Here is a 144,179-nt window from a genome sequence, read left to right as displayed (position 1 = left end):
TTTGACTCAGTCCACCGGCTCTCGCAATGTCCCGTGTACTCATGTGTGGGTTCATGGCAACAGCAGCTAACACACCAACTGCACCCGCTTCTCCTGTGACGGGCCTGTTACGGACCCGTTTGCGTGCTACGACCATACCTGTTGCATGCAGTTGCCGGTAGATGTTTTGCAATGTGCGGCACGTTGGATGCTCTCTGTCCGGGTAACGTTCTGCATACACCCTGCAGGCTTCAGCTCAATTTCGTCGACACTCGCCATAGATGAGTATCATCTCCGCCTTTTCAGAGTTCGAATACACCATGGTCACAGTTCCTACAACACTACACTATCACAGACGTCTGGTAACACGGTGTACTACAGTTGGTCTGCGTGCGGAGACGAATGCAGAATAACAATAGCAGCAAGGGCTACATGCGGACCCTGCGACAGCTAGACCAAACCACAACAGTGCACTACAGCCACACTCGTAAACACGGTCGTCATCGTAAACATGTGCATGCAGATGCTGCTCGCCGGCCGTGGCCCGTGTTTGTTACAACACGCAACTGAACGTAGGTTTCAAGCGTCAACTTTAGGTTACAATATCTCCGGATGTAATTAACATTTTACAATGCAACAAACGGCACTGATTACGTATTTGTTTATATGTTTAGATGTGCTAACAAAACTAACGAGGTTCCATTTAAGAAAACGTATGTTTGTGTTAAAAAACATACTTCCGTGCATTTTTGTATGGTTTGTATTAAACAATTCCACTAGCCCCTCTCCTCACGTTCGGTCTGTGGAATCGTTTCGTCAGTATTTTGATGTGGTTTACGAAATATATCCAGCGGTAACGTTAGGTGACTCACCCTGTATATGTGGCGTCAGTACCTTCCGATGTTTCCGAAAGAATAGATACAATTTTCGATTCAGTGGCTGTATATATACATGATTTAAGAGAAATTTAGAACTCAGCCACATTCGGGCATTCAAATAATCCAATGGCGACAAGTGAAAATTTGCGCCAGACTGGGACTCGAACCGGGATTTCTCGCTTTATGCAAGTGTTCGTCTTACCCACTTCAGCTAGCCGAGAATGATTCATGCCTAGCTAAAATTCCTAACCTCTCGTGCACTATGCATGTAGTGTCCACTATCTGTTGTTCTCATTGGTTACAGTTTTGCGTGATTCCCACAAGAGTTTGGACGTAGTGAGTATCCGCAATGAAGTGCGCATGCGCGTGTCACTGCCCGTTTGATAAACTCACATGTATAATTAAAAAATATTTTGAAATTTGCTTGCCAATGAATTGTATTAACTGTAACGTCTTACTTGTGTTATTGCTCAAACATAGTACCAAATTCCACATTTCTTTGAATCACTTCTGATTTAATTTACTGTTCGTTAAGTAATTGTAATTTCCTACTTGCTTAAGAAGGAAGTTGTCATTTTTCGATATTGTCTTAATGATGGCCACATGTTGGTTGTATGTCAGCGGTTTTTATAAATGTGGTATTGAATAAATTATTCATCTACTAGTTGTGTTTAGGGAGTGACATTATAGGGGTCAAACTTCCACGTTAATCTCGACTTCCTAAGTAACAGTTCAGCTAATACTCTTCTTTTGTATTGACTGCTTCAAAAGAAATTTTTAACACTATCTTCTATTTCAATCAGTTCTCGATTACAGTCTATAATTACAAGTTGTTTAATCAACCAAGCTATACCTAAACTCTCATAGCTTAATTCCGGTACTATGGCAGACACAAAGCTGAATTATTTTCCTTGTATTTTGAAATATGGAAACTGAATAATACAAACTTAAAGAGATTTACAGTTCATTAAACCAAGTGGAAATATCGCCTAAGTCTTTCTACAGTTTCAAGAGATACCCAACAATGATACATTCTGGTGGTACACTCATATAATTTGATAGTGCTGCTTAACTTGTCTGATAACTCGTTTATGTACCTAGGGATAATTATTAGATTGGTGAATTATTTTGCAGCCTTTTTGTTTTGCACATTGATATTTCGTTTGCTATGGGTTTAGTTATCGATTGTAATTTTTTACTTACGGTTCACGTTTGCTATTTGAGTTTACATATTGTCATTTTGTCATCAGCAGACAGTGAGTGGGGCTGTGGGCGCTAGAAAATTGAGTGCTAGGTGGAGAAATCGGGACATTTCCGATACATTCCTCCGAGTTCAGTGGAGGGGCGACAGTACCGGAGGCATCCGGGAACATTTTCCCCTAGCATGGGGATAATGCCATTGGACAGAAAATGACAAAAATGGCTTTCTAATTTTAAGGAGGACCTTTTTGACATTAGTGAATCTCCACATTCAGGAAGACCTTGCGGGATTGCTAAAGATCGTTTAAACGCATTAATCCAGAATGATCCGCGTCACTGTACTGGAGAACTGACAAATGAGATGCACTGTGATCATTCCACCAACGTGCCAAATTTGTATGCAATGGGAATGGTTCAAAAATCGAGTTTATGGGTACTGCATGCTCTAAGCCAAAATCACAAATATTTGTGGTTGGTCGTGTGTGCATATCTGCCTGCTCGTCATCAACTGGCTCCTAAACACAACCGACCATTCCTATGCTGTATCTTTACTAGTGATGGGAAATTGTCCCCTTATGCTAACATAAAGGAAGGAAGGAAGGCATGTTCAAAATGTTCAGATGGCTCTGAGCACTATGGGACTTAACATCTTAGGTCATCAGTCCCCTAGAACTTAGAACTATTTAAACCTAACTAACGTAAGGACATCACGCACATCCATGCCCGAGGCAGGATTCGAACCTGCGACCGTAGCGGTCACGCGGTTCCAGACTGTAGCGCCTAGAACCGTACGGCCACAACGGCCGCCAAGGAAGGCATGACTGAGCCTAAACAAAGCAGCAGCTCCCCATACAAAGACCTGCGCTCATCCGCGGCAGATAATGTTACGGATCTGGTGTAACAGCGACGGTGTCGTGTACTAAGAATTGCTTCCCCGAGGTGTAACCATCAATGCTGACATTTATTGTCAGTATCTGCTACGTTTTTCAGACGAAAATCAAGAGCAACGACCAGCAAAATTGCATGAAGTGCTGCTACTCCACTATAACGCCTGCCAGCGTTCTACTAGACTAACAAAAAAACCCTATACAGGAGCTGGGTTGGGAAGTCATTTCGCACTCACCTTATGCTCCTGATCTTGTCCCTTCAGATTTTCACCTTTTCCGTTGGCTATCGCCATACCTTCAAGGATCTTCCTTTCCGGATGAAAATGAAATCCGAACATGGCTCGACGAGTTTTTCGCCTCAACAACACATGATTTCTATAGTCGCGGAATCGAAAAGTTACCCCAGCATTGGGAGACTGTTGCAAGTATTGAAGGAGAATGTATTATTAATGACTAAAGTGTGTGCCGGCGAGAGTGGCCGAGCGGTTCTAGGCGCTACAGTCTGGAACCGAGCGACCGCTGCAGTCACAGGTTCGAATCCTGCCTCGGGCATGGATGTGTGTAATGTCCTTAGGTTAGTTAGGTTTAAGTAGTTCTAAGTTCTATGGGACTGATGACCTCAGAAGTTAAATCCCATAGTGCTCAGAGCCATTTGAAGTTTTTTTTTTTTTTACTAAAGTGTGTGTTATGTGTATCTGTTGGGTTTTTTAAACTTATTGACAAACACTACGAAACTAAGCACCAACGCAACAGTAGTCGAGTGAACTTCCATGGAACACTCGCAACGTTCTTTTCGTTTCTGCTGAACCTTCACCGTATTTAATAACGTTTTGCAAACTGTTTCTTAAAAATTAGTTTATTCACCCGCAATTTCCGTAAACGTACTCGATACAAACGTATCCTGGTTATTAAATGAAAACTTAGTACCGTGTCTGTCGTATCACCACAAATACCAACGTAAACTTGATTCTGCTGTAGGATCACTGCAGTTAAATTGCTAAGACAGGAAGCAGTAAATTTACGGAGAGACGGTTTCACTCTGTAGGATGTGAGGAAATTCGATTAGCCAAATGTGAACATAATGCTGTCAACGCCGAGAAAATGATGTAAGTAGGCTGTTTAGATTTTTATATTGGTAATGCCACGTAGCGCTCTGTATGATAATCACTGGCTGTGCTGTGTGCAGTCTGTGGCTAGTTTGCATTGTTGTCTGCCATTGTAGAGGGGCAGCTGGATGTGAACAGCGCGTAGCGTTGCGCAGTTGGAGGTGAGCCGCCAGCAGTGGTGGATGTGGGGAGAGAAATGGCGGAGGTTTGATATTTGTAAAAATGGATATTATGAAATTATGACTATTAAGGTAAATACATTGTTTGTTCTCTATTAAAATCTTTCATTTGCTAACTATCCCTTTCAGTAGTTAGTGACTTCCGTAGTTTGAATCTTTTATTTAGCTGGCAAAAGTGGCGCTCGCTGTATTGCAGTAGTTCGAGTAACGAAGATTTTTGTGAGGTAAGTGATTTGTGAAAGGTATAGTTTAATGTTAGTCAGGGCCATTCCTTTGTAGGGATTTCTGAAAGTCAGATTGCGTTGCGCTAAAATTATTGTGTGTCAGTTTAAGCACAGTCATGTATAAATTGTTGTAAGGGGACGTTTTATATGTCGACTCTTAGCCTAGGATACCTCACTGTGTAATGGTCGCCTGGTCGTAGATATTGCTAGTTGCTATAATCGCACTATTTCACTCCCATTTACAGAGCTTGTTAGCACTTGATGTTAGGTTGGCGCCATTAAACTGCATTGTGTTTTGGTAATCGCTGCTACTTGCTGGATCGCTGCCGTGTTTCGATGCTGATGCTGGCTCTAAATCTGGTTGTCTAGGGTTAAAAACATGAGGTCCCGTGTTTTTTATGTGCTTTTGATGATAAAGAACGAGCGAAACCAACAAGTATGTAAACTTCAAATATTTATTACTCTGGTGGTCATCTTAATTCCAATGTCCACCAAAGACCATGACACAACACAAAGTAGTACTTCCGTTACATGTTCTTTGCATTGTTTATCCACCTCAAACAGTAACACACAAACACACTTTACCAAAGTGACATTCCGACTGCCTCCCGACCCTTCTGGCAGCTTGTATTTATAACATTGTCAAAGAACTACTAAAAAGAGATACTATTTATAAGTCACATGTACATCTGTTATCATAATTTGTGCAGAAAAGTTATTAATTTGCATCGAGGGACATAATTTAACATGTTATTAAAATGACAGACAGATTTGTTGACTTGACAGAATAATTTTCTGTTACAAAAAGGCCGTTTTTTAGAAGTTTGTCAATTGACTTCTCTAATTTGCATAAATAAGTAAATAACATGAATTATTAAGAATTACATTGGTTTTCGTCTAAAATAGGATTACTTACGTGAATACTGAGTGAAAACGCTCCTAGTGAACAAATAGGTTTCACTGGGTGATTTTTATTTAAGGAGATCCAAAACACCTAAGTTGTCCACTATTTTTCGTACTTCATATTAATTATTTACGATGAACTCAGCGTTTTTACATGATGACATTTGCTGTCTCAGTGATCAAGTGATTTTACCTTTTGTGTGGGTCAGTTACTCAGTATAATTTAATGGGTTGACTGTTTATGGAGACATGTTATGCAATCATTGTTAACATACACAATCCTTTGCTATAATCATTAATACTCGTTAAACTGGTTGAATTTGGAGGGTATTGCATACTTCGGTACAGTAAAGCCTTTAATATGTTCCGTTACAATACCCCCCTCGGGTAATATCATTTACAGAATGTTAATGATATTAGCCGACTAGGACAAATGTGTCAAATGGTTAAAATTTGGAAAAGTACTACTTTAATAATTTGTTTTGTTTAACTATGCATAATGTGTATGTGTACAATGACCGTTACACCATTTCAAAATGACTTTTTCCTGCAAATATTTTAGTTGTGTTGTTTCAAATGCACTTTGTGTTATGTCATTCAGTATGACAGCATAATAAAAATATTTAGTAATATATGAAAGTAAAAAAAAAATGTTAATCTTTTCTCCCAGTGAGCCACATGGAAAATGATCAAAAACAGACACAAATATATCACATGCGATTTTAAGATATATAAAAAATATATGTAAATTATTTCAAAGTCAGTTCTCATTGAGTCACAGATTAATCAAGATAATAGAAGGAACATAAATATATTACATAGATGGACAGGTCGTATGCCCATAGGAAAATATTGCAAATGTCTGCTCTTTTTGAGCCACATAAAAGAAATGAAAACAAAGAACATAATTATAAGTATGGACATGATATATAAACACAAACACTTGAGAAGTCACATGTATGAATATAATATGCATTTAAAAAAAAAGGAATTATTTAAATCTTGTCTCCCATTGAGACGCATAGTCAAGACAGTACAAGAACATATTAATACTAAAATTGGACACTTAAATTGGTCACAACATAACACAAACATCGAACTTGGTGAACATCTGATTAGCTGTAGAAAATTGTACACAAATCGTAAGCATAAGAACACAATAGTAACAAAATGATGGGTCTTGCACAACAATTTTTTCATTGTCTTTTATTTGGTGCAAGTATGTCCCATATTCAACAATACAAAAGGAAAGTAATAAATGTTTGTCACCTTCTTGCCCATTGCAAGTAAAGAAGATGAATCAAAATTTAATATTCAATAGTGACAATAAAAATATAAAAACATTCTCTCGGAGATCTGGAACTTTTCCAGGGTCTGTAGGGTGAGTGGTAGTTGCTATTTGACACACCCAGTAAAAATCTTTGCTGATTACTTGCTTTACGGAAAATGGGTAAGTAACTGTATTCAAACAGGGAAATGTGCTTAATCATGTTTACATGGTTTCAATTCAGTGATGTTTCTTAATCCAAATAACCTTCTTGATCTGGGAAAGATAAGTCTATACGCATTAGGATGTGGGCTTTCTTTTATTTCAAATGGACAAATGTCAATGTTTACTTTAACATATGGACAACCTAGCTCAACATCTTTGTCTATTTCAGTATTTTCAATTAACAGATCATTTTCAATTTCTTTAGTTCCTAAGTTTAATGTCTCTTTCCTACACTTAGACACATCCCTCTCTGTTTGCAAAGCATTGACATTTAAACATAAACCTTTGTTTTCATCTGTTCCTTTTAACACTGTGTTGTCACTTAACAACCTACTGTTTTCACCACCTTTTTTATAAAGTCCACTACGGATTCTTGTCCACCATGTAGGATACAGGGTTGCACTTACCTTTGCTAATTCTTTCCAAAAGGCATCTTTGTTTATACAGTTTCCATAGTTGTTCCACAAAACTTCTAAAGACCTTTCCCCTTTTTCTTGAAAACACACATTTACATTCAATCCGTTTATATTTTCTTTAATATTATTATTATTACCATTCTCATAGATTAGTGTTTCATAGTTCCCAATAGGCAATAGCTTGTCTTCAGATACACATTCCCTAGTCTGCATTTCACTTAAATTAGCCTCATTATTACCCACGTTTGTCACATCACTTACCTTTACCACATAATCACTTTTCAATACTACGAATACTTTTATTTCTTCCTCCACACTCTCATCAATAACATCACTTGATTTAGGATCATTATTTAAATGTCCCTCTATTACTTCTTCCTCCTCCTCCACAACAACCCCATCTTCAGTTTCCCCCCTATGTATCTGAATCTCAGCAATTGAGTCTTTGGCTCCATTAAACACTTCGTCATCCCCCTTCTTATCAAATAAACCCCCCAAAATAGATTCTATTTGTGGTGTGTCTGACTTGTTATTAACACCAGTATCTTTTTCAGCCCAACTATGGAACTCTGCAATACCTTTAACTTCTGCACTTTCACTAACTACCTGTGCTTGAACACTGTTTTTATTAACTGTATCACTTTTACTCATAGTATCCCAAAACCTTTTATTAAATTCTAATTTATTCATTCTAACAACATCAGTATTTTCATGGTACTTACTCTTTACATTGTATCTTCTCCTTCTCCAGTTTCGGTTATGTGTTGTCCTGTCATAATATTGTCTAGCCCCAAAACTATGGACATCTAGTGGGACTGTCCACCGTTTCCCGGCTGGTTCCCTCGGTCTGTCCGTTTGTAGTTGTCATTTTGTTCACTAGTTTCAGCAAACCTCCTTCTATCTTGTTCTCTTCCCCAATACCTATTTCTATCATTCCTGTTATCTCTCCTCCATCCTCCCTCCTGTGTATTGTTTCTGAAATCATTTTCATATCTCCTATCTCCCCTATTTGGAGCATTATTTCCAGAATTTTCAAAGTCTCTCCTCCCATAATAATCTCTATTTACATTCCTGTTCCACTCCCCATACTGGTTGTTGCCAGAGCCAAAACTTTGGTTATTTTCTCTTTCCAAGGCCCTATCTAATCTATCTACAAATTTCAGGAACTCTTCTATTGAATCGTCTGGTCCATGGACCAATTCCCACTGCAGTCTCTCTGGTAACCTTCTTTTTACAACATCAATTTGTGTCATAATATCAAAAGAGTTATTCAAGTGAGCAAGTTTTTTCAATTGATCTCTGCAAAATTTTTGCATTCCCCCTACTTTCCCTCTATACACTGGTCCATTTAGAAATTCTGACTTTAATCTGGCTTGTATGGATTGTGACCAAGATTTACAAATAAACTTAGCTTCAAACTCTTCAAAAGTATTCCAAGAATCATTATTCTCATTTGCCCAGGATAGGGCCTCCCCTTCTAGAAACCGTTTTACTAAATTAATTTTTATGTTATCTTACATTCCTACAACAAACATATCCTTACATTGGTGAATAAAGTCAATAGGGTGCAGATTTTCACCAGGAAAGCATTTCACTTGGATGTGCCCATACATTGTATTTTGGTTGTAAATCGTTTGTTTGGACATCAATGTGTCCTCCAATTGTGTATATTTAGTGTGTATATTTTCTACTTTTGTATCTACATTAGTGGTATACAGGTTGTATTCTTGTTTAAGGTTTTCTGATGTTTTGTCTATATTCTGATCTAATCTTTTAACTTCAGTATCTACTCTGTTGTAGATGAAAGCAATGCTGTATGTGTTAGCTTGTATGTTTTCATTTAAACTTTCAACTTCAACTTGAAATTCTTTTCTGAAGTGTATCAACTGTTCAATAGTGTCCTTACTGAGGGTAGTTTTAATTTCCTCACACTTCTCATTGAGATGAGTACTTAATAGATCAAAATCCAAACTTAACTTATCCAGTCTATCTGTGTTTTCTTTAAGTTTCAAACTTACTTGTTCACTTGATTGTTTAAAATCCAAACGTACTTGTTCGCTTGATTGTTTAAAATCCAAACTTACTTGTTCACTGGATTGTTAAAGTTGCGAGCTTATTTGAGTTGCAAACCCTGCTAGCCACTCTGTTAAGTTTAATTGTTCACCATCCCCTGGTTCAATTTTTACATTTCCTACGATCTCATCACTCTCAGGTAGAGACATGTTAACTATTAATTATTTTAAATGACAACAACAACAAAATACCTTGCTTTATGTAGCTATACTATGATGTCGTGATCGGTGTTCCTGTTGGCTTTCTTCACTTCTATTCGGTTTTATCGAAGCTGAAGTCTTGGTTGATGAATTCCATTGACATAATCCAGACATTAATCTTCCGAGCGGTGTGATGATGGTTTTTGGTAGTCGCACAAACACAATTTATTTAATTTTGACATATTTTCACTGTTGCCACACTGCACAAATAAACTTTTTTGGAATGATAAGCACTTACGAAATTTATCGCTGCACTATTATCATCGATGCACTTAAAGATCCCGGCTGAGGCCCCACTTTTGTAATGGTCGCCTGGTCGTAGATATTGCTAGTTGCTATAATCGCACTATTTCACTCCCATTTACGGAGCTTGTTAGCACTTGATGTTAGGTTGGCGCCATTAAACTGCATTGTGTTTTGGTAATCGCTGCTACTTGCTGGATCGCTGCCGTGTCTCGATGCTGATGCTGGCTCTAAATCTGGTTGTCTAGTGTTAAAAACATGAGGTCCCGTGTTTTTTATGTGCTTTTGATGATAAAGAACGAGCGAAACCAACAAGTATGTAAACTTCAAATATTTATTACTCTGGTGGCCATCTTAATTCCACTGTCCACCAAAGACCATGACACAACACAAAGTAGTACTTCCTTTACATGTTCTTTGCATTGTTTATCCACCTCAAACAATAACACAGAAACACAGTTTACCAAAGTGACATTTCGACTGCCCCCCGACCCTTCTTGCTGCTTGTATTTATAACATTGTCAAAGAACTACTAAAAAGAGATACTATTTATAAGTCACATGTACATCTGTTATCATAATTTGTGCAGAAAAGTTATTAATTTGCATCGAGTGACATAATTTAACATGTTATTAAAATGACAGACAGATTTGTTGACTTGACAGAATAATTTTCTGTTACAATAAGGCCATTTTTTAGAAGTTTGTCAATTGACTTCTCTAATTTGCATAAATAAGTAAATAACATGAATTATTAAGAATTACATTGGTTTTCGTCAAAAATAGGATTGCTTACGTGAATACTGAGTGAAAACGCTCCTAGTGAACAAATAGGTTTCACTGGGTGATTTTTATTTAAGGAGATCCAAAACACCTAAGTTGTCCACTATTTTTCGTACTTCATATTAATTATTTACGATGAACTCAGTGTTTATACATGATGACATTTGCTGTATCAGTGATCAAGTGATATTAACTTTTGTGTGGGTCAGTTACTCAGTATAATTTAATGGGTTGACTGTTTATGGAGACATGTTATGCAATCATTGTTAACATACACAATCCTTTGCTATAATCATTAATACTCGTTAAACTGGTTGAATTTGGAGGGTATCACATACTTCGGTACAGTAAAGCCTTTAATATGTTCCGTTACAACTGGAATCTTCTGATTTTTTCTTGTAGTTTGTGTATTTAGTGTAGCTTTTGTTTATTGGTAGCGCGTAATTATAGAGAGAATTTCCTTGGTAGTTGTTGTTTTTCATTGATGCACAGTAAAACAGTTGTGGCATGCATGTAGATTTTCACCAAGTATTTCGCAGCTGCGCTTGCAATTAACTAGATATTACTTTCAGTTCTATGTTAATGTGTTCTCTTATTTTTGCTCTTCAAATTGTGTCTTTTTGTGTTATCGTGTGAGATATTGTGACAATAATGGCGTGTGAAAAATGTAATACTAGGCTCCAAAGTAAACTGAGAAATGACAGTGAAGACGAAAGCAGTGTGTTAGCGCCACTGTGTAATGAAGTAACTAATGTTCAAAGTAGTAATTTGGTAATTGTTCATAGGGAAATGGAGAAGGCGGCAAATAATGGCGTAGACAGTGAAACAATTAGTGAACAGGGAAGCATTATCGATCGATCGGTCGGCAACAGCTTGCCTCAGGAATCCGAAATGACAGGACACAATCTTGCAAATACTGCAGATTCAGGTTTTGCGTCCTCACCCTTTTCTCAAATAAGCCAAGACACATTTTCTGCTTGTCAAAATGTGAATGTTGCCGGTGCAAATTCACTGCCGAAAAGCACTGAGGAACATGTTTCAGGCACCAGTGCATTGTTATTACAATTAATGCAAGAAATGGGACAAAAGCTTCAACAGTTAGACACCACACTTGAACAAACACGTGAACATTTAACTACTGAGTTACATAACATTGAATCAAAATGTCAAAAAGTCTGTAATGACGTAAAAACACAAATTTGTGAGCATTTTCAACCTATTTTTTCGCGGCATGAAAATGCATTACAGAATCACGAAGCAGCCATAAAAGAACTGCAAACCATTGTTCATGAAAATCATGAGACCCTGCAAGCTAAAATTGACACAGTTGCATCTACCGATTCGGTTACGCAACTTGCAAAAACTCAAGAAAACATAAAGGTAATCTGAATGACACAAAACTGGTAGTCTTTAATGACACAGAAGAGTGTGAACAAATTAGGAAACTGAAACAAAATCTGAATCAAATTAATATGCAACACCAAAGAGAAATCCGGGAAGTACAAGATCAGCTGACACAGGTAATACAAGAATTACGTATTTCAGAGGACACTCGCGCTCCAATACGGGAAGAGGGACATAGAAATACGGAACAGCCACAAAATAATAACACAGGGCACTTCAGAAATTATGAAAGAAATTGGCAAGGTCCACCGAATTTTGAGAGGGAACCGCCGAAACGACGTAACAATAACCGACATGCGACTCGCCGACATGATAATTTTGATTATAAGCTGTTCATTACTACACGTAAATTCAAAACGTTTATGAACTCTGCCAACGACATTCATCCACAAGCGTGGTTCCATCAATTCTCTCATTGTTTTCCTCCCAACTGGTCATTGGAGCACAGATTAGAATTTATGTGTGGTTACTTGGAGAATGAACCAGCTGTAAGAATGCGATCGGTCATTCACGATTGTCACAGTGAAGGAGAATTTTATCATGCCTTCCTCTAGCATATTGGTCTCAAACAACACAAGACCGAGTAAAACATAGCATCATAATGATGAAACATTTCGAACAATCTGAATTTTCCAGTCCTTATGAAACTGACGACGCAGCTGCCGTAGCTAGTAATTACGTAAGAATGGAAGACATTAGAGACATCTTACTCCAGGAACACGACGTAAAACATAACAACATTGCATATCCTGTGATTCACATTACAGTAAATGACGTAAAATTTACGGCAGTACTTGACTCTGGCAGTCCCATTTCAGTAATTAGTGAAACAGCTTTTAGCAAGTGCAACAAATCGAACGACTGCCCCACACTTCCGTTACGTAAGATTAAATTACAAGATGCAATCTTTGGAAAAAGTGTAGATGTATGCCAACAAACCAACTTAGAATTCTTTTGTCAAAGCCACAGCTTCTCTATGAACTTTCTTATTGTTCCATTATTGTCGACGGAAATTATACTGGGAGTAGACTTTTTGAATGAATACAAAGCAATCTTAAGCTTTCACGATGCTGAAATAAGTTTAGAGAAAGAAGGTAAGTCAATAGCTTTGAAATTTGAAGACTGGCTCTCAAACCATGATGAGGAAATTAATCGGCTTTACCTCCTGTTAAACAACAGTTCGGAATTTTCTACGGAACTAGACACTAACAATCACTCTGCAAGTACTGACAGGGATGATATCGACGGCATATTTGAAACTAATGAGTTAATTCAGAATAAAATTCAAACAATTGAGAATTGTAATGACACTGATAGGCAGGACCTTTTTGAGATTTTACAAGCACATTCCACAGTTTTTACTCACAAAACAGGAACAATCAAGGGATTTCAATACCAATTTCGTGTTCGTGAGCATACTAAATTTTGTGTTAGACCATACGTAATTCCAGCACATTATAGGGACCGTGTTAGAACAGAAATACAATCTATGCTTGACGAGGGCAATATTGAGCCTGCAGTAAGCTCATACAACAATCCGTTACATGTTGTTGAGAAGAAAAATGTATCGATCAGGTTTGTCTTAGATTCGAGACAAATCAATACTATCATTATTCCTGAAACAGACAGGCCGCAGACCATGGAAGAACTTCTTCAAAATTTTAATGGTGTAAAAGTGTTGTCTTCCATTGATCTCAGATCCAGCTTTTATCAGATCGAACTTCCAGAATGTAGCAAATACACAGCTTTTCTTTGTTTCGGCGTTTGATATCAGTTTCGAAAACTTCCTTTTGGTTTGAACATTTCTTCGGCAGCATTCATTCGCGGGCTAAATTCCATACTACCTGAGTTCTTAAAACGTCACATCACCTTATATGTGGACGATATTCTGATAGCAGAAGCCTCATGGGAACAACACAATCGCATCCTCAACAGCGTGTTACATATTTTTGCAGAATTTGGAATTACAGTTAACTTGGAAAAGTCTGAATTCGGTAGGTCAAAGGTGAAGTTTTTGGGACATATTATTTCTTCTGAAGGTATTCAGCCGGATCCTGAAAAGTTAGAAGCAATCAGAGCCATTCCAGTTCCATCCACAAAAAAAACAAGTCCGCAGTTTTCTAGGTCTCGTAAATTTTTACCGTCGTTTTCTGAATATGCAAATTCTTGTTACACCAAAACTTTGTTCTCTCACTGGAAAAAATACTATTTGGAACTGGGACGAACAAGCACAGTTGGAATTCAATTCTTTGAAAGAAGCGTTACTTCACGCGCCAATACTAGCTCATCCAGATCTGTCACAAGATTTCTGCCTTAGCACGAATTCTTCTAAAGTCGGTCTTGGTGCCCATTTATTTCAAGAAGCCACAGAAAATGACATTACTGTTCAGAAAACCATTGCTTTTGCTAGCCGAGTGCTAACAAAATCTGAAAAAAATTATTCCGTTACTGAATTAGATGCTTTGGCTATCGTTTGGGCATTTAACAAATTCCGTTTCTTTCTTTCTGGTAAGCACGTAAAAGTATACAGTTATCATCGTGCATTACAATTTCTTATGTCTTCAAAATTAAATCATGACAGGTTAAAACGTTGGGCATTGTTTCTGCAAGAATTCCGCTTCACAATAGTCTACTTTCCCGGCAAGGAGGACATTGTTGCGGACGCGCTGTCACGCGCACCGGCTGGGCTTGAGAAAAGTAACACAGAAGGAAACCTCGAGAAAAATTTCAGTATTCTTTACACTCAGAAAGTCGCCTTTGAAAACTTCATCACCACATCTTTAAAGGACATTGCTCATGAACAAGATAAAGATCCGATTTGGAAAGACATCAAAAGTAAATGGCATGAAAAGCCGCACACTCAGATTCGGCATTATTATCTGGTTAGAAACAACATACTGTTCAAACGCTGCACTGTTGATGACAAGCTATGGGTACTTTGTATTCCTGACGATTTTGTTAATAAGCTCATTTGGTACATTCATTTCAGCTACGCACATTTTGGCCCACGAAAATGTTATCATATTCTTCGAACGACTTGTTATTTTAACACGCCGGCCGCGGTGGTCTCGTGGTTCTAGGCGCGCAGTCCTGAGCCGTGGGACTGCTACGGTCGCAGGTTCGAATCCTGCCTCGGGCATGGATGTGTGTGATGTCCTTAGGTTAGTTAGGTTTAAGTAGTTCTAAGTTCTAGGGGACTGATAACCACGGCAGTTGAGTCCCATAGTGCTCAGAGCCATTTGAACCATTTTGTTATTTTAACAATATGGAAAAGCGAATTCGAAGAGTCTTGTCTATTTGTAAACTTTGTCAAAAGGCGAAACCATCTACTATCTTCCATCGTGCTCCGCTGTTTCCTATCATTCCTTCTAAATTAAAAGAATTTGATGCTGTTGATCTCTTGGGACCGTTGTCAGAACATCTAATGGATTTGCGTACGTTCTAGTCGCTGTTGAACTTACTTCAAAATTTGTTTCTTTCACTCCGTTATGTAAAGCCACTGGACGGTCTGTATCCAACGCGTTTGTTAAAAATTTCTTACGTGAAGTTGGCCACGTTGCTAAAGTCATTTCAGGTAACGGACCGCAATTCAGATCTGCTGTTTGGTCACGCATGCTTCGGAATCATAAAATCAAACCTGTTTTTATTTCATTGTACTCACCACATTGTAACCCATCTGAACGGATTATGAAAGAAATCAATAAGCTTTGCAGACTCTATTGTCACAGAAATCATCAGCATTGGGACAGATATTTACACTTATTTCAAAATGTGCTGAATGAAATGCCTCATGATTCCACTGCTTTACCACCTACTCTTGTACTAAAGAATGAAGAACCACCGAACAGAAACAGAGAGCTTGTACCTTTCCCGAATACACGTAAACTTCGACACAAAGACATAATTGATTTGGCTCTTAAAAATATAAAATCTGCAGCAGACAAAAGGAGAAAACTACACGGTAAAGCAAATGCAAAGAAATTATATATTGGTCAGAAAGTTCTCATTAAAGCTCATTCATTGTCACATAAGAAGAAACACTTGAGTCACAAATTCTTTCTAGTTTACAATGGACCTTACAGAATCCGACGTATACCACATGATAATTGCGTTGAAGTTGAAACTTTGCGTGCTAGGAAGAGTAAAGGTTTACACCACATTTCACATGTAAAACCGTTTATTGAAAGATAATCTGCTTTTTAACTTTGTCTTTGCCATAAAACGTTACACTTCACATTTCTAGTATGCATTGTCACACTTAGAAACTGTTATCATGCTACAATGTTTGAAGTTAAATATCCAGTCAAGAACCAAGAGAACTAATTTAAATAGAAATTACGAATGCATTGTTATTGTGAACAGACGTCACAGTGTTATTGTGTGTGTGCATTCTTGCTTGTTAGTTGCATGATTACGTAACGACTATAAGGCTCACAAACTTAGAACATTTACCAGTACTGCTAATGAGATTCTAATGCAACATTTTGGTTTACTTGAAAATACATTCTGGATTTAAGGTACTTTCTGTGAGATACCAGATGAGACAATGGTTAGTTTATGTGACAGCTACACGATTTTATCACGACGCTACTAATGAGTGACAATTTACAATGTTGCTTTTGCGGTGTTTCTGTTTTATATCTGCACAGTTTTTCTGTATTATTCTGGAAAGTAAAACATGTTTTAGTAGTACCTTTTGTGGTATAGCCACAATGAGACAGCCATTTCCGTATCACAACAATACATTACAGCACAGTAATTTCTTCATCACAACAATAAGCGTAATAACTAACATATCTATACGCAAAGCATTTCACTTTTGATTATCATGAGGTAAGTACATTGACTTCTGCAGAACTTAGCTTTCGGAGGACAATAACTACGACACTCCCACAGAGATTATCTTACAGCAAGAAGCACATTTAGCGCTACAGGACACGTATTTGAGTGATTAATTTTGTACTTAAATCATTTATTTTTAAAGATATTTGAAGTACAATGATACAAAGGTTTTCCTAATACATTTAATTCCATTCTTGTAATCTGTAACACCTGAGGGTATAATTACATTGATCCTCAGGGGGGTACACGCTTACTTTGTGTACCATGTGTTTGGCAAGCACAAGGAGCCCTAGCTAATATGGTATTTGCTTATACTACTTTACACATCGGTACCATATTTCTTTAACACATAATTACACAGCTATCTGATCATTTAACTGAGAGAGACAAACTTTTTTACTACGGCATTGACAGATGTTTACGTAATTACAGAGTTGGATAACTTCATACTTAAGAAATTGTATTTTGTCTGTACTTTGTGAACTGTTCATATTATTTTCGACCCATTGTGATACTATGAGAGCTTTGAATGATGTATTTGGTATGAGATCATGATTTTTAAAGTACGTTTGAGGTAGATGACACTACTGAAATGAGCAGAGAATTTTCTTTAGGTTTTGAAATTATTGCAGAAAGCTACGACGCTTTTGAGATTTGACTGAGGTGTTATGATGTTATTATTACGATGACTATGTGTATTATGCTGTTGCGGTATGTTTATGATTAATAAGCTGATGGTATATGAGAAATTTGATTATGTTACATATTTATAATGATGAAATATTGAAGAATGTCGACGAATATGTATATGTGTAACAAGGTAAGGAATAAGGAGTAGTGGTTAGGCACTCTGATTTGTGAAAAAGGTTGTTGGAAACCAAGAATCGTACTTATAAGAGTTATGAAATGTGTGTAAATGCGTAAATGTATCACAATGCCGGCAAAAGTTTTTTGGACACTGTTATATTCATAAGATTTTGTTTCTACACATTTGCAACGCAAATTCTCGACCTGTGAAATTTTGTATATGAGACTGTCACTGTAGCGGAAACTGCTGTCGTAAATATTTCCATAAGAAAGTTAAGTGACCACCTGCACGTAATGCGTCGTGGGCACCCAGCAGTGTCAGACGCCGGGAGAACAAGTCATTAGTGAGTGCCTCGTAAGAGGCACAGGTAGAAAAAAAGAAAGGGGAGGCCATTGTTCTCGCTATTGACATTTCCTTGTTGAAAGCATACTGTGGAGCTCGTAATTTATGATATTTACTAAAATGCCTAATGAAATGATTAGAAACATTTTACATCTATTGTCTTTGTAGTTGATAGATTGCTCATTTTGTTTAATATCTGGTTTCCAGCTGTGTTGCAGCATTAGTTTTATAAAATAAACTTAGATGGATTTGCTAATGTGAACACTTTCTGTCAACAGATCTATTAAATAATTATTTTATGATCCACATTCTTCGAAAAAGGAGCTCTTGGAATGGAAAGAACAATAAGAAGGGACTAATAACAGTAACTGCATCTATAATTTTCTTTTCAAGTACTTGGTAATTTTTTGTAGAATAATTTGTGGTGCACCACTTTAATTACATAGACATTAAGATGTGAATATACATTTTCCTTATCTGCATTGTTGTTTTTACTGTAATATTTTTTCTGCTTGAGCTATGTCATGTTTAGGTATAAGTTGCTGCTGCTTTTTGCCAGGCATAGTGTTACTGAATTTGACTTTGTATTACGCTGTTAAGCAAGTTTTACTACTGATTTATTTTTCTTGTTGCTGCACATTGGCTCATATTAGTTGTAATTTTGCATTTTATCTGTTAATTTAGATTTACTGCTGCTTGCATTGTTGTTTGTGTTAATTGTTTTGTGTTGCTGCATTGCTTCGTCCTTTAGTTTAGCATCTGAGCTCAGTAGATTTAAGTTAGCTCAAGAGGGGGTAGCCTATAAGAGAATGAGCTGCGATGAATTTGAAGAAATGCACTGAGAGGTTATAAGAGAAAAATACAGAAAGCATGCTTGGATAGGATTTTTTTGGTGGAAGCAAAGGTTGAAATAAGACGAAAGATCTATGGAATGACGTTTTGGGTTGGACTGCAGTACCAAATGTTACACTGAAAACAAACCCTGTCCTTTCCTTTTGTGTCATCCCTCTATATGTTTGTGTACCCTTGTGTATTTGTGTTTTTCCTGTCTTTATGTGTTTAGCTGATGAGAGCTATGTTGTAGAATTTTTCTGATAATATATTATTTTCTTTGTAAAGATGTTTAGACATTATTTATTCTGTTTTGTTTTAATGCTCATGTGTGAAGTTGATGTTTCAATAATTATTCTGATCTTTTATACATTTACTTATGTCATAATTCCTGTAACACTGATGTATATGTTTATTTCCATTATTTTGTAAAGCCTGTATTACTACAAATGTTATCTGTATTGTTATGTTCTTTAATGATGTATTTTGTACCTTCGTAATTGTATTCTCATGTTATAATATTGTAATTGACACCAGTTCATCAAATTAAGTAACTTGTAAGTTACATTTCACTGCACACATTTCTGTTGGTCATAGTATATGGACAATATGTGAGAAGTAGGGACTGTTAGTGTTTGCACGTGTGTTAATAATTCAGCATTGCTGGTTCTAAGGACAATCCCAAAAACTTTGTGAGTGCACAAGTGGTGGTTATGGACTTCCTATATTCTCCGCAAGACTCTTCGATGGTGATTGTGCACCTGCACAGTCGCAACAGATGGCTGCTGGCCGTCTCTACAAGAACTACAGTGGGTCCGCACCTTTGATGACCCACCAATACCATTATCTCTACAAGGACTACAGTGGGTCTACACCTTTGATGATCCATCAATACCATTATTTCTACCAGGACTATAGTGGGTCTGCACCTCTGGTGGCCCACCAATACCATACTCTCTACCAGGACTACAGTGGCTCTGCTCTGTGATGACCTACCTATCAATCCTCTTCAAAACGTCGAATGACTCTGCTGTGGGTTTGCTCTATTGTGGCCCATTACCTGTCAGCATGTCAAGTGTCAGCACTGTCTTTCAGTTGGAAGGACAACACTACTTCTTCAAGACTGCATGGAAATCCACTACTTCCGTGTGCATTGTCTTTTACTGCTCAGACTTCGAAAAAAAACCACTGAAATTTTACTGTGATGAACAATCTGGACTGTCTTTATGGACTGTGAGAAAATTTTAGCTTTTGACCAACATTGTATCAATAAGTGTGTGCATTTGATTTCTTTGTTATTGTAATTATGAAAAATTTTATCAAATCATTATTGGCCACTGCCCAAAACAATTTGTAAAATTTTTTTGTGGGGAGCATGGGGGCTATGTAAGTAGGCTGTTTAGATTTTTATATTGGTAATGCCACGTAGCGCTCTGTATGAAAATCACTGGCTGTGCTGTGTGCAGTCTGTGGCTAGTTTGCATTGTTGTCTGCCATTGTAGAGGGGCAGCTGGATGTGAACAGCGCGTAGCGTTGCGCAGTTGGAGGTGAGCCGCCAGCAGTGGTGGATGTGGGGAGAGAAATGGCGGAGGTTTGATATTTGTAAAAATGGATATTATGAATACATTGTTTGTTCTCTATTAAAATCTTTCATTTGCTAACTATCCCTATCAATAGTTAGTGACTTCTGTAGTTTGAATCTTTTATTTAGCTGGCAATAGTGGCGCTCGCTGTATTGCAGTAGTTCGAGTAACGAAGATTTTTGTGAGGTAAGTGATTTGTGAAAGGTATAGTTTAATGTTAGTCAGGGCCATTCCTTTGTAGGGATTTCTGAAAGTCAGATTGCGTTGCGCTAAAATTATTGTGTGTCAGTTTAAGCACAGTCATGTATAAATTGTTCTAAGGGGACGTTATAATGACGTTTCGATTACAAACCGAGACAACTGTAAAATAATAGCCAGTTCGGAATACTGGTACCTATATGGCGCTTTACTACAGGCATCATACTCCCAGTTGTATTCTGCAGGTTTCTTTTATTTGTGTTTTTTCCGTTTCGTAATTGTTAGGCATAGGAGAGAGAATGAGGTAACTAAAGCAATAGGCGATTGCGTGTGGCGTCAGTTCTTCCCGAAATATCCGAGAGGACGTACACTGTTTTTGATTCAGAGACAGTACAGTACGTACACATGACGTAAGAGAAATTCAGGTCCCAGCCACAATCGGGCATTGAAATAAATCCAGTAGCGATAAGTGAAGGTAGAAATTACTCAGATTTTTCGCTTTAGGCGAGCGGTCGCCTTAATTACTTACGCTGTCCAAGCACCCTTCACATCTATCCCAAATTGTCAACTTTTCACACAGTACGCATGTAGTGTCCACTGTCCATTATCCACATTGCTCGCAGCTTCACCTCATTCCTGCAGGTGTTCGGAAATGACGCAGGTCGGAAGCCTACACTCATTTACTCGTGTCGCGGTAGGGTAGGTTTTTCTCCTACTATATTCTGCTACAAATCAATTGAGATTGCGAGACTAGTAAATAAAAAAAATACTGCCTGTTAGACACTTGACTCGAATCCTAAATCCCACACGCTAGAGTCGCGTACGCAGGTGCGGGGCCACAGCAACGTGAATGCTTCAGTTGTGGTGATCAGAGGCGACAGATAGGTAGACTCAACCACAGCACGTGCGACGAAGTACGTCATATGGTGATGTCACATGTTCATTTGTCATCCACTTTTGGGGTATTTCCAGACAGTTCCATCTCCAGGTGCCAAACATTAAATTACTTGTCTCAGCGTCATCTATGTAGTTTCGGAAGTCTTTAAACGTTAAAAAGAATCACGCTGTGTATATGTATGTGTGTGTGTGTGTGTGTGTTACCTGTTCTTTCTGCAAGGTCGGAAAGAAGAGATGGCATTTTTGACTCAGCGCCCGTACATATACATTATGTAAGAAAAATTCAGACATCAGCCGCAAATGGGCACTGAAATAAATTCAGCGAGTAAAAGTTTGATATTTCATTGTTTTCCTCACTTTTACAGTAGCTTCTACTACTTTTACTCCAGTCACAGACATGACTTCCACATTTGGTTGTACATCGATCATCTCAAACAAAGATTTGGGAATAGAACTGATCTGCGCTCCTGCATCTAAAAAGATATACAAATCTATACATATTACAGAAATGTATGTGTGTATGTAAGTACTGGAGCAAGGGTCATCCTGCACCACTCTGCATTGTTGCCAGATGTACCCACGATGGTGGGGTTGACGTCTTCCAAGATGGCAGCCATGACGTCATTCAAGATGGCGTACTTTGGTGGTAAGATTGATTTTGGAGGGAAAGTGCCACACCCCCCACCCAAAGAAAAAGGCGGGAAGTTCAAATTTCCAAGAGGATGATGCACTACACCACAGTTCTCTCTGTGAAGCAAAGAAAATCCCAGGAAGGTAGGTCACTTTGATACCTCCATTAACCTAAGTCACCTGACCACAACTTCCTCCTATGAACTGGAGCCAAGTTTGAATTTTGGCAGTAAACAAAGCTCACTTGGGGTTTCGCTACCAACCTAAGAAAATTGCAGGAAGATAGGTCACTTGTACTAACCTAAGTCACCCGACTGCTACCTCCTCCTAAGGATTCGTGGGAAAAGGACTTGGACATAAGTCTTTAATTAGTCATTTTCATGCAGTATGGCCATCCAGTGTCTTCACCACGAGTTCTGGACTCCAACTGAGGTAGTACATATCGCCACCACCAGAGAGCACTCATCTGTGACTTAACCCAAGACAGCAGAAACAGTGTGTTCGCCACGAGGCCTAGTAAATATTGACAACACCAGAGAGTGCTATCATGGACTTGGACTGAATTTTTGCGAGTGCCATGCCCACCTGGACTTGGAAGGAAATAAAGTATCCACCATGAGCCTCAACGGACCGCCACGTCCACTTAACAACCCATGTTAGTAGGTTTTGTGCACGTCAGTCTCACGCAATGAATAAACACTGCCTGTTAGACACTTGACTCGAATCCTAAATCCCACACGCTAGAGTCGCGCATGCAGGCGCTGGGCTACAGTGCACTAACGTGCACAGTACATGATGTCAACCAAGATGGCGCTACGAAACGTCGGGAAAACGACGCTGACTACGCTAAACATAATTCTTTATTATTTTGCAAGCTATGTGTCCGCCACGAGATCTAGACACCAACTGAGCTACTACACATTACTGACACCAGAAGGTACTGTCATCCATCCTATGACCTAATCCCAGATGGTGGTCTGTACAGGAAAAATGGATCGAAAATGACTCAGGCTGCGCTGGGCTGCTGGGGGAGGGTAAGGAAGGAGTGCACTCTATTTAGTTTGGAACATTTTATTTAGGGACTGAGTATATTAATCACACTGACTCAAAACACTCGTCCTCATACACTTGGGGTCACTACACACAGTCTGCAGACACGCAAACAACGCCTAATTTTCTGAAATAATTTCAGTACTACAAATTGCTCCTAAATAATGCAGCGCAGTGATGTGTAGACAAGATCAGAACTCGTAAACGGCCCAAATAGCGCATGGCACAGCCTACAGGCCCGCTTGCAAAATAATGCAATCAACGCGCGAAGCACCGCCCCTCAGTTTACCCAATGGACCGCGAAGTGCTGCGGTCATCAGCTGTCAGACCATGCGCAGATGTCTGCACGTATGAGGAGGGGACATCCCTTTCATACTTTATTTCTGAGAAATTCCTATCCAAATACGTGTTCACCTAGACACGTGCTGCCGCCGAATGCAGAAGAAAGTTGCATCTAGGCGCCGTTGATGACGAGATCGGATGGGAGCGAAAACTTATTTACAAAGTGCACATGCTCCAAGCTGGGACGAACGTGTGTGTTCGTCGATACCCGCACGTAGCTACTTACCATCGCAAGCACATCTAGCCACATTTTCAATGTTATACTGAAGCCAAAAAGCTATCTAAAACAATAGCTAAGTCGAAGTCTAGTAAATTGCATACTGTCCCAGAAATGCTTAACGTGCACTTTTGTAGAAGTTCCCGTGTTGTCTCAGCTTGTATGCATGGAAATGCTTGCCCTAAATGAACCTCTTAATGAAAATAACCCACAATAACGCAGAATTACACCGAATGCGATCTCTCGTGGACCTACCATGGTACCCACTCCATCACGTGCACCCCTTTCTGCTCTCAACATACGCAAATGTTCTCACCACTATGTTGTTGTTGTTGTGGTCTTCAGGCCTGAGACTGGTTTGATGCAGCTCTCCATGCTACTCTATCCTGTGCAAGCTTCTGCATCTCCCAGTACCTACTGCAGCCTACATCCTCCTGAAACTGCTTAGTGTATTCCTCTCTTGGTCTCCCCCTACGATTTTTACCCTCCACGCTGCCCTCCAATACTAAATTGGTGATCCCTTGATGCCTCAGAACATGTCTTACCAACCGATCCCTTCTTCTGGTCAAGTTGTGCCACAAACTTCTCTTCTCCCCAATCCTATTCAATACTTCCTCATTAGTTATGTGATCTACCCATCTAATCTTCAGCATTCTTCTGTAGCACCACAATTCGAAAGCTTCTATTCTCTTCTTGTCCAAACTATTTACCGTCCATGTTTCACTTCCATACATGGCTACACTCCATACAAATACTTTCAGAAATCACTTCCTGACACTTAAATCTATACTCGATGTTAACAAATTTCTCTTCTTCAGAAACGCTTTCCTTGCCATTGCCAGTCTACATTTTATATCCTCTCTACTTCGACCATCACCAGTTATTTTACTCCCCAAATAGCAAAACTCCTTTACTACTTTAAGTGTCTCATTTCCTAATCTAATACCCTCAACATCACCCGACTTAATTCGACTACATTCCATTATCCTCGTTTCGCTTTTGTTGATGTTCATCTTATATCCTCCCTTCAAGACACCATCCATTCCATTCAACTGCTCTTCCAAGTCCTCTGCTGTCTCTGACAGAATTACAATGTCATCGGCGAACCTCAAAGTTTTTATTTCTTCTCCATGGATTTTAATACCTACTCCGAATTTTTCTTTTGTTTCCTTTACTGCTTGTTCAATATACATATTGAATAACATCGGGGATAGGCTACAACCCTGTCTTACTCCCTTCCCGCCCGCATCTCGTGGTCCTGCGGTAGCGTTCTCGCTTCCCACGCCCGGGTTCCCGGGTTCGATTCCCGGCGGGTCAGGGATTTTCCCTGCCTCGTGATGGCTGGGTGTTGTGTGCTGTCCTTAGGTTAGTTAGGTTTAAGTAGTTCTAAGTTCTAGGGGACTTATGACCACAGCAGTTGAGTCCCATAGTGCTCAGAGCCATTTGAACCATTTTGAACTCCCTTCCCAACCACTGCTTCCCTTTCATGTCCCTCGACTCTTATAACTGCCACCTGGTTTCTGTACAAATTGTAAATAGCCTTTCGCTCCCTGTATTTTACCCCTGCCACCTTTAGAATTTGAAAGAGAGTATTCCAGTCAACATTGTCAAAAGCTTTCTCTAAGTCTACAAATGCTAGAAACGTAGGTTTGCCTTTCCTTAATCTTTCTTCTAAGATAAGTCGTAACGTCAGTATTGCCTCACGTGTTCCAGTATTTCTACGGAATCCAAACTGATCTTCCCCAAGGTCGGCTTCTACTAGTTTTTTCCATTCGTCTGTACAGAATTCGTGTTAGTATTTTGTAGCTGTGGCTTATTAAACTGATTGTTCGGTAATTTTCACATCTGTCAGCACCTGCTTTCTTTGGGATTGGAATTATTATATTCTTCTTGAAGTCTGAAGGTATTTCGCCTGTTTCATACATCTTGCTCACCAGATGGTAGAGTTTTGTCAGGACTGGCTCTCCCAAGGCCGTCAGTAGTTCCAATGGAATGTTGTCTACTCTGGGGGCCTTGTTTCGACTCAGGTCTTTCAGTGCTCTGTCAAACTCTTCACGCAGTATCGTATCTCCCATTTCATCTTCATCTACATCCTCTTCCATTTCCATAATATTGTCCTCAAGTACATCGCCCTTGTATAGACCCTCTATATACTCCTTCCACCTTTCTGCTTTCCCTTCTTTGCTTAGAACTGGGTTTCCATCTGAGCTCTTGATGTTCATACAAGTGGTTCTCTTATCTCCAAAGGTCTCTCTAATTTTCCTGTAGGCAGTATCTATCTTACCCCTAGTGAGATAAGCCTCTACATCCTTACATTTGTCCTCTAGCCATCCCTGCTTAGCCATTTTGCACTTCCTGTCGATCTCATTTTTGAGACGTTTGTATTCCTTTTTGCCTGCTTCATTTACTGCATTTTTATATTTTCTCCTTTCATAAATTAAATTCAATATTTCTTCTTTTACCCAAAGATTTCTACTAGCCCTCGTCTTTTTACCTACTTGATCCTCTGCTGCCTTCACTACTTCATCCCTCAAAGCTACCCATTCTTCTTCTACTTTATTTCTTTCCCCCATTCCTGTGAATTGTTCCCTTATGCTCTCCCTGAAACTCTGTACAACCTCTGGTTCTTTCAGTTTATCCAGGTCCCATCTCCTTAAATTCCCACCTTTTTGCAGTTTCTTCAGTTTTAATCTACAGGTCACCACTATATAGAGGCTCCTATATCCTAGCACAAAGGATGTGAATGAATCGAGCATTACGGTTGGATCTTATCGAATTTACCCATTGAATTACGGATGCCGCCAGTATCGAAGCACTGTCCGCCTCTTCTTTTTCGGACTTTCAGCAGTAAAATTATTTTGCACAGATCGTAAAGTGCATTGACAGTTAAACTCATAAGCTTGTCTATAAATCATCAGATACATACCAGACTCAAGGATATTGGAAGTTAGGAACATATCTACCAGTGTAACTACAATTAAATATTACGGTTGCTGTTATAGTTTGACACTGATTGTTGTACAGCTAATGTCTCCTCTTGACGGAGGTGCTTCTGGAATCAATCTCAGTATCTACAGCACACATAATTTTCCACATAAAAAAATCTCTTGTGGTTATCAATGTGCTGAATCTCTACAGCCCTCACGATAGGATATACAGTCATCCTCTCTAGTCATGCCACAACATAAACCAAACTAACTTTACAATGCAATACGTACTCATTTTAAACAACATAAGCCACAGTAACTTTACAATTCAATATATACACATTTTACGCAAACAGTGCAGTTATCTTTTATATCTGTACAGCACCGGAAAAAATTGTGGTATGCCTAAACTCACAAACGCTATATGTCACGATGCTCCCCAGACCTAGGAACGCACCGTTAGCTTTTTCTTTCTTTCTACAGACGTGACATTCAGCGCCATGCAAAATCATCCCTTTTACATCAGATCACCCTCAGCGGACCAAAGTCGCTCTTAGAATTCTCCTACAAATTCTACATCGTTTCCCCTCAGCACAAACGCGTTAATGTTTCTGCTCTGAAACTGCTCGCTTTTCTACAGACATCTCCAGACTCGGGGATTACAATAACATACGTATTTTCGCATGGTTCACCATAATATTATACCATTTTCGTGGTACTTCTTGATATCAAGTATAGGCGGCCTCCTACCGATCGCTAGCGCAACATAATTCCCAAGATATAGAATGGAAATTTTTTCTCTACAAACCCCAGATTTTAGTGAGTTGCAGTAACTAGAAACTAATATAGGAAACTGATATTTACACTCTCGAATACCAATCTCGGTGATTTAACAGATTCCAAATCACCCCTATAATTTTCAAGCCAACTGAGTTCTTTCACATGTCTAGAGAACAGGCAAATGTGTCTTCCACATTCCAGATTCACACACCACAATGGATCTTCTCTCAACTAAATAAATGCACGAAATGTGCAGAAGCAGTCAACCGAACGATTTACATGGGAGGGAATAACAGTCGAGCGCAAACACACTTCATACACAATCTTCTCAAATTTCCACTTGACCACTAGAGCCGCCCAACACATACTAAGTACTAGTTCGCTATTCCGTCGTCTAGAGGATGGGAAAGTTAACTCAGATACATTCCTACACTCCAACAGGCCTCTGCATTCGGACAGCTGCTTCTGTTAACGGGAAACGTGAATCAATCCCACCACAGGTCATGCATAGTTACAATTAAATGCGCCTCAACTGGACGGCATTCGAGAATGAGCCAAGTATCGGAAATAAACCCTGCTGTCGGCAGTGGCTCTGGAAATAGAAATATCACTAACTTTCTTATGACTTGACATACTCTTCCCTTTGCTATCACAGTGCTTCAAGTCAAATCCATACCCTCATTACGACTGGACATAGTCATTTTCGTTCCAAAAACACATACTTTATAATGAGAGCATATCACACACCTATCACTACTACTAAGTGTAATACTCTGTCAATAACTGATTGCGTAGGATATGAAATAATACCGACCGAAAACTAACGATGGGTGAGCTTGTCTCTTATGTTTTTCTTACAAGTGCTACCACTGTGTCTTAGAAAGAGGGACGAAATCGGCCAGATTTTAAAGAAAAACCCGATCGCAGCAACTACCGTATGTTACTGTTACAAGCGATCTTGTTTCTACAGGTACACTCAAGTATTCAGTTTAAAAGCTACACCCACCTTACTAAACGAGATACAACATTACTTCTCAATGAGGCGGTTTTTCCGGACAACTACCGAAACGGTCATCGTAGGAGTGTGTAAGCCAACGATTTACTCTCGGGATAAAATTGCCGTATTTTGAGTGATTCAGCTAAGGAACGTAGTATATAAGCGGTATTTGCGACTCCTTCACACCGCCCCAACTAGATGATTCTATAGTACTTCTAGCACATTCTGTCTCGATGCCATGTCAGAGGTTCTGCTATGTATCCACTGAGTTATTTGTGATGACTGATTGAGAAAGAACACAAACAGTAGTTGTAGTAGATCATGTGCCATTTGAGATCACATGCAATGTACACTAGCTTTTTCAGATCTCTAGTGTTACGCTATCCACTAGAAATGATGTCTATGATTTCGAATCTTTCCATTCAAGCACGTACCTACATCGGATCATATCCACAAGTGAATCATATTTCTGGCACTCTCATATCTCGAAATGAGTCAACTTCCTCGAACCAGCCGGCCGCGGTGGTCTAGCGGTTCTAGGCGCTCAGTCCGGAGCCGCGCGACTGCTACGGTCGCAGGTTCGAATCCTGCCTCGGGCATGGATGTGTGTGATGTCCTTAGGTTAGTTAGGTTTAAGTAGTTCTAAGTTCTAGGGGACTGATGACCATAGGTGTTAAGTCCCATAGTGCTCAGAGCCATTTGAAGCTCGAACCAGTCTGCTACAGCAAAATTACAACCTGGTTTTAGTCACCCCCTACACATCTTGCAACTGCTCACATTTCTACACATGTGATCGTTCCAACTGCATCGTTCCATGCATATACAAAGTCATACAGAATATAGAGCAAACGGTCTCCGAACGTGGATGTGACTGGATACAGTCGAGTACAGTGCTATATTGTGCCTCCTGATCAGTGGATTTTTGCTAGGTGTTGGAAGCTGTGCTATATTTATAGGCAATTTTAGAACACAGAACGAGATGTTATGTCGTGATTGCATGCATAGATCTGACCTAAAATAGAATTGCGAAAAATGACGATGGACTAGGTATAAATTGACAGAATATACTCCGATATGCTGTGAAATTGAGGAAGTACTTGGCTATCTTGTGGTTCACATGGAACAATTTGTACATGGGAACAAGTATGTCTGTTGAGGTACCAGTGATACACGTGAGTAGACTACTGTATTTGATGCTTTTCAGGAGCACAGAGGATCTTCACTTACTTGCATCTGCGTTAAAGGATAACAGAGTGGACGGGGTGATCGATTTAGACAGAGCTGTAACGAGCTAAGATTAAATGGTTGACTGATTCATTCTAGAGAAGACTTTACTGGAGGTCAATTTGCTCCAGTGTTTTGTCCAGATGCATCAGTTGCGTGACATAGCCTGCGTTCTACTCGTTTACAGCCAAGTATTCTGTATGCGGTTTAAAGCAATGTCTACTTGCGATTGTTAATGGTAAACCTGTCGCTCATCAGACGGCTTCCATCTCATTCATGATGAAACTTGACAGATTCCTCTAAACAAACTTTGATTAATGTGATGTATTCCATCCCCCCTATCGCATCTAGGGTGTAAATTCGAGTCTTCAGCGTCATAACTAAATTAGCGATAGGAGCTTGTGACGCATTGCAATCCCCGTGTACACATTTGCCTGACAGATGTGCTGTTTACATAGTGATGGTAAGACTTGTAATTTTCACATGTCGGACGCTGCTGCTATGCGTTTTACTGTTTCCTTGTAGGATGTATCACCCGATACTAACGATCATTTTATATAGATCTGATGCAGGCATCGTATAATTTCTAAACATTGTTCGGATGTGAACAGTGGACACTATACGTCTTCGGAAAGCTATATTGTGCTCGTATCACGCAGAGCAAGTGGTTTGCTTTTCGATAACATTGTTTTTCATAGAGAAACCGGGGAGGAGGATATGTCATGCGCTTGAAATATATTTCTCTCAAAGAACTATTAACAAAGCTACATTCCATACGTCTGATAGGTCGGAAACGCAAGTGATCTAACATTATAGACACGTTTTATGTGCAGAACGTTGTAGCCGTAGCAGTGCATGTGTTTATGTTCTCTCTTATGAATACCTTCCAGATACCGATCCTAGACTCTAGAACAGTACCTTAGAGTTGATAGCTTGAATGATTTACGTGAAAATGTGTAACTCCATCCGTCTGGAGCTTCATCGCCTATAAAAATCATTCGTTTATTGTTGTTAATTCTTCTGGGTTATATGGCCGTGGTCCATAGAATTCCTCTATTCCTAACGTTTCGTCCAATACTACGCTGGACATCTTCAGAGGTATGGCTGGTGCTGCTGAGTCCTGCCGACTGACGAGTCGGGCGTCGGACAGCGGCCTAAATACCGAGGAAAGTGGGCGTGGTCTAGCTTGCACATAGTAGCAGAGAGAAAACTAGTCAAAGATAAAATGTAACTATCGATAATAGTCCGTCGTAGATAAAAATCACTTATCGATTCTGCCGCTCTCCGATGCCCGACTCGTCAGTCGGCAGGACTCAGCAGCACCAGCCATACCTCTGAAGATGTCCAGCGTAGTATTGGACGAAACGTTAGGAATAGAGGAATTCTATGGACCACGGCCATATAACCCAGAAGAATTAACAACAACAGTACCATCCGGTCGTGAAAGCCTTCATTGTATCATTCGTTAATTGTTCTTATTAACTGTCTGCCATTACATTCTGGCACTTTGAAGTCTGTTACTATACATCGATAAGGAGTGCTAAGCTCCTCGACATGGACACATCTCGAGATGGGTGAGGACTAGGAAAGTTCCATTCATTCACGAGAGGTGGAGTGTAGTGGTCTTCTTCTGGTCAGTTGCAGATTAATTCGCTAACGGTGTTGGATGGCGGGTTGGTCAATGACAGTGTGAGGATGGTCTTTCATTCTCTAATTTTCCCTAAGACTACGAGAATGCTCTGTGACTACCATACCCATAGAGATAGGTCGTACATTAAACACTACGCTCGAGGTGATAGAAATATGAGGAGCGCTGTCTGGTATGCTTTGATGATTTATGTGTGAGATTTAACACTGAATGGATGTGCTGCACAGTTATCTATCCATGTTCGCACAGATACTCCCAAAGTGGAGAAGGGGTGTTTTAGCTACGATACTGAAATTGTAAAAACATGCTGTCACATCAGTGGCCAGTGTTAAAGTTTGTAATGCCACAACGAAGCATAGCCAAGGCGCAGCAGTTGAATAAGTGAACGCTCATGCCATCTGTTGGTTAGTTGTGCAAACAAAAGCACAGGTGCTTCCGCCTGGCGGCAGTCAAAAGAAATAGCGCTACAAGTAACACAGTATCTGAATAGTGCTGCGCTCAGTCGACGAAATAATGAAGCATTAAACTAGGATAATATTATTACGTGTAGTAAAAATATTAATTTAACATTAGTTAATTTAATAAGGTGATGTTATGGTATGTCCATTTGTAAATAGAGAACTTGGCATAGAGTAAATTAATGTTTAAATGTGAGGGAAATCCCCGAGAACGCGGACAATGCAGGTTGGCGCGTGAATTTGGCAGTAGAGAGAGGTGTTGGCTGGAACTGTTCAGATGCAGAACAGAGATTGCGCGGCACGCAATTGACGGTTTTAGTACGGTACGGTAACGTTGCTTACAGACGGTTAAAAGTGAGCTTACAACAAACACGAACTGGATTTATGGTATGTCAGCAAGTCAAATGGACAATAAGGCTTGCGGGATGCAACATTTCGACGGAGACGCCTTGTGAGCGATATAGTTGCTGTTCCCGCTCAAAAAGCACATGGCACGCCTTGCGGAAGTCTGCGTAATTTATGACGGACTGCAGCGACCAGCAGCAAGGTATGAAGTGACCAGTGTGTGCAGCTAATGTTGCAATGTGATCTTACTACCATATGAGATCCATTGATGAGCTCACGCCAGCACAAGCAACAAACTAGTAGTTATCGCACGACAGTGTTTTTATGAACAGTGCATTTTATACCGCCGCCATAACAAGTACATTTATCCGTAGCGAACCAGTTATGTATTTATCAAGTCAAGTTCTCTACAGTGTAATGTCTGAGTGAAATAATAAGTTTGTGATTCAAAGTGCATTCCACGAATTGCAACAACGACTCTGTAATATAGTACATATAAGTAATTATTCCCATCTGAATTTTCGATTAAACTTGTGTAATTGATGTTCTGATTTCATTTCTTTTTTTGTTTCTTGTAATTGTGTTAAGAAAACTGTAAACAAGCTTCAATGTAAATATTAATGTTTATGTCAAATGTCAATCAATATTGTAATAGAATTGAAATGTAACTAATTTTGGAACTGTTGTAAGATGTTTAAAATTGTAATTGTGCGTCTGGTCCATACGTAGGCAATGTGTTAGGATATGTAGAATGCAAAACCTCGGGTGAATGCCCGGCCCGTCAGGGAGCGGTAAAAGGTGGATGGCAGGCGAGCGCGGGAAAATGCACACGGGCACTGCACGGTACAATGGGCTCAGTAGTAGTTGGAGTTTGGAATTGGTCTGAGCAACACCTTCTGGAGCGAGGGGGCTCTCCTGGAAGACGTAGCTTCATTGAGCTTCGGGTATGCCGTTCCAACGCCCACACAGCATGGCAAAATTCCATAGGCACTAAATGGAAAAGTATTGCGGCGCTAAGAAGAATTAAAGTGCCGATACGTCAAGAGCCATGGCTATGGTTGTATGTGTGCTCTGTGCCTCGCCATCTCGCCGCCAGCCAACCGCCGCATCGATACAAGCAGGTTGAAACTTTTAGTACTGTATTCGTATGGACCAGAGAGTGAATTGTTCAATAATAACCTAAATTTTACCAGAACTTTCCCATCATTTAATTATCCTCACAACTAACCTAGACAGGGTCCTTTCCAAATGTTGTGCAATCCGAGTGTCCCGAAATGAGAAATTGAATTTTGTGTTAATAATAATTATCTGTAGACCTATCTATGTTAGAATGGTGTTTAAAGAACTGTTTTGTAAATGAACCAGTAAATGAATAACGAAGGTCTAACGAAGTTTAAAGATAACTTTAATATTGATATAGTAATGAAGTTTAATTATTTCGAGACAGATATAAAGGTATTTAAATGAGCAGTAAATCAGACAAAAAGTAGTAACTCATACTGGAAATCTTGAACGCATCATAATTTCAGTAATCATTTTTTTTTAATATAGTGATCATAACAGTTTCAGGAACCCCCCCCCCCCCTTTTATTCATTTGAATTCTGAAGTGTTCTAAATTGGTTTGACCAGCAAAAGTTAAAGTCAATATAAAAGCCAAAATTTATCAGTGTTTTATCTTTATCAAAATTGAAATTTTGTGTGTTGCTCGAAAGTGCTATTTCTAGGGTAACCTATGCCCTATTTTAATCAGATTAATAGACAGTATAAAATTTTGTAGTATACATTCTAGTGTAGTGTTATGTATTTATGGGTTTTCCATGTCAGTACAGAACGTGAAACAATCAGTTCAATAGATTTTCTGGTTCTAAAATTCTACAATAGTATACAGTGATACTACGTGTTTTGCATGAATATACACCAACTTGTACAGGGAAGAAACTCAGTTAATGCCTAATTAGGCTGGCGACCGTATTATTATCAAATTGGTAGCATCTTCAGCGTTGCTTTTGGTCCATCCTGACGTGTAATTGCATTTCGGACTTGCTTGACGGATCATAGTTATTACAGAGTGGGTGTAAGTCTGATTTACCACCATTCAGGTACACACGGTCGATATCTATACGAAAATCCTTTCTCATAAGGTGAACCCCAATCACTTACCATAGTACAGGCTTTAACGAGTATTGTGTGTGTGTGTGTGTGTGTGTGTGTTTGCAGCAATACCAGTAAAAAGGCTATATTACGTGAGTATCGACGTATTAATGCAACAAGAGGATATAATCGGAGTTATCGCCGAAAATTTACAACAAACGCCGGATGATACAACTGACAGAAGACGCCAGGTACTGTGCCACATTAATTACAGTTCAACTCGATGTGGTGGCTTTTAAGTACATTATCAACGTAAAAACTCATTCAGTTTCATTAGAACAAAATGATTCTAAAGTAATGTTTTTAACGTCTATAGTAACCATCAGTTTATAGTGTTCATAGATTTTTCTATTAATGAATTTATTGCCACTACAATACTCATTGTACCTTCTGTACAATGGAAATTCAGTAACATTAAAATCATTACTGACAATTGGTGTAGATCAATCTAACTTACACCAAGTTCAAGTGTCTATCATATGTGTGTGTATGTTGTGTTACGTAAATGTTGTTCGCCTGCTAGGCGTGATTAACGTACACCAGTTAGTGCATTCTGCTCAGTCACTTCAAAGAGGTTATTTTTGTTAATGAAATTCAGAATTCATTTAACATTCGATTTCTTGTACGCCATCGCCAATATTTATTCAGTAATTCCGTGTAGTCGTCTGAACTACATAGCAAAGATATTCAGGCTCATTACACGCGATAGCCGCTTTTCAGACGTCCGATGCCGCATGCTCTAAAAATATTACCGTACATTAGGACAGTGGCATCGCAAGTTACTGTAAAATTGTTTGCGCTATAAACTGTGATGATTATTGGAGTACATAGATGGTGTACTTATTGTGTCTCACTGTTTAGAGGCACAAAACGCGTCGGTGTTTTCAGCTCGTTAATAAATGCAAGTAAGTAGGAGGCCGAGTTGAAAGGAGCTGAAGGAGTCCAGGTTGCAATAATATGCGGTACGGCACAATGTTAGAGGGGAGGATTAATATTCGAGAAACACATAGTACAATGAAAATTACTTATCTTCAGTAGTTTGTAGGACTGCAGCGGTGTCTGAACTAACAACATATTCTCAGGGACTAAGCCTGATGGACCCTCCTCAGAGAATCGATGGAAACAGAACTGGCTGAGGGCCGATTACGAAAGTGCAACTACCTAGGTCGAAATCTAGCTAAGAAGTGAACGAGGCACACTGCAGTTCCATCGACCTGCACAGCCCGCTAGAGTGCAGACGACGGGCTGCCAGCCTCGTGTTGGCGCTGCGTTGTAGTATCTGTAGCAATGATACTACACCCCTCCCCCCAAAACGTCGTGGCGTCGTGGAGTAAGGCTTGCGACGTCGGGACGAGGGACCCGGGGGCGGCACAACTGAGGGGGCGGACAGAGGGACTGCCCGCCCGCGGTCCCACATTCGAGCGAGGGAAAAACTCGGTACACAAACCTCCTCAGACCGCACACCATCCCCAGGTAGGCCCGAAGGGTACGGGGAGTGCTCGACGTCCACGGGCCGCAGTGGCGGCGTGCGGCGGAGTGACCGGCGAGGCGGGAGCCTGAGGCAGTGGCGGAGGCGGCGAGGGCGGCGAGGGCGGCGTCGCCTGGCGGTAGCCGGCGTCTAGGCCGTCGGTGGCTGGAGTGCAGGGGGGGGCGCGGAAGGCGGCACAGCCGTAGCTGCTTCCTGTGCCGCTTGGCCCAGCCGGGCGGACCAGAAACATATTGAGCGGGCGATGCGCCGCCTGCCTGTAAAAACTCTGTAGAAGACCACAGCGTGCGGCACGGAAAGAGGCGACGCAGCGGAAGCGAGTGGCGAAGGAGGCTACCTGTCGGCGCGACCGTGAAGCAATTCAGACGGAGTGAGTACCATGCGGCTGGGAGCGGTAGGACAACAAAACGGTCCGAAGAGCATGCTCGCGAGAATGCGTAGCGCGCAACTTAGTCATCTCCGAGCCGAATGTTCGGACGAACCGTTCGGCCTCGCCGTTCGACTGCAGGTGGAACGGGCCGGTAGTCAGATGGCGAAAGCCGTCGGCAGCACAAAATGTTTCAAATTCCTTGGAGACTGTAACACCATATCTCTAATGTTGTACTGATTTATTTTGCTTTTGTTTTATTTAATGTTACATTGCTGTGCTTCTGTAAATGTGTTTGCTTGAATCGCAACATAAAATTGTATACTCCTTTCTTTGTACAAACTTTGATGTCATGGTTTGGTTCTATGCAAAGTAGTATATCTGTCATTTAAATTCTTTGTCCCATTTGGAGGGAAAAAAACTCTCTATATATAATTGTAATTTCTGTGTGAATAATTTTTTGTAGAAATGTTAATATGTGCAAATGTTCTGTGTTATTCAATGCGTTTGTTTGCTGTTATGTAAACTGCTGATCCTCACTTAGGAATCTTAGTAATTTTGTGTATAAGAGGTAGTGTGGTTCCCCTAGGGAACGGAACTGTGTAGCGCGCGCAAATTGTGGTTGGCCTAGGTAGGAAAGGTGGAACTAATAGTCAGTCGGGGACAAGCTACGAGTCGGGGACTGCCATGTAAAAGATGCATATTGTGCTGGTTCCGAGAGAGGCTTTTCCTGCCGCTTTCTAATGCCTCGGAAGAATGGATAAATAGCTGGAAATATTCTGGGATTGGTATCAATCATCGCCACCAGAGTCCAGCAATTCTACCTGCAATTCCACCCAACAACATGCAGTTGCCACCACATTGCGCAATCATTACATCGGAATACTACAATGATGTACAGTGAAGGATCAGCTTAATGGATGTGTTGGTGTGCTCAAATATAAGGTAATTTATATCTGAATTTATGTACCTACTCTGATTTTTCTCCTCATCATAACACCTCTCAGGTTCCTCTCCGTTTGAGCTAAAGTGACATCCGAGTGTCCTTACTAAGAGAACATTAAAGCTCAGTATTTTGCTCATTAATGTCTCTTCAACATAATAAAAAGAAAGTTAAAATTAATGTGGCAAGAGAGTGAGTTAAAGTAAATGTTGTTTGCTGAAAATATTCCTATTAAAACTGCTTATTAAAGTGCTGTTGCCAACTTCAAAATTAAAAGTTCTTGAGACTGAGGCTTATAAAGTAAATGACACATTGTTGTCTGTAGTAAATTCTAAAAGGTGAGTCAGTTTCTTGCAATTTTGTCAACATTGTGTTTCGCTGTAGTAAAAGTGGGAAACTGCAATAGTAGAAAATTATATGTTCATGATTGCTAAGTGTTTGTCTCTCTTGTGTATTACAAGTAAATATTAATAGTAATGTTATAAAGACCATTCACTTTGTGTAAGTCCTGAAAGTAATAGTGTGTTTCGGTATCTGTTATAATTTTGCAAATAGTTTGTGCTGCTCTGTTAGTTTCAATCTTACCGTAAACATATGTATGTGTCAGAGTTCACTGCACTCGCGTGTGACAAAGTATAGGTTGTGTTTATCCATTAAAGTTACTAATAACTATTTTCTTGAACGAGAATGTTAATCATTCTCTTGCCTAGTTAGGCTGGCGACCGTTTTCTTTATCCGTTAAACAGTGCAGATAAGCAAAATTTTATTTGTTACTGTTCAAATATTTACGTAATTCTGACTTTCTTTTCCGATAAGCCACCTCCGTTAGGTGCAACACGGTCAACATAACAAAATTCCTTTCAGAGGGTAACACTGCTCAGTTGCTTTATACCATTATTACTCTAACAAAATAATTGTGTTTGCGAACTGCCTCCAGATTCGAGGTTATGGTATAGCAGTAGCAGAACATAGTGTTATAAGACAAACTGGGGCCGTTGTCGGAGACGAACACTTCCGACAGACCCTCCAGACAGAAAATCGGCGTCGACATCCGAATGGCACTCCACGAGGTAGTGGAAACCATCGGGACAACAAAGGGGAAGTTGCTGTAAGCATCGATAACCAGCGGGCGTCCCAGAACGGACCCGCGAAATCGACACGAAGAGGCTGCCGAGGAGCTTTAGGAATCGGCCACGCAAAGAACTGTCGGCGGGGAGCAGACTGATACTCCGCGCAAGACTGACAAGTAGCGAGCAAATCTTCAGTGTCGCGATCGACACCGATCCAGGTGCAATGACATCGAGCAAGCTGTTTCGTCCGCACAATACCCCAGTGACCGACACGGAGAAGGCGGAGAAGGCGGAGAAGGCGGAGAATTACCGACCGCAAAGAACGAGGTACCACGACACGGGATTGATCATTTTCCGCTCGGAGTAATAGAACACCGTGGTGAGCTGACTAACTATCGGGTGTTGTGCAAAATAACGCCGAACCAGGGGGGTCAGGAATTTGTGAATCAGACGGCGGCCATTGCGTACGGATGTACTGCAAAACTAGGGGTAGAGAGGCGTCGGCGGCCGTCACGGACGCAATACGACGGAAGTCGACCGGAAAACCGTCGGCAAAGTGCGTCTTGCGACTCTATGTAGAGGCACATTTCGGAGGAGTCAAAGGCGTCGTCCGGAGCGATAAGAAGACGAGACAACGCGTCGGCATTGCCATGTTGAGCCGTAGGCCGGCACAAAATTTCGTAATTGTAGTCGGCCAGAAACACTGCCCAACGTTGCAATTTCTGCGCCGTACGGGCCGGAACGGGCTCGGACGGGTGGAACAACGACGTCAAAGGCTTGTGGTCGGTAACCAGATACAACATCCGACCGTACAAAAAGCCGTGGAACTTGCCGACTCCACAGACAATAGCAAGAGCTTCCTTTTCTATCAGTAGTTTTGTTGCGTCTAATTCAGCAATTTGGAGGCAAATGCGATCGGGCGATCGACCGAATGTAGGCGGTGCGAGAGAACCGCGCCGATGCCGTGCGAAGACGCATCGACAGCCAAAACCACAGGCCGGTAGGAACCAAACATCCATCACTGAGCAACGCACATTTGAGCTGGCGGAAAGCAGCGTCACAATCTGTACACCACACGAAAGGCACATTCTTACGACGGAGGCGATGCAAAGGCGCTGCTATCTGAGCGGCGTTAGGAATGAATCGAATGTAATAAGTAATTTTTCCCAACACAGATTGGAGTTCCTTCACGTTCGTAGGCGCCGGAAAGTCTCTGATCCCACGGAGATGCGACGGTGAGGGGTGGATACCCTGTCCATTAATCACACGGCTTAAGTATTATATCTCAGTCTGAAAAAGTTGCACTTGTTCTTGTTACATTTGAGACCAGCCTGTCAAAGGAAACTAAACAACGTTTTGAAGTTCTGCAAATGTTCAGCAGGCGTGCGACCTGACACTACAATATCGTCTAGATAATTAGAGCACCCTGTAAACGTAGCACACAATTGCTGCAAATACGACTGAAAAATAGCTGGCGCCGAAGCACAACCGAAAGGAAGTCGGCGAAACTTGAACAGTCCAAAGTGAGTGTTTATGACAAAGTAGCGCTGCGACGAGTCGTCGAGAGGAATCTGGAAGTACGCGTCTCTCAAATCAATTGTAGAAAAATACTTTCCCGCACCCAACTTATCAAATATGTCCAAGGCGCGGCAAAGGAAAAGTAGCAACAACAGTCTGGGGATTCACTGTGGACTTAAATCTGGAAAAATGCGGAGTCGACCATTAGGTTTGTTGACACTATCGGTGACGCCCAGGGTGAGGCAGACAAGGGTTGTGGGACCCCGACGTCTTTCAAATGCACGAGTTCCGCAGCCACTGCGTCACGTTGCGCATGCGGGACCGGGCGAGCGCGCCGGTACAACATGCGCAGCGAAATTAGAAGCGCAGGCCGAGACGTCGGAGAAAAGTTCACTAAACGACGCACACAGGGAGTCAACACTCTCATTATGGTCACTAGCGGAGACGGACAGGACATTGTCTTGCACCGAGAGGCCAAAAAGTTCAAATGCATCTAGTCCGAAAATGTTTGTAGCATCACGCGATTGAACGACGTGGAAAGTCACTGTTCTGGTGGTGGCACCGTACGTGGCCTGTACACTACACAGACCGAGCACCCAAATTTTTTGTCCTGTGAAAGCAGTCAGCTCGGAAGGCGAGCGGCGGTGAGCCGAGCAATGCATATATCTTTTGAGTCAATGAAGAAACCGAAGCACCAATATCTAACTGCAAACGCACAGCACGTCGAGCAATGCGGAGAATCACAAACAGTTTGCGTGCACCGCGCTCAACGCGATGGAGAGTGTCTGAGGAAGTGTGGCTAGGCACCTGAATCGTGGGAGACGCACGTGGCGGAGAAGCCTGTACAAAAATTGCATTAAGGTCCATAGGTTGCTCAAAGTCAGTTCAATGGCGAGAGCCGCTGCGAATTACGCGAACCTGACACGTGTGTGGGGTGAGAGTTCCGTTTAGAACACACGGCTCGAACACGACCTGTTTTGTCACAGAAAACACTGAGCCCGACGGGAAGGGCACTCGTCCCGGGGATGAGCACTAAAACACTTAAGACAAGATTTGAATCTAGGTGAGCCAAATGTTTACGCGCCTGCTTGCAGTGTGGCGGAGCCGGCCACGGCGAAGCGGAGCGCGCTGCCTGTTGTGAGAAGCACACGCCTGGCGTCGCATCGAACGCCGAATTTGCCCTGTCCGACGTGTCCTGGCGATCCAGCAAATCTAACACTTCTTGCAAAGTAGGATTCTTACATTTGAGGATCTGTTCCCGGAGGCGACGATCCGTCACATTTTTCGCGATAGCGCCTGTGACCGTGACATCTGCATAGGACAGTCCGCAGGCACACTAAGTCACAGTCGGACGTAAGCCCTTGCAAGACTGCAATCCACGAGCGGTTAGTCCGACAGAGGTCACGCCGCAGGCGAAAAAACTGATAACGCGCAGCGACGACATCGACACTGTCGCCGTAATGTGCGTCCAACTTGCGGAGCACGTCGTTATACAAGTGTTCTTCCGGGCGGGAGGCGGGGAAGAGTTTCACTAAAACGCAATACAGTTCCACACCAGCGTGGGCAATAAGGAAAGGCATCCGCGCATTACCTGCAACTTTGTAGGCCTCGTAGTGTGCTTCGAGCTGCGCCCGGCACTCGTCCCGACGTTCCGTGTCAGGGTCGAAGCGTCGGAACGGCGGTGCCGGTGTCTGTGGTGGAGGCGCCGGCGGCGGCGTCGTGTTCGCTCGCGCCGCCGTAGTCTGCACGGCCACTAGTGCTCGCATCGCTGCGAGCAACTGCGTCATCTGATGCGTCTGAAATTGTAAAAGCTCGGGCAGTGAAGGTTGTTCTCTTTGCGAAGCCGTGGTGCAACAAACAAAGCCAGCAAATCCGTGAAGCGGGTAGCAACTACCGTACCGCAGACGAGGGCAAACCGGAAAAGTGAGCAACCAGTGTAAGCAGGGCGAAGGCACGTCACCAACCTAGGCCAAACTAAGTGGACAAACACGGAAGCAAAGAACCGGAATCGCAGGTAGTTTAGTGAACTCGGAAATAGGGGACCAGACTCGTAGCCATTTTATTTATTGTGTCTCACTGTTTAGAGGCACAAAACGCGTCGGTGTTTTCAGCTCGTTAATAAATGCAAGTAAGTAGGAGGCCGAGTTGAAAGGAGCTGAAGGAGTCCAGGTTGCAATAATATGCGGTACGGCACACTGTTAGAGAGGAGGATTATTATTAGAGAAACACATAGTACAATGAAAATTACTTACCTTCAGTAGTTTGTAGGACTGCAGCGGTGTCTGTGAACTAACAACATATTCTCAGGGACTAAGCCTGATGGACCCTCCTCAGAGAATCGATGCAAACAGAACTGGCTGAGGGCCGATTATGAAAGTGCATCTACCTAGGACGAAATCTAGCTAAGAAGTGAATGAGGCACACTGCAGTTCCGCCGAGCTGCACAGCCCGCTAGAGTGCAGACGACGGGCTGCCAGCCTCGTGTTGGCGCGGCGTTGTAGTAGTATCTGTGGCAATGATGCTGCAGTCTTTTCCATCCCATCCGAGCACTGGTTACCGCGTAATGATTGACTGATAGCGCTTGTTTGAGTTGGGGAAAAAGTTTTGGTGCACGGACAGCAACTTCTGGGGTGGATATACACCGACACACTGATCGCGTACATCAGTGCCATATGAGAAATTAGTCGAAAGGGGCGCAGGGGCATCAACTATTGCGTCAGTGTGAGAGACGAGTGTAAATGTAGCGCCCGTGAATCACCTTCGGACTGTAGTTTGGAGACCTATGCCAACGCCATAAAACTCATTCAGTTTGCTTATGTTGTAAGTGTCATTTATTTAAAATCAACGGATGTGTGGTGTGTTATGCTGTCCACCGTAAGAATATGATTTACATCCCGGAACGTCTAGTTTCCTGCGAAAGGCCGTGGATCAGAAGCTCTTAATGTCAATTTATAAACTGATACTGGCCTCGAAGTCGTGGCAGAAAAACGAAATGTTTGGCGTTGTACAAAAGCGTGCTAGAAAACAGCGTTTGAATCAGGACGAGAGGGAGCGTCTCTTGCGACTTAGTATAGTCTGTGGGATACGACCATTCGCCTAGAGTAAAGGTGATCGATCTTTAAAGTGGCCTCTGCCGTGCCTGTATATTTAATAGGCAGCAGTAGCAGCAACGGTTTGAGGTGTAAATTCGGTGATGGGCGAGGTATACCGTTAGGAATGCTTGAAGGGCTGCACACGACGCTATTCTGGGAAGCTCTGCAGCTTTGAGTCACTGCGTCAGCATCGGTGCCTGGGTGACTTCAAAATAGGACGAGCTCTTATAGTTCGAAATTTTTCTATGTTGGGGGATAGAGAATAATGATGATAGCATGTTGGGCTGATTGATTTGAATGGACGCACATCTGTAGTACTTGTATGTAGTTTGCGGACATAATGCATTGCGTGCATTTCAGCCGAATGGTCAAAACACAGTCTCGTAGCACTAACTCAGATCGTTCTGTTTCTACAAGGGTTGCAGAAGGTGGAGGGTATGGTTTTCTCGGACTTCTGCTAAGTTCCGTCTTAAGTTGGAACGATCACGAGCGTAAAGCTGTAGAAACGGGAGCAGTTGCAAGATGTGTAGGGGTGACTAAAACCAGGTTGTAATTTCACTGTAGCAGACAGGTTCGAGGGAGGGGACTCGTTTCGAGATATGAGAGTGCCAGAAATATGATTCACTTGAGTGTGTGATACAATGCAGGTATGTGTTTGAATGGAATAACCTTATTCCAAATGATGGACATCATTTCTAGCGGATAGCGTAACACTAGAGATCTGAAAAAGCTAGTGTACATTTCATAATACCTCAATCGGCACATGATCTACTACTGTTTGTGTTCCTTCCCAATCAGTCATCGCCTATAACTCAGTGGATACATAGCAGAACCTCTGACATGGTATGGAGACAGAATGCGCTAGAAATACTATAGAATCATCTAGTTGTGGCAGTGTGAGGGAGTCGCAAACACCGCTTACATATTACGTTCCTTAGCCGAATCACTTTCAAAATGAGGCAATTTTAACCCAAGGTTGCATCGTGGGCTTACACACTCCTACGATCACCATCACGGTATTTGTCAGGAAAAAACCATCTCATTTAAAGGTAAAGTCACATCTCGATTCGTAAAGCAGGTATTGCTTTTAACCTGGATACGTGTGTGCACCTGTAGAACCAAGATCGCTTGTGACAGTAACATACGGTAGTTGCTGCGATCGGGTTTTTCTTTAACATCTGGCCGATTATGTCTCTCTTTCTATGAACCAATGGTAGCACTTGCAAGAAAAACATAAGAGACATGCCCACCCATTGTTGATTTTCGGTCAGTATTATTTCGTATCGCAGGCAATCAGTTATTGACTAGGTATTATACTTAGTAATAGTGGTGGGTGCGTGATATGGTCCCATTTGAGCATCTACATCTACATCCACATCTACATCCATACTCCGCAAGCCACCTGACGGTGTGTGGCGGAGGGTTCCTTCAGTACCTCTATCGGTTCTCCCTTCTGTTCCAGTCTCGTATTGTTCGTGGAAAGAAGGATTGTCGGTATGCCTCTGTGTGGGCTCTAATCTCTCTGATTTTATCCTCATGGTCTCTTCGCGAGATATACGTAGGAGGGAGCAATATACTGCTTGACTCTTCGGTGAAGGTATGTTCTCGAAACTTTGACAAAAGCCCGTACCGAGCTACTGAGCGTCTCTCCTGCAGAGTCTTCCACTGGAGTTTATCTATCATCTCCGTAACGCTTTCGCGATTACTAAATGATCCTGTAACGAAGCGCGCTGCTCTCCGTTGGATCTTCTCTATGTCTTGTATCAACCCTATCTGGTACGGATCCCACACTGCTGAGCAGTATTCAAGCAGTGGGCGAACAAGCGTACTGTAACCTACTTCCTTTGTTTTCGGATTGCATTTCCTTAGGATTCTTCCAATGAATCTCAGTCTGGCATCTGCTTTACCGACAATCAACATTATATGATCATTCCATTTTAAATCACTCCTAATGCGTACTCCCAGATAATTTATGGTATTAACTGCTTCCAGTTGCTGACCTGCTATTTTGTAGCTAAATGATAAAGGATCTATCTTTCTGTGTATTCGCAGCACATTACACTTGTCTACATTGAGATTCAGTTGCCATTCCCTGCACCATGCGTCAATTCGCTGCAGATCCTCCTGCATTTCAGTACAATTTTCCATTGTTACAACCTCTCGATACACCACAGCATCATCTGCAAAAAGCCTCAGTGAACTTCCGATGTCATCCACCAGGTTATTTATGTATATTGTGAATAGCAACGGTCCTATGACACTCCCCTGCGGCACACCTGAAATTACTCTTACTTCGGAAGACTTCTCTCCATTGAGAATATCATCAGGTTTATAAAGTATGTGGTTGTGGAACGGAAATAACTATGTCCAGTCGTAATGAGGGTATGGATTTGGCTTGGGGTACTGTGAAAGCATAGGGAAGAGTATGTCAAGTCATAAGAAAGGTAGTGATATTTCTCTTTCCAGAGCCACTGCCAACAGCAGGGTGTATTTCCTACTTCCGGTACTTCGCTCATTGTCGAATGACATTCAGCTGAGACCGCGATCGTAGCATTCAATTGAATGTACATTGATAAATCATATATGTGAGCGGTTTCCTGGCATAATTCTGTGTATGCGTGGCCTGTGGTTGGAATGATTCAAGTTTCCCCTTAACAGCAGCAGCTGACCGAATGCAGAGGCCTGTTGGAGTGTAGGAATGTATCTGAGTTAACTTCGCTATCCTCTAGACGACAGAATAGCGAACTAGTACTTAGTATGTGTTGGGCGACTTTAGTGATCAAGTGGAAATTTGAGAAGATTATGTATGGAAGTGTGTTTGTGCTGGAGTGTTATTCACTCCCATGTAAATTGTTCGGTTGACTGCTTCTGCACATTTCACGCCTTTATTTAGTTGAAAGAAGATTGATTGTGTTGTGACCATCAGGCATGTGGAAGACACGTTTACCTGTTGTCTAGACGTGGGAGAGAACGTAGTTAGCTTGTAAATTGTAGGGGTGATTTGGAATCTGTTACATCACCAACATCGGTATTTGAGAGTGTAAATATCAGTTTCCTATATTAGTTTCTAGTTACTCAGTGGTTTACAGCACGCTACGCCTCGCTAAATTTGGGGTTTGTAGAGAAATAATTTCCATTCTATATCTTGCGAATTATGTTCTAGCGATCGGTAGGTGGCCGCCTATTGCTTGATAAAGAGAAGTACCTCGAAAATGGTATGATATTATGGTGAACCATGCGAAAATACGTATGTTATTGTAATCCCCAAGTCTGGAGATGTCTAAAAAGAAACGAGAAGCTTCGGAGCAGAAACAGTAACGCGTCTGTGCTGAGGGGAAACGATGTAGAATCTGTAGAAGAGTTCAGAGAGTCAGCTGAGGGTGCTCTGATGTAAAAGGGATGATTTTGTATGGCGCTGAATGACAGAAAGAAAAAGCTGACGGTGCTTTCCTAAGACTGGGGAGCATCGTGACATATAACCTTTGTGAGTGTAGGCATACCATAATTTTTTCGGGTGCCGTACAGATACAAAAGATAACTGCACTCTTTGCGTAAAATGTGTATATATTGAATTGTAAAGTTACTGTGGCTTATGTTGTTTAAAATGAGTACGTATTGCACTGTAAAGTTAGTTTGGTTTATGTTGTGGCATGACTAGAGAGGATGATTGTGTGTTCTATCGTGAGGGATGTAGAGATTCAGCACAATGATAACCGCAAGAGATTTTTTATGTGGAAAATTATGTGTGCTGTAGATACTGAGATTGATTCCAGAAGCACCGCCATCAAGAGGAGACATTAACTGTACAACAATCAGTGTCAGACTGTAACAGCAACCGTAATATTTAATTGTAGTTACACTGGTGGATATGTTCCTGACTTCCAATATCCTTGTGAGTCTGGTGTGTATTTGATGATCTATAGACAAGCTTATGGGTTTAACTGTCAATGCACATTAGCGATCTGTGCAAAATAATTTTACTGCAGGAAGTCCGAGAAAGAAGAGGTGGCCAGTGCTTCGATACTGGCGGCATCAGTAATTGAATGGGTAAATTCGATAAGATCCAATCATAATGCTCGGTTCATTCACATCCTTTGTGCCGGTATATAGGAGGCTCTACATAGTGGTGAGAACATTTGCGTATGTTGAGAGCAGGAAGGAGCGCACGTGATGGAGTGGGTACCACGCTAGGTCCGCGAGGAAGACTGCTTTCGGGGCTATTCTGCGTTATTTTCGTAAAGAGGTTCATTTAGGGCAAGCATTTCCATGCATACAAGCTGAGACAACACGGGAACTTCTACAAAAGTGCACGTTAAGTATTTCTGGGACACTATGCAATTTACTAGAGTTAGACTTGGTTATTATTTTAGATAGCAGTGTGGCTTTGGTATAAAATTGAAAACGTTGCAGGATGCCCTTGCGATATAAAGTAGCTACGCGTGGCGATGCATCAGCCACACGTTACGCATGGTCATTTAGACTCACTAAATAGGAAGCAGCTTGTGATATTGTGGAACGAATTTCTGCAGCATCTTCACCGGACCGCAGTTAGAGGGAGGGTAGCGACGAACCTACGCATGCGGCCCAGCTTGGAGCGTGTGCTCTCCGTAAATAAGTTTTTGCTTCCGACCGATCACGTCATCAATGGCACCTAGATGCAACTTTCATTTGCATTCGACGGCGGCTCGTGGCTCCGCTTCCATGTGATCATGTTAGCACGTGTGTCAAGGTGAACACGTATTTGGATAGGAATTTCTCAGAAATCAAGTATGAAAGGGATTTTCCCTTTGATATATGCAGGCATCTGTGTGTGGTTTGATAGCTGACGACCGCATTACTTCATGGTCCGGTGGACAGCCTGGGGGGGGGGGGGGCAGTGCTTGCGTGCCTCGATTGCATTATTTTGCGAGCAGGCCTGTAGGCTATGCCATGCGCTTGTTGGACAGTTTACAAGTACTGAGTGTGTCTACAAATCACTGTGCTGCATTATTTAGGAGCAGTTTGCAGGTCTGTACTGAAATTATTTCGGAAAATTAGGAATAGTTTGCGTATCTGCAGACTGTGTATTGTGACCCCAAGCACATGGGGACGAGTGTTTTGAGTCAGTGTGATAAATATACTCAATCCCTAAATAAAATGTTCCAAACTAAATAGAGTGCACTCCTTCCTTACCCTCCCCCAGCAGCCCAGCGCAGCCTGAATCATTTTCGCGCCAATTTCCCCCTACAGACGAACATCTGGGATTAGGTCATAGGAGGGATGATAGTACCCTCTATTGGCAGTAATGTGTACTAGGTCAGTTGTAGTCTAGATCTCGTGGTGGAGACATTGCTTGCAAAATAATAAACACTTATGTTGGGCATAGGCGGAGGGGATTTCCCACCATTTCGCCATACCATCTTGGATGACATCATATGCTGTTGCCAAGTCTAGACGCTGCCATCTTGGATGACGTCATCGCCACCATCTTGGATACATCTGCCAACAATGCAGAGTTGTGCAGAATCACCCTTACTCCAATACTTATCTACGCTCATACATGTATGTATGTATGTTCCACATCTCCTCCTAAAGCACTGGGCTGATTTCAACCAAACTTGGTACACATATCACTTACTGTCTGGAAATAATCACTGTGGGGGTATGGGGTAGACCAATCTACTATCAAAGGGGTGGAGGTGAAAAATCAGTGTAGTCCCTGACATGTGAACACCTACAATTTAGTCATCTAGTATTTGAGATTGATAGCACTTAGAGACCTGTAACAAACTTAACACATAATTTTGAACCTTTAAGAAACTTTTTCTCACTGACGATCCCCATAGAATCATGAAAGAGAAAACTTAACAGCTTCCTATGTGAACTCTCACCTTTTAACTTATTACTTCTTTACTCCTTACTGTGTTCATAACTCATTTTTCAGACACTATCCACTGAATGTTCCTACAAAAATATATCATTGTACGACACATAGTTCAGGAGATTGAAGTAATAAAGACTGAGATACATGAAAAACTGGGGGACATGCATGACGATGTTTTAATATATTGATTCCTTACAACTAACTCTAGTCTCAACACATTTTGCAGGCGGTACCTGCACATGCATCTGTCTACAAAATTATATAACTGTATAGCACATAGTTCACGAAATACAACGAAATAAGCACTGAGCTGCTTGAAAATGAAAAGGCAGGGCGAAATTCACTAGAGAAACAAGTGAAATATGTGTACAAGTAAGTGTGAAATATGTTAAATATATGCGAAATATATATTACAAGTGCGTACATGGGCAAACCCAAGGGTAAAAAGCTCATCCTAAATCGCAGGAACGATTTCAACCAAATTCGATACATATATTAGCTAGATTTGAAAAGAAATACTGTGGTGTGTTATAACCACCAGCCTACTATTTTGTTGAGAGCGGTAACCTGGAGATGGAGTGGAAGAGGAGGTGATGGAAAGACAGCAAGGGCCAGAGAAGAGATGGACACAGATGGGTGGAGGGGGTAGACGGAGAGAGAGGGGTAAGTGGAAAAGGAAAGATGAAACGACGAAATGAACAGAGAAAGGAAAGAGGAGGAGATGGAGAGAGACAGGGGAGGAGGTAATGGACAGAGAAAGGAAAGAGCATGAGATGGACCGATAGAAGGGAGAGGAGATGGACAGAGTCAGGGGAAGGAGGTAATGGACAGAGTGTGGGAAGAGGAGGAGATGGTCAGAGAAAGGGAATAGCAGGAGGTGGACAGAGACACGGATAGGAGGAGATGGACAGAGAGAGGAGAGAGGAGGAGGAGGACAGAAAAAGGCAAAAAGAGAAGATGAAAAGGAAGAGGAGTCAGGAGGAGATGACAAGGAGAGAGGAGAACGAAATGGATAGAGAGAGGGGGAGGGGAGATGGGCAAAGCAAGGTGGAGGAGAAGGTGAAATTTGAGGGGGGAGGACAGATGCACAGAATTACCAAATGAGCAGCAACCAGTCGTAACATAAAGTCTTTATGTTGACCTCTGCTTAAGACAGTATTACTACTCAGGGCACATATTAGTTGAAAGCACTGATGATGGCTGTTAATCAGTTGAAAGCTATTTTCAAAAGTGAATAAATAAAACATGATCTTGCGACTGGTTGCTGGTTATTTGGTAATTTTATGGTTTACGGTCGCTACACAACTTGGGAACCACATGGAGCCTACCATTCATAAGATATACATATACATCTACATTTATACTCCGCAAGTCACCCAACGGTGTGTGGCGGAGGGCGCTTTACGTACCACTGTCATTACCTCCCTTTCCTGTTCCAGTTGCGTATGGTTCGCGGGAAGGACGACTGCCGGAAAGCCTCCATGAGCGCTCGAATCTCTCTAATTTTACATTCGTGATCTCCTCGGGAGGTATAAGTAGGGGGAAGCAATATATTCGATACCTCATCCAGAAACGCACCCTCTCGAAACCTGGACAGCAAGCTACACCGCAATGCAGAGCGCCTCTCTTGCAGAGTCTGCCACTTGAGTTTGCTAAACATCTCTGTAACGCTATCACGCTTACCAAATAACCCTGTGACGAAACGCGCCGCTCTTCTTTGGATCTTCTCTAGCCCCAAGGGGCTCAGCATTCATTTGCTGGGTACGGGCTTGGCGACCCCAGGGTTCCTGAGCTGGGGACTGGTAAGCGCCGCCAGTCCCCTGTCACCGTAAGCTCTGGGCATACTTCAACAACCACCGTGCGGCGCGGCAGTGGAATATTGTGTGTCTCAGGGAATGGGGATCTTGGCTTGACCGCCTGGATCGCGAGGATGGAATAAACCTCTATAAACAACCCCTCAATCTCAAGGTGTGCTGCGCGCTGATGAGATGCATGGCTGTTGAGGAGGAACAGTCGTTAGCGGGAACCTCTGGGGAACCTGCCGCACCTCAGTTGTATAAGGCTTTCCCAGGCACACAGGGCTCTGACTAGGTGGACTTCTAGTTCCCTAGCTGCTCGTGGGACCGAGATGGAACCCACGAACTTTTATTCTTCACCTCCCAGCGGAAAGGGTGGACCGCTGGTGAGTTCTAACACCCTATCCAACAAGAGGGCTCGTGTAGCCAGTCCTCCTGATTCAGTTACTAGTAACAGAATGCAAACTGCTTCGCAGAATGTGTTTCTCATAATTAAAAGAAAGGAGGGGAATTTCGATAAAGTTTCATCATTTTATATACAGAAAGGCTTAGAAGGCATTGCTGGCACCTTAAAGTCTGTCAAGCGCTTGCGAAATGGAACCTTATTGGTTGAAACATCTAGCTTCCAGCAAGTCCAGAACCTTCAGAAGGCACAATTTCTTGGGGAGTTTGCGATAGAGACTGAATTTCACAACACCTTGAACTACAGCAAGGGTGTTGTGACTTGACATTCCCCAAGACGAACTGAACGCTGAATGGTCCCGGGAAGGAATTGTCGACGTGCAACACGTTATGAAACGGGTGGATGGTGCTCTCATGAAATCTGACTCATTTATCCTAACATTTAACACCACAAAATTGCCAGAGCATGTGGAGGCAGGTTTGCTACGTCTCAGTGTATAGCCTTATTACCCCAACCCCATGCGGTGTTTTAAATGCCAACACTTTGGACACACTACTCTCGGCTGTAGAGGGGAAGCCACTTGCGGGAAATGTGGTAACGCCGCCCATGAGGGAGTTGGTTGCTCCTCTCCTCCCAAATGTGTCAACTGCTCTGGGGATCACCCTGTGTGGAGTAGGGAATGCAGATTTTTCCTTGAGGAACAGAAGATCCAGGAACTTAAAACCGCAAAACGCATCCCGTATGGTGAGGCAAAGAAAATATACAAGTCCATGCAGCCGCCCACGTTCGCTGCCTCCTTTTCTTCCGTTCTGAAACAGCCAGTCTTGAAAAGTGATGCCGCTACATAAAACGGAGGTTGCTACTGTCAGCACTAGCACCTGCGTTTGTCAATGTACGTGTACTGCTGCCGTTCCTGTGGAGCCTGCTGCTCCCCCCTGGCCTTCTGACCAGGCCATGGTAGCTGACACCATGGACCTTCCTGCCCCTTCCCAGGTCCAGTCTTGTGCACTGCCCAGCGCTGCTACACCCCCTACTGCTTCTGAGGTTTCGGCTCCAATGCCACCTCAAGCCAAAAAATCTAAGCCAAAACCAAAGGTAAAGACTCGCCCGCTGAAGGAGACTGCAGTTATACAGTCTGCTGATGTTGATGTCATTCTCTCTGACGTCTCTCTCGACTCCTCTTCAGAAACGATGGAGGTTGATGTCAGACTGGGGCAATCATCTCGCCCCAAAACTGAGCCTCCATCTGTTGTGGGCTCTCCTCCCCGACAGAAAGTGAGGATGAAGGTACTCCCACCATGATAGATGGCTCTCATTACACAGTGGAACATGAATGGATTCCAGGCACATGTGGAGGAACTGAACCCCCTAGCACGGCAACACCCCCTGTGCTTGTGTTTACAGGAAACACATTTAAAACCATCTGATGCTCCTGTACTAAGGGTCTGTATGTTATATCTCAAGGATGACCTGACTGGGGAAAGGGCCAAAGGCGGAGTCACCATGTTTGTCAATAATGACCACCACTCCTCTGCTCTCCCCCTGGACACTGACCTGCAAGCAGCTGCAGTTGACATTCATTCATGTTGTCATGTTGGAGGCTTACCGTTTGCTCCCTTTATTTACCTGCTCTGGATGCAGTGAACTTAGAGGCTCTCATAGATCTTAGCGCTCAACTCCCCTGCCCATTTCTCCTTCTGGGTGACTTCAATGCCCATCATGTCCTGTGGGGCTCCACTTCTCTTTGCACTCGAGGTCGAGTTTTGGAGAGCCTCCTGACATCTCAAGTGTTCTGCGTTCTCAACACTGGTACTCTGACTCATTTCTCTACTGCTACTGGGTCATTCTCAGCCATTGACCTATCTTTCTGCTCTCCAACCCTCCCGACTCTGTTCACTGGGAGGTCATTGACGACCTTCATTCCAGCGATCACTTTCGCATCCGCATTCATCTCCTGCATGGTGTATTGCTGGAGCAGAGGCCACCATCGTGGTTGATTGGCAGGGCTAACTGGCCACTGTTCAGTCGGTTGGCTGTCTTTGAACGCCACAACAGCGTACAGGAATGGGTGGATCACATCACACTTGTGATCCATCATGCTGCTGACCTGTCCATACCAAAGTCTTTTGGCCCTCTTAAGCGGCACCTTGTGCCTTGGTGGACACAAGAGTGCCATTCAGCCATCCGGGACAGGCGTGCGGCTCTTCGACGATTTAAATGCCGCACAACACTGGTCAATATTACCGCCTTTCGAATCGCGAGAGCCAGGGCACGCCGTGTCATTAAAGAGAGCAAGAAAAGGTCGTGGCGGGAGTTCCTGGACTCCATCAACCGTTCCACTTGTTCCACAAAAGTATGGGAAGCCATCCGGAGGATTTCCGCTAAACGCAGCCGTTTACCAATAGCTGCAGTCCTGAACCAGGGATGCCTCCAAACGACACCCAGAGTAATTGCTCAGACGCTGGCAGAGCATTTTGCACAAAGTACTGCCACTGCAAACCAGGATCCATTGTTTCGTCGCTACCGTGCGACTGTCGAAAGAGCAAACTTGGACTTTCGGTCGAACAGTTCTGAGGCCTACAACTCCCCTTTTTCCATGTGGGAACTTGAATCAGCACTTACTGAGACTTCTGACACTGCACCAGGTCACGATCCCATCCGGTACTCCATGCTTCGACATCTGCCAGCGGCGACAATGGAAATCCTCCTTGAATCCTTTAATCTCATATGGCAGACAGGAGTGTTCCCCATCTCGTGAAGGGAGGCAATTCTCATCCCTCTCCTCAAACCAGGAAAGGACCGCACATGTCCCAGTAGTTATCGGAGTATCGCCCTAACAAGTTGTGTCGGAAAGACCCTGGAACCGATGGTTAACCGTTGTCTGGTCTGGCTGATAGAGACCAGACGGCTCCTTAGCCGCTCTCAGTGTGGATTCCGAAAATTTCGGTCCACGGTCGACAACCTGACACTCCTAGAGGCGGCTATTCAGCAGGCTTTCCTCCGTCAGCATCACTGTATCAGTATCTTCTTTGATATCAGTAAGGCATATGATACTACTTGGAGGCACTGTATTCTTGCATAACTGCATCAATGGGGCTTTCGTGGCCGTCTCCCCATTTTCATTCGGTCTTTCCTGTCTCAGCGGTTTTTTCGGACCCGAGTTGGTGACACACTGATCGCTTTGAGCAAGAGAACGGTGTCCCCCAAGGCAGTGTTTTAAGCGTTACCCTCTTTGCCATACCCATCAACAGTATAACGTCTACAGTGAGGAGTCCAGTACAGTGCTCCTTATTTGTGGGCGACTTTGCTGTTTTCTGTTCCTCCTCCAGTGTTGCAACCGTCAGCCGTCAGTTGCCGCTAAGAGTGCGGCGGTTAGAGGAGTGGGCTGCAAAGACGGGTTTTCGGTTTTCTGCCGATAAGTGTGTTTGTGTTCATTTTAATCGTTCTCGTCGTCTTTTTACTTTGCCTGCCTTGCATATGGCGGATACTGTCCTACATTTTAGAGACACAGTGCGGTTTCTGGGCCTAATTTTTGACTCCAGGTTGTCATGGCTGCCACACCTACGCGACTTGAAAGCGAGAACCCCTGAAGGCCCTGAACATCGTCAAGTGCCTCAGCCACAGGTCTTGGGGAGCGGACAGGGCGCGTCTCCTTCAGTTTTATCGAGCTTTTGTGCGTTCACGGCTGGACTATGGGTGCACAGTGTATGGGTTAGCGAGGCTGTCTTATTTGCAGATCCTTGACGCTGTCCACCATTCTGGGATACGACTGGCCACGGGTGCTTATCGGACCAGTCCCATACCCAGCGTCTGTGCCGAGGCTGGGGATCTGCCACTTACCATCCGGCGGCAGCTCCTGCTGGTGAGCCAGGCTTGTAAGTTTCTTGCAGCTCCCACCTTGCCTGCTCACCATTTTGTTGCTCATCCACCTCCGGACCGCCTTTTTTCCCACCGCCCCTGGGCTACGTTGCCATTTGGGATCCGTGTGCAACGTGTGCTATAGTCCATCAGTGTGGAGTCTGTACAACCCCAAATCCTGGGTTGTAACCGCCTGCCACCCTGGCTACTGAAGAGGCCCAGAGTGATTTTCGATTTATTTCAGTACAAGAGAGATTGCACTCTGGCCACCGTTTTTAATGCAGCATTTTCTGCCATTTTATCTGAGCACCACGCCTATGTGGCTGTTTTTACCGATGGATCGAAACAAGGGGGTTCCGTTGGTTGCACTGTTGTTTTTCCGCATCGTGTGCTCAAGGTCCGACTGCCTCAGACTTTTACTGTCTTTGATGCAGAATTGTCTGCGATCTTGCGGGCACTGGAGCAGATGAGACATTCTTCCTGTCCTAAATTTCTTGTCTGTTCCGGTTCACTAAGTGCCCTTCACTCATTGCAACGTTTGTATCCAGCAGATAAAATAGTCCAGACCATCCAGGATGCCCTCCTCCAACGACAGCGATTGGGGAAGGTGGTGGCTTTCTGCTGGGTTACGGGGCATGTCGGCATTGCTGGAAATGAAAGGGCAGATCTCGCAGCCGAGGAGGCGTGTCTCGATCCACAAGTATCTCAGTGTGCTATACCCCTGCACTCACTCACCTCGCTGTTGAGCTCACATGTCATGCGTCGGTGGGAGGATGAGAGGCTGGAAGTGACTGACAATAAACTCCGTATAGTGAAGCCCACAACGCGTGTGTGGTGTACTTCCTTTCAGCCCCGTTGACGGGACAAGGTTCTCCTCACTTGGCTTCGGATAGGCCACAGCCCTATGACGCGTGGCTTCCTGCTCCGGCGGGAGGAACCTCCAATGTGTGGTGCTTGTGGCGTCCAGGTCACTGTGCGTCACGTTTTATTGGATTGCGTTTTATTTTCTGACCAGCGGGCCGCGGATGACTTGCCAGCTGACCTGCCATCTCTTTTAGGCAACATTCGGACGAATGTCGTTAAAGTGTAAAGTTCTGTGCCGTGTCAAATGTTTTTACAAAGATTTTAGGGAGAGGGTCTTAATTTGCTCACTGTGTGACAAGCTCGCCCATATTTTATGTAAGTGGCCAGCCAATGACAATTTACTGTGGCATTCTTGTTGCAACGTTTTCCGTTTCCTTTTACTTTCTTATGTAGAATTTTCCTTCTTTTCCTGCTTTCTTTGCGTGTGTGCTTCAGTTTTATTAGGTCTGCACACATTCGTTCCCTTTAATGTGTGTGAGGGCGCTGATGACCTCGACGTTGAGCGCCCATAAGCCCCAAAACACACACACGGGTCTTCTCTATCTCCTCTGCCAACCCGACCTAGTACGGATCCCACACTGATAATGCATAGAATGTGGGTGGGAGCAAGTGGGGAGAAAGCGAAGAAGCAAATACACAAAGGGGGCAGGAGCAGGTGGATTGAGAGAGGAGGAGATGGACAGAGAGTAAGGGGTGGAGGAGGTGGGAAGAAAGAGGGGTGGAGGAGGTGGGTAGAAAGGGGGCGAGGGAGGAGAAGGGGACGGGGGCGATGGACTAATAAATACATACCCAGGCGATGCTGGCTACAGAGATACTCATTTCCATAAAGTTCGAGTTCACGTATCCAATGTCTGTTTCCTTCAGTTTCGCACAATAAATGCTTTGCTGTAGAAAAGTCTTGCTGAGAAGTCCCTCATATTCTTACATTTCTTTGTTTATCTGGAGACTACCTCCTCCTCTTAACCTGCTTCATTTGAACTACCTTGTTTCTCTGTTTATCATTCACTTCATTTTTACGATCCACTTTGTGCACCTCATTCTCTTAGAGTTGTATCACTTCGAGGTTATTTTTTGGTTCAGTAACTTGGTTTACGGCGTCTTCAGACAGCGCTGTACACCTGTTATTGTCTACTTCTTCGCTATTGTCTGAGTCATATAGGTTATCGCTAATTTCATTACACATATTTTGTAGAGGAAATAAAACTCATTATAGCTACTGCTAGCATCTGCATAACTTTCTCGATGAATCTTGGTTTTATTTTCTTTTATTCTGAACTGAAGCTAAGAATTTCGCTGACATTCTGTATATTTTATCATAATTCTCGTTATCCTCTACCAAAAATCCATCGGAATCGTACATATCTTCCTCATTTTCAACCGGCATTAAAATCCTATTTTCAAAATTTATCAAAACTTCAGAAAATGTACTTTCGGGTTCTTATTGTCTCACTTCAATGGATACATAAGTATGTACTTCTACCTATACTGAGCACTCAGTCCAGTCGGAAGGGCTTTCTCCTATTTTCACCTTCTGATCACGTTCATCTTCTCCTTCGAAAGTTATCTTCTTTTGGGAGCATTAAATCCAAGTCGCTGTTCGAACTGTGAGAGTGGAATAACCTCGTGAAAATCTACTTGCGCATGCATCGGTGTGCAATGACCTCTTCCTGCCTCCCTTTCAAACTACTACTGCTACAGCCTCTTTCAGGTCTCTACTTCTCATATTTTCCTCGATTTTCATATCTCACAACCAATCACGTATTTGACTGAGTTCCCTAAACTAAGTAGCATCACTCAACTCATCGATTTGCCTGCATTAATTGGGACCTTCTGCAACAACATGCACCTCACTTGGAACTTCCGATTTATCTTCTTCCTAATCAAAATATCCACGGGTATGCTGCCGGTCTATAGTGTCCAACGGGCACAATATTTCGGCGATCAAACATGTCGCCATCATCAGGTGAACTGACGGACTGAGCTCCTGTGAACGTGCCGGCACGGAGATCCGTACGCTATGGCTGCTCAGAGGGAACTGGGTTCGGTCGCGGCGGCGGCCGATTTAAATACCCTCCGCCCGCGGCGCGCTCCCTCCGCCGTCCGCGCCCAGCGCCACGGTCGCGCGGTGGAACAGATTGCGACGGCGTCTGAGATGACGTCGGTGTGATGGCTCTGTCCGCCGTGGTCGTCACAACTATACGTCTGCTCGATTTACTCTTGATTAACCCGATCGCTGGTTCCCAAGCCTTGCTAAGATTATAGCCACAGTCCGGGTTTATGAGGTCGTCATTGGTGCGAATTTCGATGGCCTCTCTAACAACGCTGTCCCAATATCTCGACGTCTGTACCAGAATCCTCGTGCGGTCATACTCCATGGCGTGATTTTCCGACAAACAATGTTCAGCGACCGCCGACTTGCTCGGATACATCAGTCGAGTGTGCCTCTGGTGTTCACGGCATCGATCCTCGACGGTACGCATCGTCTGACCAATATACGACTTGCCACATTGACACGGAATCTGGTACACGCCGGCCTTCCTCAAACCGAGGTCATCTTTGGCGCTCCCCACCAGTGCACGAGTTTTATTTGGAGGACAAAACACAGTTCCGACCCGGTGTTTCTTCAGAATGCGGGCGATTTTCCCCGAGAGTACGCCTGTGTATGGAATAAATGCAGTGCCTACCTCCTCCCTCGTGACTTCATCCATCTCAACAAGTTGTGCTGCAGTGGTTGGGCGGAGAGCACGTTGAATCTGCCACTCTGAGTACCCATTTTTTTTTCGAAATACAGTTCTCAGATGTTCCAATTCCTGGGGTAGACTCTCTGCGTCAGAGATAGTGCGCGCCCTATGTACTAGAGTTTTAAGTACCCCATTCCTCTGTGAAGGGTGGTGGCAGCTGTCTGCATGCAAATACAGATCAGTGTGCGTAGCCTTCCGATACACCCCATGACCTAGGGTGCCGTCAGCCCTTCTCTTGACCAAGACGTCAAGGAAAGGTAATTTACCCTCCGTTTCAGTCTCCATAGTGAATTTGATGTTGGGGTGTATGGAGTTTAGATGTGTAAGGAAGTCTGGGTACTCAGAGTGGCAGATTCAACGTGCTCTCCGCCCAACCACTGCAGCACAACTTGTTGAGATGGATGAAGTCACGAGGGAGGAGGTAGGCACTGCATTTATTCCATACACAGGCGCACTCTCGGGGAAAATCGCCCGCATTCTGAAGAAACACCGGGTCGGAACTGTGTTTTGTCCTCCAAATAAAACTCGTGCACTGGTGGGGAGCGCCAAAGATGACCTCGGTTTGAGGAAGGCCGGCGTGTACCAGATTCCGTGTCAATGTGGCAAGTCGTATATTGGTCAGACGATGCGTACCGTCGAGGATCGATGCCGTGAACACCAGAGGCACACTCGACTGATGTATCCGAGCAAGTCGGCGTCGCTGAACATTGTTTGTCGGAAAATCACGCCATGGAGTATGACCGCACGAGGATTCTGGTACAGACGTCGAGATATTGGGACAGCGTTGTTAGAGAGGCCATCGAAATTCGCACCAATGACGACCTCATAAACCGGGACTGTGGCTATAATCTTAGCAAGGCTTGGGAACCAGCGATCGGGTTAATCAAGAGTAAATCGAGCAGACGTATAGTTGTGACGACCACGGCGGACAGAGCCATCACACCGACGTCATCTCAGACGCCGTCGCAATCTGTTCCACCGCGCGACCGTGGCGCTGGGCGCGGACGGCGGAGGGAGCGCGCCGCGGGCGGAGGGTATTTAAATCGGCCGCCGCCGCGACCGAACCCAGTTCCCTCTGAGCAGCCATAGCGTACGGATCTCCGTGCCGGCACGTTCACAGGAGCTCAGTCCGTCAGTTCACCTGATGATGGCGACATGTTTGATCGCCGAAATATTGTGCCCGTTGGACACTATAGACCGGCAGCATACCCGTGGATATTTTGATTATCAAATACGCCGGGAGAAACTCAAGAATCATATCTTCTTCCTGACCCCATACTTCTCTTCGTCTTCCTGTCCTCCATTCCACTCGATCATTAGTAGTCTGATGTGCCTTATGTGCGATCAGTTCTCCATTTATATCAGATGCCTGTATTTTTGTGGTTATCATGTTATCGTTTCTCTTTCGAAACTTGTTTTCAGCACGACCGTGCCTCCCACTCCCGTCCATATCTTCTCGCTTAGAGTACTTTTCCCTCTGCCTGTTCTTGGACTAATTACGTCTTTCCACGCCTGTTAGGCCGTCGATCTGTGCTGCACTTAGTTTACCTTTTCGTCCTGCGCGCTATTATTCCTAAAATTCCCACTACCACGGTTGGCGGCTACGACGTCGCACGAAAAGTTATCTTCTTTTTGAGTCGACAAAAACTCTTAGAGAAATAGGTCTTTCAATTCAGAGAATTTCATCTCCATTGTATCTGTGTTAAGTCCAACCTTTTCCCAATACCAACCACAACATCAATAGTTAATGTTAATTTTTCTTGTTACCTTTCACAGTTCGTTATGAAATCCGTGCAACCCCCTTGCTTCTTTTTAGGATCCTACGTTTCTCCCTTACTTAAGATATGGGGCAACATACAACCTTTGGTACACGAAATGATTCAACTTCATTACGTAATTCGGTGACGGTACTTCCTAGTGTCTCTTGCTTTAAGGACATACCTACACTGTTTCGAACAGTCGTGGAAATATTTTTCAATTCTACAATATCTACATTTGCTTTGTCTGTAATTTCAGTTTACAGTAGAGGAAAAATTTCCTGTAATTTAAGTTCTAACATTGCCTCTACACTATTTTCGATTCTCAGCATCTCGGAGTTGAGCCTATTGTTAATACTAGGAACTTGATTTTGAACTACAGTCACGTTTTACCTTACGGAACCCGTGGACTTCTTGAGTTCAGTTATCCTTGACTTCGTGTGCTGAAAACAAATAAATTCGTTTCTATCTTGCCTAAAGATCTGTATCACAAAGAAGGAAATAAGAATATGTCTTATTTAAATACAAATCTTTCCAGTTTACAAGTATTAGTATACAAGTTATGAATTTCAGTTTTCATCTGAGTAGTGAGATCCGTATGTAGCACACCCATATTACTATCAAAAGTGGTCACGTTACAAGCCAAGTTTTTCTACAATTCCAAAACTGCGGAATCGGAAGATTGCTCTCCTACTTCCAACGTTCGATCCTGTTCTAAATTTTCCTGTTTATAGATTAGTGATTCAATCGTTCTTTTAATATGAAGCTGCATTGCTTCGCTTCAAATTTTTGAAAATCGATTCTTGCCACAAATGTTCATTGTTAACGATACCTGCTAGTTAACTCTAGAGGTATCTCAGCTTATGCACCCACTGCCTGTTACGATCCATCTTAGATTCTGATAGTATTTTGTTATTGGTAACATTGGAATTAGACGCCATATTGTTATGTTGTCTTTGTTGCTCTACTAATGTTCGAATACAGTCTATTATTAAACTTCAGACATTTGTGCACTGTCATTTTGCATAGCCACGTTTTACGAATTTGATCAAGTATGCCTGGTACCCAAGATAATTTACAGAACAATGCCACTACCATTTCCATCTCCATCCAAGTTTTGTCTGTCTACAACTACTAATTACTGTGAAGTACCTGAGTGCATTAATTTTTCTTTTATTAGGTGCACCTGGCATAAGGAAAATATTTGGTTTCGTTAGTCAAAAGACATTTCGCATTTTTATGACGACTTCAAGGAATAAACATGGAACTGTTTCTTTGTTAGTAAAATATACGTTATATAAATTATCGTAAGAATAAGGAATTGTTATAAAATAATTCATGTCTATAAATTAAAGTCTGTAATGCAACTCCATACACTGCCTTGATTTTTTTCCCTATGTTAGTCGAATGTGTAACAATTATATCTCCTACGGTTTAGCTGTCGTTATGAACTGCAAGTTATTCAAACTGTTAATGATTTGTGGTGTTTTGGTTTGGTTTAAATGCTTAAAATTGGAGTGTGAGCACTTTGAACTTCGCACTACACTGCGCTATGTATCTTGTCACAGCTGCATCTGCCTATTCGTCGATTTGCGTACTCGGCAGGAAGGGCTGTACAAACCGCTACTACAAGCGGCTCTTCGTACGGCAAATATGATTAACGTTACCATTAAAAACAAACAAAAAACCACTTGCAATGCTCCTTAGTAGTTAAAACTCCGAAAGTGTATTTCTTGCGGTGTATTCTTCCCACGTGAAAGATTTCAGGATATGTTTTGACGTGTCGGAATGAACTATTCCCTTGTGAGTTGTGTTACAACTTGCGTTTCTTCTGAACATAGCAGCATGCAGTCTGAAGACTGAAAGAGAATTGGTATTACCTTACCGTACGACAATCTCACTGCAAACAGTGTTATGCAAGGAAGATTTGGTCGGCAGCTCTCAAGGACCGATTTAAATTTAAAGTTTCAGAAATAATTTTACTTTTACTGAAATAAAGTTAATTATCTTGTGTCAAATTGTATTTTACTTAGAGACAAGATGGAAGCAGACTGTGTAAGTTGTACACTGCACAATGGCAACCATCTTCAAAGCTTTTGAATTACGTAATTACTGAAATTAATTACATAATAACTGTGATGTTGCTTTACGTCAAATTCAGTCCGACCAGTGTAATTAATTTAGACAATAACAGCTCCTTAAGGGAGAACATAGTTTTATAGAACTTAAGACAAACAAGCTTTGTTGTAAGACTTTGATACAGACACGATGTTTTAAATCGCATAAATTTACATAGAAACTTTTTTTTTGAAATGTATGACCAGGAAACGGGATTCAGTGAGTGACAGCTAGAGAAAGAATTTACGAAATACTCTGAATATCTACAATTATTCAAGAGATTGCATAATAACATGTGATTATAATATTCTTGCACAGTTCTACGCACAATTAAATTTACGAAAACGTTTTTGCCTTAATTGTTGAAAAAACATTTTTGCCTTAATTGTTGAAGAGGTTACAGTATCGTCACAGCGTTTTGGTGGCTGGTGATTTTTACGCTCTTCACGTTCCAGAGTTGATGGAATAATATGTAGTGAACCAAATTGCAAACAAGAGCCACGGTTGTTGAAGTTGCTACTGCCCAATATTACATTTTAGATTATGATCAGAAAAGCTCGGAAACTGTCTGTGTCACGATGCTGGTTGTATCATGTACACCAGGAAGTGATGGGCGTTCGCGGCTACTTCATTCTGGTCCGCCATTTGTAATCTTTGCACTTTAACTCTGTCCACTAGACGATATGTAGCATATTGTCTTGTTTCAGATCCTTATATGTTCTCCAATGTGACAAAGGAGGTATTATTATTATTCATTGGTTCACTCATTTCGGAATGGTGAATGGAAAATTGGGGCACATTGGCTACAGGGACACAATGGTCCATTGCTATTATTTCGTTAAAATGCCGTCAGAATATGCCACCGACAAAGGAGGTTGACAGCGAGAACACCGTTGTCTTTCCACAAACGTGTCAGCGCATTCAGACTGTCTAACGAGAAAGAGCACGTATTTTATGTTTTCTTGTTACTGAAAGCAAATTTTGCTCGCTCAAGATATTTTGTTGTGTACTCCAAGACAAAGCTCTTACTAAACAAGTAAGTTCAATAATGAAAGGCCATGGATTAATACTTATTTTGACACTCTATACAGAGACAAATGTCTAATGCGTTTTCGTATACGAACTACCATAATTACAATTTGGCGATGGGACGCGATGGCCCACTTAAATAGGAGCACGTAGCGCACATGGCTATCCTGCAACGCTGTCTTCTCGTAAGTAAATACTGTTATTAAATTTACTGGGTCCAAAGTAGTCAAATTCTAGGTATATTCAATGCAATTTTTACGTAAGCAAATATTGTGCCCTGCACTGATTTTAAACCGGTAACATCTAAGCGATATTTGACTCATTGTTGTCGACTTTTTTTTATTTTCACCTATGCCTTCGTACATAACAGATAGACCTGATTGTAATACTATTGGTTGTGGTTTAATTGCTGAAGCTAGCCCTTCAACAGCTCAAGAACACAATGGTAGACCTATGCTGTCAGTAACAATGGCTGTTAAGTTAAACTGTGTAACTCGTGACCAATCGTGCTTCGTAACGCTTGGAGAAGCCAGGCCATTTGAGAAATCGTAACGAAGAAAGAAAGCAACACAGACAGACACTCCAGGGAAAGATGTGTTTCGATGTGATAATGTCGATAATAAGCTTTCACAGACAGAAAAGAAAACGCTTTAAAGAAAAGTCTGGATGTTCTGTGTAAGACCCTATTTTTAAAAACGAAATGCTGCAGTGAAGCTGAATCACACAGTAACACCCATCAAATAAAACGTTGGAAGAAGGTATACATTGTTATTAGAATAATGAAACCACAATTTATTATTGTTGTTTATATCATAAACCAGTAGGAATTTGTATTAAAGTAAACTGTGAGTATTAAAGTCGATGTATTGCAAATTAAATAACCAAAATCGTAACTAAGATAAATGATAATATCATATGAGCCAACTTGCTCCAAGTACTGTGTCAACATGACCCGTGGGTGGGGCAGGTTGGCCCAGGTGGTATTACTGTACGAAATATTTTTTTATGAATAGACTTTGTTGTAAACGTGCTGAAACAATGTGCCAATGTTTCCATATAAAAAAATAAATGGAAATATTTAACATACAACCTGAAAGAAAATAAATAAAAAGGCCCACACTTCCCCAGTCTGCACAATTTGTATTTTGATTCGTTGTACCTAACTAAGGAGCCTATTTGAGCTTTTAGCAGTTTTTTCTACTTTTCTTATCAGTACGTCTTCATTCGTTCATTGTGATCCTTTCTACGTTCTTCTGCCCATCTTGATTTCGTCCAGTAAACGTCTCGGTACATTCGTGTTTGTGAATTATGATTGTCAATTTTCCTTTAGTTTGAATGATTTCTCCGTGAATGCCAATTTCATTTAGGTTTTCACTAATTTTTGCTAATCAGTGATGTGGCTTTTCATGTGATCAAATGTAGAATTTTCCTTGTGAGCCTGTTAATTGTTCATTATACAATGTGAACCAGAACTGCACCGAAAAACTTTCGGGTGTTGTTCATTCTGTATATAGTTAACCGCAAATCTGTAACCGCCGTTTCGTGGTGGTATCAATAAATTTTCTTGCAACCTGATAGCTTTCCTACGATTTATTTTGGCGACGACATTGCAATTCTGTAACATACAACATTATGTTCTGTTGAACAGAATGGATAGTGTCCTGAAATAAGGTTATAAGGTGAACATCAAAAAAGTATAACAATGGTAATGAAGTGTAGTCGCACTAAATCATACGATGCAGAGGGAATTAGGTTAGGGAATGAGACACTACATGTAATGGGTAAGTTTCGCTATTTCGGCAGAAAATTACTATTGATCGACACAGAGAGGATATAAAATACAGACTGGCAACAACAAGAAAACCATTTCTGAAAAAGAGAAGTATTTTGATATCCAATATAAATGTAATTGCTAGGAAGACTCTTCTGAATGTACTATTTTGCAGTGTCTATGTTTTACGGAAGCACTATGCAACGTCCTTCAGACATGCATGTAAATCTTAAAAAAAAAGACAACTGTTACTATCTTTAGCTGTATGAAACAGAAGAAATGTATTGGCTGTTGTGAATACGGTTAAATTTCGGGGCAGCACAGTTTGTTGTTTGGGCTCTACCGGGATTCGAACCCGGATTTCCTGCTTTATGCGAGCTGTTGCTTTATCAACTTTTTTGCGTTTTTTTTAAAATTTTTGGTACTCCAACCCAGATTTTCCGTTTCACGTGAACGATCCCTTTAACAGTTTTTTTAATTCCCGATTTACGCGATTGGTTACATCTGCTGCTTTTTTTTATTATTTTTAACAACATAAATCATCTCAACATGAATTTTTTTAAACCATATTTACCTCATGCGTCTACCTTTCAACACACGGATGAACTCAAAACATCTAATAACGAATAAGAGAATGGAAATTCTTATAGTTGTGTTGTTTGAACAATGACCACACGGTAAAAGGAAACAAAAAACGATGGAAAAACAAAATCCAGCATGCCATTCCACTCGCGCTTCCCATCTGCGTACAATGTTCGTTCGTACCAAGTCGATAACTGTTTCGCCTCGTGTCTCGATCCACTACGGGGAACTTGTTCTGCCCGATACATACCAACTGTGAGGGGATTTATGAAGACACTGCGCCAATAATTTGAGAAGAGTTGTCGGTAGCGAGGAGTGTGCTCAAGTGTGCTATGAAGATCTCGGAGATATTGCCAATAGTCAAGAACCATCTTCTCATCATCACAGAATAAGTAATAAATGGACATGCCTTTAAATCATGTGTTAGCATGAGTCTTCACGGTCGGGAAATAACTATCCTCTGGGCGTAGGAGGTGGCTCGGCTCTATCGAGTGAGGCTAGAGAGAAAAGGTAACAGGCGAGGATCTTCTGTACTAGCATCCATACGTCAAACGCTGTTCCACATGTGAAACGATGTTCTTCAGCGTCCGTGAGGCGGCACTGTGGGTAGTGGGGAGAATCCGTCAGCCTAATAGCGTGCAACCTTTGTTGCATCACATATTTACGGTTTACTGCACGGTTCCAGGTTGCTCGTACACGTATAGGGGGGAGGGTCGCTGGACCGCCCAGGTCGTAGTGCAGCCGGGCTTTTACTCCCCATTACACGGCGAGGGATGGATCTCAGCAGCAAAGACAGATGTCTCTCGCCTTCGGAGTTCGAGTGGCAGGTAGATCAGGGTGCACGTATACGAGTATGAATGCTGAGATACGGAAGAGAGAGGGAGCGAAGTGCGCAGGTGGCAGGACGGCTGGCGGCATCAGATCTTCCAATAGACTGCGCGTAAGTGAAGTATGTTGACGGGTCACAGTCTCGCCATTGTGCACAAATATAAGCCTGCAGCCCGTGCTCGTTCTTTTATAAGTCCCAGGCACCCTCATAGGGAGGGAGGGTGAGGGTGTCGTAGCGGACTTTAAATAGCAACCCAGCAGTTAGTTAATATCCAAATGACGCCTGTAGTCTGCGTGCCATCGCTGTCGGTAGTAGGAGAAGCTGCGCCATGTGTATGAACTTGCTTGCCACATAAAGGTTAAGATACTGGAGACGCTGTATGAGATACACGAAACGAAGTAGGTTCTGGTAGACTTCAGTGCGTATCGCCAGCAGTAGACACGGTAGCCATGCGACGCACATCTCGTGTATACGAAAGAGCCAAATACACCTGTGGGAGGGCGCCACTCAGCCCTCCCGGAGGCCCCTTCCGATATGATTCGCCGCCGACTTGGCTACATTCGTGCAGCTTCTCGTTGCCAATCCATATCGCTTAATCCATTCGAGCAGGGATCGCACCTCGTCACTTAATCGAAACAGCAGTAGAAGGACATCAGCATACACTCTGCAATGGAAGATATGACCCCTCATCGTAAACCCCGAAAGTCTGCGTTTCAGCCCTCTATGATCGCATAAAGAATCGTGGAGTGTGGACATCCTTGTTTGCCCGCATCTCGTGGTCGTGCGGTAGCGTTCTCGCTTCCCACGCCCGGGTTCCTGGGTTCGATTCCCGGCGGGGTCAGGGATTTTCTCTGCCTCGTGATGGCTGGGTGTTGTGTGCTGTCCTTAGGTTAGTTAGGTTTAAGTAGTTCTAAGTTCTAGGGGACTTATGACCACAGCAGTTGAGTCCCATAGTGCTCAGAGCCATTTGAACCAACCATTTGACATCCTTGTCGAACCGAACGCTGGATTGGCAAGGGACACCTCATACGTCCCTTTACCAGTACAATGGATGATGCTCAGCGTAACAGGTGCAAAATTACGTCGAGGAAGTCAGATGGGAAACTAATGCGTGATAGATCGGACATAAGAAACTTGTGGTGCATTCTGTCAAAAGCGTGGTCGAAGTCAATTGAGATCACAGCAGCTCGGAGGCGACAGGATATGGCGAGAGCTATCTAATCCTTACATTCACCAGTGGCCGTTTGCATACTGGACTCTCCTCCTTGTGCCGTTTCCTCCGTTGAAAGGATTAGTGGCAGGACCTTCTTTATGCCCGCTGCCAGGAGCCCGGCAAACATCTTATAAGTCCGAATTTAACATTGTAATCGGGTGGTAGTCCTCAATCGACCCACCTCTGGATAGCTTGGGTATCGGGATGAGTAATCCTTAGACGGAGGCAGGTAGCACGCAAAAGCCGGGGGACATCAGCTCTCGGTACATGGCGATCCAATGTGGCACGATCAGGGTGCGGAAAGCCCGACAGAATTCGACCGGCAGGCCATCCTGATCGGGCGACTGGTTAAGTGCAGGGCGCCCTCCTTGTCGTCCTGCTTAATCTCCACTAAAAGCGACGAGTCTGCAAAATGTCGCTACCGTCTCCATCCTCTCTATTCTTCTCCTGGTAGAAATGTCGATAATGGTCTGCAAAGGCTTGCAAAATGGTTGCCTCGGTGGTTAAGGATCGACTATCCGGCAAAGTGAGGTCCACGATTAGGCGTCAACGGCTATCAAGCATTTTGTGGTGCATAGATGGGATTTCACCGAACGCTCGGTCTTGACGACGCGACCGCACGATGATCCCTTCTAATTTTCGCCACGTAAGAGGCAATATATTGGCTTTAATTCGGCGGCTTGCCATATGTTGGTCAGGTGGCGGCGGTTGGGACGCGAAGCATCGTGTAAAAACTGTCCAAACTGTGACGATTCCGGGCTGCTATGTGCTTTCCATATTGTATTAGCAGCCGCCGGAACGCTGGTTTTGCACATTCCTTCCATCGTGCCAACGACGAAGGGTATCGTGAAAGACGTGTTTCGCAATCCTCCAACGCGGCGGCAATAATCTGACGCGAATTTCGGTCCTGGAGATCTGCCACATTTATCTTCCATATACCACCGCTGCGCCATACACGATTTTGCTGGAGGGTGACCGTGTATACGAAGGTGCTGTGGTCGGAGAAGGCAATTGGCCACCATTCGGCGTTCGACACTTCCGGCGCAAGATCGTGTGAGACATAGATCCGATCGAGACGACTAGCTGAGTAACTAGTAAACAATGTGTGCCTGGGGCGGACAACTCGCATTTTCTCCCAAGCGGCGACGAAATGCAGGTCTCGCACTAATGTCTGAAATTCTTGACAAATCGAAAAGTGTGGCTCCTGGTATTTGGGGTGGAGCACACAATTAAAATCGCCGCCGAAGATATAGTGATCGTAGAGACAAAGAAAGAGAGGGGTGATGTCCTTTGCGTAGAACTGCGATCTTTAGCTGCGTTTGTCGGTTCCCGTTGGAGCATACACATTAATTGTACGTGTACCCAGCGCTTTGATTGCCAGTGCCCTGGCTGAGAGGAGGTAAGTAACTTCTTCGACAGGAATACCGCCACTCACTACCATTGCCAGTCTGATCACCAGGTGTCGTAGAAGTCGGGTAGAGACGCCAGGCGCGCTTCTTGCAATAAAGCAAAGTCAAGATCCGACGCACGTAGCATCTCTCGCAACAGATGGACCACCACTGTTCCAGTCGTATTAAGGTTAATTGTGACGCCACGATAAGCCTGTTGTCGAACTGTGGGTGCCAAGTTATCGATTCGGTATTGAGTGTCGAGCTGCTCCGTCACCCCGACACATTGGTCGGAACCGTTCCTAAAGTGCCGGCACCACTGACGATGCAGCCTCCTGCAGACTGCGACGGCTGCCTCTGTGGGAGCATCGCCTCGGCGGGTCGAGTCCTCGTCTTCCGGCGGCTGGCCCTCAACGCGTTCTCAAGTTACTCTGCACCTCCGCTTACGGAGCTTTGGGAATCGTTGCTTTCTTGTATGCCTTCTGTGTCAGACGGAGGCAGCGACTCACGACACTCTGGCACAAAGGCCGTAGTTGGCACGATCAATGAATCTATCACCATTTTATCGTGATGGAAATCGTTATTCGCCGACGGGGGCGGCGCTGTTGGGGTGGAGTCCGCGACACGTAAGACGGGAGTTTCGTCTTCCCGCCGCATTGCAGGATGCTGCACTGAGTCACCGGGGAGTGTCGGATGCAGTGGTGAAGCTGCAGCAGTCGTGAGGGCGGGAACGTAAGTCACGGCAAGCAGTGTCGGCTGCGACGGTGGCGCCGTGCCCTCAGGCTACAGTTGCGTGATCCGGCGTCGGAGGCACTCGGATCGGAGGTCACCCTCCATCCCACATCCGGAACATGTTCCTGGATGTCCGTAGTAAATGACGATGACACGGCAACCGACGATATACAGACACGAGGGGACATGTTTTTTAACCTCAATTCCGACCTGTCTGACTCCGTTCAGGACAGGGTATGTGCCATATACCTTACCGCAGGGGTGAAGAGCCGACTTGACTTCTTCTGCTGGGAGTTCAAATAAAAGTTCAAAGGTCTCGAATGTGCGAAGTCCCAAACCAGTACGATTGACGTCCACAGTACCCACATTGCCACCAGCGTGGCAGAAGCGGAGGCTCTGTTTTCTTTCCCGAAGGATCCGTTTACATGTTGCATTGTTGATGATCTTCACATAGACTATACTGATTACAGTGGATAGATGTATACCGATGATGTCGGCCGCCGGAATCTTCACCTCTTTTTGTAACAGTCGTTCGACTTCGAATGCTTTTGGCCGTGCAAATTCGTTTCGGAAAGTAAATATGTGCGTCGATTTTCTGTATTGATACGCCATTCTGGTCTATATGATTCAGCCAGGGAGCGCGAAATGGTCGAGTTCTGAGTAAACAAACACTCCGCTGCGAGGACACAAACAGCACGTCCGCACTGCTGCCCTGCTGAAGGCAAACTATTTCGGCTATCTGAGCACGCTTACCGGGCCGACCCAAACACACAAACGTCACCGTGTGTCCAAGTCCTGCACTCACACATTTGCTGCGATTCCGCAGATACTTATTTTATTACGTTTCTGTATGTCCATCCTTGTGACTGGAAGTCTGAGAGACTTCGGCTGTTCTCTTATGTAATAAAATGGAACACCTACAGCCTTCCTTACGATGTTATTCATTACACGACTATCAGTTTCGATGTTTCACTGCACCATCTCCAGGCCTTAACTGACGCTTGGGAGGGAGGGGGGGGGGGAGAGGGTTATCAGCATCCGTTTACACGATTCATCAGTGGCCATCATCTGTAACTGGTTTTCACTGACTACCCTCAGAACGACATAAAAACAATGAATAACAGAAGATGCAATATAAATAACCACCATTACGTGAATGCTACAAGTATCTTTAACAACGATATTATATCTCCAACCACGAACAATTTTTGATAGTTCATAGTTGCGTTACCATCATCAACTATTTTTGATAGTTGGAGTACCATAAACTATTTCTGATGGCAGTACAGTAACAACGACCCCCCCCCCCCTCCCCCAGCCCGGACCCGCGGACACATAAGGCCTGAAGATGGTGCACTGAAGCACCAAAACTGGTAGCCATAAATAAATAACTTTGTACGGACGGTTTTAGGTGTTTCATCTTATTATATTTCATTTCTGTCTCGCCCTGTCTAGGCATGTAATACAATTTTACTGTGTCTTTGTTTTACAGTGCACTATGCAATATCCTTCCAAGATGCATGCACGCATGCACGATAATGAAGTAAGTCTCTCTCTATGCGGGAATCACAGCAACTATGCGAGCGCAGGATGTGGACGGATGTTTGGATCGGCCCGTGACGCGTGCTCGGATACGGCACCGCTCGCGTAAAGCGAGAAATACGTGTTCAAATCCTGGTCGGGCCCAAACTTTCATACGTCGCTAGTGAATTGTACAGCTGAAGTCTAATCGTATTGGCAATAGTGAATACATTTCTTCTCTTCTGAATGTATTTCTTTGGAGTGTAAGTTTGTAAGGAAGAGAAACGTGGATAGCAAGCAGTACAGAAAAGAAGTGAATAGAATCTTCAGTAATGTGGTGCTACAGCAAAAGCTGAAGATTAGATACGTAAATCGGACAATTAATGAAGTGGTACTAAATGTAATGAGTGAAAAATGAAAATCATGGCACAACTTGGGTAAAGGAAGAGACCGCTTGATGTGATACAACCTGAGAAATGAAGGAAAGTCCGTTTGGTACTGGAGGAAGATATGGGGGAAGGGGAGAGGGAGGGGGGCGAGACACTGCAGATAGAGAGAGAGAGAGAGAGGTTCAACTAGGCGTAGACACGAAAAGGTTTGCGCAGTGGAGACTCGCGTGGACGGCTTAATGAAATCATTCAATGGGCCCAGGAGCACAATAGCAACAGCACTGATTTGTTTACAGCCCATTTCGAGCAACTATTGTTCACCTTCACTCATCAAGACACGCAAAAATAGTTAAATGTTATTTATATTACTATGGTTGTTAACTAGATAATCGCATGTTTGTTGAATTTCTAGCATTTTCATTAGGTCAAGAGCGTATGCCTCTTGCTTGTACGTCCACAGCTACTGCTGCGGCTGAACATCTCGGTATTTTTCTACAGTGTTTTAAGTCACGTTTCACTTTACATTATGCTTTTAACGTGAGATTAAGATATAGCACGCTGTACCTCAACGTGTATGTGATCCTTACCGAAGGTTATTTTGTGATGTTTTCTACGAAAGTAATGTGCTAATCTTAGCACATTACTGAGAGTCAAACATATCTTATTTATTAACTGAATCTCCGTTAGTCAGAAAACTCGCATTTATTACTTATCCTGACAGATACACACACACCAGAAGAAAGTTTAAGCAAAGGACTGCTATACTCATATTACAGCCACCAGTTAAACAGAGTGAGGGTTAACTGGACAGTACTCTTTCAGTGCTCCGGCCACGCGTGTTTCTCACTCAAAGAGAATATAAAGCGAAGAGCGCTGTGCACTCGAGCGAAGCAGACTGGATCTGACAGAACTTACCGGGATCCGAAACTGGATTTCCGTGCGCGAATCACGGCCACACCCAAACTCCAATATGAGGTCACCTTTGTGTCACAACCTGCACTCGTACGTAAGGTATATTCCTGTTCAGGAAGAACACATTTATTCTGAGTCGAGGACTTCGTATTGGCGAATAAATATGAAATAGAGTGCCTGTGTTATTAATAGGTACGACGCAATGTTTCTTCAGACATTCATCCATGTTCGAAGGAACAGGCAATGCAGTGACCGTGAAAACGTTTTCTGTATTCCTTGACTACTGTAGTCACTGCACCGAACTTCTTAATAACTCAGACGCTGCTCTTCCGTATCAAAATATTTTCTTTATCTCCGAATAAAATCGCGTTTGTAGAATAAATGTTCTTTCAGTACTCCGTTCACAAACTTTTCGTAAAATATAAACATGTTCATTGTACCAAAATTACTGAGTGCGTTTTTCAGAACGTCGAGTGCCAAGAAAAACGTATTTCTTGCTACAGCATCAGCTGTACTGTAAGCTGATGGTTAATGCAATTTTAGTAACAGTATACTACTGCAAAAAACTCGTCGCCTCAAACGTCATGTGATCGTGTATTTTTGAAAATTTCCGGAAGTTATGTGTCGCGGAAGCTATGACTGTCATGCAGAGCATACTTCGAAGTAAAAGGGCGATGTAAGCTGCAGTTGGGTAAGAGTGTTGTATCTTGGAATATTTTTCAGTCTTTACGCTCTAGCCAGTTCTGTGATAGTAGCTTAAGGTATTTTCTTAATCCATTTTTAAATGATAGCATTGAATTTTTGTGTGATGCAGTCTTTTCCTGAAATTAAAAAAAGTTACTCTGGAAAAGCAAGGTTTCTTGAAATTTGAAATTATGTTCCAAGACCATATACCGAGTGCAAACATTTTACATAAATTTAAAAGTGTTGCAATCGAGAAAATCTTGTCAGTGCTGTATTAAATCATCTATCTGTTACATTACTACCCTACTATACATCAGTAATCAGCAAGCGTAATAAAATTAAGCACATGTATTATCAAAACCAGTTACAAGTTAAATACAACATGAAATGGAAACTGTCGGAAACCAAGAAACATTCCCATTTTTCAACACAGATAAACTTGTTAAGACATTACAGAAACTCAGTTCATGAACAAATATCACATGCACCATGCTAGAAGACCTCCCCTTTCAAGGTACAAGATGATGCAATATTGTAAATGTACGCTTCGACTGTCCACACTTTATCTAACTAATTTTAAAAATATACTGAATTTTACTCACCATAAAATTCAATAACTAAGGAATTAAGAATATCATCAGAAAAGCTCCATCGTACTACACAGCACTTAAATATGTAGGACTAAAAATGTTCACTCGCTTGAAACACCGTCCAGGAAACATCATGTGTTCCTAGGTACATTACCCTGGAAGTAAAATACTCTCCAATACTGAAGCATGTGCTGTAACCATTATATTGTATGGTATTTAGTTTTCCCTCCCTTTCAGAAATGTCTTTATTCTACATAATCAAAGAGACACAGAATTAAAAACAAGGACAAGAAAGTTTAATTTAATGTCATTTTTCTCTCTTCTGTAAAACACTGCACCAGTCACAATGTAGCCCCAGTGTGGAATTTGTTCTCGGGTACAGGATGAGTTAGTTGATGTTCGAAAGCAGTTGAAAATTACCTTGACTGCTGTCAAAAGATGTGGAGCTGCTGAAAACAGGTATGTTGGAAGAGCTACCAAGGGACGTGTACTAGAGATACCAAAGGTACCCCAATAACTGTCCTTTCCCGTGCACACACTCTCCTTGACAGGAAGCACAGGATATGTTACCACTCGCCCTCATGACTGCGAATGGTGTGCTATGAGTTAGTTCCCGGGGCCCTTTACGGGAGAGAGGGAGTCCAGGAAAATATCAAATTATTACGTTCATCCCCATAACCACTGTCTTCCACTGAAACTAAAACCGAGCCAGTGAGGTGCAATACACCTCTTCAGAAATGCTTTGCCTCTCGCCAAAGGGAGGCAAACGCAAAATAGTAAGGGTTTAGTAATAGTCGGCTGTTAAAACGTACGCCAATTAATGGTAACTATTTTAGAAATGTAGCATGAGATGTCAACGATCACCATGTGCACGCAATGTGTAGTCTTGGAGGCGTCATTCAACAAACTGAAGAGGCTATTCAGGCAGCCGTTGAGGGAACACGGTGCAACCAAGTGAGGAATGTGATGCACGACATCTGTCGTTTGTGCTCCAAGTTCATACTTAGATCATTTCAGCTGTTGGCAGACAAGGTTGGTAACGGAAGTTCAGTTACGTTAACAAGCTGCAGCATTGTTCTCAGAACTGATCTGAGCCCCTGGGTCTGAGTAGTGTGGAGGAAGGCTTGAACCAGATACTTAAAAAGTTGTAGGCAAGGCTGAGACTTTGACATTGAGTTGAGAAACGTAGGATCACGCTATATGTGCACTTAACATCAGAGACAGCTACCCAGATAGCACACAAAGGTTTCTTAGATTAGGCAACTACATCAAATCCAGATAATGATAGCTGTAGAAGACTCCCAAGTATTAGTGTAAGCTCCAAAGAAATGTCTGACAAAGCCAGAGTATTAAAATGCTAGTCATCAGTTACTGAATTATTCGCAACAAAATGCCGGATTTTCAAGCTCTCCTAAAAAGCAATTGAGCTTAAATTATACTAGGTCCAGAAAGCTGATTTGTAGCAGACTAATAGGAAATAGAAGTGGTGTATTTGGCGCTGTTGACACCGAAACAGTAGCCGACACCGGAAGATCCTGAAGAAGACCCAAGCAAAGGGGTCGAAACGTTTATTATTTTAGAGGAAATGTGACGCGGCCTAACAGCCCAGAAGATTTTAAATTTAGATTTGAGTTTTGTTTTAAATGTTTTGTGAAGGCATTCATGGACAAGTGAGTGAAAGAGGTTGGGTGGTATTATAATAATTTGGTTATAATCCTCTGTTGGAGTGTTACTCTATTACTTAATCTATTAGTGTAAACAATGAGTTGATTAGATTAGATTAGAGATTAGATTAGATTAATACTAGTTCCATGGATCATGAATACGATATTTCGTAATGATGTGGAACGAGTCGAATTTTCCAATACATGACATAATTAGGTTAATTTAACAACATACTTAAGTTAATATAGCAACTTTATTTTTTTGTGTGTTTTTTTATTTTTCTTTATTTTTTCTTTATTTTTATTTTTTTTATTTTTTAATAATTTTTTTTCTTAATTTATATCTAAAAATTCCTCTATGGAGTAGAAGGAGTTGTCATTCAGAAATTCTTTTAATTTCTTCTTAAATACTTGTTGGTTATCTGTCAGACTTTTGATACTATTTGGTAAGTGACCAAAGACTTTAGTGTCAGTATAATTCACCCCTTTCTGTGCCAAAGTTAGATTTAATCTTGAATAGTGAAGATCGTCCTTTCTCCTAGTATTGTAGTTATGCACACTGCTATTACTTTTGAATTGGGTTTGGTTGTTAATAACAAATTTCATAAGAGAGTATATATACTGAGAAGCTACTGTGAATATCCCTAGATCCTTAAATAAATGTCTGCAGGATGATCTTGGGTGGACTCCAGCTATTATTCTGATTACACGCTTTTGTGCAATAAATACTTTATTCCTCAGTGATGAATTACCCCAAAATATGATGCCATATGAAAGCAATGAGTGAAAATAGGCGTAGTAAGCTAATTTACTAAGATGTTTATCACCAAAATTTGCAATGACCCTTATTGCATAAGTAGCTGAACTCAAACGTTTCAGCAGATCATCAATGTGTTTCTTCCAATTTAATCTCTCATCAATGGACATACCTAAAAATTTGGAATATTCTACCTTAGCTATATGCTTCTGATTAAGGTCTATATTTATTAATGGCGTCATACCATTCACTGTACGGAACTGTATGTACTGTGTCTTATCAAAATTCAGTGAGAGTCCGTTTACAAGGAACCACGTAGTAATTTTCTGAAAGACAGTATTGACAATTTCATCAGATAATTCTTGTTTCACAGGTGTGATTACTATACTTGTATCATCAGCAAAGAGAACTAACTTTGCCTCTTCATGAATATAGAATGGCAAGTCATTTATATATAATAAGAACAACAAAGGACCCAAGACTGACCCTTGTGGAACCCCATTCTTGATAGTTCCCCAGTTTGAGGAATGTGCTGATCTTTGCATGTTACGAGAACTACTTATTTCAACTTTCTACACTCTTCCAGTTAGGTACGAATTAAACCATTTGTGCACTGTCCCACTCATGCCACAATACTTGAGCTTGTCTAGCAGAATTTCATGATTTACACAATCAAAAGCCTTTGAGAGATCAGCTTGTTTGTGGTTTGTCTACTAAGCAGAGGATGTCATCCATATACCTGAACCAATATAGTATGTTATATTCCTTTGCTAATATTTTTTTGTGAAAATGTTCTACTCAGAGTGGTTTATAAAAATATATACTAAAGCTCCTGAAACTAAGGACCCCATTGGTAATTCATCTTCTTGTAAATAAGATTTATTATTGAATCTGAAGTAATTTTTTGTGCTATGAGCTTCATTAATGTCAGGATTTCATTAGTCTATTCATCAGGGAGTAGACTATGTGTGTTCAGGTTTTTATCTATGATATCTATTTTTCCTAGTACTGATATGTTGGAGTAAATGCTTTCTGTATCAGATGAGAGGAGTGTTGCTGTGTCTGGGATCTTTATGTGTTTTATTTGTTGTATTAGCTGTGTAATGTTTTCAGTGGTTCTTTCTTCTATACTTTGAAATTTTCAGACAGTAAGATTGTAACATGTATTCAAGAAGATTGTAAGTGGGTGATTTTCTGAAATCCAGATTCGGCCTCAGAAGATTTAGTTTGTGGATCTTTGGTTGGCTTCTGAGGACAAGTTTAGTGTGATTAATCTGTGTCAGTTTTCTTCTATCCATCTTACCCAGTATGACCCCTATATTTTTCAGAGTGTTTTTTACTTTGTCTGTAAACTGTTTGTTGTGTCTGATTTTAATTTTGTAATGTTATTTTGTGAGAAAAATTCTTGTTTTTTTAATGTATTGTTCATTGTCTATAGGTACGACTGCATTCCCCTTGTATGCTTTTGAGAAGATGAGTTTTTCATTTTTAAGTTTTTTCCTAATTATCCTGAGTGTTAAAATTGTTCCTGTGTTGATTTGTTTTCATGTTGGTTATTATCTTACGGGTTTCTTTCTTTTTTTTTTTTTACTAGTTCACTAGTTAATCCAATGTTGACATTACGGTTTTCTCTCCTATCTTCCCTTATCAATACACTTCCTACTTATATAATCAGATTTTCTGCCTAATCTTCATCTATTTTAGAATTTACATTGCATTTTCATTCTTTTTCCAACATTTGTCTTTCTTTGCTGTTTATTTGTTTGTCTGTAAAGTTCACTAATCTTGGTTTGAATTTGTGTGTATATTTTTGTTGTTTGTGTTTAGAGTTATTGTGTTGCGAGTGGAGGTTTTGGAGTTGACAAATCTTTGCTCTATGAACTGTTTCCATTCTCTGTATAGCAGACTTTGTGTGATTTTCGATCTTGTTGAGCGGTTGCGGTAGAGCTGCGATATTATGAACGGTGTTTGCAAGTTGCATTTTTCTTTCTTATATAACTCGTATTTTAGATTTTGTTTTGTAGAGTATAGGGATTTGTGGGCAGCATGCATTGATTTTTGAGCACTGGGTGAACTGGTTTTAATCTTTGGATTGACATTTATGTACAAAATCGTTACATTTGCATATGGTGTTGAATTTCCTGTGTGGTATCGTTTTGTGAACGTTCAGGTGAAGTCTTCTGAATTTCTAGTGTAGACCACATAAAAATGCTTGGCATCTCGTGAATAACAAGTTTGTTTGCGTGGGCATCATCGGCAGTAAGCACATAAATACTTTTTTTGTAAATAAAGCCACCTTTTCTTGCTGCAGTGTATTTTAATTCTACCAGATGAGTTTCACTTTTTACTTTAAGGCATCTTCAGTGGGGCCTACAGTTAAACAGAGATCCGACTTGTGGCTATAACATATCAGACCTTCTGGTGACAAACAGACTCGAACTATTTGAAACAGTTAACGCAGAACAGGGAATCAGCGACCATAAAGCGGTTACAGTATCGGTAATTAAAGCCGTAAATAGAAATATTAAAAAAGATAGTAAGATTTTTGTATTTAGCAAAAGTGAAAAAAAAAAACAGATTTCAGAGTACTTGACGGCTCAACACAAAAGTTTTATCTCAAGTACAGATAGTGTTGAGGATCACTGGACAAAGTTCAAAACCATCGTACAGTATGGATTAGATGAGTATGTGCCAAGCAAGATCGTAAGAGATGGAAAAGAGCCACCGTGGTACAACAACCGAGTTAGAAAACAGCTACGGAAGCAAAGGGAACTTCAAAGCAAACATAAACATAGCCAAAGCCTTGCAGACAAACACAAATTACACGAAGCGAAATGTAGTGTGAGGAGGGCTATGCGAGAGGCGTTCAACGAATTCGAAAATAAAGTTCTATATACTGACTTTGCAGAAATTTTAGTCATACGTCAAAACGGTAGGTGGATCAAAACAAAATTTCCAGACACTCTGTGGCCAAAATGGTACTGAAACAGAGGATGACAGACTAAAGGCCGAAATACTAAATGTCTTTTTACAAAGCTGTTTCACAGAGGAAGACTGCACTGTAGTTCCTTCTTTAGATTGTCACGCAGATGACATAATGGTAGATATCGAAATAGATGACAGAGGGATAGAAAAACAATGAAAATCGCTCAAAAGAGGAAAGGTCTCTGGATCTGATGGGATAACAGTTTGATTTTACACAGAGTACGCGAAGGAACTTGCCCCTCTTCTTGCAGCGGTGTACCGTAGGTCTCTAGAAGAGCATAGCGCTCCAAAAGATTGGAAAAGGGCACAGATCATCCCCGTTTTCAAGAAGGGACGTCGAACAGATGTGCAGAACTATACACCTATATCTCTAATGTCACTCAGTTGCACAATTTTGGAACACGTATTATGTTCGAGTATAATGACTTTTCTGGAGACTAGAAATCTACTCTGTAGGAATCAGCATGGGTTTCGAAAGAGACGATCGTGTGAAACCCAGCTCGTGCTATTCGTCCACGAGACTCAGAGGGCCATAGACATGGGTTCCCTGGTAGATGCCGTGTTTCTTGGCTTCCGCAAAGCGTTTGATACAGTTCCCTACAGGCGTTTAATGAAAAAAGTAGGAGCATATGGACTATTAGACCAATTGTGTGATTCGATTGAGGAGTTCCTAGATAACAGAACGCAGCATGTCATTCTCAATGGAGAGAAGTCTTCCGAAGTAGGTGTGATTTCAGGTGTGCCACAAGGGAGTGTCGTAGGACTGTTGCTAGTCACAATATATGTAAATGACCTTGTGGATAACATCGGAAGTTCACTGAGGCTTTTTGCGGATGATGCTGTAGTATATCGAGAGGATGTACCAATGGAAAATTGTACTGAAATGCAGGAGGATCTGCAACGAATTGACGCATGGTGCAGGGAATGGCAATTGAATCACAATGTGGAAAAGTGTAATGTGCTGCGAATACACAGAAAGAAAGATCCTTTTTCGTTTAGCTACAATATAGCAGGTCAGCAACTGGAAGCAGTTAATTGCACAAATTATCTGGGAGTAGCCGTTAGGAGTGATTTCAAATGGAATGACCATATAAAATTAATCATCGGTAAAGCAAATGCCAGACTGAGATTCATTCGAAGAATCCTTAGGAAATGCAGTCCGTAAACAAAGTAAGTAGGTTACACTACACTTGTCCGCCCATTGCTTGAATACTGCTCACCGGTTTGGGATTCGTAGCAGGTAGGGTTGACAGAAGAGATAGAGAAGATCAAACAGAGAGCAGCGCGCTTCGTTACAGGATCATTTACAAATCGCGAAAGCGTTACGGAGATGATAGATAAACTCCAGTGGAAGACTCTGTAAGAGAGACGCTCAGTACCTCGGTACGGGCTTTTGTTGATGTTTTGAGAACATACCTGCAACGAGGAGTCAAGCAGTACATTGCTCCCTCCTAAGTATATATCGCGAAGAGACCATGAGGATAAAATCAGAGAGATTAGAGCCCACACAGAGGCATACCGACAATATTTCTTTCCACGAACAATACGAGACTGTAATCGAAGGGAGAACTGACAGAGGTATTCAAGGTACCCTCCGCCACACACCGTCAGGTGGCTTGGGGAGTATGGCTGTAGATGTAGATAGAGTTTTGTTTTGATTTGTGATATTAGTAGATTAAAAAATAATTTGCGTGTCGTTTTTTTACGTAAATATGTGATTACTTAAGAGTTCTTCGCGTTTTTTGTTGGCATCTACAGTTTCTCTCATCTCACATGATAGAGGTATAACTTCACTTATGAAACATAAGCACGCTTCCATCTTCCAAACTTTTTGCTTCACAATTTTCATATTGTTTGCCTTTATTGCTTTGCAGCACTATTAGTCTTCTGTCACAAGTTGTAGATATTTGATCGAAAACTGTAATTAAACTAACGATTATGAGTTCAGTTTCTGTATCACCCTGTCTGGTTTGTTTATGTACACGGTGCCATCCTAACGAAGTATTTGATGAAAATTAATTTATATTCATTTCTGTTATGTTTATCTCTCTCTCTCTCTCTCTGTCTCTCTGTCTCTCTCTGTATGTGTATGTGTGTGTGTGTGTGTGTGTGTGTGTGTAAGAGGGAGAGAAAGAGCGAGTCTACACATGGATTATTATTTGTGTGGTGTGTGTAAGAGCGAGAGAGAAAAGACGGGTATACATATGGATTAGTATTTCGTGTGTGTATATAAAGAGAGAAAGAGAGAATGTGTATGTGTTTTGTATGTGTGTGAGTGTGTGTGTGTGTGTGTGTGTGTGTGTGTGTGTGTGTGTGTGTCTGTGTAGGTGGCTGTAGAATACTGAATACGAATGTAATAGCTGCTAATGAGTTCTGGTATTGAATTGATTTGAGTTTGATTTGAATGTTTTGTGGAGAGTTACGTGGGCAAGTGAGTGGGAAGGGGTTGGATTGTATTATTATTTTATGACAATAATCATCTATTGGTGAGTTACTCTATTATTTTATCTACTAGTGTAAACAATGAGTTATTTGATATGTGTACTTGATTTTCCAATAGGGTTTCCTTATCTGCTGTGGTTTTCTGTATGTGGTAATTTTCTTGCAGGCGTAGGAGGTTTTTTCATTATTGCTTCTACTTATTTTCATATCTCACTATCTTGAGGGTGATTTTGATTGTTTTCTTTTAGATGTTCTGCAGATGTGGAGTTTTGTCCCATACTTCCAGGCTCTTTGTATCTGACATCAAATGTTCTGCCTACTTGTTCTATGTATCTTCCATCGCAAATGTTACACTGTAATTGATACATACCTGCTTTCTGGTATACGCCTCTGTCTTTTGTATGTTTTGAGTTGTATTTTTGGATAGAATTCTCTGTTGTCTATGCTATCTTCATGCGCTGTCTCTCGAAAATGTGCACATTCTTTCTCTCTCTTACACACGCAGGCACGCACAGACAATACACAGTTACAAAAATAAAACAGAAAAGAACAGATGTTCGTTTTAATCATGTACTTCGTTAGGTTGACAGCACATACGTAAATAAACCAAACAGAATGTGAACTCACAGTAGTTACAAATATCTACAATTAGTGACGGAAGACTAATAGCACTCCACAGCAATAAGGACAAAAAATATGGAAATTGTGGAGAAAAAAGGTTCGCATATGAAAACGTGCTTATGTTTCGTAAGTGAAGTTACAGTGCGACCTCCAGCATGTGATCAGATGAGAGGGAACGTAGATGCCAACCAAAAACGCGAAGAACTGCAAGTAATCACTTATTTACGTAAAAAATAAACGTGAACTGTTTTATAATATGCAACTATCACATATCAAAACAAAACTGTATCACTATACATCCAACTGAGGAAGCTTTAAAATAATAGGCGCAGTGCATCTGGGAGACATAAATTAAATCTCAGCAAGAAATGGCTCTTTTTATTTACAAAACAAGTATAGCTAAATTTTATCGCTCGCCAGACTCAACGCCAGATGTAACCTAAGCTTTAGAGAAAAATTCAGGTCGCTAGTACGTATGTACGTTTCCTAAAAACAGTCCTCACTGGATTGTATCGTTTGGGGGAGGAGACCAGACAGCGAGGTCATCAGTCTCATCGGATCAGGGACTGACGGGGAAGGAAGTCGGCCGTGCCCTTTCTACTCACTTTAATTATCCAACATCAACTGGCCTGGTAACAAGTATGTAAGAAGTAGGCGTGGCAAGATGTCCTGCGAGACAATACTAAATCGCTTCACTGAAAACTACCTTGAACAGATAGTACGGAAGTCCACTCGTGACGGGAATATATTGAATCGAAAGAAAACGTAGACACCTGATGTCTTTTAGAATGTCTATTTTGAAACTGATGTCGCACACCATGCTGGAATTGTAGCGTCAGTGATTACCAAATGACAAAGGGCAGCTAAAACAAGTAGAAAAACTTATGTATTGAATACATTAATTAGACAGTAGTTTTCTATCTCAATCAGGAGCTTGAAACGTTTAGCTCTGGACACTGGACAGGAGCATGGAGAAGACCTGTGGCTCAAGATTGGAAGAGTAGTTTACCATTCCACCCTGTTAGAAACAGTTCATGATGGGAAGGATCCTCCATGGTATACAGTCTCTGCAAATAAACTCCTAAAGAAACAAATACTACTGCGTAATGAGTCTAAAACAAAGCACGGGGCCATAGGCAGATAAATGTTAGATGAAACGCCCTTAGATGCCAAGGGGCAATGCATGAAGCCTTCGAATCGTAGCACAACTATACTGAAAGATCTCTCACAAAGTTCAAAGATTTCTGCTGATTTCTTAAGGCTGTTAGTGGCACCAAAGTTAGTGTGTCCAGACCATCATGGAAAGACCTGCAGTTGAGAGTAGCAAAGCAAAGGTAGAAATGCTGAATTCCATTAGCAAATGCTGCTTTACAAAGGATTCTTTCTTCAGGTTATTTCTCACACCACTTGAAAGATTAATGACACAAATATTAATGTCAGTGGCGATGAACCCCTATCAAACCCCACAAAGAATCTGCGACGGAGTTAGCTCGTATGTTAACCATATTACAACGTACACCCCTCCAACAAAGAACTGTGTTCAGTAGTTAGAAGAAACCACAAACAGTAGAAGTGATCCACGAAACTGACGTCCTATAACTTTCCTTCCACCTGTTGTAGAATCCTAGCACATATTCTGAGACCAAATGAAAGGAAGTATATTGACCAAAATGACCTCCTCCTTGAAAATCAGCAGGGATTCCAAAAAACATCTATCAAGGAAACCAACACACACTTTTCTCACATGACGTCTTAAAAGCCATGGAGCAAAATAGTTAGGCAAATGCAGTATTTTCTGACTTTACAGTAAAAGTACGACAGTATTGCGTATTAGCTGAGATACCGTGACTGTTGAGGATTGCTTGCTGCCCAGGACGCAGCATGTTATCTTGGATGGGGAGTCGTCAGCAGATATAAAAGTAATGTCATGCGCACCTGAGCGAACTGTGCTGAGGTTCCTGCTGTATATTAATGACTTCACAGACGCTATTGAGAGTAGCCTCAGCCTTTTTGTAGATTGAAGCAGTTATCTACACTGGAGAACCAAAGAAACTGGTACACCTGCCCAATATCGTGTAGCCCCCCCTCCCCCCTCCCCTGAGCACGCAGAAGTGCCGCAACATGACGTGGCATGGACTAGATTAATGTCTGAAGTAGTGTTGGAGGGCATTTACACCATGAAATCCTGCAGGGCTGTCCATAAAGCCGTAAGAGTGTGAGGGGTGGAGGTCTCTTCCGAACAGCACGCTGTAAGACATCACATATATGTTCAATCATGTTCATGTCTGGGGAGTTCGGTGGGCAGCGGAAGTGTATAAACTCAGAAGACTGTTCCTGGAGCCACTTTGTAGAAATTCTGGAAGTGTGGGATGTCCCTATGTCCTGCTGCTATTGGCCAAGTCTGTTGGAATGCACAATGGACATGAATGGATGCAGATGATCAGACAGCTGTCAGAGTCGTATCTAGACGCATCAACTGCACACAGCCCACACCATTACAGAGCCTCCACTAGCTTGAACAATTCCCTGCTGACATTCAGGGTCCATGGATTCGTGAGGTTGTCTCGATACCCGTACACGTCCATCCACTCGATGCAATTTCAAACCTGACTCATCCGACCAGGAAACATGTTTCCAGTCATCAACAGTCCAATGTCGGTGTTGACGGGCCCAGGCGAGGCGTAAAGGCTTTGTGTCGTGCTGTCATCAAGTGTACAGGAGTGGGCCATCGGCTTCTAAAGCCCATATAGAATATGTTTCGCTCAATGTTTCGAACGCCGACACTTGTTGATGGCCCAGCACTGAAATCTGCAACAATTTGCGGAAGGGTTCCACTTCTGTCACGTGGAACGATTCTCTTCAGTCGTCGTTGATACCGTTTTTGCAGGATCTTTTTCCGGCCTCAGTGATGTCACAGATTTGATATTTTACCGGATTCCTTATATTCACGGTACACTCGTAAAATGGTCGTACGTTAAAATGCCCACTTCATCCCTATCTCGGAGATGGTGTGTCCTATAGCTCGTGCGCCGACTATAACACCAAGTTCAAACTCACTTAAATCTTGATAGCCTGCCATTGTAGCAGCAGTAACCGATCTAACAATTGCACCAGACACTTGTTGTCTTATGTAGGCGTTGTCGACCGCAGAGCCGTATTCTGCCTGTTTACATATCTCTGTATTTGAGACGTATCTCGATACCAGTTTCTTTGGCGCTTCAGTATATAATGAAGTGGTGACTGAAAGTATCTAGAAGTATACTGTCAGATCTTGAAAATATTTCAAAGTGGGGTAAACGTATGAAAAATTAAGCACTTCACAAAACGAAGAACTCTAGCATCCTATGACCACAATATCAGTGAGTCACAACAGAAACTCATACTAGTATCTGGGTGTAACTGTTTGTCGGAATATCACATCAGACGATCATTTACTCTAGGTCGAAGGGAAACCTGGTAAGAGAGTTCGCTTCATTGGTAGGATCCTCCCGTAATGCACCCTATCTACAAAAGGTATTGCTAACAAAATAGAAATGTGACCTATTACAGAATATTGCTCATGTGTATGGTACCTATATCAAATAGAACCAACGGGAGATAAGGATCATAAACAATAAAGGGTAGCACGAACGGTCACAGGTTTGCTTGATTCATGTGCAAGCGTCACGGAGATGCTGAAGTAACTGAACTTGCATACGCTTGAAGATAGACGCAGAGTGATACGTGAAAACTTAGTTACAAAGTTTGAAGGACCAGACTTAACGGAAGACTCTAGGCATATCTTGCAACTCCCAACATGTCACTGCTGTAGGAATCGCGAAGACAAGACTCGTTTTAACAACCATTCTCTCCGCACACCACACGTGAATGGAATGGGAAGAAGCGCTAACTAGTGGTACAGAGGGAAGTACACTTTTCCATGAACTCCACATGGTTTGCAGAGTGAAGATGTAGATGATGCGAATGAAGTCCTGATTATGTTGAGAACCCGCAAAGAGATTTTAGTTGAAATATTTTGCAAAAATGGTCTTGTTTGTATCCTGGACACATTCCAAAAAGAGACGAAAACTTTTTCAGGAATGAAAAGCAATGCAATGAGCTACATATAAACTGCATAAGCAGCTGAACAGCGAAATATTTTCTGGTCTTTACTGTAACTGAACAGTAAATCTATAATATGTCTGTGTAAAAGGACAGAGATTCGATTATAGGATATATTACAACAGATTTTTTTTTTCTTTTTCTTTCATGCTCTAGGAGGCACATCAACAAAAATTTTGCCTCACCCCCATATGTCGTGCACATGTTACTACTGTAATTGTTCTCGTACCGATCGGATGGTCACCCCTGTGGATGTACGTAAATGCACACACGATTACCATGAATGCTACGTACAGGTTGAACAGCGCAGTGGATGGATTGCAGCATATCAGTCTAAAGCATAGCACCAGTGAGGATGCACTAAGGTCGTCTGTGGAGCAGCAGAGTGAACATCCATCAAGCCACAAAGGACAATCGTGACCAATGATCAATAGTGTCCGCATCATCACCTTACGCACAGAACGCTTCTCATTGAGGAAAGTGACTCAACGTGTCCATCGGAGTGAAAGTGATGTGGTGCAGACTTGCAGTGGGTTCCAGTTTACAGGCAGTGTTGTGTAACTACATCAGACACCCCGTACACGTTCGACAGTTGCATACGACGACCGATATCTACAAATTTCGAGTCAAAGGAACCGTGGTCTGAATGCTCCGGAACTGAATTCGGGGTTCGAAGAGGCTGCAGGACATCACGTATCGTATCAAACTGTTAGCAGAGGACTGCATCATGTGAATCGCCATTACTAACCACCATGACGAGCACCAAGTCGTACATAGCAAAACCATGGACTCGGTTACAGAAGGGCAAGATATCATGCAATTGAACAACGCAGGATTGACGTCAGATGTTGCTTACGAACGAATTTCGGAACTGTTTGTATCCCTAAAGGGTGTTTGGAGACAGTCCGGTAATATCAAACGTCTCCAACACTGTGTCAACATGTGCAACAAGGCAGAGGTGGAATGACGTTCTGGGGTGGCATTACACGCGGCCACAGTATACCTCTCGTGGTTGTCGAGGGCAGTCTCAGTGCTCTACGGTACGGTGGCGAGATTCTGCACTCAACAATGGGACTGCATCAACAATATTTTGATGACAGTTTCATGTTGGTGAATGACAGGTTGTGTCCTAGTCGTACTGTTCTCGTGAAGATATTCTTTGACCATGCAACGATCACCAAAATCGACTGGCCTGCTGTTCCCCGAACGTGAACCCAATCGAACATGAGTGGTATCGATTAAAACGAGATATTTTTGGAACTCAACAACAATCATGCACTCTATGTGACTTTCGTAGACTCGTAGAGTGGCACAATGTGGACCGGGCGTGGCTCGAAGATCTCAACGATTGTATGCCATGGCGGATTCAAGTCTGTATTTGAGCAAGTGGACGATCCACCACATACTGAAGTTCCTCAAGAGTGCTGTGGAAAACTTTCCATGAGAGACAGACGATTTTGATTTTACACAAAAGTTTTCTTTTCTTATTTGGTGATCTGAACATATTGCAAATCAATATATAGGCATGTCTGAGAGTCAGTTTTTGTTTTGTATGCCATGAATTTTGAAATGAGTGGGTGATGCAAAACTTTTGTTAGTGTCTAAAACATTTTCTGTTTCTCTTAAAAATAGTGAAAATGTCAGTATAACAATACGATGAAAACGAGTCTTTACAAATAACTCATGGGATTAACATTAGCACAGAAAGGAGATAGACACGTGCATTCAGCAACTTACCAGAGCACATTAAACGTCCTGTAGATAATCTAGTGAAGCTTAAGACTGAATTAAAGCACTTCCTATCCGGCAACTTATCCCACTCCACTGAAAGTATCTAAACACAACCTCTTAGAGTTAACGTTTTAGGTTAATGTACGTTTAGAAATAGAACTGCAACACAGTTATATGCGGTCATTTCACTGTTTTGGACTTAAATTAAATGAATGTGCATCTTTGACGTTACATGGCAGAGACCACTCTTCGTGGGATCCATGGGCTACGTCTAATGTAATGTAATGTAAAAAACAATTCATTTCGAGGAAATGCAGTCAGTTTTCCACATTATATGTGATTACTTTTAGTCTGTAAATCAACGAGGGGCACTTGTAACAAATTTTATAAACCTACTGGGAAAATTTGCTGTTAGCCGTATGGGATGGCTCTGACTTCTGAAAATAATAATATTGTAGTAATTAATTAATTCAATTACAGTCTAGCAGAAGGGCTAAGATTGTCAAAAGCTGATTACTGAGTCTGCAGAACAGTAGCAGCATGAATACTAAGGTGTGTGATCTGAGGTTTTCCCGGCGTACAGAAATCTTGAAAATTTCTTGGGTATTCAGCCAGGTAGCGTCGTCCAAAAGGCGCGATATTTTGGCAAGCTGACTTTTTGCCATCTTCAGGCATTCTTGGTATCTGATAGTTCTCTGATGGAAGCCTACTTTATATAATCATCACCCCTCTCTCGCACACGGTCTGGACGCTTCCGAGCGGTCCGCGGCCGGTGGTGGGGGAAGGGCTGCAACAGAATATCAAGTTCACGATGGAGGTAGAAGAAAACAACCAGCTTCCATTTCTGGGTGTGCTCGTCAAGCGAAGACCAGATGGCACACTAGGACGTAGCGTCTACCGTAAACCGACACATACACACTGGTGCATAGAGCACGCGAAATCTCGGACTGTGACAGCCTAGCGGCTGAATTGCAGCACTTGCAGGCCGTGTTCCACACGAACGGTTACAACAACCGGCAGATAAAACGGACCTTAAGACCGAAAAGCCGAGACCGCAGCCTTCCGAGGACGAAGACAAACCGGTTGCGACAGCGATCATACCATATTTCGGGAACAAATCGGCAAAGATCGGCAGAATACTCAGAAAAAATAATGTCAAGTGCGTGTTTCGCCTTCCATCCAAAACGAAAACATTATTAGGATCAGTCAAGGACGACGTAGGACTCCGGAAACCGGGAGTTTACAGCATCCCTTGCCAGTGCGGGAAAATGTATATAGGCCAAACCATCCGGCGGTACAGGAGAGATGAAGTGAACATAAACGCCACACAGACAACGTACAGCCGACCAAGTCCGCCGTGGCAGAGCGCTGCATATCACATGGACATCACATGAACTACGATGGCACAAACGTGTAACAGCAATCGAACACCTTATGGGATTGTCTCCTCAAAGAGGCAGTGGAGATCCGGCTGCATGACGAACTAATAAATAAAGACAGCGGTTTCCAGTTAAGCAAAGCCTGGGATCCAGCTTAAGCATGATTAAAACACAACGACAGTCTACACGGAAATCCGCTCCTGTCAGGACATCTGAAGATGAAGAAGCATTGTCACCACGACGGCAGAGTTCCGCGGAAGGACTGCGGCCCACGATGTGTCGCGGGGCGCGGCGCTTCCCCCACCACCCAGCGCCGCGCTTCCCCCACCACCCGGCGCCGCGCTTCCCCCACCACCCAGCGCCGCGCTTCCCCCACCACCCAGCGCCGCCCTTCCCCCACCACCGGTAGCGGACCGCTCGGAAGCGCCCGAGGGGTGGAGATTATATAAAGCAGACATCCATCAGAGATCAATCAGACACCAAGAACGCCTGAAGATGGCAAGAAGTCGGCTTGCCGAAACATCGCGCCTTTTGGACGACGCTACCTGACTGAATACCCGAGAAATTTTCACGAATACTAAGGTTTTTCTTGTTATGTTACTGAACTCTGACTTGCTGAGGCTACTCCGTTACTGAACTCTTGACTTGCCGAGGCTACTCCCGGTGACCCGTTGATTCCGATGCCCTTTAACGTATTGTATGTAAAGATTGTCAGAGCCACCAAACTTAGTGTCTACACGCTCGCAGGTAACAAACGAACCGAAATTGAGGGCAGCAAAGCAAAAGCAGAAATGCTGAACTTCATTTTAATTATTCCATTACAAAGAGAGATACAGATGGACTGTCCGAGTATAAATCTCGCACCACTGCAAAGGTGAGTGATTTATAACCTATCGTCACAAGCGTTGACAAACAGCTGAAATCACGTAAATTAAACAAGGCGCGAGGGTGCAATGAAATACTTGTCCAGTAGTTAGAATAATGCACAGTTCACGCCCGCCTACAAAAAAGGTATCAGAAGTAAAACACAAAACTACCATCCAGTACCATTCTCTTCAATCTCTTTTAGATTCTTAGAACATATCTCGAAGAGAATGACCCATGCCAGACAACATGGATTCCGAAAACATCGATCATTATAAACCTAAGTCGCGGTTTTCTCACATGGCATCCGGAAAACCATGGAACAAGGCAGTCAGATAGATGCAATAAATCTTGATACCTGAATAGTATTTGTCTAGGTACAACTTCAACGTTTATTAACAAAAGTACGATGATATGGGGTATCAAATAAAACATATGACTGAAATGAGGGCTTTTTTGTATGGAGGACGCAGCGTATTATCTTCTATACGACTGGAGAGAGGATATCTTAGTCGGGAGAACGCAGCATGTTATGTTGGGTGGAGGGTCATTGACAGAAGTCGCAGTAATTTCAGACGTCTCCTCGGAAAGTGTAATAAGACTCATGCTGATCATGTTGTATATCAGTCATCCGACTGACAGTATTAATAGTGATGTCGTCACTCTTTCTGAGATAATGCAGTTATCTCTAATGAAGTAGGGGAGAGCACCCTAAATTGTACCAGTTTCGAAACATTACGTATTATAGCCTCAACAGTAAGTTACAGAATTATTTGAACAACGCCACCCCCAACTGCAGGATGTTGTTGTTAGTATCTTATTTAAAAACTGGAAATCCTGGAAAAATGGACACACTACACTTAATTATCTAAACATTTGCAAGTGGTTACATTTAGAAATTTGGTTTCCCAATTTGTACCACGGGTGCATAAATTGTATCACCCTTACAAATAATTTCCCTGATTTTAAATATATGTACTAATCTAAGTTTTATAAAATGTTCCATATTTTAATTGTTACGTCACTATCTGTAGGCATAGCAGTATAACTTTTTTCCTCCTTTTCTCATCCCTGCATACATAGCATGAAACCACATTTCACATGTCATGCAGCTGATCATTTCTTCCATTCAGTCTTCTTCTCACAACTTTTTACATCATTCATCTGCTTTACGAATGAGTTTACGCTCTTCAAAGTGGTGCAAAGACTGAAAAACTGCTTTTTATGTGCTCGTACAGTTGCTTTCAATCTCACGAGGTACCGGGATACGTGACACTGTGGGGTGCCATTTAGGCCAAGTCCCAGAGTCAGCCCATGTTCGCTGTGTGACAAGATATATGGGGACCAGTGAAAACCACCAAGTGTGATATTTTTGGTTGTCCAATGGAAATATAATGATGGTAGAGAATACATATCCAATGAAATGGATATATTAATATTAATGGCTCCATAAATATGTGAAATAATGTATATTATTTCCGCTTAGTCTGCAAAAATGAAAAAAAAGAAAAGGAACAACTGGTGTCTCAGAAAATACAGAAAAGGAAACAATGGACAATTAAGAAACCTGCATATACGAGGGTTGGAACTTAAATAGTGGCAACTATTTATTCACAACCGATACAAAAGAGTTGCATGTTTGTACCTGATACTGTCCTTCAAAGTAGTCATCAGCGTTGTGTAGAACCCGTTACCAGCGATGTGGAAGACGTAGTATACCGTTAGCAGAGCCTGTTTTGTTGGTGGTGCGAATGGAGCGGTCTACTGCCTATCGAATCTCTGAAACAGTTCTGGAGCGAATAACACGAAGTGGTTCCTTCATCTTCCGAATCAAATCAGATGACTTAAGTCCTGGGAGCACGGTAGATGGTACAGTACTTGCCAGTCCCATTTACCGAACAGAGCAACCACAGCAGTCGCCGTATGCGCCAGAGCATGGTCATGCAAAATTATGGGTGGGTTGCGCAGAAAGTGTCGCCGCTTCTTTCGCAAAGCTGGTCGCCGGCGATGCTCCAAAAACTGACAGTAATACTCTGCACTGACGGTCTGTCGTGGAGGAACGTAATGCATTAGGATAACACCATCACAGTCGTACACGAGAATCACCATAACTTTCACCATACTGGGGCTCTGACGCACTGTCGACTTTCGCGGCGACCCATAATGACTCCATTCGTTGGATTGGCGTTTCAGTTTTGGCTCGTACGATCTGGCCCATGTCTCATCCAGTATTACGATACGACGTAAGAAAACTCTCCTTCGCGTTTCTTAGCGTCGTCGTTGGTTGGTTGGTTGGTTTTGGGGGAAGGAGACCAGACAGCGAGGTCATCGGTCTCATCGGATTAGGGAAGGACGGGGAAGCAAGTCGGCCGTGCCATTTGAAAGGAACCATCCCGGAATTTGCCTGGAGCGATTTAGGGAAATCACGGAAAACCTAAATCAGGATGGCCGGACGCGGGATTGAACCGTCGTCCTCCCGAATGCGAGTCCAGTGTCTAACCACTGCGCAACCTCGCTCGGTAGCGTCGTCGTAACGCATCCATTGTAAGGTGGCTATAATTTCGCACCTTTACAAGCACTCATCTACATACTTTGCCGTGATTTACAACCGGAATTAGGTACCAACCGGAGGCTGTACATCGTATATATGAATATTTAAAGAAGACTGACATTGTCACGTACACCTTGTAAGTAATTGCTAACGGTTATTGCATGAAAGGTGACGGCGTGTCTTTATTATCAAAACAGCGTAATGAATGATTGCCTATACTAGTAGAGGTTGGAAGGCCACTGGATATGAAATGTCAGGCGTAACTTAAGCCCTGGGTGGAAAAGTCCACACAGATGTGTTGGTCCTGCTTCACACAGGAAGTGCCAAGAAGGACGATTTGGGCACCTGAGCGCGGAAGCACAATACAGCGGCGACCGGCTGGTAGTGGGGCTTGAAGGATAACTGGGTAATACTTCGGAAACTCTGAAAATGTCGGATGCAGCAGGAAGGAACGAGGAAGCGTTACCTCAGAAATCGCAGGCTGGGTTATTTCCGAGGAATTTTTCTCTGAGAAGCATACCATTACATGAGTAAAAGTATTTCCTCGCAAACTTTCTGTGCTGGCCGACATAAGACTAAAATATGGTTGGTTGGCGTTCGGAAGAATCTGTAAATAGGGGGAATATTCGGTGGTTTCGAGAATATGATTCGCCTTATGAGTTACGAGGTAGGAGAGCCGAGCTTTTCTGGGAAGCCAGCGGTGGGAGAAGAAGTCTTCCATTTTGAGAGCCCATGTTGGACGGTCGCTCAGTATCAGCTATTGTGGGTACGGATGGACTTGCTGTCTTTGCTCTCAGAAGATTTTATAGTTAGAACGGTTAGGCACTGTGCTGTTGTGAACTTATACGATTCTGAACTTCGCCTCCGGGTTGGCAGTGGTCGTTGAGTACGCAGCGTTCAGTGATTGAGAGCACTTCTTCTGCCTATAATCACGTTGAGACGTTATCTGAACTCCGTCCTTGTGGCCGGGAGTTCGCGTTTCTCTTCTGTAGAACACAGAGGAGAAGACAGTATTATATTATATTAGTCAGAGGACCGTCTTGTGCCGTCCTAGTGTCTGAATGAGTTTTTTTTATATATTTTGTGGCTGGAGTTGTTCCGTCGTCACAGACGTGTACGAGCACGCACCGGACGCAGTACATACGGAGATATTGCTAACTGCTTCGGCTTATTAGGCTTATAAAGCTAAACAGCTGTGATCACGTAAATTTTATTTCCACTGAGGCTGCAGGCCACTGTAGATCATCGTTGAAAGTAGTGTCTTCTTGTGTTTGGTACGTCGTCTCGTGTTATTTGTATTAGATCGCGTGGGCATAAAAGGGGCAGATTTGCGCAATTGATCAATGGTATTAGTTGAGAAATTCACTTGTATCCCTTTATGTCCATTGAACATTGATGTATAAACATTTCTAATATAAAGGGATTATAATCTACAATAAATGTATAAACGGAAACAGCCCTTGTCATTTGGTAGTTACCAGTTCCCTTATTCCTTCATGTATGTTTGTGTTTGTAATTTATATGTTAAAGTGCAAGAGGGAGGAGATAATCACCATTAAGAGATCCTATGATCTGCTTCAGGGGGCAGTCATACAGGGCCAAATCTTCATTTTCGCGTTCAGTATTTCCGTTCGCACATTCATTTTACACCCTCCTGGAGTAGTATCTTGGACCATTTCTGCATTTTCGTCAAATCATGCAGAACCCAACGTGATGCAAATTTCGTATGCCCAGGCGTTCATTCAGGATGCGAAGCACAGTCGTGTGCGCTAATCCGGTCTCGTGGGCGAGCTCACGAATCATATGGTGTCGATCACTGTCCACTTATGCGGCAACTGCATGCACTTCTTTTTCAGAGAAACTAGGACGACCTGCCCGATGCGTATCTGCCACAGGTTGCCGACCTTCGTTGAAGGCTTTTACTCAACGCGCCACTGTTCTGTATGGCAATGCCGATTCCCCGCGCGCCTCTTGAAGACACCCTCGTGCTGTACGACCTCTGCCCCATTCGTCTTGATCCAACTCCGTTGCTTCTGTTTCGAAAACATAGTGACACCGTTACGTTAGACGGCTCGCTCACAAGCGACCGTGTTGCCCTCGCTTGTGCGCTCGTCGGTGACGTGGTGTGGGGCGGCGAGTAAGTTACCTCACTGGTTTAAAGTTTTGATGCCGTCTTTAATCACGTGAGCCTGGCAACAGCCAGAAAGCGAAGGGAAACATACTGACCTTAGTTTCCAGTCTGTACGGCCGCATGCCGGTCCAGCCCACTGGAAGAAAAGTGTCTATTTCCCATTTCTTTGCGGGATCAAGACTATGACTTCAGTAAACGTTTAAAAGTCCAATCAAGATTTACTTTAATTAAAGTTTCTCACAAACAACACTTAAAATTGCGTTATGTTCAATTGAAAACAAGTCTTTCTAATCTAACAGAACCTTTAGCAGTTCAGAGGCGACCTCTACGGTAACTTCCTACCAGATTCTTTTTCGCCCTGACTAACATCACGCAATGTTTGCGTGGTGTTGTGGTGGTGAGGGGCGAGGGCAAGGCAGCGTCAGCTGCTTCCTGCAGTGCTGACATCATTACCCGTGATGACTATTTGTGTAATTCAGTTATACTTCGCGTCTACTGGGTGCCTACCGTTGGCAGCGCTTTCGGACAAATTAATATTACAGATACAAACGAAGAGGCTGGCTGTGTGAGCAGGCACAGCCAACATGAAAATAAAAGTTTTGTTAATAACACTGAAAGAGGGATTTTACCTGAAATCGTACCAATGACTACAGGTGACAGTTTACGTTTTGAATCTGGAGGGTTATATTATTCTCAACAAAAATGAAATCTACAGGAAAACTTCTGAATAATTACTTAACGCAGATATATACACTTTGTGACAGTAGTAAACATACTCACTCTATTTTGGATTAAATTTTAAAAGGAACATGAATTTGGACTGCATTTTGTTGGTAGCCCTAGTTTTCAGTTCATGAATACAACAAATAATGTTTCACTTGGTAGATAAAGACTTTTTTGGGCGCTTCATGAGAAAATGTCGAGCAAGATTAAATGAAATACCTTCTTTATATGTGACACGCTTCTCTGTTTATCTTTCCTTTGTCCCCTTCGACCATGCTCTATTTAAGTTAGGTCAGACACTGTAAGAGCGTAAAACGTTTCGTGCACGTTACTGCATAGTTGGCCATCTGTTGGTAAAATTATGAAGTATTACGAAGCTTTATTGTACGAGCGAGGCGAAGCGAGCGTAGCCGCGGCTGAGCGGCGAACTGTGCAACTTCGCCAGGCTTCCGTACTTCACGAATGAACTACTTTATTTGAACGCTTCACGGCAAAGAGTGAAATGAATGAAGTAGTTCACGGGAATGAACGAGTTCGACCCATCTCTCAGGCAAAAGCAGCAGCTGTGGCTGCAGGAATCGTCTACTGCAGTAGCTCCAGGGGGGGCTAGACACCACTGAGCGCTCGCCGCCGCTTGCAGCTGCCTCGCAGCTCCGCGTTGACGCACCGTCTTCTTTTGATCTCAGCGCCGTCGGCAGCCGCGATCCAGCATTGTCGCCTTTCTTCCTTCCTTCGCCTTTCAAGTTACTGCGGTTCACTTTTATTGTTAATTCGACAAACTAGCGATTAATTCTAACACTGTTCCCACACTAATTCCTGTCTATGCCAGTTCGGTATCCTGTTAGTGCCTGCCGAGTTCAATGATTTCTACCAATCGCTTTCACTATTCAAACACATTGATTTGCTTTCATTTCCCGGCCGATGCACCACATGTGGGGTGGCGAGCAAGTTACTTCACTGGTTGTGATGCCGTCTTTCATCACGTGAGCCTGGCAATTAATTTGGTGGTCAGACAAAAAGCGAAGGGAAACATACTGACCTTAGTTTCCAGTCTGTACGGCCGCATGCCGGTCCAGCCCACTGAAAGAAAAGTGTCTATTACCCATTTCTTTGCGGGATCAGGACTATGACTTCCGTAAAAGTTCAAAGTTCCAATCAAAATTTAATTTAATTAAAGTTTCTCACAAACACTTAAAATTGCGTTATGTTCAATTGAAAACAAGTCTTTCTAATCTAACAGAACCTTTAGCAGTTCAGAGGTGACCTCTACGGTAACTTCCTACCAGATTCTTTTTCGCCCTGACTAACATCACGCAATTGAAAATTCGCAGTAAATGCTCAAAAATTAATGCTCGCCATAAAAGTGGAAATAAATTCACCACTTGCCATGTGGAATTGAATTTCACACGGTCGGCACACTAGCAGTTATTTTACCGAATTCTAAACGATCCAGGGCGGTGTACAGTCCTCGCGAGTTCACTATCCTCTGTTTTCACTGCCAAATACGCGCTTGTCACAGCTGGGCTCTGACGTCATCCGAGGCAGAGCGCGTTCAGTCGTTTAACTGGCGTGGACCTCACAGTGTCTGAGAGCGAAGTGAACGTTCCTACTGCTTCAGGGGCTGTATTTATAAGGTGCCGGTGTGGACTGCCGAGAAAACATCTGTTGTCTCTGTCCATTTGCGTACGGTGGCAGTCTACAAACGACCGCTATCTCGGGCACATAATCTTTAATAATATAGTTACCAACTACTTCAGAAACTTCTTAATTTTTGATGGTATGCAGATAAGCAGTTTTAAAGCACGTAGAATGTTTCAGCTCGCTAGCATGAAAACTTTGCTTAATAGATTTTATTTAGTGGAACTAACGGTAGATTGTTACCTCTGAACCATACCTTTGCTAAGACTTATATCAATTGCTATTTATGTTAGAAGTCTCAAACTTGGTGTAGCTCTATTATTTGATATATTTGATCATCTGGTTTAACCAAAATCCTCTATCATTAAAATTTCAAGTACTTAATCTACAACACTTAGGTACATTTTAGTTACAAAATTAGTTTTTATTTAATTACTCAAAAACTATAAGAGGTAGATTAACGTGGACTCTCTGTTATTATTTTTGGGGTGTACTGAAGCATACAACAAATTTTCAAGTTCCGAAGTCCATTATTTAACGCCTCTGATTTTTCCGAAAAACGTGGATTCTCGCGTTTATTTTTGTTTTATGGTTTTGGAAACCAGCATCACTTATTTATAACTTCTAACTGCACCTTCTGACCAAATTCTGCCTTCCTAGCGTCATTATTTACGCTTCTGATTTTTCTCTTAAATCTGCATCTTTCCGTAAACTATTAAGTTTAGAACATCAAGCCTTGGTATTTGGAACATTATTACACTAAACTATAACCCAACAAAGTTTTAAACATAAATTTTGATTTTTAAATTCATATTAAATTGTGGTGCAATACATGTGCGCTACATGCAGAAGCGTTAAGGTGACGTGGCGCTACTAGCAGTGAACTGGGGTAAGTGCCGGCGCACTCAGACATGACACAGCACTTGGTTGGCTTCAGTGGGCCGGGAGAGTTCATTTGCTCGGAGGTAAGGTAGGTATGTCAACAACGTATGCTATCAACGTCAATAGCAGATTCCATTGCATAGCCGTAGCGTCTCCACTGCAGTGTTGTCACTATTTAAGCTCTAACCTATGTATAAGCAGTATTACCGTGAACTTTTTTCCGTTGTTTATCACAGGTTTGTGAATTCCTCCACAGCATCAAATAACTGAATCGTCTACATTCATTCCCTCCAAATGACAGTCGTTGCCAAAGCATCAAGACGGTAAGCACTGTCTGGCTGACTACGTAATACGTTTACGACCTAGGCGAAGCAACGAAGGTAGCCTGTTGTTCTACGCCACGAAGGCTACCCAAACAACAAAGCAAGTCTTACTCTTCACCAGGGCCCACACTGAACTTCGCTGTCTGATGACGATTTTTACTGTATCAAAGGACTACATTCAGGGGACAATTTGGAATAACTAATATACATTTTATCTCTAACTCAGTCCAAACTAATTTTAGATTAACTGGGCAATTAACTTTCTTTTTATGAGAATATACCACCACCATTAAATCCTCTGGAGGTTGAAGCACGTGTAGAAGGTAGTTCAGATGAGCGCTGCGGTCATATTCCTCCAAGGACACAACATCAAATCTCTGTCCTCGATCTTGACTATGTCTTATGGATAATGAACCGAAAATAAACACTGTTAGCACGGTGAATGATCACCAAATTGATGAACACTACCCGTTTGGTTACTTCCGTCTCAATTTGAACTCCTCCAAGCAGTCAACAACCTATCGCGAAGTTTGAAAGATGATTACTGTTAATGAAGTATAAGACCTACGCAGTGGACACCAAATGAAAAAGCTACTCCTTATGTTTCTGATCTAGACTGCCATGAAAATGCGAAGGAACTGTTAATCAGAACTCAGGGAGAAGTTGTAGTCTAATTCACAATCGATTTAGTGCTCTTAGACAAGACAAGACAACAAAATTATTAAACAAACATCATACAAAAAATATTTATTTAACAAAAGCCTTACTAAAATGGGATCTGTGGTGGACAAAGTGATCTCCTGGGGATCGACACACGACACTTACCAGAACACTACTCGCTCTATCTCACTTCATACACGTGAATCCGGATTATAGCATCAAACTACGCCACCACCAAGCATTTATATTCTACCACACAAAAAAAAAGGAAAACTATGGTTCGAAAGAACAGGGTGCTGAGAAATAGATATTATAGCCCGACGTCGCAACAGCGAATACTTTACCATCCTACTCGTCAAGGCGGCACACTACGATGCGTTCGGCGACTGAAGTCATGGACGGCGGCAATCTGTTATTAAATGCGCCTTCCACAAAAATGCAAGTACGCGGTCTCGCGTTCGGTTAAGTGAGAACGCAGGTACTTCCCTAAGAGCCTCTGAATCCCCGTCGGATTCCAGTGTGCAGGTGGACCCGTGACGCGACTGTGCATGTCGGAATACGTCAAATGTTTAGACGGCCGACTCAAGACAAATAAGTACACGAACGCATCACTCGTTGTGACCGTGATGATATAAGCAGTACCTTGAAGGTTCAGAAGGTCACTGGCACAGGGTCTAAGTCGCACCCTAACAAAGGACACAAGTCTCACCGTTTAGGTAGAGACCTGCAGTTCTTTACTAGTGAAGCGCCAGTACAAGAGACTTGTACAAGAGTGCCGATCTCCCTTTCTCTGTGTTTCCTACTCAGCTCGGTTCGAAAAGCACATTTCTCTTTTTTGACTTCCCCCAATTTCGCACAAGCCAATTACGAGCTGGAGCCCAGCATTCTAAGCTCGGTGAATGGTCTTTGCACTGCAAACCGATTTGACCAATCAGAGACTTAAAATTAATTGGTAGAAAATTAAAAAAGAATGTCTTTTGCTAACACAATACAGGGTGGAAGAACAGCCCTCCACAAACAGCTTGTTATCTCCCCCTGTTGCATCAATTTCAAAGTCTGCAAAGAAAGGCCATAAACTCGCATTGACAAAAGATGTTTTGAAACAGAGTCTGGACGTCTGGGCTCCAGTTTTCCTCTTCACAGACATTTGCAGAACGTTTACATTTCTTTTGGCGGCTTGCTCGCTAACAAGGCCTACAATGGGCTGTTGGCGACTTTTCGGCGCTTGGCCGTAAACCTGGACGTCTGGCACCAAAGCTTTACGTGTTTCTTCACAATGTGACCGCGGCACATCCCGTCTGGAAATGTATCCTCACCATTCTCTAAAAAAAACGCGCTTTGTCGCCCCACCAACTCTGTGCTTTCACTGCAGTCGTTTCAGTCGACACTCTGTTCCTTTGAGCGCAGGTAAAGCTTACCATATCTCTTTCCCTAGAGCATGCAAACAAGACCATAAACTGCTGCCCACCATTTCATCACAATGTATGAAGTTAAACCGCCGTAGATCGTATTCCCTACACCAAATCAGAAGTGAGAGTGCCCTGCAATCTGTCAAGTTCATTCAGGAAATGATGTTTACATGCTATGAAAGTTCGCCATATCGAAAAGCTCTCCCGACATATCTATGTATCACTTTTGTAATAACAAAACACATGATCCTTCATCATATTTTTAAAGCAAACAGCTCATGCTTAAGTTAGAGTTCTCAATTGACTGTCTTGATATTTGTATATAGCGCTATTGTATAAGGAGAGATAAAAAACTTCCTTTTGAGGGCGATGCTGCAGCGTGTATGTGATGTAGCGCAAATCCGATGCGACTGTATAAGCATCGACATGTAGGCAAGGGGTTAGTGTGGCATTCGTGTCATTCCGAAGTGCGTGCGGTAAGTGTCGAAACATGGACTATGGTGATGTTATTACGAAATGTGTCCCAACAGGACCAACGTGGTATTATTCTTTTCTTGGTTGCCAAATGCAAAACACCATTAGACCTGTATCGGAGAAAGACGAATGTGTATGGGGAAGCATGCCTGTCTAAAACCACCGTTGTGGAATGGTGCCCCAAGTCTCGTACTGATCGCGATTCGATACAAGACGTCCGTCGATCTGGGAGTGCAGCCTCATCAAAAACTTAGGCACTCGATCACTTATCCTATAGCCCTGATCTCTTCCATTGCGATTATCTCGCCTTGCAGACCTTAAAAAAGGCGCTGCAGAGTCGGCGATTCCTGTCGGACGAGGATGTGCAGCTGGGAGTTGCGGACTGCTTCACGCAGCATGGCATGGTGTTTTATGAAACGGATATCTTCAACCTGGTGCGTTGGTGAAATGATTGCCTCAATACTCAAGGTCTGATTGGCATATCGATTATGGACTATGCGGTTTTCGAAAGGAAACTTTGTGGTCGCCCATTATAATAACATTGTTTCAGTAAACCACACGAGGACATTATTGGATCTGGCTGAATATCACAATGGTCTCTCCCTAGAGTTTTGCTTAACATTTCCGTAGTAAAAGTAGAATTTCACCCCCCCCCCTCTTCACAGCAGTTATTTTACTAAACGATGCTTGGTCGCTATTGGACCGAGTTTGCTGTATCAACTCTATGCGTCACATCACCCTCAACAGCATTTCCATCAGTAACAGATTCATGGATGCTACTGGACCATTTTCGGTGTGTCAATGGTGCATGCAGGTGGTTCTACGCATTATTGTAGTGCTAACAACGCTCTTGACTCCTCAGAACAGTTCGTTCAACAGACGATGTCTAGATGCTATTCGACAAAGTTGGCTATTGTAATGGTATTCGATATTTATATGTATCACTAATGTACTAAGAATATACATGACCTCCCCAACAGCTAGTTCAGTAAATTATGCATGAAAAAATGGACTAAATTGGCTAACTCAATAGATCCGTGTATCACTGTTGTACTGTTTCGGGACAAATTAGTAAGGAAATGGGAGAGTAGCAGTTCCCATGTTCGATGAGCGAGCGTTTCTCAGTCAAGCGGAAGTATCATCAGCCGCCAGGGGGGAAGCGTAAATATTTTATCACCGTTACTCGGTCAGAAAGACAGTAATCCCGATACTTGAGTGAGACTGTGAGCGAGCTCAGCATAAAATCGTCAAAAGAGCACAGACAGAATTGCCATCGTAATGTTATGTAAGAAACACCACGTACGACGCAACATTGCCTAGCATCGGTTTGACTAAGCAGTAAAGACACTGTAACAGATTCATCAAGCAAATGTAGAGGAACCAAACACCGCTCACGACTCAAGAAGAACCGATTCGGCCATTACGAATGACGTCGTAAGGCGGAACCTTTCCTCGTCGACATTAAAATTCCACCTCAAGTAGAGTCTGAAACCGCGCGACCGCTATGGTCGCAGGTTCGAATGCTGCCTCGGGCATGGTTGTGTGTGATGTCCTTTGGTTAGTTAGGTTCTAAGTTCTAGGGGACTGATGACCTCAGAAGTTAAGTCCCATAGTGCTCAGAGCCATTTGAACCATATTTGAACCCCCACTAGCCTAGAGCACAGATCAATGGGATTGATGCCATTCATGTCGTTTTTACTCGTTTCTCTGGTTATGGCGTGGTAACATCTTGTTTGTGAAATTGTTCTAGTGTTCTTACACTTGCTGCCTTACGAGAAGATCAGCTATCCGTAGCCACACATGATGAACTCCAGCTTCCAGCACTGAAGTCAGTGCAGGAGCCAGCACTGGTAGGTAGTCTAGCGGTCTACCAACCCAGCTCCAGTCCAGGGCAGAAGCTGTCCTAAAATTCCAGCAGTGCGCCAAACTGATTGCGTACTGTACCAGCGGCCCAGGTTCAGTATTCAGTAAGACATTACGGCATCCGACGTTGCGATCCACCTGATGGCACAATGCAGTCAGTGATCTGGGAAGGATTGAGTATTCGACTAAACGACGTGTGAAGCAAACACACGTAGCGGTCACCGACATCTCCGAGCAGGGCTAACTCGCCAGCGGGCGGCAAATGGCCGCACCAGGATGTCATCGACTTCGACTCCGAACTGATGCAGCGTCCTCGGCAACATTGAGTTCGCTGTTAGATTCAGTGAATTCCTCTCCGGATTACGTTGCCACCAGCCCTCGTAGAAGACACGGCAACGATTTGTATTCTTACTAATAAATGGGATAATCTTGAATACCGTATTATTGAGTCTAACGACACCATACAGGTCTTCGGCCTGCACTCTGACAAAACAGAAGGGGTTTCCAGCGCGGCAGTGGGCGACCCCTACAAATTTGTGGCTAGAAGTGCTCCAGCCCAGCCCCAGTAAGAGTTTAAGGACAACGATCCGGCATACTAACATCAGCACCAGTTAAGAAGGAATCTGCTTTGGAGATTTCGTTAGTACTGTAGGAGTCGCCCACTGTCGGGCTGGAAACCCCTACACTTTTCTCAGGATGCCAGTGCACTAAGTTGGATATAAAATACACTGTAAAATTCGCTGGCTTTTTAAAATCTATTTATTGATGTTTTGAACAGGTAATTACTTTTGGCTTAACAATATGGTTCAAATGGCTCTGAGCACTATGGGACTCAACTGCTGTGGTCATAAGTCCCCTAGAACTTACAACTACTTAAACCTAATTAACCTAAGGACAGCACACAACACCCAGCCATCACGAGGCAGAGAAAATCCCTGACCCCGCCGGGAATCGAACCCGGGAACCCGGGCGTGGGAAGCGAGAACGCTACCGCACGACCACGAGATGCGGGCTTAGCTTAACACCCATCATCAGAACTCTAGGAGAAAAATTAGGAAAAGGTGGTTCAGAATTTGTGAAATACGAATATCAACCTGTTATATTAGGTTGGTGCATTAGCTCGTAGCGTTCTTGTTTTCCATCTTGATATTTCGGTTGCTATGGGTTTATTTATCGAAGGTTATTATTTTTTATCTGTAGTTCGCTGTCGTCATCTGAGTTTACATGTTGCCATTTTCTCACTGGAGATAGTGAATGGAGCTATGGACGCTAGAAAATGGAGTGCTAATTGCAGAACTCGGAACATTTCCGAAATATTCTTCCGTCTGGGCTCAATAAAGGGGTGATAGCAGCGGAGGCAGCCACAAACATTTACACCACGTGTGGGGATTATGTCATTGGACAGATAACGGCAACAACATGGTTTTCTTGTTTTAAGGGGGGTCGGTTTGACATTATTGACTCTCCAAGTTCAGGAAGACCTTCCGAGTTTTGTGAAGATCGTTTAAACGAATTAATGTATAATGATTCATGTTACTGTACTCGAAAACTGGTAGATGTGATGAAGTGTGATCATTTGATCATCGCGCGAGATTTGCATGCAATGGGGAAGGTTCAGAAATCGGATTAAAGGGTACCGCATGCTGTAGGCCAAATTAAAAAAAAAAGCAGCACGTGGCCATTCAGAGATGCATGTCTGCTTGCTCGTCGTCAGTTGACCTGTAAACATCACCAACCATTCCTATCTGTATAGTTACTGGTGAAATGGTGTCTTCGTGCTAGCATAAGGAAAAGAAAGGAATGGTTGAGCCCAAACAAAGCACCAACTCCCCGTAGAAAGGCCTGCGAGCATCCACAAAAGATAATGTTATGCATCTAATGGAACAGCGACGGCATGGTGTACTACAAGCTGCTTTCCTGGGGTGTAACTATCACTACCTCTACCTCTTTCAAATTCTGAAGGTGGCAGGGGTCAAACACAGGTAACAAAAGGATATTTAGAATTTGTACAGAAACCATATGGCAGTTATAACAGTCGAAGGGAGTGAGACAGGGTTTTAGGCAATACACAATGTTATTCAACCTGTATAATGAGCAAGCAGTAAACGAAACAAAAGAAAAATTTGGGGTAGGAATTAAAATCCATGGAGAAAAAATTAAAAATTTCGGGTTTGCCGATGACATTGTAATTCTGTCAGAGACAGCAACGGACCTGAAAGAGCAGCTGAACGGAATAGACAGTGTCTTGAAAGGAGTATATAAGATGGCCATCAACAAAAGCAGAACGAGGATATGGGAATGTAGTCGAATTAAATCAGGTGATGCTAAGGGTATTAGATTAGGAAATGAGACACTTAAAGTAGTACATTACTGGACACTAAAACTGCTACACCACGAAGATGGCGTGCTACCGACGCGAAATTTAACCGAAAGGAAAAAGATGCTGTGAAATGCAGATGATTAGCTTTTCAGAGCATTCACACAAGGTTGGCGCCGGTGGCGACACCTATAACGTGCTGACATGAGGAAAGTTTCCAACCGATTTCTCATACACAAACAGCAGTTGACCGGCGTTGCCTGGTGAAACGTTGTTGTGATGCCTCGTGTAAGGAGGAGAAATGCGTACCATCACGTATCCGACTTTGATAAATGTTGGATCGTAGGCTATCGCGATTGCGGTTTATCGTATCGCGACATTGCTGCTCGCGTTCGTCGAGATCCAATTACTGTTAGTAGAATATGGAATCGGTGGGTTCAGTAGGGTAATACGGAACGTCGTGCTGGATCCCAACGGCCTCGTATCACTAGCAGTCGAGATGATAGGCATTTTATCCGCATGGCTGTAACGGATCGTGCAGCCACGTCTCGATCCCTGAGTCAACAGATGGGAACATTTGCAAGACAACAACCATCTGCACGAACAGTTCGACGACGTTTGCAGCAGCATGGACTATCAGCCCGGAGAGCATGGCTGCGGGTACCCTTGACGCTGCATCACAGCAGGACCGCCTGCGATGGTGTACTCAACGACGAACCTGGGTGCACGAATGGCAAAACGTCATTTTTTCGGATGAATCAAGGTTCTGTTTACAGCATCATGATGGTCGCATCCGTGTTTGGCGACATCGCGGTGAACGCACATCGGAAGCGTGTGTTCGTCATCGCCATACTGGCGTATCACCCAGCGTGATGGTATGGGGGGGCCATTGGTTACACGTCTCGGTCACTTTGTAACGTCCCCCTTCCCTTATATTGACAACGTTAGAAATATATGACTGTGTAAGCATGTGCCTAAACAATTGCAATAAAATTCTGAAAAGGCTATCGTTCCGAAGATTCAATATAAAGTCGATAAATGAGGGGGAGGTTAGCAACAAGATGCCTTCTAGGACAACTTATTCCGCCTACTTAATAACTGTAAAATTTAGTATGGTTGTTCGAAAGGTTTGTGCTATTATTCACGTACTGTGCCAAAGAGAAGGGGTGCCACGTTGATCGGAACAGAATAATAAGAGTTACTGAAATAATTATAGCTAAAAGAAATACGGTCGCCAGCCCAATTGGGCAAAATTTCTGTTCGGTAGGTGAATTAATGAGTCGAACAGTCAATGTCAAGAATTACTCGAACACGCGCGGCAACAGAGGGCTGCACGCACGTTAGCAAAAACGACTGAAACATTTACGTAATAAAGTGAGGAAGAAAATAGTTTGCACTCGAAATATCATTAACTAATAGAGCTGAAATTTTGAAAACATACAAGATAACACTTAGATTAATGGTTACTTACTGTTGTAAGTGACAACGGCGCTACCTCACAGTAACGTTCACTATTTTCATATGAATTTTGGAAAATGGCAAAAAATAATTAAAAGAAACTCTATTGACTTCTGAACAGGGAAGTAGAAATTGATAATTACTGTATCAAACGGTAATTATTATACTTAAGCACGACTGCAAGTCAAAATGTGAACCAGAACTTTACTAACAACAAATTACAATAATCACTGATATTTGCACTCACTCATTAATTCTAGTTAGTGCTTTTGTTAATAGTGCCAGGAATCATTTTAATTTGATTAGTTGATTTACTATTTGCAACAATTAGACCGCCTCAGATTAAAGTTAAAATATAAAGTTAGTGAGACTGAAATTACTGAAAGCTTTAAGTTCAAATCTTTAATCTTACTGACTCATTTAGTTCATAAGCAAAATTAACTGGCACTGCAATTTAAATTTTTCATAAACGTTACTCGGATTATTGTAACAATAGGACAGGACAAGAACCTACTTTGTGAATGATTTTAGGAGAATCACGGGTAAACAGTTTTGATTAAACTATGGCAATTATTCACTCGCAAAACACCACAAAGCTGAGTAATGCCGTTCAGAACTAGTTGACAATAAGCTGTGATGCAGCAGTCTTACTTTAGTCCATTCTCGCCATGACGAAGTTGCTGACGACGATACTGCTGCTGGCTCCTTTCCATAATAATTAGCGAGTACGGGAGTTATTGACAATGATATTGGCGTGGCGGGTTCTTGCAGTTGCTGCAGCCAATATTTCCACCGCCGACGCTCATCACTCTCCAGCACAGTGCGCGCCATCCGTGCAGCCGCACTCCGCCAAGTCCCACACCAGAGTCCTCTCTCCGTGTAGCGCGCGCTCTGCCGTAACATCCTTCCGCGTCCAGAGACGCCGCTACTCCAGCGATACTTGGTCGTTGACAAAAACCTAACGTTTCCCTAACATTCCCTCAGCGACTACTCAGCGATATTTACATAATATACACAATTGATTATACAGCAAAATAAACAAATTAATTCATACATCGTGTACATATAAATTTACATAAAGATAAAAGCAAGTGAAACTTCCTGGCAGATTAAAACTGTGTGCCCGACCGAGACTCGAACTCGGGACCTTTGCCTTTCGCGGGCAAGTGCTCTACCACGGAGCTACCGAAGCACGACTCACGTCCGGTACTCACAGCTTTACTTCTGCCAGTACCTCGTCTCCTACCTTCCAAACTTTACAGAAGCTCTCCTGCGAACCTTGCAGAACTAGCACTCCTGAAAGAAAGGATATTGTGGAGACATGGCTTAGCCACAGCCTGGGGGATGTTTCCAGAATGAGATTTTCACTCTGCAGCGGAGTGTGCGCTGATATGAAACTTCCTGGCAGATTAAAACTGTGTGCCCGACCGAGACTCGAACTCGGGACCTTTGCCTTTCGCGGGCAAGTGCTCCGCTGCAGAGTGAAAATCTCATTCTGGATAAAAGCAAGTATATATACAATAATAAATGGTCAAAGAACACAAAGGCATGAAAGTGTTACAACCTCTTGTTCGCACTAACGGCACTTTGAACAGTGGACGTTACATTTGAGATGTGTTACGACCCGTGGCTCTACCCTTTATTCGATCCCTGCGAAACCCTACATTTCAGCAGGATAACGCACGACCGCATGTTGCAGGTCCTGTACGGGCCTTTCTGAATACAGAAAATGTTCGACTGCTGTCCTGGCCAGCACATTCTCCAGATATCTCACCAACTGTAAACGTCTGGTCAATGGTGGCCAAGCAACTGGCTCATCACAATAAGCCAGTCACTACTCTTGATGAACTGTGGTATCGTGTTGAAGGTGCATGGGCAGCTGTATCTGTACACGCCATCCGAGCCCTGTTTGACTCAATGCCTAGGCGTATCAAGGTCGTTATTACGGCCAGAGGTGGTTGTTCTGGGTACTGATTTCTCAGGATCTATGCACCCAAATTGCGTGAAAATGTAATCACATGTCAGTTCTAATATAAAATATTTGTCCAATGAATACACGTTTATCATCTGCGTTTCTTCTTGGTGTAGCAATTTTAATGGCCAGTAGTGTAGATGAGTTTTGCTATTTGGGGAGCAAAATAACTGATGATGGTCGAAGTAGAGAGGATATAAAATGTTGACCGTAAATGGAAATGAAAAAGTTTCTGAAGAAGAGAAATTTGCTAACATCGAGTATAGATTTAAATGTCAGGAAGTCGTTTCTGAAAGTATTTGTATGGATTGTAGCCATGTATGGAAGTGAAACGTGGACGACAAATAGTTTACACAAGAAGAGAATAGAGGCTTTCGAAATGTGGTGCTCCAGAAGAATGCTGAAGCTTAGATGGACAGATCACGTAGATAATGAGGAAGTAGTGAATAGAACTGGGGAGAAGAGGAATTTGTGGCACAACTTGACTATAAGAAGGGATTGGTTGGTACGAAATTTTCTGAGACATCAAGGGATCACCAATTTAGTTCAAATGGTTCAAAGGGCTGTAAGCACTATGGGACTTAACATCTGAGGTCATCAGTCCCCTAGGATTAGAACTACTTAAACCTAATTAACCTAACGACATCACACACATCCATGCCGGAGGCTGAATTCGAACCTGCGACGGAAGAAGCAGCGCGGTTCCGGACTGAAGCGCCTAGAACCGCTCGGCTACACGACCACATCAACAACAACCATCACTAGTGACATTTATTGTCAAAAACTGAGACGTCTTGCACACGAAATCCAAGAACAATCACCAGGAAGACTGCATGAAATGATGCTAACGCCCGTCAGCGTTCAACTGGACTGACAAAAACAGTAAACAGAAGTTGGCTTGGAAAGTTATTCCTCACCCACCTTATTCGCCTGATCTTCCACCCTCAGGTTTTTACCTTTTCCTTTATCTGTAGAATAACCTTCAACGAACTTCCTGACCGGATGAAATTCGCTCCGATCATGACTCGACATGTTCTTCGTCAGAAAATCACGTGATTTCTACAGTCGCGGAATCGAAAAGTTGCCCCATCATTAGCAGATTGTTGTAAACAGTGAAGAGAGATCATATTGTTAGACGACTAAAAGCTTTGTTATGTGTATCTGATGTGTTTTTTAAACTTATGGAACAAATCTATGAACTTATTCACCAGCCCAACATATTCCAGGAAAACAAGCGCCAATAGCTGCAAGATTTGTAACATGCGCTCATTCTTTAAGTGCCCCCCCCCCCCCATCTTCTAATCAGTTCAGTTTAACAACTCGTTCTCAACGTCGCTGCTCTTTCATGATGAGCAGTGTTCTTGGTTTCGATGTGTATCTAACAGCTACATGTTCTTTTTTTGCAAATTCAGATATGTATTTGCTTTTATTTTCCCCTTGTAGATCTGATAATAGCTGAAACGCTGAAAGGAGGTATGCATGCAAATAAGTGAAAACAAGGTCAAAACTTCGAACTGTCAATTTTTTTAGATACTGAGGCGACCAGTCTCTTGCAAAAGTCTAAACGACCTCAGTTCATGACAACTTAGCTACTTCTATAGCTTTACCCGTCTTTGTGGCACCCACAATTTAAATTACCATCCTCAACAGTTCGTTTCGTAAAAAGTGCCTAAATGCTATTGAACCAAGTTTGCTGTCTCGATGGTCTGTCGATAGTTCAGTGCTTCACTATTGTACTAACAGCATGCATGATACTCTATAATTGTTAGTTCAGCAAACGATGTGTGGATGTTACTGGACTCTGTGGCCTAACTCAGTGCATGACTCTATACATCATTATTCTATTAAAAATATACTGTACATACACATTAGTTGATTCAGCTGATGCTATTAGACTTGGTGTGAAATTGTTACCACGTCTTCTGGATATACAAGCGGCGTGAACAGTCTCAAATGTTGGGTGATTGCTCTGAAGGACACGGAGATGACTTGTAGTCGTTTGAGACAGCGTTACCAGCATCTGACGAATCGTGCAGTATTCAGCTTTATGGAACATTCGAATGTGACAGTGTCCCGATGTTGGATTGCATAGTAACTTGAGGACAGACATTCGTAGTCAGTGTACCGAAGGATCACGTCTGATAACAACAAAGGATGACCGCCATATTGTGCAACAAACATGTCATAACGCTTTCATATCTGTTCTTGCCATTCAAGAACGAGTAATGAACTTCCGGCTACATTGTGTGTCATCCCACGCTGTCGTTCGGAGTTCAGAAGCAGCAGGACTAGGGAATTAAGGTCCCATGCTTAGGCTTTCGTTAACATCACAACAGAAGTGGCTGTGTTTGTAGTGGTGCCGAGACTGGGAAACACGGATTGCTGATGAATGGCGTCGCTTTGTGTTCAGTGATGAATCGTGGTTCTGCACTACCCTGAGGAACCATCGTCGGCGAGTATGGCAGGAACCTCGGGACAGGTTCCTTATTCCATTATTTTGCAGCGGCACAGCGTTGATTTCTTCTGGTGCAATGGTGTGGGGAACGATTAGATATGATTTCAGTTCACGGTTAGTGATGATTGAATTATTGCGGCGCCACAACGGTACATCACGGACATCTACATCTACATCTACATCCATACTCCGCAAGCCACCTGACGGTGTGTGGCGGAGGGTACCTTGAGTACCTCTATCGGTTCTCCCTTCTATTCCAGTCTCGAATTGTTCGTGGAAAGAAGGATTGTCGGTATGCTTCTGTGTGGGCTCTAATCTCTCTGATTTTATCCTCATGGTCTCTTCGCGAGATATACGTAGGAGGGAGCAATATACTGCTTGACTCTTCGGTGAAGGTATGTTCTCGAAACTTTGACAAAAGCCCGTACCGAGCTACTGAGCGTCTCTCCTGCAGAGTCTTCCACTGGAGTTTATCTATCATCTCCGTAACGCTTTCGCGATTACTGAATGATCCTGTAACGAAGCGCGCTGATCTCCGTTGGATCTTCTCTATATCTTCTATCAACCCTATCTGGTACGGATCCCACACTGCTGAGCAGTATTCAAGCAGTGGGCGAACAAGCGTACTGTAACCTACTTCCTTTGTTTTCGGATTGCATTTCCTTAGGATTCTTCCAATGAATCTCAGTCTGGCATCTGCTTTACCGGCGATCAACATTATATGATCATTCCATTTTAAATCACTCCTAATGCGTACTCCCAGATAATTTATGGTATTAACTGCTTCCAGTTGCTGACCTGCTATTTTGTAGCTAAATGATAAAGGATCTATCTTTCTGTGTATTCGCAGGACATTACACTTGTCTACATTGAGATTCAATTGCCATTCCCTGCACCATGCGTCAATTCGCTGCAGATCCTCCTGCATTTCAGTACAATTTTCCATTGTTACAACCTCTCGATACACCACAGCATCATCTGCAAAAAGCCTCAGTGAACTTCCGATGTCATCCACCAGGTCCTGCGTCCTTCTCCTGTGATCGCTTCTTTTTTCAACAGGGAAACGCTCGTGCACCCATAGCAAATATCTCTATGAACTGTCAGAACGATTGTGATGTATTCCTGTGGCCAGCAAGATCCCAGATCTGTCCCCGATGGAACCTGTGTGGGACGTCAACTCCGTTCCAGTGCCAGTATCCGGGATATGATGCACTTGTGGTCCAACCTGCCTCAGGCTGCAAAGGATACTATTCTACATCCTTCCATATCGAATAGGTGCAAGCATTCAGGCCAGCGTCGTACTGATAAGTGGCTCATACTGACAAGTTCTTTGTAAATCTGACTGGATTTTGTAATCACTTCCATTCTGTGTGGTTCAATTTTTTTTTTCTGGGCGGTTTACATATAATTTGATTCAGCTTCACAGCCAATAGATGTATTTAAGAAATAAGAAAAGTTACAATTTGTGGAAAATGATCATGTATCTTTTATATACACACGGGGAACAAGAGCCAGTAGCGTCACGATTTGTAGCTTCTACGTGATGTGTGACTATTGTGCGTCTCGGTGATCAGTTCAGATTAGGACAAGCGTCCTCTACGTTACTACTCTTTATGAAAATTACTGGTTTTCTGAGGGTACATTAAAGGTTCGTGTTCATTTACTATGCTAATATTCATGTTTCACAAATTCTGAAATACATTTGTTTTTATTTACTTCTTATAGAAAAGAAGACGGTTGTAAAGCTGAAGCCAGTTATCTATTGAAATAAATTAAAGTGAGATCATGTATAGGAATCCTGCGTTTTATTTAGATATCGAGGTCGGTGATTTAATCAGAAGAGGAAACTATGGTCTTTCTCCATAGTTCTATGCAACACTGTTGTATTAAAAGCTTACACTTCCCACCACAGCGTTTCGATTAGTAAATGACGCGTGGACGCTGTTAAACTACTTAATGTTCTTGCGATACCATCCTGCAGGAATTCGTTCTTTAACTGATATGTAGAGGCTATTGAAGCACTTAAACATCTCGGCGTTTCCCTTACAGTTGTACACATCATAAGTGTGCTAACAACATACACGACTCCCCACGGCTGTTCCCTCAGTGAACGATGTCCTGCTGCTACTGGAACAAGTTGGCTAACTCAAATGTCTCTGTCAATAACTATTGTATTAATAATTCGTTAAGTGATTTCTCTTTCTGATTTTTTTGTTGGTTATAGATACCAAAGAGTAATAGATTTTCGGGTGATGTATTTACTCCAGTAGCTCGGTAAATTTTGGAAAGAGACTTCTGTGTTAACACAATCAAGGATCTCATACTCGGTGTAATATATTGAAAGCCACTGTTCCTGTTTATGGTTCACCTAAGAGTACACAGCAAGAAGCGTGTACGCGTGTACGCGTGTACGCGTGACTGCCCTTTGTACCTCTAATAACTATCGACAAGAAGAATGAATCACTGATATACAAAGTGTGGTCGTGAGAGCTTATGCAAGCACAGCAACGTGAACTTCCTGGTCATGGTACTGAGTTACTGCAGCGATTACTTCGTTACAGCTGAGTTCGTCGGGAGACGCGTTGGAAATACACTCCTGGAAATGGAAAAAAGAACACATTGACACCGGTGTGTCAGACCCACCATACTTGCTCCGGACACTGCGAGAGGGCTGTACAAGCAATGATCACACGCACGGCACAGCGGACACACCAGGAACCGCGGTGTTGGCCGTCGAATGGCGCTAGCTGCGCAGCATTTGTGCACCGCCGCCGTCAGTGTCAGCCAGTTTGCCGTGGCATACGGAGCTCCATCGCAGTCTTTAACACTGGTAGCATGCCGCGACAGCGTGGACGTGAACCGTATGTGCAGTTGACGGACTTTGAGCGAGGGCGTATAGTGGGCATGCGGGAGGCCGGGTGGACGTACCGCCGAATTGCTCAACACGTGGGGCGTGAGGTCTCCACAGTACATCGATGTTGTCGTCAGTGGTCGGCGGAAGGTGCACGTGCCCGTCGACCTGGGACCGGACCGCAGCGACGCACGGATGCGCTCCAAGACCGTAGGATCCTACGCAGTGCCGTAGGGGACCGCACCGCCACTTCCCAGCAAATTAGGGACACTGCTGCTCCTGGGGTATCGGCGAGGACCATTAGCAACCGTCTCCATGAAGCTGGGCTACGGTCCCGCACACCGTTAGGCCGTCTTCCGCTCACGCCTCAACATCGTGCAGCCCGCCTCCAGTGGTGTCGCGACAGGCGTGAATGGAGGGACGAATGGAGACGTGTCGTCTTCAGCGATGAGAGTCGCTTCTGCCTTGGTGCCAATGATGGTCGTATGCGTGTTTGGCGCCGTGCAGGTGAGCGCCACAATCAGGACTGCATACGACCGAGGCACACAGGGCCAACACCCGGCATCATGGTGTGGGGAGCGATCTCCTACACTGGCCGTACACCACTGGTGATCGTCGAGGGGACACTGAATAGTGCACGGTACGTCCAAACCGTCATCGAACCCATCGTTCTACCATTCCTAGACCGGCAAGGGAACTTGCTGTTCCAACAGGACAATGCACGTCCGCATGTATCCCGTGCCACCCAACGTGCTCTAGAAGGTGTAAGTCAACTACCCTGGCCAGCAAGATCTCCGGATCTGTCCCCCATTGAGCATGTTTGGGACTGGATGAAGCGTCGTCTCACGCGGTCTGCACGTCCAGCACGAACGCTGGTCCAACTGAGGCACCAGGTGGAAATGGCATGGCAAGCCGTTCCACAGGATTACATCCAGCATCTCTACGATCGTCTCCATGGGAGAATAGCAGCCTGCATTGCTGCGAAAGGTGGATATACACTGTACTAGTGCCGACATTGTGCATGCTCTGTTGCCTGTGTCTATGTGCCTGTGGTTCTGTCAGTGTGATCATGTGATGTATCTGACCCCAGGAATGTGTCAATATAGTTTCCCCTTCCTGGGACAATGAATTCACGGTGTTCTTATTTCAATTTCCAGGAGTGTAGTTTCTGTATTAACCTGAACATTGGGGACGCCGAAATCGAAAGGAAGTATTGTAACTTTACAGTACCTTCAACACGATGAAACTGACAATGTGCTCGGAACTGAGTCAAGTACTCGAGAGATTCCTCTTCCGTGTCGTTAAATTGGCGGAACGTTGGTATGCTGGTCGGCGGCACTTGTTGGGCTTTCTTTGTTGCTTTCGCAGTATCAGGCCTACGGACAGCACGGCAATGCAGACACCCTATCTCGCATTCCGATAGGCCCAGACTCTTATTTTGATGCATATGCCGAATCTTGCTGCCAAATCGATGCGCAGGATTCTGAATTGCTGGAATCCTTTCCCTCGCACTACAGAAAAATTGAGCAGGCTACGGAAGCAGACACAGATCTCAAGGTGTTGTTAGATTACATTCGCACGTCTCGGTCTCGTTCATTCAACAGTATTCAGAACTCAGTTCTGCGGCGATATTTTGACGTCGGCATAAGCTTTCAGATTAACAAAGTGTGACTGTAGTTCGAAATGACACTGGATAATGGCGTATACTTGCCAGAAGCGCTTATGTCGGACAACGGACCACAGCTCACTTCACGTGATTTAGAAGAGTTTTGTGAACGAAACGGCATTTGTCATATAACCAGTGCTCCGTTTCACCCGCTGTCCGACGGAAAAGCACAACGCTTCGTACGCACTTTGAAGCAACAGATGGCCATCTTCGCACCACCCACAAACGCGAACAGGTTCTGCAACTCTTTCTCGCCTCCTGTCGCTCCAACCGACGAGACGGACCATCAGCAGTGGAGCTCGTGCGTGGCCGCCGCCAACGGACGCTGCTACACGCAGCGCAGCATCCGGCGCCGCCAGTGGTCCGCAAGTATCACTTTGCGCCGCGCGATCTCGTTCTTTGTAGGGTTTGTGGGAACCGTGGACGCTGGTAAAGTGACGTGATCTAGGAACGCATTGTCTCGATTGCAGGTCCCTGCATCAGAGCCAGATCCGTGATTCTGCTGCTTTTCTTTCCCCAGATTCGCAGCCTCGCCGGAGCAGCCGCCCGCTGGTGCCACCAGGAGGAGTGGATGGGCGATGCGGCCTCGCCACACCGTGGCCGCTGGACGTGGACCGCCGTCGCCGCCGCCGTCGCCGTCATCCCCCAAGGCCTGGACGTGTGCCCTCGCCCTCGCAGCAGTTTTCCGGGTACGTTCCTGATGCCTCGCAAGCCACATAGTGGGGTACGGTCGGCAGTTCGCCATCCTCCACAGTCACGGCTCCAGTCTTATCTCTGCGTTCAGCGTCCTGCCTCCCTCCCCGTTGTCGTTCGCATCCTCCCTACACGACAACGATGATAGGCGCTGGATTAAGTACGCATATCGGGAGAGAGGCCAATGACGACACGCCGCCAACGCCCTCTCGACCGCAAGTATTTAGATCGCCGCCGCTGACCGGAGTGTTAGCCGTTCAGTCACTATCCTAGTTGGCGTTTGTCAGTTCACATCACCGGCTACGAGAATGTATAGCGACCGGAGTAGTGTTTTGTAGCGAGACTTGTACTTCACCGACAGTGGAGCTAACGTGCACTATTATTTGAAGAGCTTGTACCACAACACGTTGACCCTCTGAAAGATAAGTAGCTTCCTGTTGTAAATAAAGAACCCTGTTAATACATGTGTGCAGATGTGTTGTAGAAAGAGGATACCGGCCACCAAACATCATCATGTCCCTCGACTCCTATGGTACAAGACTCTACAGTGTCGACAAGGATACAACACAAAGTTTCGATCTATTCACGAATACAGCACGTGTCTTGAAGTTCAATGCAATTCGCGAGTTACGCACTACGATTGGCTGAAAAATTACATTCGAGACTGGAAAGTTTTCTGCCTGCTAAAGATAGTTTGCTCGCGTATTAATTCTTCTAAAGGCATATCATTTGCGTTAAGTTATTTTCACTCCTGACACTACTGAGTACAACGCGAAATGGAACGCATACAGACTTCATCATGAATATTTGTAAAACTTAAACATGACTTCAGGAGCAAAATAATTCCCGAGATATTTAAAATTAACTTCAATTATTGTTCTAAATAAACACAAAGTTTCATAAACAGTAGACTCAGAAATTCTTAACTGGACCACGTGGATCTAAAATTCCACATATTCACAAAGAGCAGGAAATTAATCCCATATGCTCCCAAATCCCCATAATACTACACGGTCCAGTCACGTTAGTGTGACCACCACCTATATTCGAAGTCAAGGTGCGACAACTACTCACAGACGGCAAATGCATGTCGGGGGCACGTGGATGACAGTGCAGTCGTGTCGCAATTTATCTGACGTCCAAGAGGGCATAATCATTGACTTTCAGGCCGAGGGTGGAACCATCCCCGAAACGGCTAAGTTTATGAAGGGTTTGCGTTCCTCCGTGGTTAAAGTATAGCGTGTATGGCAAGATGGCGCTATTCAAAACCAGTACCGAGGCCTCTGTAGTGCACCACAGGCCACGATGCCAGGGGCGAATGGCGGCTGCGGAGACGTGAATGGGTTAACAGACATGCAGCTGTTGAGAAACTGACAGCCCAGATGGGCCGAGAACCTACCAACAGAGTCTCCTCAACGACAGTTCAATAATCGTTGCTTCGTATGGGCATCCGTAGTTGGCGCCTAATTCGTGCACCCACGCTGACTAATGTTCATCGAAGACGAAGGTCGGAATTTCCACGCCAGTGCCGCAATTGCACGTCCAGTAAGTGGCGACATGTGGACTCCTTAGATGGATCGCTGTTTGCAATCGGCTGGACACACGGCCGCTGGCGCGTACGGCGTGAAACGTCTGAAAGTAAGCACCCTGCAACAATCGTCGAAGGACCCAGGACTGGAGGCATTCCCGAGGCGATCTCTTCATTGTGGAAGGCACAATGGACCAACACAGGTATGTATCTTGTTAACGCTTTCGTGGCCACTTGTTGACAAACTGCCTATTTGCTTCTGTCTCGGGTTCTTCGGCCAGCGTTCGTCTGATGATTTTACTGACGTTTCGCCAGCACGAGTGGCTGGCATTGCCAAAGCTTCACCCTCGATTGCAAGTGGTGAACTGGAGCCATCTCGCTGCCGCAGACTATGTGTACGTCGAGCACCAACGTCCGAGGGCTTCTCCGCGGCTATTTTCGGCGAGGTTCTACTGTTGCTACCTTGCTACCTGCTACCCGCTGCAGTACGGGAAGCCAGGATCCGTTTACCTTAAGGCTTTCTTCTTTCTTGTTGAAGCTATTCCTGAGTTTGTTTATTTCTACAGCTTCTCTGAACAAGCAAGACGTCACAAAGCTCTTCCATGCATGTCTCACCACGAGCTATTTCACGTGGAATGGCAATTTCTACGAACAGCTGGACAGCGTTGCTATGGGTAGTCCTCTTAGTGCAGTGGTGCCCGCGCCAGAGAAACCCTCGGACGTTGATCGCCAGGTACATATAGTCTGCGGCCGCGAGCTCGGCTCTAGTCCATCACCGGCAATGGAGGGCGAAGCTTTGGCAATGCCAGCCACTCGTGCTGGCGAAAAGTCAGTAAAATCATCAGACGAACGTCGGCCGAAGAACCCGAGACAGAAGCAAATAGGCAGTATGTATCTATGCTTGGGGACCATGTCCAGTCCTACACGAAGGTTTTTTTCCCCCTCTGCACAATTGCATATAGCAGGTGGACAAAGCAACGTGTCACACGGCTCACAGCTTACGTGCTTAGTTCGAAGAGTACCAGGATGAGCTTAGCGTTCTCCACTGGCCACCAAACTCCCCTGGTTTAAATCTAATGGTCACTCTCTGGGACCACCTCTCATCAGATTGTACTCGCCACGGATCGTCAGGCGAAAAACCTAGCGCAGCTGGTCACGATGCTCGAGCCGGCATGGCGCTACATCCCTGTCGATACCTTCCAGAACCTCATTGATTGTCTTCTTGCACGTATCGCAGCTTTCCGAGCTGCAACCTGCAGTTATTCAGGCTTTTGACAGAGGGTGACATTAATGCGACTGGACAGTATATTAATTTGAGAAGGTAACGCGGACGTCGAGCTGTATTCACAGAAGACTTAAAGACAGACTGGTAGTGATCTTTGCTTATTAGCACAATGGCGCCAACACAACAAAGAGACCTAACCTTGTACACATTGATACAATGTTGCCCTTGATAAATCATGTAAAATGGAATTGCGACAATGCAACACAAGCAGTCAATGTCCACATCAAAACTCTTTGAAGGTGCAATTTGGAAATGCTTCTCTCAAATAATTCACAAGAAAAATTGCCCGAACTGTATAAAATCGTCAGCGTGCAGCACAACGTAATCAGCGTCTCGCTGACTCCGTGTGCACAGCGGCTGACAACGAAACTTAGAGCCAACACACCTGACTGGTTGACAAGGTTCTGCATTTTAAGTATTACTTGCAGAATGCTGCATAACCAAAGATTAGACCTCGCTGACAGACGAAAGCATGGACTCTACAGTGTTTGCATAATGTAAGTAAGTCGCAAACTTCCCGTCTGTTGTCTGTATTTAGGTTATGATAGTTTCCTTAAATCTTCTAAGTCACACGTTGTGATGGTTTCTTTGGAAAGGACGTATCCTGCTTCCTTTCTCATTCGTGATCAATGCAAGTTTGTAAACTGTTCCTAATGACCTCCCCATTTACGAAATTTTCAACCCAATTCTTATTTCTTACGGCTGGACTCAAAACTACATTTCAACGGTAACCCGAGACTCCCCTCAGTGAGTGTAGGGTAAGGATATATTTAACACCCTTGCTGAAGGTCGTCAGTAACATCTGACATACGTCTGATGTTCTAGAGGTCTTGGGCATCGCAGTTTGGCGTCGGTGCAAAGGGAATCCGAGGCAGACATGTCGGCGGATAGTGGTCTAATCTAGGGTGACGGTCGAGCTGCGGTCCTGAAGAGCGAGCAAGCGATTCATTTTGAAGAATAACTAGTTTTAAGCTATAAGAATTGTTTGATCCTTGATAGAAGTTGAATATTAAAAGGAAATAATTTCGTGAAGCTCTTTCTTCAGAGATCGTGGACTGATACTTGTATGACAGGTAGTAGTAGCAGTAGTAGTACATGGCAAACGGATTTCCTTATAGGAGACAGTGTATACCAATTTGTTACATGGAAGACATTTTTCAAAAAAGTGTCGGGTGAAATAGCTACATAATTAAAATATTCTTAACGCGACGAACGAAATTGAGGATGAGTGATGTTGGGCTAAGACAGACTGATCAAGATCCATAACCTCGCTTTATATGAAATAAAATTGAGTTTAAATTGAGCGTCTTTTATTATTTCAGGACTATCGTTAAATATGGTTCCCAGTAAGTATAGGATACAGTACACATGTTAGTTTACGCACACAGTTCAATTCAATAGTCACCTGTGTATCTGAAGCAACGAATCCTTTTCACTCGTACAGTTGCTGCAGACTTTGGTGACCATTATTATTCTAAAACATCATCATTACCAGCACTCTAAATATAGAAACACGTAAGTATACTTAAAAATAACGAGTAAAGCTGGTAAACGATGCGAATAGTTTCCTCGCTATTCTAATATAGCATCCACGTGCTTGCGGCACCCAAAGGGTTGTTCGTGGCTCGGCTTCGCACTATGTTATGATGGCACTATTTCCTGTCTCCCGTCCTTCTGCGTCTATAGTCTGAAACAGAAATGACAAGAAAAGTAGCATCATGCAGAAGCTACGAGTTCAGTCGGATACATTGTTTACAGCGAATAAAGAGGTCGCTATATAATGCACATAAGGGAATGCACGCTTCTAGTCGTTAATTATTTCCTCCAAGGCAAGGACGCAAATGCGCTGTGCAGACGAAATGAAATTCCAGGACCTGACAGTGTAATGGCTGCGTACATTCTGTAGCCACAAGCGAAAATACGGCTTAGTGACGTAGCTCTCTACTAAGTTTAGTGAGCACTCTGTAACACAGCGTGGCAGAATAATAAGCTTCCCAAGCTACCATCGTCGCAACAACCTGAAACGCATTGTACTCTTTACAACTCAACCGCCACGTAAAGGCTCGCTGCCACATCGACACTAAAAGTCGGTTGTTTGCCTTTCCAGGCACAGCTCCACCAACGCCAAGCATGGAACCCATATCAGACAAAGACAAAGTACACAGCAAATAAAAAAGGAGGCGAAAATGAATAGAGCCTGGCTTGCAGGAAACTTACAGGAAAGCTGCATACACAATATAGCAGAAAATTGACTAAGGGCATCTAAATACACTTTCTTGCCGTTTGTTTCACAGACCTTTGACAAAGATATCGTTGTGAATAATGGTACAAACATAAAGACCAAAAAACTTACAATCATCAAAGAAATTAATTGCTGTTATTAAATATCCAATATAAAACAGTGAGAATCATAAAATACAAAAATAAATGAACAACTGTAAAATTTGTTAATACGAGGGCAGTTCAATAAGTAATGCAACACATTTTTTTTTTGAAACAGGGGCTGTTTTATTCAGCATTGAAATACACCAGAATATTCCCCAATCTTTTAGCTACACAACACTATTTTTCAACGTAATCTCCATTCAATGCTATGGCCTTACGCCACCTTGAAATGAGGGCCTGTATGCCTGCACGGTACCATTCCACTGGTCGATGTCGGAGCCAACGTCGTACTGCATCAATAACTTCTTCATCATCCGCGTAGTGCCTCCCACGGATTGCGTCCTTCATTGGGCCAAACATATGGAAATTCGACGGTGCGAGATCGGGGCTGTAGGGTGCATGAGGAAGAACAGTCCACTGAAGTTTTGTGAGCTCCTCTCGGGTGCGAAGACTTGTGTGAGGTCTTGCGTTGTCATGAAGAAGGAGAAGTTCGTTCAGATTTTTGTGCCTACGAACACGCTGAAGTCGTTTCTTCAATTTCTGAAGAGTGGCACAATACCAGAGTTGATCGTTTGACCATGGGGAAGGACATCGAACAGAATAACCCCTTCAGCGTCCCAGAAGACTGTAACCATGACTTTACCGGCTGAGGGTATGGCTTTAAACTTTTTCTTGGTAGGGGAGTGGGTGTGGCGCCACTCCATTGATTGCCGTTTTGTTTCAGGTTCGAAGTGATGAACCCATGTTTCATCGCCTGTAACAATCTTTGACAAGAAATTGTCACCCTCAGCCACATGACGAGCAAGCAATTCCGCACAGATGGTTCTCCTTTGCTCTTTATGGTGTTCGGTTAGACAACGAGGGACCCAGAGGGAACAAACCTTTGAATATCCTAACTGGTGAACAATTGTGACAGCACTACCAACAGAGATGTCAAGTTGAGTACTGAGTTGTTTGATGGCGATCCGTCGATCATCTCGAACGAGTGTGTTCGCACGCTCCGCCATTGCAGGAGTCACAGCTGTGCACGGCCGGCCCGCACGCGGGAGATCGGACAGTCTTGCTTGACCTTGCGGCGATGATGACACACGCTTTGCCCAACGACTCACCGTGCTTTTGTCCACTGCCAGATCACAGCAGACATTCTGCAAGCGCCTATGAATATCTGAGATGCCCTGGTTTTCCGCCAAAAGAAACTCGATCACTGCCCGTTGTTTGCAACGCACATCCGTTACAGACGCCATTTTAACAGCTTCGTAGAGCGCTGCCACCTGTCGAAAGTCAATGAAACTATACGAGACGAAGCGGGAATGTTTGAAAATATTCCACAAGAAATTTCCGGTTTTTTCAACCAAAATTGGCTGAGAAAAAAAATGTGTTGCATTACATATTGAACTGCCCTCGTATAATTCAATTGGGCAACTAGTCAGCTTTGCAGTTTCAAGGAGTTTAGAGTATGCGTGTACAAGATCAGTTCCGCGAGTATGGCTCCTACTACATACACTCAGGAGGAACGTTATGAGCACTGCCAGCCGCGATATTGAGTGCCGCTTGGTGACGTGATAAGGAATATACAGGTGTGCTATAGGACTGCTCGTTGGCTGTATGCTCGTTCTTTAAATATTTTTAGTTTATATTGAACCTGTGTGATCATCTCCCCGCGTTATCTTAGAGAATTGTACCCGACTTTGCGTCCTGGCTGCTAATATACCAGGCCCATAAGAAGTGGTGTCTATATTGTGACCCTTATTTGTTAACTTGATAAACAAATTAATTATTTTTGAAATATGCGCAACGGAAACTGGTGCGAGTTTCTCTAAGATATCACGTTCTTGGGTGGTTGAGCTCAAAGCCGTCCTATAGCAGCTGGTAGCCTATCTAAATTCACATTTTCAGATTATTTCTGTCTTTCATTAACTTAAGAAAATCGTACTGAATAAGATACAGCTTACCCATTTCATGTGTCAGGTGACTGGGGGACTATTTGTTAACTGAAATGCTGACTCTCATTTAATAGATTTATTTTCTATTTTTGATGAAAACTTTAGAAGCCGACACATTACAATTTTTCTTTAGTTACAAAACTTATGTCTGAATCAGCGTTACCTCTCATGGGTAGGACAATGACAAAACGAAAACTCTTCACGAATAATTTCATATATGACACATAATTTCATAATAACACAAAAAATATATGACACATAATTTCATAATAACACAAAAAATACATAAGTGGGCCACACCGTCTTTAGCGGGAAAATCGTCACTCATTCTTTAAGACTCACTTATCCTCATGCATGAATTACACCACTAGAAAATTAAGGTAGGCCACTGCTGAAGGTAGATAACCTCTATCAGAGAATAGATTCTGGGCAAAAATGATGTACTATTGGCGCCAAAATGAAGTGCGAACTGAACTCACAAAGAAAGTACCAAAAATTGTTAAATTTCGCGACAGAAATTTCTCGATCTACCATCCGATACGCAATCTGCACTCATTGAGCTAAAAGTGAAGCTTATAACTCGGGAAATAGCTACATGAACTGATGGTTCCTGTTGCATGCTCACTACCACAAAGCAAAATTTCACAAACACATTTCAGAGAAAACCATTGCAAATAAATTAAAACCGTTATCTGTACCGATGAAGGTATGTTGAATGCGTGCTATGAGCATACCCTGTCGTGAATTTTTAGCCATATTACCTCATTTCTATCTCACCAAATCTGCGAGCTGCTGTGCTCCCACCTCATGGCTGGCCCCACAGTGCTCTCCACGCGCCGAAATCCGACCAACGTTCCTATTCAGACGCGGTGGTGGGGAGCCTCACCTCACCCCCGCACCAGCTTTGTAACCTACCCTCGTGCCTGTTTTCATCTTTGCTTGCTGCTCTGGCCTACCTGCCGTTATTCTTGTAATGTTGGCAATGACTGCTATACCCTTAAACTGTTACCTGTGGTCCATACTCCCGCTACATTTGACTTCCATTCATACCCATGCACACTCATACAGGATGGAACAAGGAGTATACATATAAACGGCGTGTGACCTCTTTGTGAAAGGATGAAAAGAAATAAACAAATGCGTCAAATATTCCTTTCACACAGCGAAGTACCGAAGCTGCTAGCAATCAAAGAAAACCTTATATCTCGATATAGAAAGCATAATTACTTCCTACTGTAACCTGAGGCCAAACGAAAGTAACGCCTCAGGTGTTACAAAAAGGTACGGCCAAACTTTCAGAAAACATTCCTCACACACAAAGAAAGAAAAGATGTTATGTGGACATGTGTCCGGAAACGCTTAATTTCCATGTTAGAGCTCATTTTAGTTTCGTCAGTATGTACTGTACTTCCTCGATTCACCGTCAGTTGGCCCAATTGAAGGAAGGTAATGTTGACTTCGGTGCTTGTGTTGACATGCGACTCATTGCTCTACAGTACTAGCATCAAGCACATTTCAGTCGAAGTGTTCGTACGCTTCTCAACAACAGATTCGGTGACCGATGGATTGGTAGAGGCGGACCAATTCCATGGCCTCCACTCTCTCCTGACCTCAACCCTCTTGACTTTCATTTGTGGAGGCATTTGAAAGCTCTTGTCTACGCAACCCCGGTACCAAATGTGGAGACTCTTCGTGCTCATATTGTGGGCGGCTGTGATACAATACGCCATTCTCCAGGGCTGCATCAACGCATCAGGGATTCCATGCGACGGAGGGTGGATGCATGTATCCTCGCTAACGGAGAACATTTTGAACATTTCCTGTAACAAAGTGTTTGAAGTCATGCTGGTACGTTCTGTTGCTGTATGTTTCCATCCACGATTAATGTGATTTCAAGAGAAGTAATAAAATGAGCTGTAACATGGAAAGTAAGCGTTTCCGGACACATGTCCACATAACATATTTTCTTTCTTTGTGTGTGAGGAATGTTTCCTGAAAGCTTGGCCGTACCTTTTTGTAACGCCTTGTATAGGGACCAACACGAACTAGGGCTCATGCTAGTGACTATACAGAGCGCAAAAGGGGGAATCTCCTGATGTAAGAGACTTCTTCACTGATCAACCAGAACATTATGACCACGCCAGGCGATAGCAGAGTCTTCTGGCGAAGAATCATAGACACACATATGGTGCATGTAATATCAGTAAGCGTGCTGTCCCAGTGTAGAATGGGGAAGGCGCGCGATCTATCTGAGTTTTACCGATACAGATTGTGATGGCCCGGAAGCCCGGCACTAGCATTTTGGAAACTGCACGACTTGTCGGGTGTTGGAGAAGTGCCTTGGTGAGTGTCTTCAGCAAGTGTCGAAACCAAGGTGAAACCACGTCCAGACGTCGTGGGGTTGGGCGACCACCCCTCACGTCCTAGGCTGGGCAGACTGGTAAAACAGGACAGGTGCAAAACTTGGCGGAACTAACATCAGACATCAATGCTGGACAGAGAACAGTGTGTCCGAACACACAGTGCACCGAACGTTCCTAGCTATGGGCCTCCGCAGCTGACGACCAATGCATGTGCCAATGTTGACACCACATCGGCAACTACGACTGAAATGGGCACGTGACCATCGGCATTGAAGGTTGGGGCAGTGGCAGTACCTCACAAGGTCTGATGGATCCCGATACCTTCTTCATCATGCCGATGGGAGCATGCGAATCCGGCGTCTTCCACGGGAACAGCTCCTTGACACTGTAGGCGGGACGGACACAAGCTGGCGGCGGCTCCATTATGCTCTGGGAACATTCTTGGGTCCAGTGGAGCTCGTGCAAGGCACAATAGCGGTCAAGGACTGTCCTACACTGGTTGCAGACAATGTACAGCCCTTCGTGACGATCATATTTCCGACGGCAGTGGCGTTTTTCACCAAGATAATGCGCTGTGTCACAAGGATGATGGAGTAGTTCGAGGAACACAATGGCGAGTTCCTGTAGATGTGCTGGCCTCTCAACTCTCCAAATCTGAAACCGAGCGAACACATCTGGGATGCGACTGAACGTGGCGTCACAGTTCAACGCCCCACTCCCCGGAATTTACGGGAATTGGGTGACTTGTGTTTGCTGATGTGGTGCCAACTCCCTCCAGTGACCGACGAATGCTTCTTTGCTTTCATGCCCCAATGCGTCGTCGCTGTTATCCTTACCAGAGGTGGACATACTGGTTATTAGGTAAGTGGTCATAACGTTCCTGCTGATCAGTGTACTATGGCGTGATTGTTATGGCCCGGCGTCTAAGAACGAGCATCTCAAAACGGCGAAGCTGGTCGCCTGATCGCATGCTGCTGTCTTGAGAATCTAAGATAGGTGGTTGAAGAACGATGCACCCACGATTAGGCGACAAGGTCCAGTTGTTTCGGAGCACACCGTTTAGTGAACATTGCTGAACGTGGGGCCCAACAGCAGACCACCGCTACCTATTCCTGTATTCAAACCCTTCATTCATCAACTATTCCTCTCTAAAATTTTCCAAAACTGATTCTACATCCGCTGTCTCAGCTTTAGCTTTTAGATTGCCCTCATTAACGAATATTTACCTCGTCTTCGCCATATCAGACTGAAACCCGTTATCTTCTTCTTCCCTGTCATATATAGTGTATTGTGGTTCTTCTTTGACTATTTCTCCAGCGTATCCAGAATACTGTCCACTTTGTTATGAGAGTGGTTTAACACATCACTGGTACTTTCTGCTCCTATTTCATCATCCCTGTGTTCTGTCTGTGTATGTTGGCTAAATGTTGTTTGTGTATTTGTTACTAGCTGTGTTACTATTACCACCTGTTGAGCGCCAGTTTCCTCGTAGACGGGATTTAATTTCCCAAATGCGGCCTGTTGTGTTCATTTGCTACAGCATTAGATATGGTAGCATTTTGTCCTCCTTCTGGTCTTAATGACGCTGTGTTTACATTTGTGCTTTCGTCATAACAATTGTTACCAAAGTGTGGTGACTGTCTACCAAAAAAATGGCTCTGAGCACTATGGGACTTAACATCTATGGTCATCAGTCCCCTAGAACTTAGAACTACTTAAACCTAACTAACCTAAGGACATCACACAACACCCAGTCATCACGAGGCAGAGGAAATCCCTACCCCGCCGGGAATCGAACCCGGGAACCCGGGCGTGGGAAGCGAGAACGCTACCGCACGACCATGAGCTGCGGACGACTGTCTACCCCCTCTTCCTCTACCACTGCGTTGATTCTGATAATTTTTTTTTTTTGTGTTTCTAACTTCCATACTCCAACGTTCCCATTGTCTCGATTTCTGTTTTGTACGTGATTGTTAGACGGTCTGTTATTATGCTGCATCTGCTCCTTCGCAGCAGCTATTCTTTCCACCCACTCTAGGTATTCAATGAATTTATATACATTATCTCTAGGGGCAGAAATAATTTTTTTTTCTGCTCGTACCAAGGTAGCTTACCTTCTGAACCCAGAATAACCATATCCTGTTTCATCTTTTCTATCAAATATGACAGTCGTGAAACCCACTTCCTAGAGAAATCTTTTTGTGGTGTCACCGCCGGACACAACACTTGCTAGGTGGTAGCTTTTAAATCGGCCGCGGTCCGTTAGTATACGACGGACCCGCGTGTCACCACTGTCAGTAATTGCAGACCGAGCGCCACCACACGGCAGATCTAGAGAGACGGACTATTCAATGAATTTATCTACATTATCTCTAGGGGCGGAAATGATTCTTTTCTGCCAGCTTAACTTCTAAACCCAGGATAACCATGCCCAGTTTCATCTTTTATGTCAAATGTGACCGTCGTCAAACCCACTTCAAAGAGAAATCGTTTACTGATTCACGTCTTGGCGAAAACTTTTTACCACTCCAAAATTCTATTAAAACATCATTTTGCTTATTATGTGACCAGTACTCGTTAAGAAATGCAGATTTAAATTCAGACAAAGTTTTACATTTTACCATTACATCAGCTGATCATCGCAAAGCATCTCCTGACAAATGACTTCTTCCAAAGAAAATTTTCTCCCTTTCTGACCAGGCATTAGGTAAAACAGCTTCAAAGTCATTCGAAAAATTAAGAGGGTGGTTCTGTTTATCTGGATCAAACCGTAAGAATTGTCGACAGCCAATAAAAGCTGCGTCAACTGAAGCCACATTCTGTACAGTAGTACTACTACAACTAACAGAGGTTACTCTATTTTCTAGATTAGCTAAGTTAGTATTCAGCTCTTCTACTTGTAGCTCAACTGCTTCTACCCTGTCAGAACATCTTTTGTTCGCCGGCCGCGGTGGTCTAGTGGTTCTAGGCGCGCAGTCTGGAACCGCGGGACTGCTACGGTCGCAGGTTCGAATGCTGCCTCGGGCATGGATGTGTGTGGTGTCCTTAGGTTAGTTAGGTTTAAGTAGTTCTAAGTTCTAGGGGACTGATGACCACAGAAGTTAAGTCCCATAGCGCTCAGAGCCATTTGAACCATTTGAACCATCTTTTGTTCACCTCTTCACAAAATTCCTTACACGTTTCTTTCACTTCTTCAATATTTTTCTGACATGCATCTACATTAATCTGTATCTCATTTATTCTGTTAGAGCAAAGTTTGGATTCGTTGCCTATTCTTTCTGACAACCTCCCTTCCAAAGGTTCATCTACATCTTGGAAATACACTCCTGGAAATGGAAAAAAAGAACACATTGACACCGGTGTGTCAGACCCACCATACTTGCTCCGGACACTGCGAGAGGGCTGTACAAGCAATGATCACACGCACGGCACAGCGGACACACCAGGAACCGCGGTGTTGGCCGTCGAATGGCGCTAGCTGCGCAGCATTTGTGCATCGCCGCCGTCAGTGTCAGCCAGTTTGCCGTGGCACACGGAGCTCCATCGCAGTCTTTAACACTGGTAGCATGCCGCGACAGCGTGGACGTGAACCGTATGTGCAGTTGACGGACTTTGAGCGAGGGCGTATAGTGGGCATGCGGGAGGCCGGGTGGACGTACCGCCGAATTGCTCAACACGTGGGGCGTGAGGTCTCCACAGTACATCGATGTTGTCGCCAGTGGTCGGCGGAAGGTGCACGTGCCCGTCGACCTGGGACCGGACCGCAGAGACGCACGGATGCACGCCAAGACCGTAGGATCCTACGCAGTGCCGTAGGGGACCGCACCGCCACTTCCCAGCAAATTAGGGAGACTGTTGCTCCTGGGGTATCGGCGAGGACCATTCGCAACCGTCTTCATGAAGCTGGGCTACGGTCCCGCACACCGTTAGGCCGTCTTCCGCTCACGCCCCAACATCGTGCAGCCCGCCTCCAGTGGTGTCGCGACAGGCGTGAATGGAGGGACGAATGGAGACGTGTCGTCTTCAGCGATGAGAGTCGCTTCTGCCTTGGTGCCAATGATGGTCGTATGCGTGTTTGGCGCCGTGCAGGTGAGCGCCACAATCAGGACTGCATACGACCGAGGCACACAGGGCCAACACCCGGCATCATGGTGTGGGGAGCGATCTCCTACACTGGCCGTACACCACTGGTGATCGTCGAGGGGACACTGAATAGTGCACGGTACATCCAAACCGTCATCGAACCCATCGTTCTACCATTCCTAGACCGGCAAGGGAACTTGCTGTTCCAACAGGACAATGCACGTCCGCATGTATCCCGTGCCACCCAACGTGCTCTAGAAGGTGTAAGTCAACTACCCTGGCCAGCAAGATCTCCGGATCTGTCCCCCATTGAGCATGTTTGGGACTGGATGAAGCGTCGTCTCACGCGGTCTGCACGTCCAGCACGAACGCTGGTCCAACTGAGGCACCAGGTGGAAATGGCATGGCAAGCCGTTCCACAGGACTACATCCAGCATCTCTACGATCGTCTCCATGGGAGAATAGCAGCCTGCATTGCTGCGAAAGGTGGATATACACTGTACTAGTGCCGACATTGTGCATGCTCTGTTGCCTGTGTCTATGTGCCTGTGGTTCTGTCAGTGTGATCATGTGATGTATCTGACCCCAGGAATGTGTCAATATAGTTTCCCCTTCCTGGGACAATGAATTCACGGTGTTCTTATTTCAATTTCCAGGAGTGTATTTAAGAACCTTGTCAATTTCGCATTTTAAATTATTATGCATTTTAGTTGACTGTTGCCCTACTTTGACTTGTATATCATGATGGATACCATCCATCTTGTAATTTAAAATGTTCATTTTTGATTTTGCTGTGGCATCGGTGAGCGCTCGCGGCAGCTTGCAGGTGTCTCGCAGCTCCGCGATGACGCACCGTTTTCTTTTGCCTTCGGTACCGGTGGCAGCCGCGATTCAGTGACGGCTTCATTCCTCCTTCCGTCGTGATCCGAGTTCCTATGGTCGGCCTCCACTGTTTATTCACCACACTCGTAACACTGTCCTCGCACTAGTTTGTGCCTATGTCACCTCAGTGTCCTGCCAGTTCCTACCGAGTTCGCTGAGTTCTACCGATCACTTTCACTGTTAAATCACACTGATTTGCTTTCCGTTTCGCGGCCGATAAGCACCATATGTGTTGCAGCGGGTAAAAGTTAATATTTAATTTGTTCGCCGTTTTCCTCACGCGAGCCTGGCAACTAATTTTGTGCTCAACCAGAAAGCAAAGGGAAACATACTGATCTTAGTTTTCAGTCTGCACGCCCACATTCTGGTCCAACTCACTGCAAGAAAAGTTTCTATTCTCTCATTTGTTTGCGGGATGAGGACTATAATTTTAAATAAAAGTATAAAGTTCCAATCAAAATTGAATTGCGTAAAGTTTCTAACATACAACACTTGGAAATTCACTTTTGGCAATTGAAAGCAAGTCTTTCTATTTTAACAGCACATTTAGCAGTTCAGAGGCGGCCTCTACGGTACATTCCTATCAGATTCTTTCGCTCTGACTAAAATTACTCAAAAGTTTGCAGTAAATGATCAAAATCAATGCTCGCCATAGAAGTGGAAATTAAGTCACCACTTGCCACGCGGAATTGTACTTCACATGGACGGCTATCTATCAGTTACTTGGGGCATTGTAAGCAATCCAGGACGGTGTACTGTCCCCGCGAGACCACTATCCGCTTTTACCGCGAAATACGAACTTTGTAACAGTTGGGTTCTGACGTCATCTGAGGCAGACCGGGATCCTACGTTTGACAGACGTTGATCATACCGTGGCTGAGTGCGAAGTGAACCTTACTACTGCTTGTTTTAATATAGGATGGGGCCCCTCCACTCCCACACCAACGTGGTGACCAAACCAAAAGTTCTCTGTCACCTCCGTATAACATGTCAGTTTTCAAATCGTGAGTCACAGGATGCGGGCTGTGATGTTGTCCATGCGTCTGCGTAACATTACTCATTGAAATGGTCCATCAGGAGACAGAAAGTGGACGAAAGCGATCGAAGGGTAGCGGTTTGTAAGGGCGGAGGAAAAAGTGCCAAGGCAAGCGTCAAGGGGAAAAAACCTCTGCGACAGTAGGACGGGTAGTAGCGGCTTGCTAGCTGCGACAGTGGATGCAAGGTGAGGTATGAGGTGTCGTGCATCGTTACCTTTGTCGTTTTGGGTGCTCGTTGTAGGGCCTCCTGCAGCTGCTGCATCCCTGCAACAGTTCAAGTTCGCCATACATTAGTGGGTGATCGGTCATAGATCAGCTTACAGAGTAGGGGGTGTGTGGCTGGTTCGTGTGATGTGTACAGTACGGTTTCCATGCGACTGCCTCTTTTCCGGTGGGTCGACCATCTAGGATTGCCAGTAGTAGCTGTGTTGCAGGGGCTCGCCAGTACTGTCGTGTTAGCGTCTTATGGACCGAAGATGTTTAGCTTCTTGCTGATAGTGTCTTTGGTCTATTATGTTTCCATCTATGGTTGTGGTCGTAGTTACCCAGAGAAAGGATAAACGGGTTACGCGAGTGGCTCGTGTTTCTGTACAGTAGTGTGGAGAGTTTTTGGAATACCTGGAAGATGGTATCTAGCCGGTGAAGATCCGCGGTGCGTGTGTAGCACAGAGCGTTGCTTATGATTCTGGGTACTTTGTTCTGTATGAGCTGCAGACGGCGCAGGCGTGCGGGCGCAGCGATCCGCAGTCGGGAGCAGCATACGTCGTCAGAGGTCTGATAAGTGTGGTGTACATGGACCTGGACACCCTCCTATTCAGTGTGCTACGCCTGTTAAGCATAGGGTAGAGTTGTTAGTCTCGAGTTTGCTTTGTTGGTCACGTGTTGAATGTGGTGTCCCCCCCCCTCCCCTCCAGAGTAGTTTCCGGTCCAGACAGACACCGAGGTATTGAGCGTGCATGTAGTGTTATTGGATTGCAGTGTTGTTTGCGCAGTAGTTTCGGTCTTCTAGTGAACAGAACGGCTTCGCACTTGTCGACGTTTACTCTAACACGCAATTTCACCAGCCAAGGCTCTGCCGCTCTGAGTGAAGTCTGTAGTCGAGTGTTAATGTTTAGATGGCTTCCAATCTTGCGCGAGAATGGCAGTGACATCCGCGAAGATTGCCAGCGTCGTGCTGCGTGTAGCTGGGAGGTCATTAATGTAGAGATTAAACAGTAAGGGCTCTAGGATGCTTCCTTGGAGTACTCCAGGCTGAATACAATGGCGTGTCGATTGTTTGCCCTCTGCGTCGGTATAGAAACTCCTGTCCGTGAGATGAGTGTATGAGACGTATGAGTCTGTCGGGGAACTCTGCGTCATTGAGTTTGCGCATGAGGCCGTTGTGCCACAGATGATCGAACGCCTTTATGATATCCAGGAACACCGCCCCAACTGCTTTGTTTGCATTGTATCCGTGTGTTATGCATTCAACGACGCGGAGGAGTTGTTGTGTTGTCAAGTGGGGATTCCTGAAGCCGAATTGGTCCGGCCTCAGGGTCTTACTGCTGCTGTTTCTCTTGCTAACATGACGTGCCATCGTCAGGCACTGAGGGTGCAGTATTAGCATTTATTGTGCTTTGCCTGCTAGCCTAACTGATATGAGAGTGGGGAACCTTACTGATAGGAATGTCCTAATAGACAATATATATCTAGGTCTCTGAAGATAGGTGACTGACGTAGGAACACACGCACACACACACACACACACACACACACACACACACGCACACGCACACACACACCCTCGTCGAGTAGGTCAGAAACAGGAGATTTGTGTGGGTCGGGTGGACGAGTTTCGCACCGACCCGAGAGGGAGGCCCCTGCCGATCCGTCTACGGCTGAGACCACAAAGATAGGTTCCCAGTCGGAGGGCGTGAAGACGGGGTGTTTATTAATGAGATTCAAGTCTTTCCTCGAGACCAGAGCGCGTAGGGCAGCATTATGCCTGACTGGGCCGTAGGGCTGGTGAGGAAGGGGCGGTTATGGCCTGTCTGGTAGGGTGAAGGGATAGGGATTTCCGTGATGCAGGTATTTCCCATCACGAAGGGACGCGGTGGCATTCTGCAACACCGCTTGCACGCTGGGCCCCATAGCGAGCGGCAAAAGTGCAGCCGCCGCCGCAGCAAGTGGGATTGTCTCTGAGTGTCCCCTCGTCTTATGCCCTCCCAATCAGGAGGGACAGCAGGGCGGCTCCCCTCCGCCGCATTGGAGTGGACGGGGGGAGGGGCAGGTCACGAGCGCCGCCACACCTCGCAGCCACGCCGCGTGGCTTGCGTCTCAGCACACCTCAGGCACGCTACTGCGCCCTGCACACCTTAGCAATATGCCCCATCTGTTGACACTTGAAGCACTGCCGAGCTATTCGGTTCTTCGGGCGCTGTTTGCGGTCGCGGACCTTCCCGTCCACTTCGGCCAGGAATTCCAGTGTGGCCGCAATCTACCACTTCCGGCCATGTCGGTAGCGTGGGCAGCAACAGGGAAGCAGCAAGCAATGCTCCGTGCGCGAGGCGAGCGTGCGGTGACTGGTGCGGTGGTAGTTGGTCTTATACTGCCTCTCGTGCTGCATTTATACAGGGTGGTCCATTGATCGTGACCTGGCCAAATATCTCACGAAATAAGCTTCAAACGAAAAAACTACAAAGAACGAAACTCGTCTAGCTTGAAGGGCGAAAGCAGATGGTTCTATGGTTGCCCCGCCAGATGGCGCTGCCATAGGTCAAATGGTTCAAATGGCTCTGAGCACTATGGGACTTAACATCTGTGGTCATAAGTCCCCTAGAACTTAGAACTACTTAAACCTAACTAACCTAAGGACATCACACACATCCATGCCCGAGGCAGGATTCGAAACTGCGACCGTAGCAGTCACCGGTTCCGGACTGAGCGCCTAGAACCGCAAGACCACCGCGGCCGGCTGCCATAGGTCAAACGGATATCAACTGCGTTTTTTAAAAATAGGAACCCTCATTTATTGTTCCATTGAAAGGGTAAAGTACCGCCCGACTTTGAAAATAGGTACAACATTCTTCGGTATTCTTGTCAGTACAACATATTTTTTTCTAATAATAACTCAATTTCAATTAATACAGCGAAGCCGGATACCAGTGTGGGAAACAATGACAATTTATTTATTTAATTGATCACATGTGCACTCCCACAAAATAAATCCCTACATCCAGTTTGGTGAGATCTGTGAAATAAATGAATGTATGTTCGTCTGCTAACCGCAGATAGTGAATGTGCAATATATGGTCATCTTTGAGACGATCTTTTGATCACCTTTGGTGGAACCAAAGAGATGAAATTTACCGGAGCTTTGAGCGCCGGAAATGTGGCTGACCAATGGGTAGCATGGTCTTCCCCCACCTCGACGGAGGTGCGATATGACCTGAAGAACGGCCATGTTTCAGCACTCTGCCGCTGGATCTAGTGTTGGTAAGACCTGTCTTAGGTGTGCTCCGTAAAGACAAAAGAGTGAAGACATGGTATGCATGTGAAATACTTAAGAGTAGTTTGGAATAATAATTTCTCTATTTCAGGAACTTTTGTGGGGAGAATTAAATGTCACGCAGGTAATATTAAGGGGATCATAGTAATCTTCGGAAGTGACCAATGGTCACAAGGAAACCACGTGTAGTAATAAGTTGAAATACTTCCGAGTGCTTAAGTTAAGCTGAATTACTAGCGTGTGTACTATAAGTTGGAAATATTTAAGAAATGGCGTGTGCAGGACTTGAAATTAGAGACGAGTACTTCCACGTGGTGAGTACTGTGTGAGTCTCAATCTGTGTATGAGACAAAGGATAAAGAGAAGTACTCGTCCATGGTATCAGTTGAGGACTCGCGTGTGTGATGAATATGTTCTTAATATTACATTGCGTGTTATGTTTCCGTGTGACGCTTGATTCAAACTATAATATTCAGAGAGAAGCAAGGTGAATCAGCCGTCTATCCAGCAACGCCACTTGGCTTGCATTGCACAGGAAGATGTGCATATATCCTCCAGGGTTCATAGTAGGAAAGAAAAGTTACGAAGTGGGGCAATGTCGTGTGAAACTGGGATAAATACTAATTGAAGTGCGAAAGCGGAAAGTGATGTGATTATAACATTGTGACTATTCTTTGTATTGTATGTTGCCAGTGTGATGTATTTCATGAAATTTAAGTATGTGTGGTTGGCATGGGAGAGTAACAAGACAGTTTCAGAGGCAGTGGGTTATGCATGTTCCTTTTTGTACCGCTCGGTCTGGAGGAAATTTTCGTAATGATGGGTGTGAGAGTCGAAGTGTGAGATATAGAAAAATTTCCACCATCCTATCCAGAAAGTGCACTGTAGCGTTAAATAAATACAAGACCATAAAATAGAGAATCACCAATGTAAAGTCATTCCCTTTGGGCGGAATTTCTCATGTGTTATTGTTGTAGGTTATAGAGTTTGTGTGTTTAGGTTATAGAATTTATCGGAGTAAATAAGATAGTGAAAAGAAAAAGATTTGTGGCCTTTTCCTTCGAATAGTATGTTGTCATGATACCCAGAATTTATAATGTGTGCGCCATTCATATTCAGTGCGATGGCCACATGTTGATCAAAGCCGTTAAATAAGAAAGAAAATGTGGTATTGCCAGTGCGTAGTGAACAGTCAGAGTTGTGTAAATTACTAATAGTCAGATATGCGTTTCCGTACTCGTTGCGTAATATTCAAACAGGAGAATAACATGTAACTTAATTGTGAGTACTAGAGTTTGTAACAGAACATATTAAAGGCTTTACTGTACCGAAGTATGCGATACCCTCCAAATTCAACCAGTTTAACGAGTATTTATGATTATAGAAAAGTTATTGTGTATGTTAACAATGATTGCATAACATGTCTGCATAAACAGTCAACCCATTAAATTATACTGAGTAACTGACCCACACAAAAGTTTATATCACTTGATCACTGATACAGCAAATGTCATCATGTAAAAACACTAAGTTCATCTTAAATAATTAATATGAAATACGAAAAATAGTGGCCAACTTAGGTATTTTGGATCTCCTTAAATAAAATTCACCCAGTGAAACCTATTTGTTCACTAGGAGCGGTTTCACTCAGTATTCACGAAATCAATCCTATTTTAGACGAAAACCAATGTAATTCTTAATAATTCATGTCATTCACTTATTTATACAAATTAGAAAAGTCAGTTGACAAACTTCTAAAAAACGGCCTTTTTGTAACAAAGAATTATTTTGTCAAGTCAACAAATCTGTCTGTCATTTTAATAACATGTTAAATTATGTCACTCGATGCAAATTAATAACTTTTCTGCACAAATTATGATAACAGATGTACATGTGACTTATAAACTATATCTCTTTTTAGTAGTTCTTTGACAATGTTATAAATACAAGCAGCAAGAAGGGTCGGGAGGCAGTCAGAACGTCACTTTGGTACAGTGTGTTTGTGTGTTACTGTTTGAGGTGGATAAACAATGCAAAGAACATGTAACGGAAGTACTACTTTGTGTTGTGTCATGGTCTTTGGTGGACATTGGAATTAAGATGACCACCAGAGTAATAAATATTTGAAGTTTACATACTTGTTGGTTTCGCTCGTTCTTTATCATCAAAAGCACATAAAAAACACGGGACCTCATGTTTTTAACCCTAGACAACCAGATTTAGAGCCAGCATCAGCATCGAGACACGGCAGCGATCCAGCAAGTAGCAGCGATTACCACAACACAATGCAGTTTAATGGCGCCAACCTAACATCAAGTGCTAACAAACTCCGTAAATGGGAGTTAAATAGTGCGATTATAGTAATTAGCTATATCTACGACTAGGCGACCATTACAAGTTCATGTTACTCGATAAATAAGAATGAGTCCACTCGCTTCTCAGACCTCTCATCTTGCAGGCTTGACTGCTTGATGCCACAGTATGAGCAAGGCATGTGGGTGCCTCTCACCATATTCGTGTAGAACGTAAAGAAATATGAATGTTTTAGTTGGACCACTCTTATCGCTTTGTGATAGATGGCGCTGTAATAGTCACAAACGTATAAGTACGTGGTGTCACGTAACATTCTGCCAAAGGGGATGGTATTTGCTTCGTGATAAATTACCCGTGTTAAAATGGACCGTTTACCAATTGCGGAAAAGGTCGATATCGTGTTGATGTATGGCTATTGTGATCAAAATGCTCAACGGGCGTGTGCTATATATGCGACTCGGCATCCTGGACGGTATCATCCAAGTGTCCTGACCGTTCGCCGGATAGTTACGTTATTTAAGGAAACAGGAAGTGTTCAGCCACATGTGAAACGTCAGCCACGACCTGCAACAAATGATGATGCCCGAGTAGGTGTTTAAGCTGCTGTCGCGGCTAATCCGCACATCGATAGCAGACCAATTGCGCGAGAATCGGGAATCTCAGGACGTCGATGTTGAGAATACTACATCAACATCGATTGCACCCGTACCATATTTCTATGCACCAGGAAATGCATGGCGACGACTTTGAACGTCGTGTATTGTTCTGGCACTGGGCACAAGAGGAATTACGGGACGATGACAGATTTTTTACACGCGTCCTATTTAGCGACAAAGCGTCATTCACCAACAGCGGTAACGTAAACCGGCATAATATGCACTATTGGGCAACGGATAATCCACGATGGCTGCGACAAGTGGAACATTAGTGACCTTGGCGGGTTAATGATGGTGCGGCATTATGGGAGGAAGGATAATTCGCCCCCATTTTTATCGAAAGCAATCTAAATGGTGCAATGTATGATGATTTCCTACGTAATGTTCCACCGATGTTACTACTAGATGTTTCACTGCATGACAGAATGGCGATGTACTTCCAACATGATGGATGTCCGGCACATAGCTCGCGTGCGGTTGAAGCGGTATTGAATAGCACATTTCATGACAGGTGGATTGGTCTTCGAAGCACCATACCATGGCCCGTACGTTCACCGGATCTGACGTCCCCGGATTTCCTTCTGTGGGAAAAGTTGAACGATATTTGCTTTCGTGATCCACAGACAACGCCTGACCACATGCGTCAGCGCATTGTCAGTGCATGTGCGAATATTACGGAAGGCGAACTACTCGATGTTGAGAGGAATGTCGTTACACGTATTGCCAAATGCATTGAGGATGACGAACATCATTTTGAGCATTTATTGCATTAATGTGGTATTTACAGGTAATCACACTGTAACAGCATGCGTTCTCAGAAATGAGTTCACAAAGGTACATGTATCACATTGGAACAACCGAAATAAAATGTTCAAACGTAGCTACTTTCTGTATTTTAAAAAATCCACCTGTTACCAACTGTTCGTCTAAAATTGTGCGCCATATGTTTGTGACTATTACAGCGCCATCTATCACAAAGCGGAAAAAAGTTGTCCAACTAAACCATTCATATTTCTTTACGTTCTACACGAATATGTAACAAAAATGAGGATTCCTATTTAAAAAGAACGCTGTAGGTATCCGTTTGACCTATGGCAGCTCCATCTAGCGAGCCAACCGTAGTGCCATCTAGTTTCCCCCTTCAAGCTAGACGAGTTTCGTTCTTTGTAGTTTTTTCGTTTGATGCTTATTTCGTGAGATACTTGGCCAGATCACTATCAATGGACCACCCCGTATAGGTGCCGAGGGAACATCCGTTGTCTACAGCTAACTGCATGAATTAGCATAGCGGTCTAAAGCGCTGCAGTCTTGGACTGTGCGGCTGGTCCCGGCGAATGCTCGAGTCCTCCCTCGGGCATGGGCATGTGTGTGTGTGTGTGTGTGTGTGTGTGTGTGTGTGTGTGTGTGTGCGTGTGTGTGTGTGTGTGTGTGTGTGTGTGTGTAGGGACTGATGACCTTACCAGGTAAGTCCCGTAAGATTTCACACTTTCACACACATTTGAACATTTGAACATACTGCATGAGCTGCCGAAGGACCGCTTTCTCAGGCACATAAACTTTAATAATATAGTTACAGATATTTTCAGAAACCTCTTAATTTTTATTTGTATTCAGTGAAGTTGTTTGAAATCACTGAAAGTTTCAGCTCGCTATAATGAACACTTTGCCTTCTAGAATTTTTATAGTGGAACTAATGGTAGCTCTTTCTCTGAACCATATCTATACTAGAAATTATGTCAGCAGTTATTAATACTAAAACTCTCAAATTTGGTATAGCTTTATCATTTGGTATATTTTATTCCGCCCCATGAACCATGGACCTTGCCGTTGGTGGGGAGGCTTGCGTGCCTCAGCGATACAGATGGCCGTACCGTAGGTGCAACCACAACGGAGGGGGTACCTGTTGAGAGGCCAGACAAACATGTGGTTCCTGAAGAGGGGCAGCAGCCTTTTCAGTAGTTGCAGGGGCAACAGTCTGGATGATTGACTGATCTGGCCTTGTAACATTAACCAAAACGGCCTTGCTGTGCTGGTACTGCGAACGGCTGAAAGCAAGGGGAAACTACAGCCGTAATTTTTCCCGAGGACATGCAGCTCTACTGTATGATTAAATGATGATGGCGTCCTCTTGGGTAAAATATTCCGGAGGTAAAATAGTCCCCCATTCGGGTCTCCGGGCGGGGACTACTCAGGAGGACGTCGTTATCAGGAGAAAGAAAACTGGCGTTCTACGGATTGGAACGTGGAATGTCAGATCCCTTAATCGGGCAGGTAGGTTAGAAAATTTAAAAAGGGAAATGGATAGGTTAAAGTTAGATATAGTGGGAATTAGTGAAGTTCGGTGGCAGGAGGAACAAGACTTTTGGTCAGGTGATTACAGGGTTATAAATACAAAATCAAATAGGGGTAATGCAGGAGTAGGTTTAATAATGAATAAAAAAATAGGAGTGCGGGTTAGCTACTACAAACAGCATAGTGAACGCATTATTGTGGCCAAGATAGACACAAAGCCCATGCCTACTACAGTAGTACAAGTTTATATGCCAACTAGCTCTGCAGATGATGAAGAAATAGATGAAATGTATGACGAGATAAAAGAAATTATTCAGGTAGTGAAGGGAGACGAAAATTTAATAGTCATGGGTGACTGGAATTCGTCAGTAGGAAAAGGGAGAGAAGGAAACGTAGTAGGTGAATATGGATTGGGGGGAAGGAATGAAAGAGGAAGCCGCCTTGTAGAATTTTGCACAGAGCATAACTTAATCATAGCCAACACTTGGTTCAAGAATCATAAAAGAAGGTTGTATACCTGGAAGCATCCTTGAGATACTAAAAGGTATAAGATAGATTATATAATGGTAAGACAGAGATTTAGGAACCAGGTTTTAAATTGTAAGACATTTCCTGGGGCAGATGTGGATTCTGACCACAATCTATTGGTTATGAACTGCAGATTGAAACTGAAGAAACTGCAAAAAGGTGGGAATTTAAGGGGATGGGACCTGGATAAACTGAAAGAACCAGAGGTTGTAGAGAGTTTCAGGGAGAGCATAAGGGAACAATTGACAGGAATGGGGGAAAGAAATACAGTAGAAGAAGAATGGGTAGCTCTGAGGGATGAAGTAGTGAAGGCAGCAGAGGATCAAGTAGGTAAAAAGACGAGGGCTAACAGAAAACCTTGGGTAACAGAAGAAATATTGAATTTAATTGATGAAAGGAGAAAATATAAAAATGCAGCAAATGAAGCAGACAAAAAGGAATACAAACGTCTCAAAAATGATATCGACAGAAAGTGCAAAATTGCTAAGCAGGGATGGCTAGAGGACAAATGTAAGGATGTAGAGGCTTGTCTCACTAGGGGTAAAATAGATACTGCCTACAGGAAAATTAAAGAGACCTTTGGAAAGAAGAGAACCACTTGTATGAATGTCAAGAGCTCAGATGGCAACCCAGTTCTAAGCAAAGAAGGGAAGGCAGAAAGGTGGAAGGAGTATATAGAGGGTTTATACAAGGGCGATGTACTTGAGGACAATATTATGGAAATGGAAGAGGATGTAGATGAAGACGAAATGGGAGATAAGATACTGCGTGAAGAGTTTGACAGAGCACTGAAAGACCTGAGTCGAAACAAGGCCCCGGGAGTAGACAACATTCCATTTGAACTACTGATGGCCTCGGGAGAGCCAGTCATGACAAAACTCTACCATCTGGTGAGCACGATGTATGAGACAGGCGAAATACCCTCAGACTTCAAGAAGAATATAATAATTCCAATCCCAAAGAAAGCAGGTGTTGACAGATGTGAAAATTACCGAACTATCAGTTTAATAAGTCACAGCTGCAAAATACTAACGCGAATTCTTTACAGACGAATGGAAAAACTGGTAGAAGCCGACCTCGGGGAAGATCAGTTTGGATGCCGTAGAAATGTTGGAACACGTGAGGCAATACTGACCTTACGACTTATCTTAGAAGAAAGATTAAGGAAAGGCAAACCTACGTTTCTAGCATTTGTAGATTTAGAGAAAGCTTTTGACAATGTTGACTGGAATACTCTCTTTCAAATTCTGAAGGTGGCAGGGGTAAAATACAGGGAGCGAATGGCTATTTACAGTTTGTACAGAAACCAGATGGCAGTTATAAGAATCGAGGGGCATGAAAGGGAAGCAGTGGTTGGGAAAGGAGTAAGACAGGGTTGTAGCCTCTCCCCGATGTTATTCAATCTGTATATTGAGCAAGCAGTAAAGGAAACAAAAGAAAAATTCGGAGTAGGTATTAAAATTCATGGAGAAGAAGTAAAAACTTTGAGGTTTGCCGATGACATTGTAATTCTGTCAGAGACAGCAAAGGACTTGGAAGAGCAGTTGAACGGAATGGACAGTGTCTTGAAAGGAGGATATAAGATGAACATCAACAAAATCAAAACGAGGATAATGGAATGTAGTCAAATTAAGTCGGGTGATGCTGAGGGAATTAGATTAGGAAATGAGAAACTTAAAGTAGTAAAGGACTTTTGCTATTTAGGGAGTAAAATAACCGATGATGGTCGAAGTAGAGAGGATATAAAATGTAGACTGGCAATGGCAAGGAAAGCGTTTCTCAAGAAGAGGACTTTGTTAACATCGAGTATAGATTTAAGTGTCAGGAAGTCGTTTCTGAAAGTATTTGTATGGAGTGTAGCCATGTATGGAAGTGAAACATGGACGGTAACTAGTTTGGACAAGAAGAGAATAGAAGCTTTCGAAATGTGGTGCTACAGAAGAATGCTGAAGATCAGATGGGTAGATCACGTAACTAATGAGGAGGTATTGAATAGGACTGGGGAGAAGAGAAGTTTGTGGCACAACTTGACTAGAAGAAGGGATCGGTTGGTAGGACATGTTTTGAGGCATCAAGGGATCACAAATTTAGCATTTGAGGGCAGTGTGGAGGGTAAAAATCGTAGAGGGAGACCAAGAGATGAATACACTAAGCAGATTCAGAAGGATGTAGGTTGCAGTAGATACTGGGAGATGAAGAAGCTTGCACAGGATAGAGTAGCATGGAGAGCTGCATCAAACCAGTCTCGGGACTGAAGACCACAACAACAACAACAACATATTTTATTATTCACTTTAACCAAAATTCTATTATCATTAAAATTACCGGTACTTAATATACTACGATAGGGTATACTTTAGTTACAAAATTGGATTTTACTTAATTACTCGAAAACTACAAGAGATAACTTATCGTGGGCTCTCAGTTAATATTTTTTAGGGTTAACTGAAAGATAAAACAAATATTCATGTTTCTAAGTCCATTATTTAGCGCCTCTCGTTCTTCTTAAAAAAGTGGATTCCGGTATTAATTTTTGTTACATGGCTTTGGAAACCTGCACCACTTATGAGCTCTAACCGCAACTTCTGACCAAATTCTGACTTTCTAGCTTCATTATTAGGCGCCATTTATTTTTCTCTTAAAACGGGATTTTTACGTAGGTCTAGAACATAAGGACTTGGTATTTGTATCATTATAACACTAAACTATATTTTGAGAAAGTGTTAAACATAAATTTTGACTTCTAATTTCATATTTAATTGTGGTGCAATACTTGCGTGCTACGCGCAGACGCGGTACGGTGACGTGGCGCTACTAGCAGTCAACTGGGTAAGTCCGAGCACACTCTTCGCCTCTGTATCTCACACACGATGCAGCGCTTTCTTTGCTTCACCACCCCGTTTTTAATTTTTGTGAAAGAGTCTATTTTTGAACAAAATTAAATATCCAAAAAGAAACAAGTAAGAGATGTAATAATTTAGTTTACCTCTTTTAACTAAAACTGATTTTTAGAGACTCCTTATTACTACACGTA

This window comes from Schistocerca cancellata, chromosome 4 (genome assembly GCF_023864275.1).
Source record: "Schistocerca cancellata isolate TAMUIC-IGC-003103 chromosome 4, iqSchCanc2.1, whole genome shotgun sequence".
Taxonomy (NCBI): Eukaryota; Metazoa; Arthropoda; class Insecta; order Orthoptera; family Acrididae; genus Schistocerca; species Schistocerca cancellata.
This window is presented reverse-complemented; position numbering follows the sequence as displayed.